The sequence below is a fragment of the Engystomops pustulosus genome, chromosome 7 (genome assembly GCF_040894005.1).
Source record: "Engystomops pustulosus chromosome 7, aEngPut4.maternal, whole genome shotgun sequence".
NCBI lineage: Eukaryota > Metazoa > Chordata > Amphibia > Anura > Leptodactylidae > Engystomops > Engystomops pustulosus.
The window spans coordinates 41,722,367-41,855,533 of record NC_092417.1 but is presented as its reverse complement, the minus strand read 5'-3'; the positions used below and the strand labels follow the sequence as shown (position 1 = coordinate 41,855,533).

Here is a 133,167-nt window from a genome sequence, read left to right as displayed (position 1 = left end):
ATGTGTCATCAGAAATTGACCTAATTAACAATTACCAGTATGTTGTGAAGTAGATTAACACCTTTCAGATCATGTTTCTTTCAAGGTCCAGTGTGATGACATCATTTAGAAAATCAACTTTGAAGTAAGATATAAATTGGTTGTATAAAGTCATGGAGGCGGAGAGCTCAGCATTTAAGTCAAGCTCTCCCCACCTCAGAATGAAGGAGATCTGGTTTATGATGTGTCTGGATGTAGGACCATCAATTACAGTGAAGAGGGCATTCTGAAGTGAGGAGAGCTTGACTTTAGTGTTAAACTCCGCTTGACTTTATACAACTAAATTGCATTTCACTTCAAAGTAGATTTTCTGGACAATGCTACTGCACGGGGTCATGAAATAAACATGATCTAGAAGCTGCTTGACAACATACTGGTAGTGGTTTATTAGGTCAATTTCTGCTGACAGGTTCCCTTTAACATGTGTAAAAACTGCTCTACTTTTACAAGTCACAGGCATGAAAAACACCTAAGGGTGATGCCACACATGGCGTTTTGAAATCGTTTTTGGTCCGTTTTTAAGCAGTCCGTTAAAAAACGCATCCGTTTTTGAAAAACGCATGTGTTTTTGTCCATTTTTAATTGCACCAATTTGGAAAACCTGTCAAAAACGGATGCGTCAAAAACGTTTTCAAAATGCCATGTGTGGCATCACCCTAAGTCAATGGAGATGCATCAAAACTCATTTCACTTTGAAACACATGCAGTGCGTTTTTCACTAATCAAGATCGACCACAGTGATTAACCTTTTTTCTTGTGCATTGCATTCGCATGAAAAACACAGTACCGTATTTTCCGGGCCATTAGGCGCACCGGAATATAAGGCGCATTAGTCTGATGTGCCTTATATATGGAATTTATCCATATATAAGGCGCATCGGACTATAAGGCGCAGGGTGGCCGGGGGCGTGGCGGAGTTCCGGGGGCGTGGCAGAGCGGAGACGGAGCGACCGGAGAGGTGAGCGGGGAAGGGGGTCCTTTCAGGGGAGAGGATGGCAGCGGACCATACTTACATGGGTCCCCGCTACCAGAGACAGCAGATCTCCTGCGGGAACTGCAGACCGACGCGGCAGAAGTTGTTCGTGCCGCGTGGTCTGCAGTTCCCGCTGGAGATCTGCTGTCTCCGGTAGCAGGGACCTATGTAAGTAGGGTCCGCTGCCCTGCGCCATACATAGGGCGCACCGGACTATAAGGCGCACTTTGGATTTCTAAGGAAATCCTAGGCTTTTATGTGCGCCTTATAGTCCGGAAAATACGGTAAATAAAAAGCGTGAAAAACTGAATCACTGAAAAAACACTGGCTGAAAACAACTGTGTTGGAAAATGTAAATGTAACTGTGCAATATAAGTGGGTCAATAAATAAATAGTTTGACTTTTGGCCATGTGACTGTACTCTAAGGTGACTTCTCTGGACCCAGTCTGCCAACAACAACCAAAAAAAATAAATACTCGGATATTCACCACAAATTTTGCAATGGTTTTGCAGAGGATTGCTTCTCTACTGTAGACATGTAGCAGACAATTGAAATGCTAAGCATATGAAATTTAACAGGTCATATGAAAATCCCTGTTGACAAATTTTAACCTATATACAGGTGGTCCCTGATGTAAGGACAGCGACTTACATACAACCCCTAGTTACAGAGGGACCCCTCTGCCCACTGTGATTTCTGGTGAAGCTCTCTGGATGCTTTACAATAGTCCCGGACTGCAATGATCAGCTGTAAGGTGTCTGTAATGAAGCTTTATTGATAATCCTGTGCATTTTCACAGTCCTGCTTTTACTCACACTAAGGTATGATCACACAAATCTCTAAGATTTCTAACTAACAAAGTCTGCTGCTTTGCATGGCCAAAACTGAGAAAAGATTACCTCTTAAATACAACTGATTTCAAAGTTACTGTACCCTACTGCAAATCCTGATCTTGTTCAGGGGACCTATGGGTAGAGAACAAGCAGGAATTACAGGGGCCCTGTGGTCCCCTGTTTGAAGCCTTTGTGTAATGGGTGTGTGATCTGAGAGCTGCAAATTAGAAAGCAGGCCCTACTCCTGCCTGTGTAGGATGGACCACGGGCAGTCGGCTTACACGCGGGATGTATGTATAAGCCCATAGAAAAGCATTTGGATAAGTTCTACATTTGTGCACAGAAAGACTTAGGGCTCACACATATTAGACGTCAGTTCCTTCACACTGTTGGGGGATGGGACTCCTTACCTCGTATTGATATATGATGCCAGGAGTCCCTGCATCCTCCACTAAACAGGAGCGCAGTCACTTTAAATTGCTGTATCCAGTAGTTAGAAACCAAATATTACTAACCACAAATCTACCAATAACCCCAAAACATTTAATCATTTCTACGTTTTATTGACAATTTGATAAATACCTAAAAGTTTCTCTAGTGGATTATTTTATTAGACAAAAAGGCAAAAAGTAATATTTCCAGAGCCTTTCGAAAATCGAGAAGCTTCTGCAGAGGAGATAATAACTGTAAATAAAGCAAAATGATGATTAGAGCCCATGGCATATGGCATTATGAAGACCTCTGGAAAATAATTGCTACTTCTGCTGTAAAGCATACAATAAGTAATGTTGCAGGAGAATAGATCACGTAGTGTACAAATTGTGGCTTTGAAGAAATGGACTGACTGTAATTTAGAGCAAAGCTGAAATCAATGTGCACATACAGTAGTTCAATAATGGCCTGTGACACAAATCCAGTCCTTACAGAAGATTTCCAGTCTGGTCTGGAATCTTGGCTTCCTACATAAATTTATATGCTTGAGGGTGCATTTACTTTTAGAGCTACTTATGTCAAGTTCCATGTTTGGACAACTAATTTTCAGGATATAAAGACTAAAGAATCAAATACCAAACCTGCTTTTTCCGCCACCCGTCCTCCGTACCCTTCTGGCGGTAAACCGAGAGGGCCAGTGGCTTTGCCGGTGGCCAGAGAGTAGATGATATCTCTTCGACCGTCAAGGGGGCTCTAAAAAATTCCTGTGGGTCTCTTCCGGCGTGATAAAGAAGTGAACATTATCACCATCTTGGACATGGAGTTGAGTTGGGAACAGCATGGAGTATTTCAGTCCAAGAGTCCCGAATTCTGCTACAGACATTCGAGAATTGGATCTGCTTGCGCTGTACTATGTCTGAATAATCCGGGAAGGATGATAGCCGAGGAGTTTGCATACTGCACCTTGCCATAATGGCGAGCCACTGCCAGGATACTGTCCCAATCTTTTTAGTTTAAGAGCTTCAAAATAAATGGCCTTGGAGACAAACCTGGGGGGAAACCGGGCTGGTAGAGATGCGATGCCATGCTCCACCGCAAAATCTTGCGAGAGGGATATCTGCGTAACAAGTCCTTGATAAGGTTCTCAGCAAAGGATTTTGCCCAAGCGCCCCCATCTTGAAAACAGATGGTCAATTTTTAAAAATAGGAATTCCCCGTAAGATAAAAAAAATGAAGGCATTAGGAGGGGTTGATGTTTTATTATGGGAACCCAGTGGAAAGTGGACATAATTTAAAGGAAATTTGCCATCAAAATTTGCCATCAAAATGCTGTAGCTTCACAGGCCATTACACTATGCAGCAAGGACATAACTAGAGGAGGCTAGGCCCCATAGCATAACATTTGCATGCACACATATGTTTATACAATCACATACATTTATACACTCATAAACACACATTTCTATACTAAAAGTTCTATGCTCATACATTTATACATGTTGTAGGGGTTCAGCTCACTGGTGAGAGCTAGATAGTTCACAGAGTCACCGAGACAGACATGTAGTCCAAACTGGTATGTCTTCCATTTTTTATTAGCAGATTAGTCACAGGCCCAATATATACAGGCGAAAGAAAAACAAAGTACAAGCAAAAGACCTGCCCGCCTGGGTGCTCGCTAATACAGTAGCTTACCCCCCCTAGCTACCACACAAAAACAAACACAGTGGCAGACTGGACCTTCAGGCTTTCTTCACTCAGCACATCCTCCCATGGTGCAGCTAGGGTTTATAAAGCCCCGGTCCATGTGTAGGCTAAGGAGCTGCACTAAGGCTGCCCTAGAACCTGGATTAATCATCAATGGCCAACCCTTACCATGTATAGGTGAAAAACCTAACTGGAACATACATGCCATTCATGACATTTCCACCCACTCCCGTACAATGTATGCACATACAGACAGGGCCGGCTACAGATTTAAGTAGGCCCCTGGGTGATACCCCAGGAGCCCACTATCCCCCCTCAGAAGCCACTTTGTACCCCTCCACCCCAATAGCCACACTGCTCCCTACCTCCTGGTGGCCACACCCTGCCCAGTAGCCTCATTGTCCTCACCCGCTCATAAGCCACACTGTCTCCCCCTCCCCCTTAAGCCACACTGTTCCCCCAGTAGCCACACTGTCCTCACCCCCCCATAAGCCACACTGTCTCGGCCATAGCCACACTTTCCCCAACCTCCCCAGTAGCCACACTATTCTCACTCACCTGGTAGTGTGCAAAGGGCGTCACATTCCTGAATTTGCACCCAAAAAATGAGTCCGAAAAATGGAAGCGGTAGAAAACTGTCAGATTCACAAGCGGCGCCACAATTTTGTGCCCAAAAAAGGAACAAGTCGAGAGTGTCAGGAAACACAATATTGTTGTGCCGACACTTTAATAAATACGGAGCAAGAGGCACAGAAAGGGGAGAAAAAATTCTGCCAGTTTTTCATTTGAAAGTTGATAATAAATAACCCACATTGGGGGGTACTCATAATATGCACCAACATATGATAACGCTGCAATAATCGCAAGTGCTAGCATTTACGATTATTTCAGGGCTGATAAATACCCCCCAATGAGGGGGAGTTATTACCTGTTTTGTAGGATAGGACTTTGGTATTTCTGACCAGCTGTCAGCTTCTACACTGTCATAGATTTTAGTGGCTCACTGTCACAGTTTATTTAGTGAAATGCAAAACGATAATAAATGAGGCGGATGGTCTGGATTGTTGGTGTTCACATCTGAATAGGGCTGGTTATCCATAATAAATTCCACTCAATGATCTGGCACAGTTTAATATAACTCTAGATCAAAGATAGTGAACCTTTTAGAGACCAAGTGCCCAAACTGCAACAAAAACCCACTTATTTATCGCAAATTGTCAACTTTTAAAGCAGTAACGTATTGCTCCCTGCTTTGTCACAGCTTTCACTAGTAAATTCTGATTATTGTTGTAGCTTAACTCCAGGGTACCTTGAACAAGTCCAGAGCACTAGCACCAATGATAATACTGACTATTATTTGTGTGGTATTGAGGGCTGATTATTGGATGGGTCATATTTTCTAGAGGAGGCAGATTTAGATGTGAGATGATTGCTATAACTAGTGATGTCCCACAGGGGGCAGTATTAGATGGGAATGGATCACTATTAGAAGTGATGTCCTATAGTGGGCAGTATTAGATGTGACATGATCGCTATAGCTTGTGATGTCCCACGGGGGGCAGTATTAGATGGGAATGGATCACTATTAGTAGGGATGTCCGATAGTGGGCAGTATTAGATGTGACATGATCACTATAGCTTGTGATGTCCCACGGGGGGCAGTATTAGATGGGAATGGATCACTATTAGTAGTGATGTCCAATAGGGGGCAGTATTAGATGTGACATGATCGCTATAGCTTGTGATGTCCCATGGGGGGCAGTATTAGATGGGAATGGATCACAATTAGTAGTGATGTCCGATAGTGGGCAGTATTAGATGTGAGATGATCGCTATAACTAGTGATGTCCCACAGGGGGCAGTATTAGATGGGAATGGATCACTATTAGTAGGGATGTCCTATAGTGGGCAGTATTAGATGTGACATGATCGCTATAGCTTGTGATGTCCCAGGGGGGCAGTATTAGATGGGAATGGATCACTATTAGTAGTGATGTCCAATAGGGGGCAGTATTAGATGTGACATGATCGCTATAGCTTGTGATGTCCCACGGGGGGCAGTATTAGATGGGAATGGATCACAATTAGTAGTGATGTCCGATAGGGGGCAGTATTAGATGTGACATGATCGCTATAGCTTGTGATGTCCCACAGTTTTAGATATGAGCTGATTGCTATAATAGTAATTATTAATTTATTTATATAGCGCACACAAATTACGCCGCTATTACCAGTGATGTCCCACAGGGGGCGGTATTAGATATGAGCTTATCGCTATTACTAATGATGTCCCACAGGGGGCAGTTTTAGATGTGAGCTGATTGCTATCACTAGTGATGTTGCATAAGGGTGTAACAGTAACAGCCCCACATCTATATAATTTTAATATATTACATGTCCAATTAGTAAATTAAGTTACTCACAAAAATAGATTTTAAAGTTTATTTTAAAAAAAGATCACATTCCTCTCATCTGAGTTCTATGTGAGGTCATGAAATGTTGCAATGTAAGCTCCTCCCCCAAATGATAAGATTATGCTTTTTGATTGGTTGTTTTAACTTTTAAATAAAGATTTGCATATCCTTGTGATGTCCTGGCATGTTGTGTTGCTAGCTCCTCCCCCCACCTCATAACATCAAGCTTTTTGATTGGCTGTTTACCGTTATAGAAGATCTGCGGCTTGTGATGTCATGGAATGTTCTGCTGGATTATGCCATCATGGGGGGTATATAAGGAACTGCGGAACTTTCACACCTCTGAGGGTTTTTTGTAGGAGTTAGAGGTAAGTCTGCTGTGTGTGTTGTGTCCCTTATTTTCTTATATTATGTCTTCTTCTCTTTATTAATGCCCATTTTTAAAACATTTCCTAATTTACAGTGCTGGTTGTGGAGATTTGTGTGCGATTTTGAGGTAAGTCCATCATTTTTGTTAATATATAATGTTTTCCTGCAGCCATCACCAGGGGGAGCTCATTGTATACAGATGCCTTTGTGTATAATAGTAGCTGTATAAATCCTTATAAAGTGAGAAACATCATTTTTGTTAAAGGGGTGTTCTCATTTCAGAAAATTAGTGTTATTGTTTGTATAATGAAAAGTTGCACAATTTTCAAATATACTTTCTGTATCAATTCCTCACAGTTTTCTAGATCTCTGCTTGCTGTACTGCTATAAAATATAGTCTGACTACTTATACACTTGTCAGTATCTCATACTGTATACACATGTGTTTCTCTCTGCACCACTACAGGGAACATTTACCCCCTGATTAGGTTTCTTATTTTGTCATTATTTTAAAGGGCACCTACCACCACAAATCTACCTATAAAGGTAGATTGGGTGGTAGGTGGATCAATGGGACGTGAGGATAGCCCTTTTAAGGGCTAATCCTCACGTCCCTGCACTTTTTTGATAACTTTTATTAGATATTTATTCAAATTTACTTATGCGGCTACTGGGGCGTGGCGTAGCCGCATATGAGATTACACGAGGCGGCTACTCCACGCCCCGGTAGCCACTTTACCCCTCCTACTCACCCATCTTCGGCGCGCAGCTCCGCGTAGCTGCGCGCCCTTGTCCGGCGATCCTGCCGTCTGCGCATGCGCAGAAGAGCAGGCCCGCGCCTGTTTCGGAGTAGTGACCGCGCAGGCGCGGGCCTGCTCTTCTGCGCATGCGCAGACGGCAGGATCGCCGGACGAGGGCACGCAGCTACGCGGAGCTGCGCGCCGAAGATGGGTGAGTAGGAGGGGTAAAGTGGCTACCGGGGCGTGCAGTAGCCGCCTCGTGTAATCTCATATGCGGCTACGCCACGCCCCAGTAGCCGCATAAGTAAATTTGAATAAATATCTAATAAAAGTTATCAAAAAAGTGCAGGGACGTGAGGATTAGCCCTTAAAAGGGCTATCCTCACGTCCCATTGATCCACCTATCACCCAATCTACCTTTATAGGTAGATTTGTGGTGGTAGGTTCCCTTTAATCAATGTATATAATAAAGCTCTGATATTGTTCAATACATTGGAAGTATTGTGTGCATTTGTCAGTATGGATTCTACGGGGGAGATTTATCATCAAGTTTCTGAGGTAAAACTGTTCTAGTTGCCCATGGAAACCAATCAGAGATCAGCTTCAGTTTAGCTTTATTATACACGGAAGAGATTGGGTATCAAATTTTGTGGAGCATTTTGGTATTTTATCCACTGAGAATTTGTACATTTTTTGAAAAACACATTAATTTAGCCAAAAAAAAAGTACTTTCAAAATTGCATAACATTTTGTTTTAACCCCTGTAAAACAATTAAAGGGTTAACAAACTTCATAAAAGTTGTTTTACGTACGTTGAGGGGTGTAATTTCTATAATGGGTAATTTATGGGGTTTTACTTTTATTTAGGTCTCTCAAAGTGACTTGAAACCTGAAAATGTGAAAAATCGCACCTAACGTTCAAAGCCCCATAACATCCTACAAAAATAAGACTATGCATAAAAAAAAACATGTCCACATAAATTAGACATTCGGTGAATGTTGGTTATTACGTTTTTTTGCTCGAAAGTTCGAAAATCGAGAATTTTTCCAAATTTTCACCAAATATCTGATTTTCTCATAAATAAATGTAAAACATAACACCAAAATTTTTCAACTAACCTGAAGTACAAAATGTCACGAGAAAACAATTTTAAAATCACTTGGATATGTTAAAGTGTTCCGAAGTTATAACCATTTATAGTGACAATGGGCAGATTTGAGAAAATGGGCCGTGTCAGGAAGGTGAAAAGTGGCTTCAGTGTTAAGGGGTTAAAGAGAAAATTTATAATCTACTTTCAGTTCATAAGTTTAGTTCTGGGTACAAGTTTATGACATGTCTGGTAAATTAGATTTCTCTCGCCTTGTCCACTGATGTCTAATATCTATCATGTCTTTATCTGTAGAGATCACAGTGTATGTCCTGGACAGTCACTGACCCATATTTATCAAAAATTAGTGCAGTTTTCCTGTAGAGGGTTCTTCATGAATCTGGCGCCCCCTGCACTGCTACATCACAATGCACTATTTTTTTTGGTGCACTTTGTTCATGCTGCAAAACTGCGGCACAGATACAATTGTGGCGCACGTCGGACAGAATTGTGGTGCACGGTCCGACTAAGTAGTAACACTGCCCTTTAGGTGCAGTTTTTCTGCTTTGACACAGAGCAGCCGCAACACAAAACTGGCGCAGACACTTTATAAATACATGTGCAAGCAGTTTGCATGTTCTTTGTACTGCAATCAGACAGAAAAGTGGCGCAAACACTTTAATAAATGTGCGCCAATGTCTTTTTACTTATAGGATGTATGGTGATATGGATATGAAGGAGATGGAGGTGGAAGTGTTTAAGATCGGAGAGGTGGAGAAGGTGGAGGAGAGGGTGAAGAGGAAGGTGAAGATTGCGTGGGAGGAGAATAACATCAAGGAAGAGAAGGTGGAGAAGATCAGTAATGAGGATGAGGTGGTGATGTAAGTATCAGTGCACATTTATACCACAAGTCAATAATTCCATAAATTTACTTAAATAAAACATTAAAAAATTGTCACTATAAATGATGGCATTTGCTGTGATGTTAATGGAACTTGTATGCCAATATAGATATGAGGGGAAGGGGCACTTACATACCAGATACTGAGTCCAAAACTTACTGGACCTAAGTCCAGGTCTTGGATTCTGTAGAGATCCTTAGTGGTTGCTGAAGATTGGGATCTTGATCAGGTATAGTACAGGGACTAGTGACAGGGGGATAATGATGTGCGGACAGGTATAATGGAATAGATATGGTTTAGGTATTGAAGAAGAAATTTTCCTTTGGGTTCCAGGCTAAGTTCTGGTTATAAATTGAGGACATGTTTGGTAAATAAGGTTTCTCTTCCTTTGATCTCAATCTGTAGAGATCCAACAATATGTCCTGAACCCTCAGAGGGGTATTTATAAATTTTGGCGCAGGGTGGCACTAGAACCGTGCTATATTTTTTCAGTGGGATGTAAGTATGTGGCGCAAGGGATTAATGAATTGAAGCACAGACTAAAAGGTTTAGAACTCCCTAGACCAGCCTTTAGCTGCTCTCTTTGCGCCATAAATTGCACCAAAAACGTGTCGGAAGAAAATAGAAGTGCCCAAAAGAACAAGCCGAGAGTGTTAGAAAACACCAATATTGTGGTGTTGACACTTCATAAATTGAGGTGCAAGGGGTGCAGAGAGGGGGGAAAAGAAAAAAAAACAGTTTTTCGTTTGAAAGGCCATAAAAAATGACCCCCTCTTATTACTTATAGGATGGGTAACAACAAGGAGGTGGATGAGATGGAGTCGGCAGTATTTAAGATCGGAGAGCTGGTGAAGGTGGAGGAGAGGATGAAGAGGAAGGTGAAGATAGCATGGGAGGAGAAGGTGGAGAAGATCAGGAATGAGGATGAGGTGGTGATGTAAGTATCAGTGCACATTTATACCACAAGTCAATGATTCCATAAATTTACCTAGGCAAATAAAACATTAAAAAATTGCACTTACATGCCAGATACTGAGGGGGGCTTTATTAACGCACTTGCACCTCAATTCTGGTGGTTTTGCGCCAAAAACACTGTCTAAAATGCCTTGCAGCACAGTTATCGAGGCTTTTAGACCGTTTTATGGCAGTTTTACGACTTGGCCTTCGGGAAAACAGGCGTGGCCATGGCTTGCAGGAAATCGTTTGTGCGCTCAAAATTCTGGCATACAGTTTAGACCAACTAAAAAGTAGGTCTAAAGTAGGAACCGACAATCTTATCATCATCACACAGTGTTAAATCTGGTAAAAGACTAGTGTTTTTTAGCTAGATACTGCCGGAACCTGAGACACATTGTTACATCCCCCCAACTGTGTCCAAAACTTACTGGACCTAAGTCCAGGTCTTGGATTCTGTAGAGATCCTAAGTGGTTGCTGAAGATTGGGATCTTGATGATCAGGTATAGTACAGGGACTAGTGACAGGGGGATAATGATATGGGGACAGGTATAATGGAATAGATAAGATCTAGGTATTGAAGAGGAAATTTTCCTTTGGTAAATTAGGTTTCTGTTCCTTTGATCTCAATCTGCAGAGATCCAACAGTATGTCCTGAACCCTCAGAGGGATATTTATTAATTTTGTCGCAGGGTGGTGCTAGCACCTTGCTATATTTTTCAGTGGGGTGTAAGTTTTTGGTGCATAATACATAATTAGACAAACATGTTATTAATCACAGGTACATCACTTTGGATTAGTGAGGACATCACATAGGAACATAAAAATTTGTGGAGCGGAAAATTAGGATACTGATGGATGGTGGTCTGTACAAAGCCACATTACACGTTGTTACACTTCAGAAATATCCATTAGTTGTATCAGTATCAGGTGCAAGGCTATAGTGCAGCTTAGTGCAATGAATTAAAAGTGCTTAGTGCATAACGTATAATAGCCACATACTTGATACATATACAATATTATTGGAATCGAAAAAGATAAAAATATATGTAGTGTTTAAAACCTACCCATGGTCACAGTGTACCTCCCGTCTGCCACGCTGGAATTCCCCGACGTGGACATCTCGTGATTAGATACAGAGTATGGCTATCAACTTTATTAAATTGTGGTGAATTACAAAGGCATGAGAGTTATTTGTATTGATGTCTACATAGTTGCGATATATATTATGTACAACAATTGTGCCCATATATACATTATTCAATAGTCAACACTTTCAGAAAACACTAATATTGTGGGGCCAACACTTCATAAATTCAGGCACAAGAGGCGCAGAGAGTGAAAAAAAAAGCACAAGCAAGATTTTAGTTTAAAAGGCTACAATAAATGACCCCCTCACTTATTACTTATAGGATGGGTAACAACAAGGAGGTGAATGAGATGGAGTCAGGACTAAGTAAGATCGGAGAGGTGGAGAAGGTGAAGGTTAAGAGCATGAAGAAGAAGAAGAAGAAGAAGAGGAGGGAGGTGAAGAAAGCAAGGGAGGAAGTTAACAACAAGGAAGAGAAGGTGGACGACAACATGAATGAAGAAGCGGATATTGAGATGACGTAAGTACATGAGTGCACATATATATATATATATATATATATATATATACAGGGTTTAACAAAAACCCAGGATGGCGTTTCTCAAAAATCTATCCAATGATACCAAACTCAACCCCCTACCCCCTCTCCCTGGGGTTGGGCAGGGCGGCTACTTAAAAATCTTAAATAATAAATCCCCAATTTTTGTATTGCAGATTTGGATTCCCCTAGAAAAATTACATTGATACAACCTTAGTCTTTTTCAATTTTGGTGACAAATGGCTCTGTAATCGGCAAATATTTAAAATGTGTGCAAAAAAATACACATCAGATCCAAAATCTTAAAATAAACATATGCAATATTTTTCTAAAAGCTATCCATTGCTACCAAATTCGAGCGCTTCGAGAATTCGAGATTTGAAAATCTTCAGAGGGGAAGAAGACTCACATTACAGCATCCCCCAAAGAGAACAGAAAACTACTATGCCCACATCATTATTCTATAGTTACGCTGAATGTACTTTTTACATAACAAATACAATTCCCCCCACCTGACCCCCGGGCTGTGGTGGCGGTGAGATAGAGGGTGATATTTAGTAGCATTGGATAGATTTTTAAGAAATATTGGTCACATTTGCATATTTCTCAAGATATCCTCATTTTAGAAAATTTCTTTACCCACTTTGATTTTCGGCGATTACAGTGCTGTCTGTCAATGAAAGTGACTTGAATCATAGATTGTTATAAGACATGTTTTCTGATTTCTTAACAAATTACCTAGAATAGGACAATAAAAAACTTTTTCATTATTTCAGTAAGAACAGTTGCTATGGGCAATCACCCCTTTTTTTACGTTCCGCTACTTTTGATCAATCTCCCGCATTGTGTAAAGCATTGACCAATGAGTAACATGTATCATATTATCTTCTGAACATTTACCCAAATCTTCATGATCTGCAGCTTCCATGTAATACATAAGACACCCATAGCGGAAATACCATAATATCACAGCTCACAGAGGACCAGTTGTCTGGTACATGCAATGTGATTGATTGTCTCTATAGGAATATATAGTGATGTCACCTTATAGTATATCTATGAATGACAATATTCTGATGTGTATATATCATATATTTCATCATATTCCCCAACAGTTGGTGGTGGCGCATATACGGATCAGACCCCGAAAAATGGTAATTATATGATACTACTATTCTGTATATGACCCAAATACTAGGGGTTAATTCTGTAGGTATTTTATAGATAACAATTATATAGGGAATAGCGGGGACATGAGGGGGACATATAGGGGACATGATAGCAACAATATGGGGAGGTGAGGTTATGAGGAGAACATGAAGTGGATGAGATTATGATAATGAGGTGTATATGGAAGCATGATAGGTACAGTACATGGGGGACATGAGGTGGATATGGAATAATAAGGGTTACATGGGGGTATAGCGGGTAAATGGTACATGAGGGATATATTGTAGATATTAGGGGTATATATATATATAGTGACAGGAGGGAATTATGGCAGACATACAGGGCGCACTGTGACATGAGGGGAATGTTGGGATCTTGTGAGATGAATGGGGGACATGAGGTGTATAAGAGAGATGAGGGGTATATTGGGTATATAAGAGGTATATGGGGAACACATGTTGCGAAGTTCCACTAACCAGCGCTGTGTTTTCTATTATAGGATGAGAATTTCAAAAGAAATGATGACTTTCATGCCAAATACCAGGTAACTATATAAAGTGGATAAGACTACATCGGGGGTCAGATATTTTATTTCACATAACCATCCCATGTTCCCCATCTTCCCCAATAGTGGTCAGTATAAAATACCACATTTTTAATAGAGATGTCATTTATGTTCTATGTCATATAGCAAGGAGGAGGAGGATGAGACAAAACATCAGGAACTAGAGGAGAAGGTGGTGGAGGAGAAGTGGGTGGAAGATAAGAAGGAGATCAAACTGGACCAGAAAGTGGTGGAGGAGGAAATAGAACAAGGAAGGTGAGTGCAGGGTCCAGGTATCATCAGCGACTATGAACTGACATTATGGATATTCACGGAGAAGTCGTCAGACTCCATTGATTGAACCTTATGTTTTCTATTATAGACCTTTAGGACACAAGGTGAAGGTGGCCTGGCCCAGCTTCGAGTCTCCCCAGTAAGTATAGAAAGTATATGGGGTTTCATTTACATTGCTGGAGGTCATACATTGATCCCTATGTTTTCTATAATAGACCATTGGCACAGAACCGGAACATATCCTGGACCAGTGTGCAGTCTTTCCAGTAAGTATATAAAAGTATATACAGGGCTTAGATTACATTACTTGTATCCATATATTCATCCCTATGTTTTCATTATAGTCCTACAGGACCAGAGGTGAAGGTGGCCTGGCCCAGCATGGAGTCTCTCCAGTAAGTACATAGATTATATAGGGCTTAATTTACATTGCTTGGGTCCATAGATTAATCCCTATGTTTTCTATTTTAGACCATTAGAACAGGAGATGCAAGTCGCCTGGACCAGTGTGGAGTCCTTCCAGTAAGTATATAGAATATATAGGAATTAATTTATAAAATTGTGTACCTGGAGTCCATACAATCCTTATATTTCTATTACAGGCCTGTAGAATCCCCCAGCATGGAGTCTCCCCAGTAAGTATATAGATTATATGGGAATGAATTTGTGAATTTACATTACTGGAGTCCGTACAATGATCCTTATGTTTCTATTACAGACCGGTAGAACCAGAGGTGGAAGTGATCTGCCCCAGCACGGAGTCTCCCCAGTAAGTATATAGATAATATAGGAGTGATGTTACATTGCTGTAGTCCATACATTGAACATAGATTTCTATGTTTCTATTATAGACCTGTAGAATCAGAGGTGGAAGTGGCCTCCCCCAGCATGGAGTCTCCACAGTAAGTATATAGATTATATAGGAGTCATGTTACATTGCTGTAGTCCATACATTGAAATTTCTTCAATATTCAGAACCTTATAGAGAGGATTTATCTGCTTATGTTTTTATTTATTAGGCCAAGACAAAAGTGGTGGAGATTAAAATGTTGGAGCAGTAAGAGGTGAGTTATAATTAATGTTGTGTCTATTGAAGAGGTCACTAGGGGGCACTCATTTGGGTGTATTCCACCCATATCATACAGTGTAGTATATGTATATGCAGAGAGCACCTTGGTCAGACTTCTGGCACTATCTGTGCCAAAAGAACCTTCTGACACATTTATGAAAAGTAAAAACCATTCCTCCCCTTCCAACTTGTCAGACAAAGGGGACTTGGTCTCTGCAAAAGGGGTATAAAATAGTCAGTGCACCAAAAATTAGGAGGGTGCGCCACATTTTAGACCCACAGTTTAGACCAACTAAAAGCAGGTCCAAAAGTAGAACCCAACATTCTTAGGTCTCATGCACACAAACAAGAGTTTGTACTCACCGCACCATAACTGGAAGCCATAGATGTCTAGAATCACAGTCTCCATTACAAATGTGTGCATGAGGTCTAAACTGTCTCACTACTAGACTAGTGTTCTCCACCTCTGCACTGTCTGAGCCTCCGAAACATTAATGAATCCCCCCATTGTGTTTAATGCAGTGTATGGGGAAGAGGGGAGAGGTGCATGTTCTGGGCTCCAGGTTCTCCCTATTTGTGCTCATGCAGTGACAATGTTACTTCTATCATTCTCCATCTTTCTTCAGCAGAAACATTATTAATTCTATTATTTTCTATATTTCAGCAGCAAAAGCAGCAGAGAAGGAAAAAAACCATCAGGGTAAAATCTTAGTTACTCCTACTCGATGAGACCAAGTATAGATGATGGTAGAGGGTCTCTACATTTTTTTACCATAATTTCTCTGGTCTTGTCTCCTGCAGGTTCCTCAGATTCCTCTGCTGTTGTGGCCCCAGGACTGTGGAGCAGTCGTACTAAAGGTAAGCAGGTCACCTCATCCACACCAAATCACACATTAAATGGCACTTTGGAATCTTAAATGTTTATAAAAATAATGAAAAAAATAGTTTCTTATTTCCACCCTTTCAACTCTTTCAAACAGCATAAATGTACTTGTCCAGCAACCCCGTCCTGGAGTTCCTGTTCCCAACCAAGGCCCCAACCACTGAGACCATGACTCCCTATGAAGCCACAAAATAGAATGAGCCACCGACGCCCTGCACCTGCAAGATTACATGGTGACCAGCGCCAATCTTCAATAATGACAGACCCAAAGCAGAAAAGACATGGAAATACTGGAGCCCTTGTTTAATCAGCTTTTGATTGCCTGGTCAGCTGAATCTAAAATCAACTTCCCGAAAAAAGCTTTTGACTGATCAAGCCATTGGAGAAGAAGAACTTTCCTTTTTTTGGCACCACATCAAGGGCAATATCCGCCCAGATCCAAATACTTATACTATATAAAATAAAGAATGAAATTAATAAAACAAATAGAAGTTGATTATTATTTACACCACATTTGGAGTTTTCCCCTGAGGTTGACATTTGCTGCACTATCATGGCTCCACCACAAGTTGCAAATGTATCACATCCAGGTCCCTACAAGACACCCCCTGTCTGACATACCTTTTCCCAACCACACAAGGGTTATTCTCATGAATAGTATTTATGACATAGCTAAAGGATAGGTCATGCATGCATGATAGTTTGGGTTCCCAACTCTGGGACCCGCACATATCCCAATCAGTCCCAACCTCCATTCAAGTCTATGAGCAAGTAGACATAAATAGGAGAGGCTGGGTCCCATATCAGACTTATTAAAAGGATCCCCCTTTCTCTAAAAAAAATATACTCACACACACATGCCTATACAATCACACACATTTATACACTCATAATTACACACAAATTAAATGCTTATATACACACTCATAACGTTCCACACTCATACACACACATGTATACATATATGACGGTGTGACACATTTATCATGCAGTGTCAATGAAGAACTTGGGCCACAATTCAAGAATCTGGCGCACCATGTACACTACACAGGCAAACTGCATATAGTACAGACTCCACTGTTTTTGATAAATGTGGGCCACTATGTACACACCCATACATTTATACACACATAAAATATATGCACACCATAGACTCACATACGTTATATACAAATCAAATATGCACACATACTGTATAGTATACAAGCAGTCCCCTACTTAAGAACACACGACTTACATACGACCCCTATTTACAAAGGGACCTCTTTATATTGGTAATTCACTGTACTTTAGCCTTAGTCTTTAATAAACAGCTATAACAGATATCACAGGTGTCTGCAGTTAAGGTTTATTGTTAATTCTGGTTAATTCTTATGACAACCCAACATTTTTAAAATCAAATTGCCACAGAGACAAATTTTTTTTTACTGGGGTTAATTAAGTATACAGTTCCGACGTAAATACAAATTCATCTTTAGAACAATTCTGCAGAACCTATCTTGTTCGTAACCAGGGAATGGCCTGTATAGACATTAGGAATACAGTATATACACATTATATATGCACCTACATACAGTATAAACACACCATATACACACAACAGCAGATACACACACATACATTTATATACTCATGTATATATTCACTGTGAGGCAGGTTTATGCCAGGGGGATGTCAGAGGTCAAGGATCTGACTTCATGCAGCCCATTAGCTGTTGATCACAAGGGAGAAGTAGATGGCAGGAAGTAGAGATGAGAGATTCTTATTGCTGTCCTTCTGCTGTGTCATCCCCTGAAACGTCTAATCTGCGCTGCCACCTCAGTGTACAGTGGAAGATGTGCACTGTTATATACATAGTATGCAGTGCAATGTGCAGAATAATATTTATATAATAGTGCACATACCATATTTTTCGGACTATAAGGTGCACAAAAAACCCTTTGATTTTCTCAGAAATCAAAGGTGCGCCTTATAGTCCAGTGCGCCTTATATATGAACCCTACTTACAGACAACAGCTGTCTTAAACTGTGCACAGGTCTGCCACCTGCTGGTCATTCATCCTTATAATCAGGTGCGCCTTATAATCCGCTGCGCCTTACATATGAACCTAGACGTTTTAGCAGCCATTTATTGATGGTGCGCCTTATACTCAGGTGCGCCTTATAGTCCGAAAAATACTGTACTCCATTCTCTAGTGTGTCAACTTAGGTGGCCGGACCTCATGGAACTCCAGGCCCCCTAGCATCTGCTATGGTTGCTAGTCATGGTGTTACACCTCTGCTGTGCAGGAGCACTTCTCCTCTCTCACTATGTGCTAAAATTCACAGTGAGATTACAACAGGCAGAGGGAGATGGAAATGCTTAGGGGAGCAGTGGGAGGGTGAAACGTGCTCCTGCACAGTGTAACAGCCTGTGAAGCTGCAGCATGGAGCGGCTCTGGTAACACCCCCCAGACCACTTCTGGATCATTACCATAAGGAAGGAGGCCATGTATAACAAATATAAGAAGATTACCACAGTCACGCTGCCTTGGTTTATCATGATGGTAGGTTTTAATTAAAGTGTACATGAGAAAGGCACTGTTATCCCACGTTACAACTATGGTAATAAAGTTATGATTATACTAGAATATTCTATCTGTATTATATGTAATAATCCTTTAATGCAAGAGTCCAGATAAGTGAATAATGTCTCTATGTAGATAAAATTTGCTCGGAGGCTTAGATGGTGCATTGTACTTTTGGTAATTGAAGCTTGTTGCTTAGTCATCTATGACATTTTGGCGCCGGTTTCATCTCCATCTTTCTTTTTTCATCTCTTTGTATTTCGGGGGGTAAATAGAAGATGTCATCCTCTCCCGCTAATAGAGCTGAGGTGGGGAGCAGGTGTCGCAGCTTCATAAATGACTCTGTTATTTGATGGCTTCGCAAAACCATCTGATTGCTTCATGTTAGATAAAACAGATTATAAATGAGAGCTCCAGGAATCCTTCTCCCCCAGGAACGCTTCTTCAAGTGCCTTAAGATATCACGTTTCTTTTATTTCTTGACTTGAAAAAACTCTTATGGTATCTGGCGGAGAGGCCTAATCACGAATCCATATGCTTGTCATGTCGGCCAATTTTGGAAGCTATGTGAAGTGTGCGGAAAACACATTAAAGTGGATGATATTCTATGTTCCTCCGCACAGTGCTTTCTATAGACTTGCTGTGTCCCCATTTTAACTCTTCCACCTACAAGCCAAGATGTGAGCAAGACTTGGAAATATTCGTTCTATATAGAGATATCCAGATCTTAAAACCCATCTGCTCGAGCCTGTGTCTTGGAGGAAATCCATAAGATGAGTTAAATGATGCATTAGAATTTGCTCACTTTATTTGTCATCATATGTTGTGGGAATACACAGTTCCATCTCGCATTGTTTTTTTCTATAAAAATATCTTTGGATACTTCTGGGACACATTTACAGCCAGTGATAATGACTCCTTTAGGGCCACATCAGCGACATATATTCCTCTAAGGGAAACATAGGGCTGTGTCAGTAGAATGAAAATATCAGCTATGAATTGACATTGGAAATGTAATGGTGTCTTGTTGATAATATGTTTTCATATTGGTAATTTTGGGGTTTTGTTTAGAAGACAAAAGAGTGCAATTTTAAAAGAAATTCACCATCATTATCCATCATGATGAACCAGGGACACTTACTCATAGATCCAGACAGCGTGACTGTGTTAATCTTCTTATATTTGTTGGGCAGCACGGTGGCTCAGTGGTCAGCACTATAGCCTTGCAGCACTTGGGTGCTGGATTCAAGTCCCATCAAGGTTTCCGGGTCCTTCGTATGTTCTCTTCGTGTTTGTGTGGGTGACCTCCGGGTCATCTGGTTTCCTACCACACTACAAAACATACTGGTAGGTTGATTAGATTGTGAGCCCCATTGGGTACAGGGAACGATCTGACAAGCTCTGTGGGATCTGTGAGCGCTATATAAAGAAAGGAATTATTATTATTCGTTATTCATGGCCTCCTTCCTTCTGAAAATCAACTTTTAGAATTGTGCTAATGGAGGATATTTATCATCAAGAGGTTCATAAAAATAAACACAGCCGACGACTTATCACATCTGAAAAGTTGCCGGCTGCAGCGAGTGCGCAGGCGCGGGGACAGTAGCGCTTTGCACCAGCCCACTCCCGCCTGGCCAAATTCCCCCTTCACGCCCCACTGGTGGGCTAAATAAGTACTAGCAATAACTTACCTGGCGCTGAGGCCCTGTTAAATATGCCCCAATGAGTCAGAAGTGCTATAGGTAGTGTAATCAGAGCCTTCCATGCTGTAGGTTCACAGGCTATTACACTGTGCACCTCTTACCTTCCCCCTGCTCCCTCTGCACTTCCCTCTCCTACCGCCTTTTGTGAGATTACAGCAGGCAGTGGGAGGAGGAAGTGCAGAGTGAGCAGGGGGAAGGTAAGAGGTGCACAGTGTAACAGCTTGTGAACCTACAGCATGAAGCTGCAGCCTTTTTCTGAACTTTGCATGCTCCCCTCTGCAAAAACAGCTCTTCTCTGTAGAGGCTCTGACTCTTACTCTCACTTCTCACACAGTCCTCCGTTGACTCTACTATCTGGAAGCCGTACACTGAGCCAGGAAAGAGGAGGGGTGAGTCAATTATTTTAAGTTTTTATTTTGCAAAAGTGGTAAAACACAAAACTAAACACATTAGACATCTCCAATCATACCAACCTATAAAATGAGGACACTTTATTCATGTCCAATGATGCTGGTCCTGAAATGAAGACAATACTAATTATTTTCCCACATTATTTGTGTGAAGAGAAGTTAAACAAAATTCACTCTCTGTATCACTTCCTTACTGTTTTCCAGATCTCTGCTTGCTGTTATTTTTTTATACAGAGCAGTGAAGGTATAATGGAAAATGGAACATCAAAAATATCCCTAATGGCTGAAATAAATGCAAATATGCTTTGCTTTTCCTATCATAAGTAGATGTAATCTAATTAGAGATGAGCGAGCACTAAAATGCTCGGGTACTCGTTATTCGAGACGAACTTTTCCCGATGCTCGAGTGCTCGTCTCGAATAACGAGCCCCATTGAAGTCAATGGGAGACTCGAGCATTTTTCAAGGGGACCAAGGCTCTGCACAGGGAAGCTTGGCCAAACACCTGGGAACCTCAGAAAAGGATGGAAACACCACGGAAATGGACAGGAAACAGCAGGGGCAGCATGCATGGATGCCTCTGAGGCTGCATAATCGCACCATTATGCCAAAATTATGGGCAACAGCATGGCCATGACAGAGTGACAGAATGAAGCTAGATAGCATCTAAAACATCCAATAATTGACCCTGACACTATAGGGGACGGCATGCAGAGGCAGCGGCAGCAGGCTAGAGAGTGTCATGGCGACATACCCTAAATGGACTCAGGCTTCAAACCAATGGGTGGCAGAGAGGAACCAAAGGAGGTGAGCAAGAAGCGCTCAAATAATATCGGTACATGATAAAAGTTTCCCAGTATATTTTGTGGATTACACAGCAGGGTGGTGACAAAGTTAACATGGAAGCCATGAAAACAACCCAAAATTCTGCCTGACACAGCTCGTTTGATAAGGGGACCATGTATGGAGGCAGTGAACTAGTAGTAGATTAAAGGTGCTGCAGTTAAAACTATGTTAGTTGGATCTTGGCATGGAGCTGGCGCTCCGCAGCCAGGCGAGCTTTCGCCAATCCAAGCCCCTGTCTCTAGGCTACTCCCCAAACAGCACTTCTAAGAACCTTTTGTATAAGATCAAGTGTAGTAGCGTTCTTATAAGTTTAGGATATGGCGGGTGAGGGGAATGTAAACAGATGCGCAAGAAGCGCTGAAATAATATCGGTAAAAGTTTGCCAGTATTTTTTGTGGATTACACAGCAGGGTGGCGACAAAGTTAACAAGTTTGTTGTGGAAGCCATGAAAACAACCCAAAATTCTGCCTGACACAGCTCGTTTGATAAGGGGACCATGTATGCTTACAGTTCATGCCAGTCGCTGCACTGGCTGCCAGTCTCCTTTCGAATACAGTTTAAAATAATAACCCTCATCCATAAAGCTCTGTATAATGCTGCACCCCCCTACCTCTCCTCTCTTATCTCAGTCTATCGCCCAACCCGTGCTCTTAGATCCGCCAGTGATCTTAGATTAGCCTCTACCCTAGTGCGGACCTCCCACTCGCGTCTCCAAGACTTCTCTAGAGCTGCACCAATTCTATGGAATGCTCTGCCCCGGACTATCAGACTAATACCTAACCTCCAAAGTTTCAAACGTGCTCTTAAAACCCATTTCTTTAGGCAAGCCTATAACACTCATTAACTGCATGAAGTTTTAACTCTTCTACTAACCCGTCCTGTGTCGTCCTCCCATCTGTTATCCAGCAACCAACAGGCACCAGACTTCTCTGCAGTCCCATTCACCCTGGACCTGGTATATAAGATGACGGCTGAGTGGTTCAAGCGACAGCAATTCCATTTATTATATTTTGTTCTATTCCCTAAGAAGAATGGCTTGACCATTAAATATTCTTTTACCTCGTGTTACCCCATCATCTTCATAAACCGTAAGCTCTGGCGAGCAGGGACCTCACTCCTGTTGTTCCATACAAATGTTGTGCTCTGTTACATTACATTTGTATTTGTTTCCTATGATTTGTAAAGCGCTACGGAATATGATGGCGCTATATAAATAAAGATTATTATTATTATTATGGAGGCAGTGAACTAGTAGTAGATTAAAGGTGCTGCAGTTAAAACTATGTTAGTTGGATCTTGGGATGGAGCTGGCGCTCCGCAGCCAGGCGAGCTTTCGCCAATCCAAGCCCCTGTCTCTAGGCTACTCCCCAAACAGCACTTCTAAGAACCTTTTGTATAAGATCAAGTGTAGTAGCGTTCTTATAAGTTTGGGATATGGCGGGTGAGGGGAATGTAAACAGATGCGCAAGAAGCGCTGAAATAATATCGGTAAATGATAAAAGTTTGCCAGTATATTTTGTGGATTACACAGCAGGGTGGCGACAAAGTTAACAAGTTTGATGTGGAATGCCCTGTAATAGCTCTTGGGCGGTGTGCCTTTTATCGCCTAGGCTCAGCAGTTTGAGCACCGCCTGCTGTCGCTTAGCGACGGCACTGCTGCGGTGCCTAGAGCTACCGACTGATGGCGCCATGGCCACGGATGGTAATTCGGAGGAGGAGGAGGTGGAGGAGGGGTGGGAGGAGGAGGAGGTATAGTAGGCCTTTGAGACCTGGACCGAGGTAGGCCCCGCAATCCTCGGCGTCGGCAGTATATGACCAGCCCCAGGGTCAGACTCGGTCCCAGCCTGCACCAAGTTAAGTGTAGTAGCGTTCTTATAAGTTTGGGATATGGCGGGTGAGGGGAATGTGAACAGATGCGCAAGAAGCGCTGAAATAATATCGGTTAATCATAAAAGTTTGCCAGTATATTTTGTGAATAACACAGCAGGGTGGCGACAAAGTTAACAAGTTTGATGTGGAAGCCATGAAAACAACCCAAAATTCTGCCTGACACAGCTCGTTTGATAAGGGGACCATGTATGGAGGCAGTGAACTAGTAGTAGATTAAAGGTGCTGCAGTTAAAACTATGTTAGTTGAATCTTGGCATGGAGCTGGCGCTCCGCTGCCAGGCGAGCTTTCGCCAATCCAAGCCCCTGTCTCTAGGCTACTCCCCAAACAGCACTTCTAAGAACCTTTTGTATAAGATCAAGTGTAGTAGCGTTCTTATAAGTTTGGGATATGGCGGGTGAGGGGAATGTAAACAGATGCGCAAGAAGCGCTGAAATAATATCGGTTAATCATAAAAGTTTGCCAGTATATTTTGTGGATAACACAGCAGGGTGGCGACAAAGTTAACAACTTTGATGTGGAATCCATGAAAACAACCCAAATTTCTGCCTGACACACCTCGTTTGATAAGGGGACGATGTATGGAGGCAGCTATATGGACGACTTTTGGAGGTAGCAATGGAGACAACGTGTGGAGGCTGCTATGGAGACAATTTAATTTGGATAGTGCCTGTATGTGGCAGTCCAAAAAAGTTTTCAAACCAGAGGAGCAGGTAGGTGGCCCTCCAGAAAAATGGAATAGATTGAGTGCCTGTATGTGGCAGTCCAAAAAAGTTTTCAAACCAGAGGAGCAGGTAGGTGGCCCTCCAGGAAAATGGAATAGATTGAGTGCCTGTATGTGGCAGTCCAAAAAAGTTTTCAAACCAGAGGAGCAGGTAGGTGGCCCTCCAGAAAAATGGAATAGATTGAGTGCCTGTATGTGGCAGTCCAAAAAAGTTTTCAAACCAGAGGAGCAGGTAGGTGGCCCTCCAGAAAAATGGAATAGATTGAGTGCCTGTATGTGGCAGTCCAAAAAAGTTTTCAAACCAGAGGAGCAGGTAGGTGGCCCTCCAGAAAAATGGAATAGATTGAGTGCCTGTATGTGGCAGTCCAAAAAAGTTTTCAAACCAGAGGAGCAGGTAGGTGGCCCTCCAGAAAAATTGAATAGATTGAGTGCCTGTATGTGGCACTCCCAAAAATTGTTTAAAACAGAGGACCGGGTAGGTGGCCCTCCAGAAAAATTAAATGCATAAAGTACTATAGCTAGAGCCAGTGGGCCCTGTCAAAAAATAGCCAGTTTCCTCTGCTTTAGTGTACAAAGAGGAGGAGAAGGAGGAAAATGAGGAGGAGGAGTGCATAAATTATTCAGGTTGAGCTTCCTTCACCTGGTGGAGATTGGAAATTATGAGAAATCCAGGCTTTATTCATCTTAATAAGCGTCAGCCTGTCAGCGCTGTCAGTCGACAGGCGTGTACGCTTATCGGTGATGATGCCACCAGCTGCACTGAAAACCCGCTTGGACAAGACGCTAGCGGCAGGGCAGGCAAGAACCTCCAAGGCGTACAGCGCCAGTTCGTGCCACATGTCCAGCTTTGAAACCCAGTAGTTGTAGGGAGCTGTGTGATCATTTAGGACGATGGTATGGTCAGCTACGTACTCCCTCACCATCTTTCTGTAAAGATCAGCCCTACTCTGCCGAGACTGGGGACAGGTGACAGTGTCTTGCTGGGGTGACATAAAGCTGGCAAAAGCCTTGTAAAGCGTACCCTTGCCAGTGCTGGACAAGCTGCCTGCTCGCCTACTCTCCCTCGCTACTTGTCCCGCAGAACTACGCACTCTGCCGCTAGCGCTGTCAGAAGGGAAATACTGTTTCAGCTTGTGCACCAGGGCCTGCTGGTATTCATGCATTCTCACACTCCTTTCCTCTCCAGGGATGAGAGTGGAAAGATTTTGCTTGTACCGTGGGTCCAGGAGAGTGAATACCCAGTAATCGGAGCTGGAATAAATTCTTTGAACGCGAGGGTCACGGGATAGGCAGCCAAGCATGAAATCTGCCATATGCGCCAGAGTCCCAACGCGCAAGAATTCACTCCCCTCACTGGCCTGACTGCCCATTTCCTCCTCCTCCAACTCCTCCAACTCCTCTTCTTCTGCCCATACATGCTGAACAGTGAAGGTCTGAGCAATGCTCCCCTCTTGTGTCTCGCCAACATTCTCCTCCTCTTCCTCCTCATCCTCCTCCACCTCCTCCGATATGCGCTGAGAAACAGACCTGAGGGTGCTTTGGCTATCAACAAGGGAATCTTCTTCCCCCGTCTCTTGTGACGAGCGCAAAGCTTCCGACTTCATGCTGATCAGAGAGTTTTTCAACAGGCCAAGCAGCGGGATGGTGAGGCTGATGATGGCGGCATCGCCACTGACCATCTGTGTTGACTCCTCAAAGTTACTCAGCACCTGACAGATATCAGACATCCACGTCCACTCCTCATTGTAGACTTGAGGAAGCTGACTGACCTGACTACCAGTTCTGGTGGAAGTTGACATCTGGCAGTCTACAATCGCTCTGCGCTGCTGGTAAACTCTGGATAACATGGTTAATGTTGAATTCCACCTCGTGGGCACGTCGCACAACAGTCGGTGAGCGGGCAGTTGGAGGCGGCGCTGCGCTGCCCTGAGAGTGGCAGCATCTGTGCTGGACTTCCTGAAATGCGCACAGATGCGGCGCACCTTCGTGAGCAAATCTGACAGATTGGGGTATGTCTTGAGGAAACGCTGAACTATCAGATTTAACACATGGGCCAGGCATGGCACATGTGTCAGTCTGCCGAGTTGCAGAGCCGCCACCAGGTTACGGCCGTTGTCACACACAACCATGCCTGGCTTCAGGTTCAGCGGTGCCAGCCACAGATCAGTCTGCGCCGTGATGCCCTGTAATAGTTCTTGGGCGGTGTGCCTTTTATCGCCTAGGCTCAGCAGTTTGAGCACCGCCTGCTGTCGCTTAGCGACGGCTCTGCTGCTGTGCCTAGAGCTAGCGACTGATGGCGCCATGCCCACGGATGGTAGTTCGGAGGAGGAGGTGGAGGAGGGGTGGGAGGAGGAGGAGGCATAGTAGGCCTTTGAGACCTGGACCGAGGTAGGCCCCGCAATCCTCGGCGTCGGCAGTATATGACCAGCCCCAGGGTCAGACTCGGTCCCAGCCTCCACCAAGTTAACCCAATGTGCCGTCAGCGATATATAGTGGCCCTGCCCGGCAGCACTCGTCCACGTGTCCGTGGTCAGGTGGACCTTGTCAGAAACGGCGTTGGTCAGGGCACGGATGATGTTGTCTGACACGTGCTGGTGCAGGGCTGGGACGGCACATCGGGAAAAGTAGTGGCGGCTGGGGACCGAATACCGAGGGGCGGCCGCCGCCATGAGGTTGCGAAAGGCCTCGGTCTCTACTAGCCTATAGGGCAGCATCTCCAGGCTAAGCAATCTGGAGATGTGGACATTAAGGGCTTGGGCATGCGGGTGGGTTGCACTATATTTTCTTTTCCGCTCCAGCGTCTGGGGTATGGAGAGCTGAACGCTGGTGGATGCTGTGGAGGATCGTGGAGGCGACGATGGGGTTTTTGTGCCAGGGTCCTGGGCAGGGGGCTGACTATCAGCTGACACAGGGGAAGGAGCAGTGGTGTGCACGGCCGGAGGTGAACGGGCTTGGTGCCACTGATTCGGGTGTTTAGCATTCATATGCCTGCGCATACTGGTGGTAGTTAAGCTAGTAGTGGTGGAACCCCTGCTGATCCTGGTTTGGCAAAGGTTGCACACCACAGTCCGTCGGTCATCCGGTGTTTCCTTAAAGAACCTCCAGACTTCTGAAAATCTAGCCCTCGCCGCGGGAGCCCTCACCACGGGAGCTTCACTACGTGACACATTTGGCGCTGATGCACCTGCTCTGGCCCTGCCTCTCCGTCTGGCCCCACCACTGCCTCTTCCAACCTGTTCTGCTATAGGACTCTCCTCCGTCTCAGAAGCACTGTGTTCACCCGGCCTCTCAACCCAGCTTGGGTCTGTCACCTCATCATCCTCCGATCCCTCAGTCTGCTCCCCCCTCGGACTTCCTGCCCTGACAACAACTTCACCACTGTCTGACAACCGTGTCTCCTCATCGTCCGACACCTCTTTACACACTTCTTCCACTACGTCAAGAAGGTCATCATCACCCACAGACTGCGACTGGTGGAAAACCTGGGCATCGGAAAATTGCTCAGCAGCAACCGGACAAGTGGTTTGTGACTGTGGGAAGGGTCCAGAAAACAGTTCCTCAGAGTATGGCGGTTCAAATGCCAAATTTTCCTGGGAGGGGGCAGACTGGGGGGGAGGAGGCTGAGGTGCAGGAGCTGGAGGAGTGCCGATTTCGGTGACATGGGTGGACTGCGTGGAAGACTGACTGGTGGACAAATTGCTCGAAGCATTGTCGGCAATCCACGACATCACCTGTTCGCACTGTTCTGTCCTCAACAGTGCTCTACCACGAGTCCCAGTAACTTCAGACATGATGAACCTAGGGAGTGTAGCTCTGCGGCGTTCCCCTGCTCCCTCATCAGCAGGTGGTGTCTCACCCCACCCAGGACCACGGCCTCTGACCCCTGCAGTAGATGGACGCCCACGTCCCCGCCCTCGTCCTCGTCCTCTACCCCTAGCCCTCGGGTTAAACATTTTGAAAATGAAAGTTATATAACTTTAATTTTTTTTTTTACTTTTTTTTGTGTTTTTTTGTGTTTTTTAGTTTTTTTTTGTGTTTTTTAGTTTTTAAAACCAAACAATGCTATCCTATTGCTATGGCTATTTTCTAGCCAAGTATGAAAGCACACTGATGAGATGACGCTGAGTTATGAAAAAATAAAAGGAAAATAAAAAGGAAATGGCAGACTGTGCCTAATTGAAATCCAACCCCTAATAAATTTTCCCACTTCGGTCTTTGCGATGGATATGTGCGTCACTAAGCGCTAAACACAGCGGTCGCAAGTCTCACTCCAAATTCCTCACAATTGGCTAGTATATGTACTGCAGCAAGGACAGCCACCAGCAGATCAACCAGAAATAAAATATATATAACGCTATTGTAGGCGTAAGTAAGCCGTTTGGATTCTCCTTTGGCTATTTTCTAGCCAAGTATGAAAGCACACTGATGAGATGACGCTGAGTTATGAAAAAATAAAAGGAAAATAAAAAGGAAATGGCAGACTGTGCCTAATTGAAATCCAACCCCTAATAAATTTTCCCACTTCGGTCTTTGCGATGGATATGTGCGTCACTAAGCGCTAAACACAGCGGTCGCAAGTCTCACTCCAAATTCCTCACAATTGGCTAGTATATGCACTGCAGCAAGGACAGCCACCAGCAGATCAACCAGAAATAAAATATATATAACGCTATTGTAGGCGTAAGTAAGCCGTTTGGATTCTCCTTTGGCTATTTTCTAGCCAAGTATGAAAGCACACTGATGAGATGACGCTGAGTTATGAAAAAATAAAAGGAAAATAAAAAGGAAATGGCAGACTGTGCCTAATTGAAATCCAACCCCTAATAAATTTTCCCACTTCGGTCTTTGCGATGGATATGTGCGTCACTAAACGCTAAACACAGCAGTCGCAAGTCTCACTCCAAATTCCTCACAATTGGCTAGTATATGCACTGCAGCAAGGACAGCCACCAGCAGATCAACCAGAAATAAAATATATATAACGCTATTGTAGGTGTAAGTAAGCCGTTTGGATTCTCCTTTGGCTATTTTCTAGCCAAGTATGAAAGCACACTGATGAGATGACGCTGAGTTATGAAAAAATAAAAGGAAAATAAAAAGGAAATGGCAGACTGTGCCTAATTGAAATCCAACCCCTAATACATTTTCCCACTTTGGTGTTTGAGGTGGATATGTGTGTCACTAAGAGCTAAACACAACTGTAGCAAGTCCCCCTGCAAATTCCTCACAATATGGTACTAGCTGCACTACTAGTGCCAGCAAGCCCAGCCACAAGCAAACAAAAACAAAAAAGTATAACGTTATTGTAGCCCTAAAAAGGGCTGTTGGGTTCTTGTAGAATCACTCCTGCCTAACAGTAATCTACTAGCACCCTAACGCTGTCCCTGACCAGCAGCAGCTCTCTCCCTAGCGGCATCCAGACACAGAATGATCCGAGCAGCGCGGGCAGCGGCTAGTCTATCCCAGGGTCACCTGATCTGGCCAGCCAACCACTGCTATCGACGTGTAAGGGTACCACGTCATGCTGGGTGGAGTGCAGAGTCTCCTGGCTTGTGATTGGCTCTGTTTCTGGCCGCCAAAAAGCAAAACGGCGGGAGCTGCCATTTTCTCGAGCAGGCGAAGTATTCGTCCAAGCAACGAGCAGTTTCGAGTACGCTAATGCTCGAACGAGCATCAAGCTCGGACGAGTATGTTCGCTCATCTCTAAATCTAATACATGGCAAGTATGATTACTGATTGTTGTCTTAGCCCTAGGCACGTAAGTTTCCCCCAACACAATGACATCCTGAGCACTGAATTAACCGCTTTTATAATAACTCATATCCCCAGACTCCCATCATACTGGTATAATTCTCAAATTCGTCTTTTAAATGGGTAACTAGTAGGAGACAGGCAGGCATCGGAGACGCTAGCAATATCTTACAAATTCTTACTTAGGATCTGTTTTGGGATTTGGTAGGTAAATTACCATTATCTATTTGTCTGCTCCGTGTCTCTATACTGTGTTCATTGTTATATATGAGTTTTATGCAGACTTTCTTTTGGGAAACGGTTTATTGAATTTTCTTGCTCGGATGTCGGGCGTATAATTGGATATATGCAAAGTTCTGAGATATTGAATAACTGGTATTGTGTTATGAAGCTGCAGTGAAAGGGTTAAAAGTAGAAATAAGGGGACCTGGTGGTTGAGTTCAGTACTCGGGTTTGGCCACCTGACCTCGATATATTGCTGGATTGGCGGTCAAACAGACATTATGGCAAATTGCAACTAGCCATGACTAGGTGTCCTCCTAACCCATCATAGACATGGCTAGTTGCTAGGGGTCTCAACTTGCTGCATCAGGTGTTCTGTCCTACAATGGGGAAAATTTACTAAGGGTCCGAATCAAGTTTTTCCGGTGGGTTTCCCGAATTTTTCCAATTTGTGCCGAATTGTCCCGGGATTTTGGCACACGCGATCGGATTGTGTGCCATGTGACAGGAATAGGGGGCTCTGCCGTCGGAAAAGCCCACAGATTCGGAAAAGCTGTGGAATTAAAAAAAAAAATTGTGTTGCAAAAAATGACACTCACATACACCGAGACATAGGAGGTGAACTCCGGTGAACTCCGGTGGACTTCAGCGCAGCAGCGACACCTAGTGGACATCGGCGCACGACCTTAGTGAATCCCGGCAGAACCCGAATCAGCGTCAGAGAACCCGCCGCTGGTTCGCGTCTGGACCGGGTAAGTAAATCTGCCCCATTATGTTTGGTCCCGCGGCCGAACCTGAATGATGAACCCGACCATTGGGTCTGCTCATCTCTTGTTAAAAGTTATAAAATGATAAAATTAAAGTTTCCTACCCTGATTGCATATAATATATATATATATATATATATATATATATATATATATATATATATATAGGCATACACTAGTAGGGCTTAGGATGTTAGTTACTGGCCAGCAGTTTTAAGGAACCAGTAGGATTTAGGTCCATAAACTGCTACCAACTGGTGATCCAGAATGGTGAAAGGATCTCAGTGATGTCCTATATTTTAGAAGATTCAGTATTATACAAAGAAAAAGAACTTTGAGTCACATGGGTGGAGAAGAATCATGTTAGTTGGCACCCTAGTATCCCAGAGGACTAGTGGATAGGGCCTAACTTGCTACGATGGGACAACCCCTTTAAAATCCATCTCAAAGGACATCTAGCATCACTGTCCAGTCCTCCTGTGCTGTTATCTCAGTTTATTATTTCTTTGAATGGGCGCACTTTGAAGAAAAAGACTTTTGTAAAATAATCAGCCTGGTGCGCTCCGGAGAGCATGGGATGTAATGTATTCATGCCACGGGCCCTGCGTGCATCCCCTACACAACATGCAGAACGACAATGACGTCACCGTCTCTCTAATGCAAGATGATAACATCACAAGCGCAGTCGCACTGCTACCCAGCCAGCTGCGCTAGTAATGTAACCATCTTGCATTCACGAGACTCGCAGAGAGTTGGCGACATCATGCTGTGTAGGTGGTGCCGGTGGCCCCATACAGGGCCGGGGGGTGTGAATAAATTACATCCTGGCGGAGCAGAGAGGCTGATTTAAATATTTTGCAGAAGTCTTTTTTCTTCAAAATGCGGCCATTCAAAGTAATAATAAACTAAGATAATAGCACATGGAAAGGTTGGCTCCAGGTTTCAGTAGGCCCCTGGGCGACAGAGCCTCTTTGCTGTGAACTCACGTGGCGACATTAAAAATTCAGAAACTAAAACAGACTCCTGTTCCCTAAAATATTCCCCACATGGTTATTTTATATAAACCCCCCTCACCCCCATGGATGCTCTTTTTTTACTAACCCATCCTGTGCACACACCTCATGACAGGTCCCTCTTATCTTATCTGTGAGATTGCCAGAGAAAGCCAAGTGTGCCAGTGCACCTGTATGACCTCTGCCCATTGAGACAAGGACAAGAGTCTCCATTATAATTAGTGTTTAGGTCACAAAGGAGGATCTTTTTCATACACAAGGGCACAAAATGAGGCATTGCTGCATATGGGGCACACGGAGTGGGATTTTTATTGTAAGGGGGTGCGAAAAAGGGCGTGTACATAATTACCATCTAGGACAATATTACAGTGTAGAGGAGTAGGTATTAAAGAGCTGAGTTGTGAATATAGCGGCTGTTCCAGAAAATAGAAACTCTGACCTCATTCCAGTGAATAGGGACAGAGCCATCATTCTCGAGCCAACACCATAGACAGGAGAGGGAGCCATCTGCTTCTTGCTTCCAATATGTGGTCTTAGTATTAAAAAAGGAGCCAGGTATCCAGACAACCCCTTTGTTGTATGTATTTGTGTGTATGTGTGTATATGTATGTATTTGTGTGTATATTTATGTGCTTAAAGGAAATCTTTTATGCATTATGAACCAAACATACCTTGAGACTGCTTTTATTACACTCATACTGGTTTTGTTGAAAAAAATAATTATAAAATTATGATAGAGAGGCTGTCACTCCTTTGACTACCCCGGCGGTCTCCTCACCCTAATTATGTACTACTCCAGCCTTGTCCCACCCAGCTTAAGCCGAAAAATACATCATCACTGTGTTGTCCCTGACAGGCAGTAGTAACCAATCGCTGCAGCATCCCCCAGCTGCTATGCATGAGTCATCCAGCACAGGTTGATTAGTCCTGTCTGGACAGTTCAGGAAGCTTCTTGTGTAATGTGTTTATGTAGGCACCCAGCTTTCCCAAGGTCCTGAATTTATAATAGTTTTTTTGAGCAAAACCACTTGGATCAGGGATTAAACAAGATATATTTCTGCATCAGTGTCACTACAGCATTCTCAATGTATAATTGGTTCACAATGCATAAAAACAAATGGTAGATTTCCTTTAGATTAAGTGTATATGTGCATTTGTGTGTATATGTATGCTTAATAATAATGTTTGTCAGGGGCGGACTGGCCATAAGACCCACCGGGAGAAATCCCGGTGGGACGATTGGTTTAGGGCCGGTCCGGGGCCGGTCTGGGACTGGTGGGGCCGGTGGAAAAATAAAAACAGATGAAACTCACCTCTCTGACGCTGCTCCCCTGCTTGATCCCATTCCGGCCGCGGTGTCAGCTCCGTAAGCGCCGCCGTCGCACAGACCATGACGTCGACAAGCAGCTGACGTCATGGTCTGTGAGACGCCGTCCCGTACGGAGCTGACACCGCGGCCGGACTGGGATCAAGCAGGGGAGCAGCGTCAGAGAGGTGAGTTTCATCTGTTTTTATTTTTATGTACTGGGGTGGGGGTGGCGCTGTATGCCAGGGGCAGGCTGTATACTGGGGCTGTCTGGGCTGTATATTGGGGCTGTCTGGGCTGTATACTGGGGCTGTCTGGGCTGTATACTGGGGCTGTCTGGGCTGTATACTGGGGCTGTCTGGGCTGTATACTTGGGCTATGGGCTGTATACTGGGGCTGTCTGGGCTGTATATTGGGGCTGTCTGGGCTGTATACTGGGGCTGTCTGGGCTGTAAACTGGGGCTGTCTGGGCTGTATACTGGGGCTGTCTGGGCTGTATACTTGGGCTATGGGCTGTATATTGGGGCTATGGGCTGTATACTGGGGCTGTCTGGGCTGTATACTGGGGCTGTCTGGGCTGTATACTGGGGCTATGGGCTGTATACTGGGGCTGTCTGGGCTGTATACCAGGGGCAGGCTGTATACTGGGGCTGTCTGGGCTGTATACTGGGGCTGTCTGGGCTGTATACTGGGGCTATGGGCTGTATACTGGGGCTGTCTGGGCTATATACCAGGGGCAGGCTGTATACTGGGGCTGTCTGGGCTGTATACTGGGGCTGTCTGGGCTGTATACTGGGGCTATCTGGGCTGTATACTGGGGCTATCTGGGCTGTATACTGGGGCTGTCTGGGCTGTATACTGGGGCTGCTTGGGCTGTAAACTGGGGCTATGGGCTGTCTGTCCGTATACTGGGGCTATGGGCCGTCTGGCCGTATACTGGGGCAGGGGCCGTCTGGCCGTATACTGGGGCAGGGGCCGTCTGGCCGTATACTGGGGCAGGGGCCATCTGGCCGTATACTGGGGCAGGGGCCTTCTGGCCGTATACTGGGGCAGGTGCCGTATACTGGGGCAGGGGCCGTCTGGCTGTATACTGGGGCAGGGACCGTATACTGGGGCAGGGGCAGTCTGGCCGTATACTGGGCAGACTGAATATATTAGGAGGACTGTCTGTATACTGGGGGGCAGTCTATATATATATATATATATATATATATATTACAGTGGGCTGGATGTATACTGGGGGGCTGGCTATATATATATTACAGTGGGCTGGATGTATACTGGGGGGGGGTAATGGCTACTTTTAATAGTAGCTATATTCTTGTACATAGGGGGCAGTATTGTAGTAGTTATATTCTTGTACATAAGGGGCAGTATTATAGTAGTTATATTCCTGTACATAGGAGACAGTATTATAGTAGTTATATTCTTGTACATAGGGGGCAGTATTATAGTAGTTATATTCTTGTACATAGGGGGGCAGTATTACAATATATTTTACTTAGGGGCAGTATTATAGTAGTTATATTCTTGTACATAGGGGGCAGTATTATAGTAGTTATATTCTTTTACATAGGGGGGCAGTATTACAATATATTTTACTGGGGTGGGGGTGGCGCTGTATGCCAGGGGCAGGCTGTATACTGGGGCTGTCTGGGCTGTATATTGGGGCTGTATACTGGGGCTGTCTGGGCTGTATACTGGGGCTGTCTGGGCTGTATATTGGGGCTATGGGCTGTATACTGGGGCTGTTTGGGCTGTATACTGGGGCGGTCTGGGCTGTATACTGGGGCTGTCTGGGCTGTATACTGGGGCTATGGGCTGTATACTGGGGCTGTCTGGGCTGTATACCAGGGGCAGGCTGTATACTGGGGCTGTCTGGGTTGTATACTGGGGCTGTCTGGGCTGTATACTGGGGCTATGGGCTGTATACTGGGGCTGTCTGGGCTATATACCAGGGGCAGGCTGTATACTGGGGCTGTCTGGGCTGTATACTGGGGCTGTCTGGGCTGTATACTGGGGCTATCTGGGCTGTATACTGGGGCTGTCTGGGCTGTATACTGGGGCTGCTTGGGCTGTATATTGGGGCTATGGGTCGTCTGGCCGTATACTGGGGCTATGGGCCGTCTGGCCGTATACTGGGGCAGGGGCCGTCTGGCCATATACCGGGGCAGGGGCCATCTGGCCGTATACTGGGGCAGGCGCCGTATACTGGGGCAGGGGACGTCTGGCTGTATACTGGGGCAGGGGCCGTATACTGGGGCAGGGGAAGTCTGGCCGTATACTGGGCAGACTGAATATATTAGGAGGACTGTCTGTATACTGGGGGCTGTCTATATATATATATATATTACAGTGGGCTGGATGTATACTGGGGGCCTGGCTATATATATATTACAGTGGGCTGGATGTATACTGGGGGGGGGGGGGTAATGGCTACTTTTAATAGTAGCTATATTCTTGTACATAGGGGGCAGTATTATAGTAGTTATATTCTTGTACATAGGGGGCAGTATTATAGTAGTTATATTCTTGTACATAGGGGGCAGTATTATAGTAGTTATATTCCTGTACATAGGGGGCAGTATTATAGTAGTTATATTCTTGTACATAAGGGGCAGTATTATAGTAGTTATATTCCTGTACATAGGGGGCAGTATTATAGTAATTATATTCTTGTACATAGGGGGCAGTATTGTAGTAGTTATATTCTTGTACATAAGGGGCAGTATTATAGTAGTTATATTCCTGTACATAGGGGGCAGTATTATAGTAGTTATATTCTTGTACATAGGGGGCAGTATTATAGTAGTTATATTCTTGTACATAGGGGGGCAGTATTACAATATATTTTACTTAGGGGCAGTATTATAGTAGTTATATTCTTGTACATATGGGGCAGTATTATAGTAGTTATATTCTTGTACATAGGGGGGCAGGATTACAATATATTTTACTTAGGGGCAGTAGTATTATAGTAGTTACATTCTTATTCATTGGAGAAGGTATTGTAATATGTTTTTAATGTACATATATGGCAGTATTAAGTTGTGTGCTCTTAAAAAGTGTTATTCCTTTACAAGGAGGCAGTATGAGTCTCTTTCTCTGCGGTGTACATGTGTATGTGTATGGAGTTTAGTAACGCCACCCACATCTCAAGACCACGCCTACTTGTTTTGACCCCGCCCACAGAACGGGGCCACTTTTAAAGTTTTTTCCAGGGCCACTTTAAATTCCCAGTCTGCCCCTGATGTTTGTGTATCTGTGTGTGTGAATGCATGTGTATATGTATGTGTGTAAATGTGTGTATGTACGTGTGTATATGTGTGTGTATATATGTGTGTAAATGTGTGTATGTACGTGTGTATATTTGTATGTTTGTAAATGTACGTGTATATGTATGTGTGTGTGTATATATATGTATGTGTGTGTCTGTGTATATATGAGTGTATGTGTGTATATATATATATGTATATGTTTATAAATGTATGTGTACATCAGGTGGACGGTAATTATTATCATTAGTTAAAAAAAAAATGATAAATGACTCCCAGGAAAGACAATCCCCTGCTGGCTTATGTACTCTGCTGAGATGTGATTCGCTTTCCATTTGGCATGGGAGAAAGGACTTTGTCTCATGATAAGAATGAGGAGAGAGATTACATTCCCATTTCCCTGCAAAAATGTCTGTCATATAAGCAAAAGATTGCAAAGCAGCCGTAATATAAAACCACAACCAGCTCAGCTTGATGTGAGGGTGAGAGAGGAGCTAACACATTCTGCCTTATGATTAAAGTGGAATATGCTTAAAATAGTCTTGGTCTCTAGCTGGATCTCTTAGATAGCTACACCTGTTCTCTCTATGGTGACATTGGCCTTGGCCTTCTGCTCTATGAGAAGATGTTGAGTGACACTTCTTACCAGGCGCACCGAGCGGAGTCCCTTGTGCTTGAGAGAGGAAAGCAAGGACAGATCACGAAATAAAATACAATGAAACAATATGAGACCTTGAAAAAAAACCAGCATCTCGACAATGATGAGCCACTGTTCGAAAACCTGGTGATTTCCCTGCAGTGAAGTCCATATAAGTGTTAGGGTTCAATCACACGTGTGCTGGAGAGGAGGAGGAGGTGACCCCTCCTCCCTCCATAGAGAATAGCGGCACACGGCCGCACACACGCCAAAAGATAGAGCATGCTCTATCTTTTTACGGTGTGTGGGCCGGATCGGTGCCACACATGTGTGGCACCGTATCTGCGCCTCGCCGCTATTGCCGTCTATGGGGACGTACATGCGGCCGCAAATTTGTCCCTGCAGACGGCCATGTGAATGTGCCCTTAAAGGGCACCTACTACCACGATTCTACCTATAAAGGTAGAACGGGTGGTAGGTGGTTAAACGGGACGTGAGGATAGCTCTTTTTGGGCTAATCCTCACGTCCCGGCTATCCTTTAGTAAACTTTAATGCAGGTATATGCACATTTTTTTAAGCGGCTACTGGGGCATGGAGTAGCCGGACATGAGGCTACTAGTCGCGGCTACTCCACGCCCCAGTAGCCTTGTTCCTCCGCCTACCATGTAATCTTCGGCGCGCAGCTCTTCGTAGCTGCGCGCCCTCGTCCGAATACCCTGCGTTCTGCACATGGGCCTACGCCTGCGCAGAACGCCGGGTGCTCGGACGAGGGCGCGCAGCTACGAGGAGCTGCGCGCCGAAGATTACTTGGTAGGCGGAGGAACGAGCCTACTGGGGCGTGGAGTAGCCGCGAGTAGTAGCCTCATGTCCGGCTACTCCACACCCCAGTAGCCGCTTAAAAAAATTTGCATATACTTGCATTAAAGTTTACTAAAGGATAGCCGGGACGTGAGGATTAGCCCAAATAGGGCTATCCTCACGTCCCATTCATCCACCTACCACCCGTTCTACCTTTATAGGTAGAATCGTGGTGGTAGGTTCCCTTTAAAGGTTAAGAGGAAAGACATACAGGTTTGGTGGCACAATGGCTCCATAGTTCCTGATAATGGGCAGCATCCATAAGCGTTCCTTTATGTCCAAGTACACTAAGGACTAATGAGCAGGGCAATGATTGGGGTTGGAAGTTCTTTGAAACAATAAAGAAAATCAAAATCCATCATGATAAACCAGGGACAATTACTCATATATCCAGGCACAGTGACTGTGGTAATATGCTTATATTTCTTATCCATGACCTCCTTCCTTCTAAAATCAACATTTAAAGTTATGCTAATGAGCCTGAAGGGTATTACCAGAGTCCGTCCATGCTGTAGATTCACAGCTGTAACAGTGTGCAAGGAGCACTTCACCCTCCCACTGGGTGCTGAAACCTGTGCTGCATGAAGATTACATAAGGCAGAGTGAGAGGGGAGTGCTGAGCAGGAGCAGAGGGGAGGGTGAGACAGTGTAACGGCCTGTGAATCTGCAGCATGGAAGGACTCTGGGAACCACCCCAGTCGCCCTTCTTGCTCATTAGAATAATTTTAAAAGTTGATTTTAAAAGGAGGAGGCCATGGATAACAAATATAAGAAGATGACCACAGTCACGTTACCTGGATCTATGAGAAATCGTCCCTGCTTTATCATGATCCACTGAAGCTGGATCAGCCCGAAATTTGACTTTACCCTTTTGAGTATCATTCCAAATCCATGGGATGTCCATTTATATTTTATTGATCATTTTTATGTTTTATTGTTCTCAATGCAATGAATAAAGAATAGCAGCGGGGAAATGTCATTCATTGAGATCTAGAATGTGGTATTTTAGTTTTCCCTTTAAGTTTTTTGAGCAATCTATATTTTGCACACCTTTACTGCATTTTACGTCTTTAGCATCAGTAGTGGATTATAATATAGGTGGTTTGAGCGGCAGCCCCGGTCCAAGGCTTTTAGGCGGCCCATGGCAACCCAAACCTGAGAAGGACTGAGAAGGACCCTCACCCATGAAATCCTCTTACATCTGTTCATGCTCTCAATACACATGTACACAACAGCAATTTCAGGACCTTTGAAGATCATCTAAGGTCCTGAAACCACATACTTATAGCAGGCAGAATGGATGAAGAAACTTGTTTCTAGTACCAGATGTAGGAAGTGAATTCCAGACTTGTAGGGACTATAATATTGACTCAGCCCATGGCCCATCACTGTCTTCATCGACCTATGTAGGACTTCTCCCGAGTTGCTCCAATTCTCTGGAATGCCCTCCCCTGGATTCTCAGACTAATAACCACCCCCTAAAGCTTCAAAGGTGCTCTTAAAACCCATCTCTTTAGGCAAGCCTATAACACTTGCATGAAACTGCATGAAATGTCACCTCTCCCTTTACTAATCCATCCTATGTCCTATCTCCCGTCTGTTATTCAGCAAACAGCAGATATATACCAAGGTCCAGGCTTCTCTGCAGTCACTTTCCCCTAGGACCCTGTAAATAAGATGGCGGCTGATGGCTGGTCCAAGCAGCAGAATTTTTATTTATTAAATTATTTATTAAATTATTTTATATTGTTCCCTTAGAAAGAATTGTACAACCTCTTGTGTCAACACCAGGGCTGATTCGAGGGTTTTTGCTGCCTGAAGTGAAAATTAAAATGCTGCCCCGCCCCAACACCAGACCTCCCCTGCTTCCAGGATATGTTCGGCCCCCTGAATTTCCACATATTTAAAAAGCATTTACAACCTGTTAAAAAAAAAAATTACTGACAACATTACTTAAAATTAGTAACTGGCCCTCTGTGACACAGCACGTGGTACCACTAGCCGGACAGTGACACAGACAATAGTGACATCCAGTACCTCACAGGTGACGATCTGCTCCATCAGGAAGACGACATCATTACATCTCCCACCCAGCCACCACATCTCTGCACTGCACCGATAATATACCACAGTCACTTACAGTATATATTCACCAAAATAACAGTGCTCCTAAATCATATAGGGGCAGATTTAGTTACCCGGTCCATTCGCGATCCAGCGGCATGTTCTCTGCGGAGGATTTGGGTCCGGCCGGGATTCACTAAGGCAGTCCCCCCGATGTCCACTGTGCTGAAGTTCGTCGGATTGCACTGAAGTTCACCGTACTCTGCTTGGTGCAGGTAAGCGCGTGTCAAGCGCCACTTTTTTTTTTAAATGCTGTGGTTTTTCCGAATTTGGTCGGGTTTTTTTACGGCCATGCCCCCGATTTCCGTTGCGTGCATGCCGGCGCCGATGGGCCACAATCCGATCGCGTGCGTCAAAATGCCGGGGCAGTTCAGGGAAAATCGGAAATATTCGGATAACCCGTCGGAAAAACGTGAATCGGGCCCTTAGTAAATGACCCCATACTGTACACCTCTCATGACACAACGAACCACTCAACCCCCCGCCACCACCACACACACAGAGTGGATATAAAATCCACAATGTGGCCCTTCTTCATTTGTTTAAAAAATTATAATAAAAGCTCATCTCCCCCAATTAAATTATAAACAGCTCCTATAGTTTAATTAAAATCTGACCCCTATATCTAGATTCTCCCATGTTTAACTATATACAGATTTACAGCCCCAAAATTTTATTCAAATCGTGCCCCCACTCACTTAAATTACATACAGTACCCCATATAAACCACCCTCCCTTTTAAATACAGCCCCCTCCTAAATTTATATAAGATACAGCCCCCTCCCATATAATGTTTCACCCACAAGTTATATTATATACAGCCCACCTTGATTATATAATATGTAGTTAAATTATGGTTAAAGGCCACCCCCAGGTTGCATAATGTCCAGCTCACCTCCCATATTATATAATATACAGCCCCTTATTTTAAAAAAAGCAGCTCCCGTATTCTTTAATAAACAACCCCCTTAAATAATATGTAGCCCCCTTATTATGATATACAGCCCCCCTTTTCTAATATATACAGTCCCCTTATATTATATACAGCCCCCCTTATGTTATATACAGTCCCACTATTCTATTTTATACAGCCCCTCTTTTCTTATACAGACCCCCGTTTTCTAATATATACGCCCCCCCCCCCCCCCGTTTTCTATTATATACAGCACCCCTTTTATAAAAATAATAAAGCAATCTGTGCCGGCGCCGCTCTGTTCATCATTTGCGTTTGTCTCTTAAAGAGACAGGCGCGATTGATTTTTCATGTGGACAATTCGGGCGGCAATCGCCACCCAAATCGCCCACATTATGCCCTCAAATTTTGCTGCCTCACTCAGGGCTCGGGCATCCGCCGCCTGAGGCGAGATTTTCATCTCGCCTCATGGCAGATGTGGCCTTGGTCAACACCCTCATCCTCATAGACTGTAAGCTCTTGTGTCACCCCCTCATCCTCATAGACTGTAAGCTCTTGTGTCACCCCCTCATCCTCACAGACTGTAAGCTCTTGTGTCACCCCCTCATCCTCATAGACTGTAAGCTCCAGTGTCACCCCCTCATCCTCTTAATCTGTAAGCTCTTGTGGGCAGGGCCCTCACTCCTATTGTTCCATATGACTGTTTGTACCCTGTAATGTAATATTATATTTGTATATGTCCCCTATGATTTGTAAATCATGGAATTTGATGGCGCTATATAAATAAAGATTATTATTATTATTATTATTATTATTATTATTATTATTATTATTATTATTATGTATAGAATATAGCACTAAGGGGCATATTTACTAATATAGGTGCAAACATTTGTCCTTTCCTGCCAGAATTTGGTGATTAATTTGACTAAAATATTGTCCGCCTAATGCCCCGAATTCTAATGCAACAATATAAGTAAATCCTCCCTTATACATCTAACAGTTGTCTCTGTATACACTTCTAATGGATTATCATTCCATTCCCACACATCTCATTTGGGAAATGTCACATCCTATTACTCTGCATCCCAATCTTCACATCCCGTGCTATCTACTTATTACAGTAGATGAAAACCCGTATGTAATTCCGCTGGATTATTCTCTGGCAGAGTAGCGGTTAATGCTACTCTCCCATCCCAGACGAGTACAAATCCTTCTCGCTGAGGGAATCTCATTAGGGAATTCCATGTGCTGGAAGTTAATAAAGAGGGAACTCTGTCCTGCTTCATGAATGGCTGGCATGCACTATTCATGGTTCCTCCTCCATCTCTGGAGGCCTGGGGATGCTGTATGATGTAACTTGCCTCCATGCAGCTTCCATTCACATCTATTAGGCAGGCGGCCAGGACTCCTCCTTCTATTTAGATGAAGTCATCCTGTCCCTATATTTTTTTTTTTATGGATACTATGCTGTCTGCACTATAGCAGGGTCACACTCCTTCTCCTGATGGGAAGCCGCATGGAGATCTCAGCACCTTCCCCCACCTGCTCCTTCCATCCTATGAGTTGCCTCTTTCCTTGATTATCCAGGAAGCAGCATCAGCACCACGGACTCTCCGATCTGTCAGTATTCCCACGAGCAGTGATAAACATTGGATACAAATCCCAGGGAAGCCTATCTGGTTTCATGCTATCCTTTGCCTTATGCAAGACACAATCTCCCTGCAATCTGTGCTCTGGTGGCAGCCAGACAGAAGAGATAAACAGCTCTGTATTTTCCACTACTGATGCTGAGTAGATTGGATAATGCGGGAAGGAGCAGCATGTTTTTCAGTGCTGAGCTAACCTTAAGCACCGTAAAGGTCATTGGCACACAGGAGCTAAATGCATTGCAGCAGATTTTATAGTATTCTCTTCTACTGAACTATGTCCCTTAGGGAGATGCTTTGCAGAACATAAAAACTTGGGGTTCAGTCTTGACTTGGCCGACGCGTCCAGTTACACCCAAGGGCTACAGCATGAGAACAAAACCTGAGATTTGCATAACTTTGATCAAAAAGAACCTCCAAGTGGTTTGTTTGGAGGACCTAGAATGAAAACGCTCCTTTGCCACTGTAACCCATTGCAGTATTAACCAGAAGGAATTTCCAATCCTGGGAAGAATCCATCCAGCTTCACAATGGCAAATGAACCGGTTATTCTAAATGTATATGATATGGTAAGTTGTGCATGAAAGGGTTAAATAGCCCACCTATCTATTTTGGGGGGAGATGTGAAATACTGCAGCTCTTTCTTGGAGAGCGACCCCATTGCTTGCCTGCTGTCTCCAGATTTACGGCTAGTCGGCAATTTATATGCTGGTCCTTTCATTTTAGTTATTTGTAGTTATTTTCCGGCTGATGGACAGGGTGAATTTTCTCTAGTTTGTAGAACATGGCGTGGCTTTCTACGGATGTTGTGTGCGTGAAATAAATTGTAATGATTGATTTGTGGTCTATAGAAGTAAGACACAATGGGTGGTAAGCATCAGTCATCCAGCTATCAATCTCCAGTACAATAGTCATGGCAGCGATTAACTTCATCCATCTGTACACAGGTGTACACGTATGTTAAATGTAATAATGGCTACCAAATATGACTGGTGGATGTAAAATAGATGCCAGGAAGGATTGCAACCTCCGGTGTGACCGGGGATGGCACCTGAGGGGTTAATAGTAAAGTTTTATGTGCAATAAATAGCTTTTTAGCAAACCTACGTCCCATATTGTATGTGTTGTTTGCACCTATGTTGCTATATGGATATATTGTGCAGCTGTACTATATACTATATACCTTTTAGAGCTTTTTTAGGCTTTATGAATGTGTTAAAGGAAGACAATGCTGTCATATTTGTGGGTGAAAATGAATGATTGGGAAATGCATTGCTGGTGCTGATGCCAAACACTATACAGATGGGTGTGTGATTGATACTGAGGCGTATGCCAAGTGTACATTAGGATCTGGTCATCAATTATGATCCAATTAAGCACTGAATACACCAGGGGCTCACCAGTAAGAAGCCCCGATCATGAGAATTGTCAGAATTTGTCTTCAGTGTCAGTACAGTGTCAGACTAAGGTTTTTTGGGCCAACCATATTGGACCTTTCCACCATTTAAATGCCTACTTTTGAAGTTGACCCGTCCCCTCTCCAGATAAACCTCTTTTAGTAGTTTATTGTATTTTCCAATATATCACAATTCAGGAACACTTTTTCTTATACCTCTATGATGTGTTATTTCTCTATTAGTCCTCCCACAAATCATCAGAAGATTGGCAACTGGGTGTAACCAGTTGGGAGTGTGTCTAAAATAACCATGTGGCAAGCAATTGGCTCAAAAATCAGCTTGCTGTACTCTTCAGGAGATTTGGGCAATGTCAGCCTGGCTGTATCTGCTGTATTTGCTATTAGGCACTTGAGGACTTGTGCCTGGGGCGTCATTTTACAGAGGGAGTGTCCTCAGGAGTAGGGGATGTCATAGTTTATAGGGATGGGGGGGGGCTGGTTATAATATATAGGAGTAAAAAAATGGGGGTTATAGTACATAGGAGTGGAGGAATAGGGTGGGTTATAGTACATAGTAGTGGAGGATTAGAGGGGGTTATAGTATATAGGGGTGGAGGAATAAGGAGGTTATAGTATATAGGAGTGGAGCATTAGAGGGGGTTATAGTATATAGCAGTGGTGGCGAACCTATGGCACGGGTGCCAGAGGTGGCACTCAGAGCCCTTTCTGTGGGCACTCAGGCCATTGTCCAAGGACACAGTTCACCAAACACTGAATCGTCCTGCAGTCCCAGGCAACTCAAGAGATGCTGCCCTCAGTCCGAAGCACTTCAGAAACTGTATTGGTTACTGTATATAGGACTGGAGGATTAGAGGGGGTTATAGTATATAGGAGTGGAGGATTAGAGGGGGTTATAGTATATAGGAGTGGAGGATTAGAGGGGGTTATAGTATATAGGACTGGAGGATTAGAGGGGGTTATAGTATATAGGAGTGGAACAATGGGTGTTATATGTATGAGTGAAGGAATGGGAGTTATAATATATAAGTAAAGGAGTAGGGATTAAAGTATATAGGAGTGGAGTAAATGAGGGATTATAGTATACAGGAGTGGAGTAATGGAGGGGTTATACTACATAAAAGTGGAGGAATGGCGATTATAGTATGTAGAAGTGGAGGATTGGGGGGTTATAGTACACAACAGTAGAGGAATGGGTATTATATTATATTAACGTGGAGGATTGGGGGTTATAGTATAAAGGAGTAGAGTATTAGGGTGTTTATAGTATATAGGAGAGGAGAAATGGGTGGGATATAGTATATAGGAGAGGAGGAATGGGTGGGATATAGTATATAAGAGAGGAGGAATGGAGGGGATATAGTATATAAGAGCGGAGCAATGGAGGGGATATAGTATATAAGAGAGGAGGAATGGAGGGGATATAGTATATAGGAGAGGAGGAATGGGTGGGATATAGTATATAAGAGAGGAGGAATGGAGGGGATATAGTATATAAGAGAGGAGGAATGGAGGGGATATAGTATATAAGAGCGGAGCAATGGAGGGGATATAGTATATAAGAGAGGAGGAATGGAGGGGATATAGTATATAAGAGAGGAGGAATGGAGGGGATATAGTATATAAGAGAGGAGGAATGGAGGGGATGTAGTATATAAGAGAGGAGGAATGGAGGGGATGTAGTATATAAGAGAGGAGGAATGGAGGGGATATAGTATATAAGAGAGGAGGAATGGAGGGGATATAGTATATAAGAGAGGAGGAATGGAGGGGATATAGTATATAAGAGAGGAGGAATGGAGGGGATATAGTATATAAGAGAGGAGGAATGGAGGGGATGTAGTATATAAGAGAGGAGGAATGGAGGGGATATAGTATATAAGAGAGGAGGAATGGAGGGGATATAGTATATAAGAGAGGAGGAATGGAGAGGATATAGTATATAAGAGAGGAGGAATGGAGGGGATACAGTATATAAGAGAGGAGGAATGGAGGGGACATAGTATATAAGAGAGGAGGAATGGAGGGGATACAGTATATAAGAGAGGAGGAATGGAGGGGATATAGTATATAGGAGAGGAGGAATGGGTGGGATATAGTATATAAGAGAGGAGGAATGGAGGGGATATAGTATATAAGAGAGGAGGAATGGAGGGGATATAGTATATAAGAGAGGAGGAATGGAGGGGATATAGTATATAAGAGAGGAGGAATGGAGGGGATATAGTATATAAGAGAGGAGGAATGGAGGGGACATAGTATATAAGAGAGGAGGAATGGAGGGGATATAGTATATAAGAGTGGAGCAATGGAGGGGATATAGTATATAAGAGAGGAGGAATGGAGGGGATATAGTATTTAAGAGTGGATGAATGGAGGGGACATAGTATATAAGAGAGGAGGAATGGAGGGGATATAGTATATAAGAGAGGAGGAATGGAGGAGATATAGTATATAAGAGAGGAGGAATGGAGGGGATATAGTATATAAGAGAGGAGGAATGGAGGGGATATAGTATATAAGAGAGGAGGAATGGAGGGGATATAGTATATAAGAGAGGAGGAATGGAGGGGATATATTATATAAGAGAGGAGGAATGGAGGGGATATAGTATATAAGAGAGGAGGAATGGAGGGGATATAGTATATAAAAGAGGAGGAATGGAGGGGATATAGTATATAAGAGAGGGGGAATGGAGGAGACATAGTATATAAGAGAGGAGGAACGGAGGGGATATAGTATATAAGAGTGGAGGAATGGAGGAGATATAGTATATAAGAGAGGAGGAATGGAGGGGATATAGTATATAAGAGAGGAGGAATGGAGGGGATATAGTATATAAGAGAGGAGGAATGGAGGGGATATAGTATATAAGAGAGGAGGAATGGAGGGGATATAGTATATAAGAGAGGAGGAATGGCGGGGATATAGTATATAAGAGAGGAGGAATGGAGGGGATATATTATATAAGAGAGGAGGAATGGAGGGGATATAGTATATAAGAGAGGAGGAATGGAGGGGATATAGTATATAAAAGAGGAGGAATGGAGGGGATATAGTATATAAGAGAGGGGGAATGGAGGAGACATAGTATATAAGAGAGGAGGAACGGAGGGGATATAGTATATAAGAGTGGAGGAATGGAGGAGATATAGTATATAAGAGAGGAGGAATGGAGGGGATATAGTATATAAGAGAGGAGGAATGGAGGGGATATAGTATATAACAGAGGAGGAATGGAGGGGATATAGTATATAAGAGAGGAGGAATGGAGGGGATATAGTATATAAGAGGGAGGAATGGAGGGGATATAGTATTTAAGAGTGGATGAATGGAGGGGATATAGTATATAAGAGAGGAGGAATGGAGGGGATATAGTATATAAGAGAGGAGGAATGGAGGGGATATAGTATATAAGAGAGGAGGAATGGAGGGGATATAGTATATAACAGAGGAGGAATGGAGGGGATATAGTATATAAGAGAGGAGGAATGGAGGGGATATAGTATATAAGAGAGGAGGAATGGAGGGGATACAGTATATAAAAGAGGAGGAATGGAGGGGATGTAGTATATAAGAGAGGAGGAATGGAGGGGATATAGTATATAAGAGAGGAGGAATGGAGGGGATATAGTATATAAGAGAGGAGGAATGGAGGGGATACAGTATATAAAAGAGGAGGAATGGAGGGGATGTAGTATATAAGAGAGGAGGAATGGAGGGGATATAGTATATAAGAGAGGAGGAATGGAGGGGATATAGTATTTAAGAGAGGAGGAATGGAGGGGATATAGTATATAACAGAGGAGGAATGGAGGGGATATAGTATATAAGAGAGGAGGAATGGAGGGGATATAGTATATAAGAGAGGAGGAATGGAGGGGATACAGTATATAAAAGAGGAGGAATGGAGGGGATGTAGTATATAAGAGAGGAGGAATGGAGGGGATATAGTATATAAGAGAGGAGCAATGGAGGGGATATAGTATATAAGAGAGGAGGAATGGAGGGGATACAGTATATAAAAGAGGATGAATGGAGGGGATATAGTATATAAGAGAGGAGGAATGGAGGGGATATAGTATATAAGAGAGGAGGAATGGAGGGGATATAGTATATAAGAGAGGAGGAATGGAGGGGATATAGTATATAAGAGCGGAGCAATGGTGGGGATATAGTATATAAGAGTGGAGGAATGGAGGGGATATAGTATATAAGAGAGGAGGAATGGAGGGGATATAGTATATAAGAGAGGAGGAATGGAGGGGATATAGTATATAAGAGCGGAGCAATGGAGAGGATATAGTATATAAGAGAGGAGGAATGGAGGGGATATAGTATATAAGAGTGGAGGAATGGGGGGGATATAGTATATAAGAGAGGAGGAATGGAGGGGATATAGTATATAAGAGAGGAGGAATGGAGGGGATATAGTATATAAGAGAGGAGGAATGGAGGGGATATAGTATATAAGAGAGGAGGAATGGAGGGGATATAGTATATAAGAGAGGAGGAATGGAGGGGATATAGTATATAAGAGAGGAGGAATGGAGGGGATATAGTATACAGGAGTGGAGGATTAGGGTGTTTATAGTATATAGCAGTGAAGGAATGGAGGGGTTATAGCATTTAGCAGTGGTGGTGAACTTATGGCAGGGGTGCCAGAGGTGGCACTCAGAACCCTCTCTGTGAGCACCCAAACCATGGACCCATGCAACTCTAGGTATGCTACTCTCAGCATTATTTTATAGTGACACATCATTGGCTTCTTATGACTACAGAAAGGGTGAGAAGGGCTGGATTATTTAGGAGGTCTCCCTGCGGGTTCCAGATAGGGGGACCCTGGAGCTACAATTTGGCCCCCTTCTTGCAACTGTATTGGCGTCCTTAGGAGACTGATAGGATTAATTGTTGTAGCAGAACAGTTACTGCAAAAACATATTGCTTTAATTGCTGTGTTGGCATTTGGTGATCAATAAGTGGATTTTGGTTGTAGATTTGGCACTCAGTCTCTAAAAGGTTTGGGATCAATGACATATAGGATTGGAGGAATGGAGGGGCCTTAGCCTTTGGAGTGGAGGAATTAGGAGATAATAGAAAATAGCATAGGAGGAAAGTTTTAAAAGCTATCCTGGCACCACAAAAAAATGTCAGCTTGCAAATACTTTGACACATTTTCTAACGTATGACTAAGCCAAAAAATAGGAGAAATCAAAATTAGACTAAACAGTCTTATACTACGTCGGAATTATAATACAGCATTATAGATCTGGCACAGTTTAAGATTTTCTTGTGTAACTTTAAGACACTTTTATAAAAATGGCCCATTGTATTCCAAAAGGCTTTAACATTCTCAGAATATATTAAGAAAAAACAGCTTAGGTTAGATTAGTTTTGATGGGACGTTGGTGCAGGGAGTGGTATGCATGCAGTAGAGACAGAAAACTTGTGGGTCTATCCTAAATATATATACACAAGGGAAGGTTGAACTATCTAGGTGCTGGATTGGTAGGTAATCTTTAAACAGTAGGGTTGGGACACAAGTTTTAGTTTGTTATCATGTCTCCAGCCTGAGGAAGTCCAATTTGGCAGAATTTAGATGTACTATATGTCAACCAAGGACTGATGTAGAGTTTCTCTCTATTTAAACTTTGTCCCATTCCCTTGATTTAAGTTGAGTTTCAGCTCACCACATAGCTTCTAGAAGACCAAGGCCAGTCCATTGGAAGGGTTAAGTGAGGAGAATGAATAGAAACAGGTGTTAAGTGTGGTGCTCAGTTCTCCTCGGGTGTGATGTGCTGTGGGAGGCTGCTTCATTGACAGCTTAGCAGTCTCTCTGAGCAGGGAATGTGTGGGCTGCAGTGTTGCACCAATCGGCTTCTGGGGTATATTCCTGCTTTGCTAATAAAAAGGTGCATGTTATGAATTTTCTTTCTGGCTCCTGTTGTATTTGTTATACTCTGCTATGTCTTGCTGACATATTGACCTTTTGCCTGAACCTTAACCATTCTTCTGTCTAACAATTTTGTACCTTGCCACCACCATCTTCGGTTGGACCTGTTTTGTCTGACCTTGCCTGTTCTATCTGTACTATGCACTTAACCAGTATAGAGACCACTGCCCAGTTGTCGTCTGTGATAAAAATAGAAGAGGCTGGCAAGTAGGCAGGTACAGAAGAAGGCCTGCAACTTAGCACAAGGCTGGCAAGTAGGCAGGGACAGAGGTTGACACTAGGTCAGTTGGGCCTGCCAACTTCAAACTAATTTAAATATTACATCATAATTTAAATCAGGAAAACATGTGATCTTAGTCTTTCATACTAAGAGCATCTAGAAAAGAGTAACATTGGGCCCCATCAGACATGCTTTAGGAGCCAAACAAATAGTCACACAGGAGATCACAAAGGTAGCATGAGTACAAAATTTAAAAACCTATCCATGAAACATTCCAGAATTCTGGAACACATCTATTCATACGCATTCGGCTGTGCGTGGGCCAGGTACTGTGGTTTATGAACTGTATGTAAGTGTGAGGAAGGGACAGAAGAGCCCTGGTCAGACAGGAGTCATCAGACCTTACAGAACTGGGTGCTAGTATACATTTCAGGGTTTTTTTTAGCTTTTTTTAATGCAATTTTGAAGCCAAAGCCCAATGTGGTTCATAGAGGGAGAACAGGAACAAAGGACTGGTGCTGCTTTTATTTATTATGTTGAATCCAATCTCTGAAACGTGAACCAGCAGCCTTATAAGTGCATTAAAATCTAGAACATAATTTCAGTCTCAGCACCGTGAACGCTCATTTCCTCACGTGGGAGCAGTTTCATGCATATTCATTCGTCCAGCTGCAATCCATTTGCATCACTTCATTCTGCCCAAATAGTTTCCTAGCCAAAAAAACATTGTGCATAATGCAAATATTGAAATGTTTCTAAGGATTTCTACACCTGGACGTCTATATAAAATCATGATCAAAATGAACAAAATGACCCTTAGAGACCCTCAGACGGTGTGAGAATTTTTGTGATGCACCTGTACCATATATATAGATGGACTTGCTATAATTTCAAGAAAACATGTAGAGGTGCACACCAACAATAAATACATGCCACACACTGCCGGGCCACACTGTGTTTGCGGGCTCTTATTTGATTTGTATGAAGCCATAATATGACAGTCATTGATGGACGAAAACAAGCTTTATTGGTAGCTAATTTTATATTTTTTCCTATCATGATCAATTTTTTGAAGTGCAGCAGGATTGCTGCCATATTTTTAAAGGGAACCTTTCACCATTAAATTAATTTCATCCCAATCTGCAGGTAGCATGTTATAGAACAGGAGGAGCTGAGCAGATTGTACAAAGTGTCCTATCCGCAGGGAGCATGCTATGGAGCAGGAGTTGCTTAGTAGATTGTACATAGGGGCAGATTTACTTACCTGGTCCGTTCGCGATCCAGCGGCGTGTTCTCTGCGGTGGATTCAGGTCCGGCCGGGATTCACTAAGGTAGTTCCTCCGCCGTCCACCAGGTGGCGTTGCTGCGCTGAAAAGCATCGTTCCGCACTGGAATTCACCGAGCCGGACCAAGTGAAGGTAAGTGCGTCCCAAGCGACACTTTGTTTTAAATGCGGCGGTTTTTCCGAATCCGTCGGGTTTTTCGTTCGGCCACGCCCCCCGATTTCCGTTGCGCGCATGCCAGCGCCGATGCGCCAAAATCCGATCGTGTCAATTCAGGGAAAGTCGGCGCAAATCTGAAATATTCGGGTAACACGTCGGGAAAACAGGAATCGGGCCCTTAGTAAATGACCCCCATAGTGTCTTATCTGCATGTAACATATTATACAGCAGGGGGCGCTAAGAAGATTGTACATTGTGTCCTGTCTGCAGGCAGCATGTTACAGAGCAGAAAGAACTGAGCAAATTGTACAAAGTGTTCAATCTGCAGGCAGCATATTATAGAGCAGGAGGAGCTGAGTAGATTGTACATAGTGTCCTATCTGCAGGCAGCATGTTATAAAGCAGGAGCAGCTAAGCAGATTGTACATAGTGTCCTATCTATAGGCAGCATGTTATTGGGCAGATTTACTTACAGGGTCACAGAGTTCACAGAGTGCATTGTCAGATTTGAATGCACCATGCGGCGATTTACTAAGATCGGACTGAGCCCGAATCAGTCGGATTGTCCGACGGCATGCCCCATAATTTGTATTGCATGGAGGCCAGCACAGTTGCGCCACAAAAAGGTTGCGTGCGCCACAATCCCAGCGCAGACACTTCTTAATAACTGTGCAAGCCATTTTTGCCCCGAGCCAAGCAGATATTATATAGTGTTGTATCTGCAGGGAGCATGTTATAGTGCAGGAGAAGCCGAACAAAATGTACATAGTGTTCCATCTTATGGCAGCATGTTATAGAGCAGGATTAACTGAACAGATTGTACATAGCGTTATACTTGTGCGCTGGCACAGCCGGATACATCAAGAGGCTTAGGCCATTTGATGGGTCTGGCACGTTATTGAGCAGTTTTTTATTTCTATGCCAGATTCTACCAGGTCCAGCGGGCAAGCTAGCGTGGGGTCTGGAATGCCCCGCACCGGCCCGCTCCCCCGGAGGCCATGTTCCCTTCACGCCCCTCCATGCCCCCTTGCCATGGAGGTGGTGGAAAGGGGAAAATAATCACAAGTGCTAGTGAGCTTGCCAGCTTTTGCAAATATTTCAGGGCTTCTACACCACTTTAGTGCCGTAGAAGCAGGGGTGTAACTTGAGGGGGTGCAGAGGTTGCGATCGCATCCGGGCCCAAGAGGTTTAGGGGGCCCTTATGGTGTCACTTTCCCATATGAGAAGACTATTACTATATACCATACATTATAGTTGGGGGCCTGGCACAGACTTTGCACTGGGGCCCATCAGCTTCTACTTACGCCACTGCATAGAAGTCCAGATAAATACCCCCCATTGACTTGACAAGAAGGTGGAGGTTCTCTACATCTATACATACATATACGGCTTTATTCATATATTACCTAACTACACACACAACACCCCAGCCGAAATGGGTTAAATTAGCTTCTGATGTTTGGCAGAGCTCTTATAGACACATATGTGCTAAAAACTGCTCTACACCTCGGCTTTACACCATCTCATACAGATTAATTTCAAGTATGATTTCTTTTTCTATTTTATGCTGACCCATATGTTTTTTATGCTAATAATAGCAGTTGAGTCATCTATATCACATTACAAGGTTAAAGAAGTTTAATTGGATTGTCCAAGTATTCAAAAACATCACACATTTTACCATGGGTAGAGCTCAAAGGGGGGGGGGGGTGTAAATAAGTTCAGTAAATAAGTGATATTGTTTGTGTTCTAGATCTCTGCTTGCTGTCAGTCTATAGGAAGCTTCATTGTCTATTTACTACAGATATAAATCTGACCCCAGTCATGTGATGTCACACAGGTGCATGGCTCGTTATATCACAGAGAGTAATTAGATCAGGAGCCGTGCACCTGTGTGACATCACATGACCGGGGGCAGATTTATATCCATATCAAATAGACAATGAAGCTTCCTATAGACTGACAGCAATCAGAAAGTAATTGTTGTATAAATGCCTATACAGACCCTTGGACCATTCACGAGATGATCACTATGATCGGTTGCAAGTCTTTCTCTGGGGTGTTACATTTTTACTCGTAAGTGTCATGTTTTAATATTGGCGTTTCTGTAATTTATCAGCTCTGCTCAGAAATCAGAAAAATAGAAGCACAAGATCGGACCCGATTGTATACACCCAGGCTCTGTACTGCTCGCTTTTCAGACTGAAATAGTTTTTGTTGCACCTCTAAGCGCCAAGCGAGATTCGAGAGGCGCCTGGAATACTCATAGCAGGGGGGCTACTCTGACGTCAGTAGCAGTTACATCAGTGCGAAGCCTCAGTCATATACAAACACACTGTAAAAATCAAGAAACAAAGGTAAATCTTCAACCATATAAGGTATTATTTCAGTCCTGACAATAGTTCTGTCCCTATGATCATTGTATTGTATGATAAACCTTCCAGAGGACAGGACTTGTCTGGTTTAGTCTGACCTTCCTCCAGGAACTGTGATCCTACAATACCCTGATAGTACTAAAACTTCACCAATGGACAAAGTCTGCCCAAAGTAAGGGCCCTTCCACTCGATGAGCAGAGCAATGAGGTATTCAAGGATTTATTGAAGGAGATGTACCAATATCCATTTTTAACCCCTATTAACAGGTTAGGGGATACCAATTTGATTGGTGGCACGAAAACTGTGTTCAGACAGCTTCCAGCCGATAGGAAACCTACCTCTTTGGTCCCTCCAGTTGGACGGCCACACTCACCTGTCCCAGCGCTGTATTAAGCATTGGGATACGGTGACTGGTGGGTGTGGTGGGAGACCCCCGCGGCCACATCACTGTTTTTAATATTGCTCGGACACAGCTTTTAAGCTTTAGTGCTTTAGTACAGACTACACACTTTATGTAACAGTTTCCCTGCTAGTTTCTACTACTTCTTACATTCTTCACACTCCTCCATGTGATGCCAGGCTAGTCACTATATAGATCCTGTATGTACAATATGTAGAGTTCAGTGAATTTACATGTAGGAATCTCATTACTGCTAAATTACTTAATGAGGGAACACAAGGCATCATGGGAACTGTGTGTAGCCTACATTTGACTCAGCTGTTGGAAAGAGTCTCAGCCCACTTTACTGTTTCTCAGGCCGATTTTTGACAAACATGAAAATGCCATAACTCTGAAAAGAAAGGGTGAGCAGCACAATATGGGCATCATTCTATTTGTTTTTAAGGGGGGATCATATATGACAATTTGGTAAAAATCTTAACATCTGAGTCCTAGGACAAACTGTTCCCCCAGGTTGTAAAATATCCTAGGCCAAGCTCTATCCCTCCAGGCCAGATTATATCTCTCTACTTAGGAATCCATGTATACTCTGGACCAGGCTATAGTATACCCCAGGGGATATCTGGACGATGCATGTTATAAGCAGGTATATATACTGTATAGTATGGCACCTATATTCAATATTACGGTACTCATTTATTGACTCATTCTTGGCTTTGGCGCCCAGTGGGTAGACTGCAGGCATTGCTCAGTGTGAGGGCTAAATAATGACGCTGTGTTTCATCAAGGGAGGGGTACAAAAAACTTAAGGCTTATACTAGGGTTGTCACCTTTCCATAGTAATCACTCTGGGTTTGATATCCGATGCATTGACTATGATGCTTTATGCCTTCCCAGTGCCGGACACAAAAGGTCTGCACGGAATATTATTCTTACCAGCAATATCCAGCTTCACAAAAATTGCACAAAAATGTCATCAGTTGTGTCTAGCTTAAGCATGAACTATGGGAACCCAATCTAACAACCTGTTTTTGAGTCTCATAATAGATGAAAATGGGAACTACTGCGGTTTTCTGGATTTTCCTTTAGGGCTTAAACCAGCTCCCCCGCTGTTCCTTCTCTGGGTACCTCACACATGCCTTCTTTTACTTCACATAATTCCTCTCCTACTATGTAATGAGAACTGCAATCTAATTCTCTGTGGGAATCACTGATACGAAGAATGCCGCATAAGCTGGTAAAAGGCACTAGGGTTTTGGTACATGCATTTAGGTTTTTTGTCCTCTGTGTCTTGCAACTTGCTGTTTATTGTATGTTAGCAGAAAGAGAATAGAAAAATGAAAAGTTGAAAATAATTGCCCCCAAACACTCCCTGCTGTGTACCATATTACTGTGAATTTATAGGAAACCTGTCACATGCAAAATGTACTGTAGTCTAATCTGCAAGAAACATGTTATAAAGCAGGAGGAGCTGAGCCAAATGTATGTGATAATTTTGTTCTTAAATTTAGTGCTTCAGTTCTTAAATGGGCAGACAACCAAACTGTCTCCATTCGTGTTACTTTTAGTGTCTGAGATCCTACATATAAATAAAATCAGAATCGTGTCAAGTTAAAAGCATATCCTAGACCAGTGGTGGCGAACCTATGGCACTGGTGCCAGAGGTGGCACTCAGAGCCCTCTCTGTGGGCACCCAGGACATCACCCCAGGATAAAGTTAACCAGAAGGACTCAAAGAATCTGCCTGCAGAATCTTCCTACAATGATAGATGAGTTTGCCCTCCTCCTTTCAACTGCGTTGGTGTCCTTGGGAGGCTGAAGGATTGAAAGTTGTCAATGAACAAGGAGAAATACATTACTTCTTAAATTGCTACACTGGCATTTTGCAATAAATAAGTGGCTTTTGGTTGAAGTTTGGGCTCAAAAAGGTTAGCCATCACTGTCCTAGACTTTCTTACCATATACAGTCCTACTATACAGTATGGGGCCTCAGTACCAAGGTCCCTCAAGTTACAATATTAATATGTTCTTGTAATTGGTTCTGAAGCTCCCAAAACAATCATTAAAGGAATTAAGCAGATAATAAGACTGATAAAGCAAATCCTTTCATATAATAGTCAGACGTCGCTGCTGGAAACTTCTTTGGACTTGTACATTCAGTTTGGTTTTAAGTTACAAGTTTTACCATTTGTGGTGTTATAATGGATCTATACCAGACCTATGGATCGCATTGTGTCTCCCTACACTAAACCTGATAGACTCTAAGGCTTTGCAATGAAAAAAAATGTGGAAAATAATAATCGTTCTTTAGGTGCATTATTGTAGTGGAAATAAATATGTCTCTCAGGATCCTTAGGGATCACCATGTATATGATTAAACTGGTTTTCCATTTTTTAGATATTGATGACCTATCCTTAGGTTGTAACCAAGTTAGGAATCATAGACACATTTGTTTTGTTTGGGTTGTGCTATTGTTTCCAAGGATGGCGAATGTCCCCATGAATTTTTATAGACTCATAAACACACGTGCTTTGTATGACTTACTGAGCCACAGATTTCAGAGCAGGTCATATTTGTGCCAGTGTCTGGTGCGCAGGCTGCAACCCATGAGTGGAAACACTTGCTAATAATACACAGTCATGTGCATGTAGCCTAAAGGAGAGCTCAGCTGGTACTGCAATCAGATGATCTTTGGGGTCCATAGTGATAGTGATTTTGTTAATTTATCCTTGAATACATTGGGAGACATTTACCAGGGCTTGTGTCACGGGTTCTCCTGCGACCCATGTCTTGCGTCGCAGGCGCACCGCCGTGCCTCCGTGTGGGGGTGCCTTGGCGCGGGGTCTGCAGGTAGACTTACCTTTCCTTGCTCCAGAAATGGCTTCGGCGGCTCGGCATGTGCGCGCCGTCTCTGTGAGATTTAAAGGGCCATTGCGCGACTAATTGGGTTGCCCACCCGCTGCCTTGCTATATAGCTCTGTCCCTTCCTTTGACCCCTGCTGGATCTTTGTGCCTTGATGCCTGAGAGAAAGCTTGTTTTGAGACTCGTGCGATTATCTGTTGACCCTTATCCTGTGCCGCCTGTCCTGACCTCCTACTTTGATCCTGCCTGCCGTTTTTGTAGCTCGCGTTGGCCACTACCGCGAGCATAGTTGCGCCTGTGGAGCGACCTGGTGGTATCCCCCCGCAGCAAGTCCAACATGCTTTGTGGTAGGCTTTGGTGAATACCAGGTGCCACTTAGACTCCTCACCCAAGTATCGGCTTACGTCATTGCTCGTGGTAGTTCACCACCACCGATCCTGACAGCTTGTACACTAAGTGGGCATAGAGCAGTATAAAGGGGGCATTATTAGGGGCAGAAAGGGTCACACAGGGCTTTCGCGTTGTGCCTGTGTACTACCTGTGGCCTGCTACCATTCAGGCCTGGACAGAGGGGTGGGGCTTAATTCATAAGAAAAATATCCCTATGTATGTTTTCTGGTTGGCAGAAGATGGGTATTAGTAATCATAGATTGATCCATGTAAAAGCCAATGCAAACCAATGCCAATTGACTACAATATGGATGACCAAGTGAGCTTTCCAACGTTGGACAATGTGTAGGGCCAAACAATGAAATGGACCAATAGGAAGCCTAGTTTAGATTTCACGATTGAGAAACAGCACTTGAAAAATTAGAATAGAAAATTTTTTGAGTAAAGTTTCCGATGAATCACTATTTGCCGTTGCTATTTTTGTCTATATGTTTTTTTACTTCATATCATATCTAGTGAATGTAAATGATGCCAGCGAGTCTAAGAATGAACACAGAGGGCACATTTTCTGCAGGGATATAAATAATTCCCCTGATTTGTGAGAAGCGGTTGCCAGGGGCTTTGCTTATTTTGCGTCATTAATTAAACAAAGTCTATTCTTAGACACCTGACATTATTTGTGTGACTGTAGAGTGTCCCACAGCCGGGCAGCTTGCAGCTTTTAATGAGAGGCGATGTATCTGGGCAACGGCGTATAACTGTAGTATAAAGACTCGACATCAAGAGGAACTGCTTTCTATAATAATCCAGTCCTAGGAGGCTGGCTCTGCTCAGGATCATTGCTAATTTTCTGTACCCTTGGAAGCACAGAGTCAATCCTTCATTTAGACTGTGTGGGTGGAAGCTCAATACAACAGTATATTCATTTATGTTGCCGATGATTACCATCTACAAGATTTTCATAATCTCAGCTCAAGGTAACCATGTCAAAGCAACCGAGTCCCAAAAAATTTCTGTTTAGTCAATAGACACCCACTAAGAACCTCCTCTCTATGTTACAGAGCAGCAACCATCATAAGAAGTGCCAAACACTCTAGTGGACCTGGATTGACTGAGTTCTAGGCGGAACACAACTATGGTTGGCCATTAAAAACTGGGCATGTGTTGGTCGGATTTCACGATTTGACCACAATGCAGAGGATGGGACTCCAAGCAACATAGTGATATATGATATAAGGAGTCCCTTCTCCCCTGCTGTTATGATTACAGCTGCTTTGTAGAGAAGTAGGGACTCCCTGTATCATATATTAGTATGTTGCATGGAATCTCATCCTCTGCACTGTACTTGGTCTGTGAAATCTGACCGTAGACCCTCCAGTCGTGTGCCCCAGCTGTTTAGACAAGTGGATTGGTACACACGTACCTTTGTTTTAAATTGCCTTTTTTGCGACTTTTTTCTGGCACATCTGCACATCCTGAGTAACCACAACAGGTAATTAGCATACAGATAAAATAGAAGCAACATAGGGATTTATGCCTCTATCAGAGACATAGCTGCACATGTATCTTTGTTTTAGCTTGGCTTTTTATTCTTTTTTTCCGAATATGTGTGGAACATGTGCACTTTTGCAACTTTTTTTTGCACCAAAGTACACATCATCCATCTGAAAAAATTGGGGTCAGTTTCTTAGGTAGTAAGATACCCAATTTGTTAGTTTGGCATCCATATTTAGACCTTTCAACTTCTCTGTCATTTGCTTTGGATCTACTGTATTGCAGGAAATATAAAAGTCGAAGAACATAATCCTTATTGATGTTCCGCTATGTTCCAGGTGCGAGTATGTTTTGTTCAGAAGGAACATTACTGCATCGTCACCGGCCATGTCTTCATCATCTGCGGGGTAAGGGAAATGAGTCGGATGTCATTTAAGCTTTTTGGGTTTTTGTAGAGCCGCATGCAGGCTGTTATCCAGGCTACTGGTACCCTCTCACTGCTTAGCCTCCCGTTGAATTTACTGTTACCTTTGTCTTTAAAGAGTGACAACTGATGCCACGTCCTATTAAAATAAACATGATCCTTGTGATGGGATTTCATACATCAACCAGAGCTTCTGCCAGCTGCCAGGTGACAATTCAGGGCACATAAATCAATAGAGATCCATGTAAACGGACATGCTGCATTTTGTGAATGTTCCCAAGAAAATAAACTTATTATTTATTGCCTTTTAGAGAAAATATGGATATGCAACAAATTGACACTGGGTTAATGTAGTCTGGTCCTTCAAGAGGATTTTCATTCTGCTGTGAAACTTCCCGAAATTGAAATTCAAGCCAGTTTCAGCTGACTAAGATTTGAGCTATGGACAGCAATAGTTTCCTGGTGCAAGTTGCAGTAAATTTGTTGGACCAAGCTGTCCTGCTCTGGTTCACCTTGTTCTCTGCCCTGCTATGCTCAGTTAGCGCATGTAATGGGCACAAATGCATCGGGGGATTGCAATTTCAATGTATGCGCCATATATTGTGACTTTTTAGTGCTTTACATGGCAAAAAACTGGTAGGCTCTCATAAAGTCACAACATTCCTAGACCCCATAACCCAGCCTCAATAGACTTGGAGTCCTTCAGCTTCCCAGACTTCAAGGTAGGGCGCCAAATGCATCTCTGGTTTACCTATTGGGAGGAGACTTTTTCAGAGCCTCCCTGTCTTTGCAGAAATTGTACCGTGACAAGGACAAAAAGCCGGGATATGCCAGAAAGGAGGTTGGTCACAGCTTCAACGACCACCAGTTCTCAGAACTTCTGTACCATGACACTCATCTGGATGTGAGCAGAATCAAATTTTTCATTAAATACCAAATTCAAATCCAAATCGATTTGTTCATCTCTAATAACCACGTATCATCCTCTTGTTTACCAGTCAGTGGCAATTATGACCTGACCATTACTCAGTGGGAGACTGAATTCGACTTCAGTCTGCAGAAACACATTCGGTACAAGGCGATTGTTATCTTCTTATTCAATATTGAGTATTCAAAGAAACTTGACAAAGAAATAAAAATAAGGAATATGTATAGCCAGGTTTTAAAATGGGAATGGGGTGGCATTGGAAGTGGCAGTATAGATTTTCTCTCCCTGTCAGGCTCCATATCCAATTTTTCATTGTGTGCCATCAGAGAATTGAACTTATTCTTCCTAATTGAATCTTGTATTTACTGATCTCTTATGCGCTGCTTTCAATGCATCATCAGGCGTCTGCATGCCGCGGTAAATAATAAGGGATCAAGCCCTGAATGAAGGTTCTTATCTGTACTGTGCGGCATGATCCGTATCCAGGGAATGAATCGAGATTCTTAGCTTGAAGCCTGCATTAATGTGAGATTGGATCATATCTCTACATCACAAATCCGACACCAGAGAAACATTTCATATGATGGGTGTTCTCACTGCCTGGAACTAGCGTCGGAGTAGAGGAATATGAAGGTGAATTTGAAAATACAGAAATGAGTTGTTTCAATTTGTCTGTAGTAGAAAATGCCAGAGCTGATTTGTTACTAAAGACTAGACTGGATTTACATGCTATGACTATGTTCACATGTACTGTAAAGGTTAGATATGCTAAGGTATAAACCATAAAGCCCTAATGAATACCATAACTCGGTCCCCTCTCTAACCACGTGCTATGATCATAGAGAAAATTGAGTTTATAGTATAGGACAACTTGATCATATCCTTATGGATCCTGTCTCCATTACTGCTGCCGCATCTGATAACAAGATGATAGAGGGAAAAAGCTAAGCCCTGGGATGTATGAGTCCTAGTTTTAAAGGATTTCTGACTGAAAAGCAGAGTAAATCCTGACAGGACTCCTAGGAGAGGTCCATATGCAGTAATTGACATCCTTCTGTGGAGATATACCGATACATGGAGAGCTGTCAATCACAGTGTGTAGGTGGGTAATCAGGAGTCTCACTGTCTTTCCTCGGAGGCCTGTCCTAATTTACTTTCTGCTCCAAACATATAAACCTACGTATCACACAGCTTAGCTTTTTTCCCTTGATATATAGGCTGTATAAAATAAAAAACATATATGGGCACTAACACCAGGAGTGTCCACATCAACACCACATTTGTTCAATATCAAATAAAATACATTTATTAAAAAATCTAATTAGTGAGTAGACACAAAATATACACATAAATGTTCATATGACGTGTTTTAGAAGAGGACCCTTCATCACAAAAGTCTATCCAGTATCTACCCGCAACGGATCATAGTCCCTATTTATACATATATTTATTGTCAACTCACTAAATTAAAATTAAAAAGCATTTTATTTGGAGTTGAACCAATGTGGTGTTGGTGTGGCTACTTCTTTTTATGGTGGTTGTGCCCTTATATGTTTTTATTTTCTACTTTTACTGGCCCCTTTATCGGGTTTCAGTTTCTTTGGAGCCTGGGAGCTGCAAGACACCCACCAGTCCATTGGAATTCTACATGTAGTCATCCTTTATTGGGTTCAAGGCATTGGGGCACATTTACTTACCCGTCTGGAGGAGTTCACCAAAAGTGCATTGTCCGACGATCCTGCACTCTGCCGCAATTCACTAGGATTGTGCGCCCGATATCCTGCATATGTCGCTTCCCTGATCCGGCCTGAAAGAGGTCACTGTCTTCTTCCTGGTGCATGTAAGTGCATTGTCTTGCGACACAATTTGAATGTTTAATCCCGCGCTCAGTCCGAATCAGTCGAATCGTCTGATGGCGTGACCCCGATTTATGTCGCATGAAAGCAGCGCCGCTGCGCCAAAATCTGATTGTGTGCGACACAATTCCCTGCTAAATACCTTTCACAGCCATGCAATCTCCAAAAATGTTGGAAAATCCGATGAAAGTGTGACCGCAGACCCTTAGTAAGTAAGCCCCAGGTATGTACCCCTGTATCAGGGTTTGGGGATTTCTATTATTTTCCTGACAATATCACCCAAGACACCATTAGCTGTTGTTGTATTTTTTTCATCTTATATATCGGATGTCAGATAGGTTAGTCTTAAAATTCTGTGGTCATTATGAGGTTCTTTTTCTAGTCCAATTTCTAGGCAATTTGGGTTTTTACCAGACAATGCTGGAACCAGTAAATAGTTTTTACACTCACTCATAACTAATCAAAAATGGTCACAAATTGGGTTTCTTATGTATTTTGGGAATGGAGGGACTCTAAAAATAAGAACCGATGTGAGAGCCAGAGCCACGTTTGTCAATTGGCACTTCCGATTATGGAGAGGCGTCCTCAGGAGCATAAATTCATTTCCCATTTATTTATTTTTATTGTATATTTGGCCATATTTCTCCACCAGGCTAAAGTATCAGAAAACTAAAGCACAGATGGCCCAAAATGGTTTTAAGGATTTGGGGCAGAGGGGTGTTATATTGTTTAGAGGGTCAGTAGTCTATAGAAGTGTGGACAGAGGGTAATGGTCTATTGGTAGGCACAGGGGTGTCATGTAGTATGTGGGTGGGATCATAGTGTAGAGGACTGGGAACACAAGTGATAATTACACAGAAGTTATAGTCAGGGGTCTTAGTTTTATACTTTATCCCCACTGACCAAATATCATAGCATATCAATAGCAAATCATGATCAGTGTTTAGTATAAACAGCCCTTATTGGAGGGGGTGTCCAGACTCGGTGCCTAGGGCAATGAGTAGCTATGGGGTGGAGGGGCAGACATAGCAGTCTTATCTGGATGAGTCAAAGAGCACCCAAAGTGCTCACATATGGATAAAGAAGTAATATAAATGGGTTATGCATAATGAAAAGTGTAGAATAAGGCACCAACAGTCCTTTCTATCCTATAGCCAATAGCTATTGTAATTTAGAATAACATAATTTCTGCAAGGTTGGGATAAACTCACAGACATTAAACCCAAAAAGAGAAATAAGTGATAAAGCAATCAATCACCAATAGATCAATACGGTAAGGAATGAAGCCTTGCACATGCACTGTCACATTATACCAGTGTATGACGGATGAGGATGCTATCATCATATCTGCCTGGTTACGTGCTGCAGTTATTGAAGTCGACAGCTCAAGATTCAATCTGGCAGAGAGAATATTAACATTGTGCAGAGGAGGATTCTTCATTATATTACATTCCCCCGTCTTGTCTCTGTTGTTCTCAATATAGAGCTGCTTGTGTTTTCCATTTAGTTAATTGCTTTGAATGACAATATCTATAACTGGTAGTCAAAGCCAATCGACACCAACGCTAAGTAAAAATATCTGATCTGAATTAATGATTATTTTGTGCATAAATTCTTGCGCATGAATATATTAAACTTTGTGATCCATTAGGAAAAAATGCATCATTTTTATATTCTAACAATGTGCTGTTTCCTTTCTGGAAGTTTGTGTAAAGATATTGAAACACCCCCCCCCCCCCCCCCCACACACACACAACTCATTAACCCCTTAATGACAAGGCCACTTATGGGACACATTTACTAAGGATTTCCCAAATATTTCTGATTTGCCCTGAATCGCACAGGGGCTTTCATGCGACACAAATCGGGGGCGTGGCCGTTGAACAATCCGACTGAATTTAACTTTCAAAATTGTGTTGCAAGACACGCACTTACATGCACCGGGAATAGGATGGTGAACTCCTGCGGACCTGAGCGGGGAAGCAACACATGCAGGAAATTGGATGCACTATCTTAGTGAATTGCAGCAGCTCCAAATCCTCGTATGACATTCCGGATGGCGGATGTGCGCCATTTTCTTGTGGGCATGGTTTTTACGGCTTTTCCCAGGAGTCTCCTTGTAAGATGAGCAAGATCTCCCAATAAGGTCTGCAACTCCTGGCTCATGTCTGGTTGTTCAGTAAAGCCTTAGTGGTATTCCCCAGCTTCAGCAATCATGCGCTGAACCTCAGGTGCTGATGCAGTAAAGCTGAGGTGCACTTACCCACTGAACAGATGCACCATGTGGCTCATTTACTTACCCATCCGACTGAGTTCACCGAAAGTCCACTGTCCAACGAGAATGTACTCTGTCACAATTCACTAAGATAGTGCACCCGATATCCTGCATGTGTCTCTTCCCCGCATAGGTCCGACAGAGTTCACCTTCTTCTTCGTGGTGCATGTAAGTGCATTGTCTTGCGACATAATTTGGAAGTTAAATCCCGTACTCTGTCCGAATCAGTCGGATCGCCCGATGGCACGTCTCCCCAATTTGTGTTGCATGGAAGCCAGCACCGCTGCGCTAATAAATGATTGCGTGCGACACAATCCCAGTGGAGACACCTGTTAAATATATGAGGGGGCAGTCTGAGGAGGCAGCGACTGAAGCATGAAGCCTGGCAGTCCCCACCGGCTTTGATTTGGACATTTCATTAATGAGGGGAGGCTGCTGCTGGATATTTTATTAGTGAGGGGAGACTGCTGGACAATTTACTAGTGTGGGGGAGCTTCTGCTAGGCATTTTATTAGTAAGGGGAAGCTGCTGAATATTTTACTAGTGTGGGGAAGTTGCTGCTAGACATTTTATTAGTGATTGGAGGCTGCTGGATATTTCATTGGTGAGAGGAAACTGCTGCTGTTCATTTTATTAGTGAGGGGAAGCTGCAATTCCCACCCATGGATTAAACTTGAGTCAAAACGTTTTCCTAGTTTTTTTGTGGTAAAATTCCCACCCTTGGCTTATACTCAAGTATGTACAGTATGTATATTCTTTTCCTCATAGAGAAAAGGCCAAGGACAACGGAACATTAGAGGTGTGTGTGGGGGCTATAGAAAAAGGGGTAATATATTATCTCCTTTTCTGTAGCTCCCTTCTTATCAAGACAGAGAACAGAAATGGAGGGGGCTATAGAAAAGTGGGCAGCTGCAGGAAAGGGGGCATTTTATATGGGGGGGGGTTGCTGGAAATTGCACGTTTTATGGGTTGAGGTTAGAGTTTTTTTCCAAGGGAATCCATGAGAAGGGAATCCAGTCCCTGGAAAAAAATGTTTGGGTGCAGCCGGCCCCCAGATACAAAAAGGTTGGGGACCACAAGATCCTGTTGTGTGCTGTTGCCGGTTCTGAAGGTGTCTTGGTCAGATTTATTGATTTGACCAGCACTAATGAAGAGCAGGGGTCTGTTCCTAGCAGTCAGCAGTCTAGGTCCTAGCAGTCAGACCTCCACTGATCAGACTGTAATTCTCTATTTACAGGATAGGGGAAAACAATAAAAGGTGGGACATTCCCCTTAACTAATTGTCACTCAGTAGAAACTATTGGAGGCTTTGTGGAGAGAGCTTCCCTTGAGGTGGTAACAGTGTAGTATAATTTTGTTAATATTTGGATGAAGTGGTATTCTGGTAACACCACGATAATTAATAGAAAGCGCACTGCGGTTATCACTGAAAAGTAGTTGTATTTCAACCCAAGGCCAGGTGTGACACTGATTCCACTGATTCCACTTACAAGTATTATCAGTGTTAGATGCCTGGGGCCCACCAGTGAAATTGCTACTATGTTTACTTCCAGTGGATGGAAATCTGTCCATGGTCATATGATGTCACACAGGTGCACAGCTCATTATATCACAGAGAGTAATCAGAGCTATGTGATATAACAAACCGTGCACCTGTGTGACATCACATGACTATGGCCAGATTTCTATCAAAACAACTTGGCCGATTAATTGTAAGGGAAAGGAATAGGGATAAGCCAAGTGCAATGAATGCAAACCGGGAAAACATAAAGGATAAGGTATTTGCAGATGTAATTTACTAAAATGAACTGCTTGTGGAAGTAAAGGGTAACTGCACTCCCCAGGCCTGGATGGGATAATAGTGCAGAGGGTCCCTTAAATAATGAGCTCTGTGAGCAACAAAGGGGTAAATCAGAACACAACACAAATGACACGACTCACTATCACACACTCTGCCGGTGAGGACACGCACTTTCTACCTGCACAGGATTAAACTCTTATGATGCAGCTATGCATATTACAGGCGATGGCGCGCTTTCTGTAATGTTGGTGCACTTATTGCTCTCTGTCCTCTTGGAAATTATTCTCTAGTAAACTCTTTACAACAATAAAGTCTACTCACAACTCTGAGTACCTGCACCCAGGCTTCTGCTTGTGGCTGCAGGGTTCAGACACCTGGATGGCAATGGGTTTGCAGACAGGAACCTCCTGTGTGGTGGATCTGGAGACCTCCTGGGGATCAGGCTGTGGAACATAGGTGAAGCTTGTCCCGCAGGTCCTCTGCTCTGGGGCTGAGCTGCTGGACTGTCTCTAGTCCTCTGCTGTGTCTCTGCTGCACATGAGGTCTCTCCATGTTGTCCATCTTCCTTCACCCACAATCTCTCTCTTAGACAATCAGTCCTCTCCTCTACAGCTCATCCTCTATGTGGCAGTGGCACAGAAAAGCAGGTGGTGTTGGGATATGTAGTCCAGTTTTCTCTAGGAGAATATGTGCTTGTAACTACTGGTCCACTAGCGCTCCCCCAGATGTAGCAGCGTTACACTGCTAGCTTTATCGGGAACCCTCCGATAATGCTAGCAGACACTGCCGCGCCATACCCTCAGAACGCCGGACCAAGCTCACAGAGGTCCAGTGTATTCATGAGGGGGGCGGTACAAGGAGCCGATGACTGCTGCATGAAGCCTTCAGTAAGCAGGATCTAGTTAGTTTATTTAGGGTGACAGGTCCTCTTTAACCCCCGATTCACATTAATGAGATTGTCCAATGCATAGGCTGTGCTCCCAGCAGGGGCTACATATATCCCCCATATTGGTCGCTATCCTCTCATTGTGGCTCCCTCATGCCCCTACTCATACTGTGGTCCCTAAGATGATTTCTTGTCCCTCTAATATTGTAGCCCGACTCTTAGCCCCCGTCACTTTTTATGACCCCTCTCTTCTTCACCATCACAATTGTAGGTCCCCTCCTAATATTGGGGCCCCTTAATTTCCCCCCTCACACTGTGGTGTCCTGCCATCTTCCTCCTCGGATAGTGGGCCCCCGCTCATTGTGGTCCCCTCTTCTCCCTCTCATTTTGTGAATACCTATCTCCCTACTTTAATTGTTGCTGTGTAATTAAAATAATAAATAGAAGATACTCACCTCTCCCCCCCTGCAGCAGTCCCCTCTTTTGCTTCTGCACTGTGATGCCGGCATGCTCAATGACATAATCACATTGCACCTGCTAGCTCTGCTGCATCCTGCAGCAGCAAAGGCATAGTCATGATTCTCTCCATCATTTATTCAACTCTATCTGCAAACCAGAAGCAGATGGGGTTGAAATCCCGGGTGGGGGTGGGTTAGGACTAGCACAATTTGAGGCAGAGTCAGCAGCTGTTGGGGTCCACCGATGGATTCACCAGTACCCCAGTTTGCCAGTCCAACCCTGGTCCCATCAATTAACTTGTTGTGACGAGAAAACCCCTTTATTAAGTCTACTGCACCAATGTGCTTTTATAGACAACCCCCTAACCCTAAGAACAAAAAAAAATAGTTTTCTTTTCTAGCTTATGAAATCCGAACATAATGTACTGCTCAATGCAGACCAGGAACATATTATTAAATCTTGTCCCTTGTTCCCCGCCTGTACCATTTCCAGAGTGGCTTCATGTTGTGTAAGTAGTGTGCATATGGAGACTGACGAGAGACCTAATAATGGATGTCGCTTAACAGGTACAAGTCGAAGATTAGAAAATACAATTAAGGCATCAACCCATAGAAAACCTACAGTGGAGGCAGTAAGGAAATCACAAAAGCTGTAAAGTCGCCTCAAACCCAATAATTACAAATCTCAAAACTGGTCTTTTATTATAGGAAGAGCCGAAATAAAAGCTCATATGGACTAACCATTAGGCATTGTTCCAGGCTAGCACCGCTAGGATCATTTCTTAAGAAAAGCTAAATTATGGATAAAATTGAATATGTAAGATAATAAAACTGTACTATATGCTGGCATATATTTACCGTGCATATATATTTTTTTATTTTTTACTTTTTTTCCACCAGTATGTGGATGAGCTAATTATTTGGTCTCTTAATAATCCCATTTCCCATTGCAAGTAGTAGACGTGACAGTGAACGCTTATGTCAGATTTACATGTTGATCTGTGTGTGAGCAGCCATAGTCGTACATAAGTGAATTACCATGGTGTGGATGATATATAATGAAGCCAGCCGACTGACAGGTCACATTTATCCCCTGGATTCTATGTAAACATTAGATTTACCCTGACAATGTGTGCAGAAGGGATTAACAAACAGGAATGGCCTATTCCTGAGTGGAATACAGATGAGCTGGGATACCTCGAGTGGACACATGTTTCCTGTCGCTATGTCAGATTTTGCATGTAGTTAGGGTGACACCACACGTGGCGATTTGAACCCGTTTTTGGTCCATTTTTAAGCAGTACGTTAAAAAACGCATGTGTTTTTGCACGGACTGCTTAAAAATGGACTAAAAACGGGTTCAAAACGCCATGTGTGCCATCACCCCAAGGAAAAGGAAAGAAACAAGATCTAACATAGATAAGCCACTACATTACTGACATTTTATATACAGACAGCCCCCGGGTTACATATAAGATAGAGTCCATAGGATTATGTTCTTAAGTTGAATTTGCATGTAAGTCGAAACTGTATTATTTATAATTGTAGATCCAGACAAATTTTTTTTCCCCAGTGACAATTGGAATTTCAACATTTTTTGCTGTAATTGGACCAAACATTATCAATAAAGCTTCATTACAGACACCTTTTATGAGTCTCAGGATTCTCCCCCAAATGGTAATGAAAAAAACATTACTAGGGTACTACTCTGAGTACTACTTGGTTGCTATGTTTATGATTAAAAAGCCACACCCACTTGTCATTAAAAATATCTAGAACACAATACATTACACAAAGATTAAAAGGGTCTCATTTACAGGTGATGACCACTTTTTAATCCGTAATTAGAAAATGGGCGGCATGAATAAGGATACAGAGTTTATCCGAAACGCGTAGGCATTCCAGGGACCCTTCCCGTTACCCATGCCAATCCGTTTTATCATGTTGTTTGTATATCTTCAATAAAAGTCTCTTCGATTTTACCTACCTGGATTGAAGTTTACTTTTGAGCCGGAGTTCCTCCTCCCTTTCCTTGATCCATTTGATGTAAGTGGGTGCTGTGTAATCCTGTGATGTAACTGTGGGGACAGTGAACATTTGCTGCCATGTTACCTAGCTGATCATAGCCAAAGCCAACAGTGGGTCCTATGATCATCATATTTTCAGAGAACTCTTCTGATTAAAGGTATTAAAGTGTTGTAAACAGTGGATTGCTCCATTTGTCACAGGAACACCTGAAGGACACATATCTGCCGGCAGCTAATACACATGGATTTCCAGCGACGTGGAAATTGCATGAAAATGTCTCTTGAAGACAAGTGTAAAGAAGAATCACAGCGCCCATTAGTCACAGGATGAAAGGAGCAAGGATTATGTATATTAATATAACACTGTTTACAGCAGATTTGCCTTCACTTAACTCTTCTTCTAAATGAGAAGGTATTGCTGTGCTGGTTTCCTATACGGCTTCCTATAGGATAATGGTTAGAATGGGCTGCAGTTTTGTCAATGTCAATATAACTAGTGAAGCATAGGATGATCTTATAGCAGATGGCACTGAGCAATGTGCCCCTGGATCAATGCCCCTGGGGACTTGTTCTCATCCTTTCACAATAACCAAAAGAAGCTTGAAAGATGCCTTAAAGGGAACCTGTCACGAGCGCCCCCCCTCCCCCCCAACCACCACCATCACAACCACACACAGTAGCTCACATTTATCTATAATGGTGCAAACTTCGTGCAGTTTCCCTTTGTAGTGTGCAAGGGGCACCAGATTCAGGAATTGTGGAACCCGTGAGTCATCTGGCGCCACCTGCATTGCTCTAGCAGAGTGCACCAACTTTTTTTTTTGGTGCACCTTTAAAGAGGACTTGTCACCTGTAAAAACAGCACCAGGAGCAGCTTAAAAAAGTAAGCAGCTCCTAGTGCTACAACAGACGCAGTAGTGTGACACTGCTAGCGTTATCAGAAACCTCCGATAACGCTAGCAGACACTGCTGCGATGTACAATAGGAACGCCGGACCACGCTCAAAGCGGTCCGGCGTATTCATGAGGGGGTGGCCCGAGGCACTGCCTCTTCCCCGGACCGCCCTGCTAACTCCATAGGCTGGTGGTGACTGCATGACCGGCATGACCGCCCCTAATCCTGCCCCCTCATGAATACACCGGACCGCTTTGAGAGCTGTCCAGCGTTTCTAGTGTACATCACGGCAGTGTCTGCTAGCGTTATCAAAGGTTTCTAAAGGGATATGAGGCACCATTCTACTACTTTTTTGATGCTCCCTGTTACTGAAGATCCTGCCTTGAAGGGGCAGGGGGCAGCTCCAGCATACAGTCAGGCTACCCCCGCTTCCTAACTAATGCTTACACTGCTAACCCGGCCCCCATCAGGAATGAGAGGCTTGAGACAAACGCTGGCTGTATTCAAAAATCAACTTTTATGGGCAGCATGGTGGCTCAGTGGTTGACACTACATCCTTGCAGCACTGGAGTCCTGGGTTCAAGTCCTATCCAGGTCAATATCTGCAAAGAGTTGTTCTCTCTGTATTGGCATGGGTTTCCTCCCACATGAGCCCCATTGGGGACAGGTCTGGCAAGCTCTGTACAGTGCTGTGGAATCTGTGTGTGCTATGTAAATAAAGGAATTATTACTTTTATCTATGTTAATGACCCTGAAGAGCTCCTGGGCTCCCCTTCACATTTGAACGCACCTTAAGCATCAGTGAGGGGGATAACCTAATGGTAAACTACAACTTCCCACCTTCATGGAACAGAGAAATCAATTAAGGTCTAATCCCATGGATAAAGGCATCAGTGGAACATGTATGAAGACATCTAACAGGTCCTGTGTGTGGTGTGTGGACGGGTTCCCTGGAGAAAGGTTCTCTTTAAAGTGGACAACCCTATAATGCAGTGATGGCGAACCTTTTAGCAGCCGAGTGCCCAAAAAGCAACCTAAAACCCCCCTTATTTATCTCGAGGTGCCAACCAAAAATTAAAGCAGTGACTTATTGCTCTTTGTTTTTCAACAACTTTCAATCATATTAGCCTCCTGAGGACAGCAACACAGTAGAAAAATGGAAAATTTGCATCATTTCAGCTGCTTGGCGCTTCAGGAAGATTCTTTGAGTCTTGACTGGTGTGCTGGGGCGATGGCCCGGGTGCCCACAGAAAGGGCTCTGAGTGCCGCCTCTGGCACCAGTGCCATACGTTCGCCACCACTGCTATAATGTCTCAAGTCAACGACAACAAGTACAAAGTTAATTAGGATGTTGCCATATTATACAATGAATATGTGTAATGTAGGTAAAACCCGAAAACTGTGTAATCAACCATTCCAAAATTACAGAATGAGACAAATGTAAAAATGAACAGCTTTTCTAGATTACCAAACATTTCCTGCTATGGCTATAAATGTCACAGTCTTTCCTGAGGAAATGTGCTTTCTGTCTAATTTCCTCCAAAATTAAGAAAAGATATGATTTGGGCAAAGTGCTATTAAGTACAGCCACAATCTAAAATCAACCGAGTGTCCTGTTATTAGGGGAGCCATATACCCTCTATTCACACTTTTTTTTGTTGCCATTATTGTTTTCTAAAAACAAAACAATTTGTGGGTCTGTTTGACCTTTTGTTCACTTTTTATTGCTATTTTTATGGGTTGCAAAACGAAAAACAGTGTTTCAGACATTTGGGCACTATTTTCCGCTATGGGGTTCACCGCCGGGAAAAGATCTGGACTTTTGGGATCTGGGGATACCTGCCATTTTTATAATTTTTATTGTTTATTTATTTTTATATGAGTTCTATGGAAAGAGAGGTGATTGAACTTTTAGGTTTTTTCATGTTTTACTATTTTTTAGACTCCTTAGGGTACTTTACTCCTTGGTTGTCTGACCATTCGCATCACATGGCAGTATATGGGGATTTGGACATGATGGGGCGCATTTACCGTATATACTCGAGTATAAGCCGACCCAAGTATAAGCCGAGGCCCCTAATTTGACCACAAAACCTGGTAAAACCTATATTATTTTTACTTGAGTATAAGCCGAGTTTGGGTTTTCAGCAAATTTTTTTGTGCTGAAAAACTAGGCTTATACTTGAGTATATATGGTACTTACCTGCTCCCTCAAAGTTCCCGAAAGTGCATTGTCATTGCCGCGATTCACTAAGATCGTGCACCCGATATTCTGCATGTGTCGCTTCCCGGCTCCGGTCCACGGGGTGTACCATCTTCTTCCTGGTACATGTAAGTGTATTGGCTGCGACACAATCTGAATGTTAAATCCCGCGCTCACACCGAATAAGTCAGATCGTCTGATGGCCCGCCCCCCAATTTCTGTTGCATGAAAGCCAGCGCCGCTGTGCCAAAATACGATTGCGTGCGACACAATCCCCTTCTAAATCTCTGTCCCAGCCGCGCAAATCCCGAAAACCATGAACAGTCCAACAGAAATGTGATACGCGACCCTTAGTAAATAAGCCCCGATGTGTTACATTGTGCCACCGGCACATTGCAACAGATCTCCTGACATGACAAATCTTTGTGTCTTACGAGGATCCGAGGCTATCATGGCAACAGATCATCACTCCCTAATGACATCACATGGAGCAACAATCACAGCCAAGATACATGTAAAAGGTTAACACCCACAAACGGTGCTAGCACCCAACACCCACCCTGCATGAGAGCGGCTCTGCCAGTGAGCTGTCTCCATACTCCCGTCTCGATGCTGCACCGCAATGGTACACGAACGGGTTAAACTGTTGCTGAATATTAAAATAGAAAAAACTAAGAAAAAAAATTCAATACATAATGCAGACTACAGACCAGACACAGTTTTCTAGTCTTGAATGTACATACTGAATAAATGAGATGTATCTAGGATATCACTCTTCACCATAACGCAGTAACAATAATCCTATCATTATTATACTCTGTTATTTCAGAAGGATTCTAATTAATTTTTTCCAACCCTAAAGAATCATATAAATCTTGGTAAATCCTTACAAAACCTCAAACCAATCTCACACTTCTGCTCCTATTACATTTGCTTTTCTTTTTCACTTTCCTACATCCGGCTTCCAATAATCCAATAATAGGATCTATGATCTCATATGCATTTGTTCTTTTTACTAGTTTTTTACACGCAACTTTTTTTTTGCAAAAAATGTGCCAATTCTTCTTCTGATTTTTTTTTCCATGTGCAGGTGTCCGTCTTTATTTTCCACTCATTACCCAAACCTTGCTCAGAAACATCATATAAGGAAAGTAGACCAATGCTGAACGGCATATTAAGTTTACTGTGCCCCTGAATTTGGTCCTTGTTTCCTTTTCACTCCCTCAACTCTTTCAAAATCTGTGCCGCCCCTTGTGCCACCCCTTGCCCCAATTTATATGTGCCAAGTGGGCGTTTACATTTAAATACAGACATACCCACAGAAGAATCAATAGGTTACCACCCCCTTGGTTAGTATGAGGTTATTGAGACAAAAACCTCAGGAGCCTTGCAGCTCCAATCAGTTCTACGAGAGTGGCTGAAGATTGCCACTCACAGCATTTGGCTGATCCCGTAGAAAGGAATGGGATGCTCATTCTCATGATCACTAGGGGTCCCAGCTGTTGAACCCTCAATGATTACGAAGTTATTCTTTGTCTTGTGGAAACCCCTTTAAATGTGTGACAGATCCTCTTTAACCCATGTCAATGAGCTTACACAATATACATGCCCACTGTTGTTAAAAAATGGAAACATATACTCAGTCCCTAGGTTCAGCCTTAGTCTTCTGCCAAGTGCAGAGTTTAATATTTGATAAAACAGAAACTTTATACAACCATATACAGGCCAAGTTTTCCAGGATGGGATAAGGATAACCACGCCTCTTTTAGCTACTTTGTAAAGCAGATCCCTTGACATCAAGCATGACCTATAAGAGGCCTTATGACATGATGTGAGATTAAAAACAAACCAGTATATCTATTCCAGAAGGAACAGACTCCCAGCTATAGACAGCACTGTTTCCAACTGATTGGGTTTCCTCAGTACAGCGTAGGGAACTAGTTTGGCTGGGTGACAGGCTTGTGACTAGGGTCGGTAAATAAGAGTTCTTTGGGAATGTCCTGCCAAAAAATCCGGGATGGCTGGGAGCTATGGCATGACTGGGGTATAGTCATATGAGCTAAGTCTCTAGAGTATAGTAACAGAACAAGTACAGGATTAGAGCCAATGGGGTCATTTACAAAGGGTCTGCAGACCTCACAAACGTTGGATATTCCGACGATTTCGGATTTGCAACGCATTTAAAAGGGTATTTAGTCGCACTCGACCGGCGCCAGCTTTCATGCGACACAAATCTGGGGGCGGGCCGTCGGATGACCCGATGGATACGGACAAACTGCGGGATTTTAACTTACAAAATTGTGTCGCAAGCCATGCACTTACATGCATCGGGAGGAAGATGATGAACTGAGCGGGGAAGCGACATATTCAGCAAGTCGGGCGCACGATGTAAGTGAATCTCCTCCGTACCGGGTATGTAAATGTGCCCCAATGTGTATTGGCAATATAGCAGTATAGGAATCATATGTAATATCTAAAGGAATATTGTTGTGTGTCAAAATCGGTAAAAAAAAACAATTAATCAAGATCAGACGTGCAACAGCCTTGAAACTAACAGGAGATTTTGGAAACAAAATCAAAGCTTTATAGCTTTGGCTTGGGGCAGAATCTTTAAGGACACAGGACTGGATGAGGTCTAGTACACTTACCCTCAGTGCCTTACCAAGCAATGCAGGAGATACAAGGACCATGGATATCCAGGACTGGTAATTTACCTTATAAGAGAAGCATTATCTCATAACTGTTCACTTCTGAGGATTACTGTACAACCCTGTATTGTAATTTTGTTACTGAAGAACACTTTATGGCAAGTGTATTACATCATCTTGCATGTTGTACTATAGCATTGCATTATTTATGTCCATTCCCTCTTTTCACTTATGAGAGGAATAATCTCCTGGTAAATATAAGGTCCTAAGTGTATTTTACAGGCAAGACATCACATGCTTCCCGTAATTTTATGTCTAGTGCACACAATATTCATCTGTTCTCGCTGGAATAAACAGCTGTCATAATGTGTTGTTACAACAAGAAGAACATAGAGGCTTAAAGTCACCTTGTAAGGAGCTGGGAGGTGGTATTTATATCTGAGACTTTTCTATAAATGCTGTGTGTGGATGAAATTTTATTATAACACTGTTCTCTGGCCTGGAAAAAAAGAATGGAACATGGAAAAATTTGTTACATGTCCAGAGCAAAAAATCCAATTGCAATTTTTTTATACCTATTAAATTGACTTGTCCTCTGCCCTGAATGGGGTGATGACTATTCACCCCCTCCCCTAACTCCAACTCTCTGAACCTCTGCAGATTATAGCACAGTTTGAAGTTTAACTCTAGCCCCCACCATACTGAAGCAATAAGTGCTGGTAGTTTTTGGTTTCCAAGCAAGATCTAATATAGTGGGCAACTGTTTATTTTATAAAATATTCATGCATATGGTTTTTAGCCTTGGCTTAAAACATAACTAAAGTTTAATTTAAAAAACAAATAAAACATGTGATAATAGTAAACTTATTATATAGTAAACTGTTATGTATATTATGTAAAGCAACTTCTTTTTGCCTTATTTCTGCTCTTTTGCCTCTAGTGAGCAGTGCATCTAAAAGACCTCTGGGGTCCATTCAATTCAGATGGATAAGGAGGCTAATAATGAACTAATTCCATACCAGGGACTATCTGTTAGAAAATATTCCATCAAAATCAAGGATGGATAAACCAGGAACACTTACTCATAGATCTTGACACTGTCACTGTGGTAATCTTCTTATATTTGTCATCCATGGTCTCCTTTCTTTCGAAAATCAACTTTTAATATTATACTTATGATTCTGAAGGGCTACCCCTGGCAAGACAGAGCCCCTCTGTGCTGTAGCTTTACAGGTTGTTACACTTTGCAGGAGCATTTCCCTCCTCCCACTGTGTGCTAAAAATTCCTCTGCTGCAGTGAGATGCAAAAAGGTCATTATCCAGGGATGGGGGAGGGAGGCATATAGCAGAGCTGATAGTGTACGTTGTGACTGAGATGAAGCAGAGCGGAGAATGTAATTGTGTATAATAGGCATCTCATGGAACTCATCATCTCTCATCTCTGGTCTGTCTCCATTCTTTTTCTATAAAAGCGAATGTTCAAAAGCTAAATGAAAATGTAGATAAACCCTATGCCCTGATAACCTAAGCACATTGTCAGCTCACAGCATCTCATAGCACAGAGGGATCATGAAGTGGTTGCTTAGAGAGTCCTCATCCACACTCTGGAATATTACAGTAACCCTGAGTGATAGGAACTAAAACAGCAATTAAACTGAGTATAATTGTAAAGTGAGGGGTTAAAAATGATCTTTATTGTGTAAACATCAATTAAAAAAATTTCTTTCATGGGCAAACCCCTTTAAACTGATGGAATATTGAGAATGAATATTGAATATTGATTTGGATGCTGTGGTTTCCTGGATGTCAAGGTAGTTATTTGTTATTTTATATTGCATATGACACAGAATTAAAAAGCAAGGACAATTGTCTTTGTTGGGATACATAGACAACCATTCTCAAATGGTTCTAGACAAAGGCAAAAATGTATTACAAAATTGAATGAGGGAGATTCATAATGCCTCTTCTTACAGTTTTGTTGCAGAGAAGACACATAAATCTCCCCCTCCCCATCTGTTTCCTGGCTTCTTCAACTCACATGCCACTTTGAGCGTGTTGGAGCGGGGAGTGGGATGGATTTGCTATAGTCTCTACCGGAAACCCGAACTATAGCAGATTGCCCCTGGCATTAGGTCTGAATGGGCAGAGTTTGTACCCGTATCTACTAGGAGGCTGGAGTCTCTTAGTTGATATGCGGTTTGGATCACTGGCATGGGAAATTTTAAGAGTGGCATCTAAAGCTCAAGTCTTAATGAATTCCCCCCCCCCAATGTGTCTCCCCAATTATCAACTGCTAAAAATATGTGTCGTCATAGTTCCTTATACATTTGTTATACACATGGTCAAGCATTGCTGTATAGTTTGGACCAAAACACTTTTTTAAATTATTTTGAGGACAATGCAGGACCAGGACTAGAGTTTTAGGAGCTCCCTAAAGTAAGTGTCAGAACTCGTAAATTGCTCTGAATTGGATCAGGTTTCAAGCTTCTGTGCTTGTAAACCACACCCAGAGCTGCCTGTGATTAATCTTTCCTTGGGAAAGCTGGGTGTGTGCTTGAGGTCATGTTGTCTGCAGATGTAAGTGATGGATGGCTGAACCAGTCAGTGCTGGATGCGGTTTCCATTACACCCCTTATATTCTGCCCAGTCCCTTCAGAGAGTGTTGGTTATTCAGTCTTTTCTCTGATCTAGTGCTCTTGCTATCTTGTTGTTCCTATTCTGTGTATTTGATCTCTGCTACTGTTACTGACTATTCTATTTCTGTATGATTCTGTACCTTTGCTGCCATCTTGGTTTTGACCCAGCTCACAGGAGGCATCTATTGGCCTGTGATGTAGTGTGCAATTCCATATTCTGGAATGTTCAGTTACATTATCACGGATCAAATGCTGGGTAGCAGCTGATATGACATATTAGTCTAGTGGGACATCATTCAAGACAGGAGGGGACACCCCAGTGTGACTCTTAACCCCGTGTCCAAAGATCTCTTTTCTGTTCAATGCTTAATCTCCCAAAATATAGGTCAGCATTGTGATCCTTTAACGGTAGAGAAAACTACCAGTACTATTTATAACCATTTACAAACGTACCATTTCTTTCACTTGAACACCTACAATAAAGGGACCCCGGGGCCTTCTAAAACCTAAGGACTGCACCAGTGCTAATGGAGGACGTTTCAACAACATAAATTTTATAGTAACAAACATTTCCATTCCATGTACCCACTTGCTCTTGGCGCTTCTCTACATGTCCTCTCATCCTGATTTTTAACCTAGTACATGTGTTATTAGCACATTTTCATTTGCATTAGCACTGTAGTCATTAAATGGCTTTATTTTGGAAGTACATGTCAAGGCTTGATTATTAGACGGCTGATTGGATAACGTTGATTAAAGCTCCTCAGATTTTTTTATTATTTAATTTTCAGATCAGTAATTAGTAGTAGTTCGTCAAAAAAGCAAATATGACACACTTTAGTCATCTCACTCTTCTACTTTTCAATAAAAAATCTTTTTATTGTAAAAAAAAAGGGAACGACTTCGTTGTATTTAGTACAAGGTACAAAACCTTGAACAAATTTGAATACATGAATAGTACAAATGTACTAATGGTAATAAAAAAGCTTAGGAAAATGGTGTATGCAGAGGCAAGAACAAAGAGTAAGAATGGAGAGAGAGAGAAAAAAAAAGAAGATGCTTTCCAAAATTGTGAAGCCATTCCATGAAAGAAAACCAACCACTTAAAATAACAAAAAAAAAGGCTACAAATACTCACCTCCGCTCCTCTTCTTCTTGATCCAGGGGCTGTCCTTCGCTCATCTTGACACGCCGGGATCACCTATAAAACAAACTTTTATTTAGCAGTACGGAGCATGGGGACAAGATGTACCTCTCTCGCGTGACGTCACCCCCCTTTCCCAGCATGGGATATCTTGTCCCCGAGCTCTGGCCTTCTAATTCTAAATTTCTTTTCTATGTGATTCTGGTGTGTCAAGTCTAGTGATGGACAGCGCCGGAATCAAGATGAAGAGGAGCGAAGGTGAGTATTTGTAGCTTTCCTTTAAAAATCAAGTGTAGTCACTGACTAGGGTGACTAATAGAGATGAGCGAGCACTAAAATGCTCGGGTACTCGTTATTCGAGACGAACTTTTCCCGATGCTCGAGTGCTCGTCTCGAATAACGAGCCCCATTGAAGTCAATGGGAGACTCGAGCATTTTTCAAGGGGACCAAGGCTCTGCACAGGGAAGCTTGGCCAAACACCTGGGAACCTCAGAAAAGGATGGAAACACCACGGAAATGGACAGGAAACAGCAGGGGCAGCATGCATGGATGCCTCTGAGGCTGCATAATCGCACCATTATGCCAAAATCATGGGCAACAGCATGGCCATGACAGAGTGACAGAATGAAGATAGATAGCATGTAAAACATCCAATAATTGACCCTGACACTATAGGGGACAGCATGCAGAGGCAGCGGCAGCAGCGGCAGGCTAGAGAGTGGCATGGCGACATACTCTAAATGGACTCAGGCTTCAAACCAATGGGTGGCAGAGAGGAACCAAAGGAGGTGAGCAAGAAGCGCTCAAATAATATCGGTACATGATAAAAGTTTGCCAGTATATTTTGTGGATTACACAGCAGGGTGGCGACAAAGTTAACATGGAAGCCATGAAAACAACCCAAAATTCTGCCTGACACAGCTCGTTTGATAAGGAGACCATGTATGGAGGCAGTGAACTAGTAGTAGATTAAAGGTGCTGCAGTTAAAAGTATGTTAGTTGGATCTTGGCATGGAGCTGGCGCTCCGCTGCCAGGCGAGCTTTCGCCAATCCAAGCCCCTGTCTCTAGGCTACTCCCCAAACAGCACTTCTAAGAACCTTTTGTATAAGATCAAGTGTAGTAGCGTTCTTATAAGTTTGGGATATGGCGGGTGAGGGGAATGTAAACAGATGCGCAAGAAGCGCATGATGCGCATGGAGCTGGCGCTCCGCTGCCAGGTGAGCTTTCGCCAATCCAAGCCCCTGTCTCTAGGCTACTCCCCAAACAGCACTTCTAAGAATCTTTTGTATAAGATCAAGTGTAGTAGCGTTCTTATAAGTTTAGGATATGGCGGGTGAGGGGAATGTAAACAGATGCGCAAGAAGCGCTGAAATAATATCGGTAAATGATAAAAGTTTGCAAGTATATTTTGTGGATTACACAGCAGGGTGGCGACAAAGTTAACAAGTTTGATGTGGAATGCCCTGTAATAGCTCTTGGGCGGTGTGCCTTTTATCGCCTAGGCTCAGCAGTTTGAGCACCGCCTGCTGTCGCTTAGCGACGGCACTGCTGCTGTGCCTAGAGCTACCGACTGATGGCGCCATGGCCACGGATGGTAATTCGGAGGAGGAGGAGGTGGAGGAGGGGTGGGAGGAGGAGGAGGTATACTAGACCTTTGAGACCTGGACCGAGGTAGGCCCCGCAATTCTCTGCGTCGGCAGTATATGACCAGCCCCAGGGTCAGACTCGGTCCCAGCCTGCACCAAGTTAAGTGTAGTAGCGTTCTTATAAGTTTGGGATATGGCGGGAGAGGGGAATGTAAACAGATGCGCAAGAAGCGCATGATGCGCATGGAGCTGGCGCTCTGCTGCCAGGCGAGCTTTCGCCAATCCAAGCCCCTGTCTCTAGGCTACTCCCCAAACAGCACTTCTAAGAACCTTTTGTATAAGATCAAGTGTAGTAGTGTTCTTATAAGTTTAGGATATGCCGGGTGAGGGGAATGTAAACAGATGCGCAAGAAGCGCTGATATAATATTGGTAAATGATAAAAGTTTGCCAGTATATTTTGTGGATAACACAGCAGGGTGGCGACAAAGTTAACAACTTTGATGTGGAATCCATGAAAACAACCCAAATTTCTGCCTGACACACCTCGTTTGATAAGGGGACGATGTATGGAGGCAGCTATATGGACGACTTTTGGAGGTAGCAATGGAGACAACGTGTGGAGGCTGCTATGGAGACAATTTAATTTGGATAGTGCCTGTATGTGGCAGTCCAAAAAAGTTTTCAAACCAGAGGAGCAGGTAGGTGGCCCTCCAGAAAAATTGAATAGATTGAGTGCCTGTATGTGGCACTCCCAAAAATTGTTTAAAACAGAGGACCGGGTAGGTGGCCCTCCAGAAAAATTGAATAGATTGAGTGCCTGTATGTGGCACTCCCAAAAATTGTTTAAAACAGAGGACCGGGTAGGTGGCCCTCCAGAAAAATTAAATGCATAAAGTACTATAGCTAGAGCCAGTGGGCCCTGTCAAAAAATAGCCAGTTTCCTCTGCTTTACTGTACAAAGAGGAGGAGAAGGAGGAAAATGAGGAGGAGGAGGAGTGGATAAATTATTCAGGTTGAGCTTCCTTCACCTGGTGGAGATTGGAAATTATGAGAAATCCAGGCTTTATTCATCTTAATAAGCGTCAGCCTGTCAGCGCTGTCAGTCGACAGGCGTGTACGCTTATCGGTGATGATGCCACCAGCTGCACTGAAAACCCGCTCGGACAACACGCTAGCGGCAGGGCAGGCAAGAACCTCCAAGGCGTACAGCGCCAGTTCGTGCCACATGTCCAGCTTTGAAACCCAGTAGTTGTAGGGAGCTGTGTGATCATTTAGGACGATGGTATGGTCAGCTACGTACTCCCTCACCATCTTTCTGTAAAGATCAGCCCTACTCTGCCGAGACTGGGGACAGGTGACAGTGTCTTGCTGGGGTGACATAAAGCTGGCAAAAGCCTTGTAAAGCGTACCCTTGCCAGTGCTGGACAAGCTGCCTGCTCGCCTACTCTCCCTCGCTACTTGTCCCGCAGAACTACGCACACTGCCGCTAGCGCTGTCAGAAGGGAAATACTGTTTCAGCTTGTGAACCAGGGCCTGCTGCTATTCATGCATTCTCACACTCCTTTCCTCTCCAGGGATGAGAGTGGAAAGATTTTGCTTGTACCGTGGGTCCAGGAGAGTGAACACCCAGTAATCGGTGCTGGAATAAATTCTTTGAACGCGAGGGTCACGGGATAGGCAGCCTAGCATGAAATCTGCCATATGCGCCAGAGTACCAACGCGTAAGAATTCACTCCCCTCACTGGCCTGACTGTCCATTTCCTCCTCCTCCAACTCCTCCAACTCCTCTTCTTCTGCCCATACACGCTGAACAGTGAAGGACTCAACAATGGTCCCCTCTTGTGTCTCGCCAACATTCTCCTCCTCCTCCTCCTCATCCTCCTCCACCTCCACCTCCTCCGATATGCGCTGAGAAACAGACCTAAGGGTGCTTTGGCTATCAACAAGGGAATCTTCTTCCCCCGTCTCTTGTGACGAGCGCAAAGCTTCCGACTTCATGCTGATCAGAGAGTTTTTCAACAGGCCAAGCAGCGGGATGGTGAGGCTGATGATGGCGGCATCGCCACTGACCATCTGTGTTGACTCCTCAAAGTTACTCAGCACCTGACAGATATCAGACATCCACGTCCACTCCTCATTGTAGACTTGAGGAAGCTGACTGACCTGACTACCAGTTCTGGTGGAAGTTGACATCTGGCAGTCTACAATCGCTCGGCGCTGCTGGTAAACTCTGGATAACATGGTCAGTGTTGAATTCCACCTCGTGGGCACGTCGCACAACAGTCGGTCAGCGGGCAGTTGGAGGCGGCGCTGCGCTGCCCTGAGAGTGGCAGCATCTGTGCTGGACTTCCTGAAATGCGCACAGATGCGGCGCACCTTCGTGAGCAAATCAGACAGATTGGGGTATGTCTTGAGGAAACGCTGAACTATCAGATTTAACACATGGGCCAGGCATGGCACATGTGTCAGTCTGCCGAGTTGCAGAGCCGCCACCAGGTTACGGCCGTTGTCACACACAACCATGCCTGGCTTCAGGTTCAGCGGTGCCAGCCACAGATCAGTCTGCGCCGTGATGCCCTGTAATAGCTCTTGGGCGGTGTGCCTTTTATCGCCTAGGCTCAGCAGTTTGAGCACTGCCTGCTGTCGCTTAGCGACGGCACTGCTGCTGTGCCTAGAGCTACCGACTGATGGCGCCATGCCCACGGATGGTAATTCGGAGGAGGAGGAGGTGGAGGAGGGGTGGGAGGAGGAGGAGGCATAGTAGGCCTGAAACACCTGGACCAAGGTAGGCCCCGCAATCCTCGGCGTCGGCAGTATATGACCAGCCGCAGGGTCAGACTCGGTCCCAGCCTCCACCAAGTTAACCCAATGTGCCGTCAGCGATATATAGTGGCCCTGCCCGGCAGCACTCGTCCACGTGTCCGTGGTCAGGTGGACCTTGTCAGAAACGGCGTTGGTCAGGGCACGGATGATGTTGTCTGACACGTGCTGGTGCAGGGCTGGGACGGCACATCGGGAAAAGTAGTGGCGGCTGGGGACCGAATACCGAGGGGCGGCCGCCGCCATGAGGTTGCGAAAGGCCTCGGTCTCTACTAGCCTATAGGGCAGCATCTCCAGGCTAAGCAATCTGGAGATGTGGACATTAAGGGCTTGGGCGTGCGGGTGGGTTGCACTATATTTACGTTTCCGCTCCAGCGTCTGGGGTATGGAGAGCTGAACGCTGGTGGATGCTGTGGAGGATCGTGGAGGCGACGATGGGGTTTTTGTGGCAGGGTCCTGGGCAGGGGGCTGACTATCAGCTGACACAGGGGAAGGAGCAGTGGTGTGCACGGCCGGAGGTGAACGGGCTTGTTGCCACTGAGTGGGGTGTTTAGCATTCATATGCCTGCGCATACTGGTGGTAGTTAAGCTAGTAGTGGTGGAACCCCTGCTGATCCTGGTTTGGCAAATGTTGCACACCACAGTCCGTCGGTCATCCGGTGTTTCCTTAAAGAACCTCCAGACTTCTGAAAATCTAGCCCTCGCCGCAGGAGCCCTCGCCACGGGAGCTTCACTAGTTGACACATTTGGCGCTGATGCACCAGCTCTGGCCCTGCCTCTCCGTCTGGCCCCGCCACTGCCTCTTCCAACCTGTTCTGGTCGAGGACTCTCCTCTGTCTCAGAAGCACTGTGTTCACCCGGCCTATCAACCCAGCTTGGGTCTGTCACCTCATCATCCTCCGATCCCTCAGTCTGCTCCCCCCTCGGACTTCCTGCCCTGACAACAACTTCCCCACTGTCTGACAACCGTGTCTCCTCATCGTCGGACACCTCTTTAGACACTTTTCCACTACGTCAAGAAGGTCATCATCACCCACAGACTGCGACTGGTGGAAAACCTGGGCATCGGAAAATTGCTCAGCAGCAACCGGACAAGTGGTTTGTGACTGTGGGAAGGGTCCAGAAAACAGTTCCTCAGAGTATGCCGGTTCAAATGCCAAATTTTCCTTGGAGGGGGCAGACTGGGGGGGAGGAGGCTGAGGTGCAGGAGCTGGAGGAGTGCCGATTTCGGTGACATGGGTGGACTGCGTGGAAGACTGACTGGTGGACAAATTGCTCGAAGCATTGTCGGCAAGCCACGACATCACCTGTTCGCACTGTTCTGGCCTCAACAGTGCTCTACCACGAGTCCCAGTAACTTCAGACATGAACCTAGGGAGTGTAGCTCTGCGGCGTTCCCCTGCTCCCTCATAAGCAGGTGGTGTCTCACCCCGCCCAGGACCACGGCCTCTGACCCCTGCAGTAGTTGGACGCCCACGTCCCCGCCCTCGTCCTCTACCCCTAGCCCTCGGGTTAAACATTTTTAAAATGAGAGTTATAACTTTAATTTTTTTTTAACTTTTTTTTGTGTTTTTTTGTTTTTTTTTTGTGTTTTTTAGTTTTTAAAACCAAACGATGCTATCCTATTGCTATGGCTATTTTCTAGCCAAGTATGAAAGCACACTACTATGCCAGATGAGATGACGCTGAGTTATTAAAAAAATAAACGTAAAATAAAAAAGGAAATAGCAGACTGTGCCTAATTGAAATCCAACCCCTAATAAATTTTCCCACTTCGGTCTTTGCAATGGATATGTGCGTCACTAAGCGCAAAACACAGCGGTCGCAAGTCTCACTACAAATTGCTCACAATTTGCTAGTAGATGCACTGCAGCAAGTACAGCCACCAGCAGATCAACCAGAAATCAAATATATATAACGCTACTGTAGGCGTAAGTAAGCCGTTTGGATTCTCCTATGGCTATTTTCTAGCCAAGTATGAAAGCACACTACTATGCCAGATGAGATGACGCTGAGTTATTAAACAAAATAAACGTAAAATAAAAAAGGAAATGGCAGACTGTGCCTAATTGAAATCCAACCCCTAATAAATTTTCCCACTTCGGTCTTTGCAATGGATATGTGCGTCACTAAGCGCAAAACACAGCGGTCGCAAGTCTCACTACAAATTGCTCACAATTTGCTAGTAGATGCACTGCAGCAAGTACAGCCACCAGCAGATCAACCAGAAATCAAATATATATAACGCTACTGTAGGCGTAAGTAAGCCGTTTGGATTCTCCTATGGCTATTTTCTAGCCAAGTATGAAAGCACACTACTATGCAAGATGAGATGACACTGAGTTATTAAAAAAATAAACGTAAAATAAAAAGTAAATGGCAGACTGTGCCTAATTGAAATCAAACCCCTAATAAATTTTCCCACTTTGGTGTTTGAGGTGGATATGTGTGTCACTAAGAGCTAAACACAACGGTAGCAAGTCCCCCTGCAAATTCCTCACAATATGGTACTAGCTGCAAATAAAAAAAAAAAAGTATAACGTTATTGTAGCCCTAAAAAGGGCTGTTGGGTTCTTGGAGAATCACTCCTGCCTAACAGTAAGCTAATAGAACACCCTAACGCTTTCCCTGACCAGCAGCAGCTCTCTCCCTAGTGGCATCCAGACACAGAATGAACCGAGCAGCGCGGGCAGCGGCTAGTCTATCCCAGGGTCACCTTATCTGGCCAGCCAACCACTGCTATCGACGTGTAAGGGTACCACGTCATGCTGGGTGGAGTGCAGAGTCTCCTGGCTTGTGATTGGCTCTGTTTCTGGCCGCCAAAAAGCAAAACGGCGGGAGCTGCCATTTTCTCGAGCGGGCGAAGTATTCGTCCGAGCAACGAGCAGTTTCGAGTACGCTAATGCTCGACCGAGCATCAAGCTCGGACGAGCATGTTCGCTCATCTCTAGTGACTAACACAGCCTGTTACATCACCTGGTGGTCATTGCCAACAACCAAGTTCCTCTGTCTCGTGGCCACTTGTAGCTGCTGCTTCTTTATGTAAAGGGTAGTGGGTCCATAGTCAAGCCCTGATGAAACCTAATGAAATAATCAATACCTGCTCAGCCAGCATTATCCAACTGTGGACTTGGAGACCAGAGATAAAAAATATTACGGTCTAAGCAAATACTGTATATACTCAAGTATAAGCCGACCTGAGTTTAAGCCGAGACACCTAATTTTACCACAGAAAACTGGGAAAACCTATTGACTCAAGTATAAGCCGAGGGTGTAGTATACAGCCAGCCAGCCCCACGTAGTATACAGCCTTCCCCACGTAGTATACAGCCTTCCCCACGTAGTATACAGCCGGCCCCACGTAGCAGACAGCCTGCCCCACGTAGCATACAGCCTGCCCCACGTAGCATACAGCCTGCCCCGTCGCGGCTCCCGGCGGCTTCTTCTCTCTTCTCTAGCCAGCAGAGTCACGTCCATGTGATCTGCTGGCCATCGCACACTATGATGTGGCGCTGTCGCCGCCGCTGATGAGAAGAGAGAAGAGGAGCCAGTGGGAGCCGCCGGGAGCCGCGATGGGGATCGGGAGCCGCAATGAACATCGGGGACACCGGAGAGTGAGTATTCAGCTTTTTTTTAAATTGACTCATGTATAAGCCGAGGTGAGGTTTTTCAGCACATTTTTTTGTGCTGACAAACTCGGCTTATACACGGTAGTTAAGAATCAAAGCTACGTTCACACTACTGTTCAACCCTTTGTCCCTTAACTCTGTTAAAAAAGGAAAGACTGGAGGTTTAAAGTATTAGTTTAAAAATTCCTTTGTCATCTGTTATAGTCAGTTAGGCAAGTACCGTATATACTCGAGTATAAGCCGACCCGAGTATAAGCCGAGACCCATAATTTTACCAACAAAAACTGGGAAAAACTACTGACTCGAGTATAAGCCGAGGGTGGTAAATGCATTGGTCAAGCCCCCCCCCAATAGTATACAGCCTGCCAGCCCCCAGTAGTATACAGCCTGCCAGCCCTCATGTAGTATTTAGCAGCCCCTAGTAGTATACAGCAAGCCCCTAGTAGTATACAGCAAGCCCCTAGTAGTATACAGCAGCCCCTAGTAGTATACAGCAGCCCCCTAGTAGTATACAGCAGCCCCCTAGTAGTATAGAGCAAGCCCCTAGTACTATACAGCAGCCCCTAGTAGTATACAGCAAGCCCCTAGTAGTATACAGCAAGCCCCTAGTAGTATACAGCAGCCCTAGTAGTATACAGCAGCCCCTAGTAGTATACAGCAGCCCCTAGTAGTATACAGCCTGCCCCCAGTAGTGTACAGCAGCCCCTAATAGTATACAGCAAGCCCCTAGTAGTATACAGCAGCCCCTTGTAGTATACAGCACACAGCATGCACGTGGCCATGTTTTCTTCTAGCATGCGCATACTATGACGCGGCCGCTGCTGACGTCATAGTATGCACGGCCGCGTCCATGCCGGAAGAAAGAAGAGAGAAGAGGAGCCGCGGAGAAGAAAGAAGACAGGACGCGCTGACATCGGTAAGCTGCGCCGACATCGGGGAGTCGCGCTGACGTCGGAGGGTGAGTATTTAAGTTTATTTTTTTTAACTGGGTAATTTTTTTTATAGACTCGTTTATAAGCCGAGGGGACGTTTTTCAGCACATTTTTTGTGCTGAAAAACTCGGCTTATACACGAGTATATACGGTAATTGTTATGCATCTGTTTTTTGGATGTAAAAAATAATGGTGCAAAAAAGCTTTCATAACAAATACCTGCCTAACTTATCATAAAAAACCTCCCTAACTAACTCAAAAGATGACATAAAATTTACATTGATGTCAATGGAACTTTTAATTGATATGTTAAACCTCCATTCTTTCCTTTTTTTAAAAGAGGTAAGGAACGGAGGTTTGATTGTGTCTTATGTGTATAAATGTATAAATGTAGTGTCCACAAAAAATTATGGCATTTTCCCAGATTCATCTCAACTCTGTAGTTGATTGCTATATGTTCCAACAACTATAATTTGGATATCATTCAATTTACAGATCAGTCCCATCCCGTCACTGACTTTCTGATGATTGAACTCAATTTCTGTCCCCAGCTTGTGTTACGACAGTTTTCATAATTATCATTCCTTCTCTGTTGAGCATTTGAAATCACCTTTGCCTGAAACATGAACTGAACTCTGCCAGCCCAGACCTCGGCTTACTCCTAGCCCTTCTTTGACTTTTCCCATGGTGCTTTATACTGGCTTCTTTAGACCCTATGGCCAGCTACACTAGGACTACTCATTGGGGCACATTTACTTACCCGGTCCTGTCACGGACCAGCGGCTTGTTCTCCGACGTGTATTCGGGTCTTCCGGCGATCCACTAAGGTTGTGCGCCCGATGTCCACCAGGTGTTGCTGCTGCGCCGAGGTCTGTCAGAGTTCACCATCCTATTCCTGGTGCGTGTAAAGTGACACATTTAAAAAAAAAAAAAACTGTGGTTTTTCAGAATCCATCGGGTTTTCCAACGGCCATGCCCTGTGATTTCCGTTGCATGCAACCCGGCGCCGATGCGCCAAAATCCAATCGCGTACGCCAAAAACCCAGGGCAATTCGGTGCAAACTGGTAATTTTCGGGAAACCCGACGAAAATGAGCGATTTGGGCCCTTAGTAAATGAGCCCCATTGTTGTCACAGAAAAGTCTAGATCCCTGCACAGCGGTTAAAAGTTAAAAAAGGCAAGATTAACAAAGTCGAAACAATTTAGAGATCAAAGTAGATCTACAACCATTGCTTTTTATATGCTCTCATAATCTTTAAAACATAACCTGTGAGCTCTTTATTGGTCATCGTATTGTTCATTTGGGTTATAAACTCTGAGTAGAGAATTCTTTTCCATACATATGCCATTGTTTGTTAGACTACTAGAAAGGGTCAGCTTGTCAAAAGTTTTAATGCCTTCAAAACTAAAGTCAAATGGTTCCCCAAGATGAAAATTGGTAATAGTTGATAACGGGTTGGCATCAGGTCTGGCACCAGCACCTGGGCAAGTCCCGGGCCCACATAAGGCTGTACATAAGAAATTCATAAAGGTGAGGGGCTGTATCTAATGAATACATAATGGGTGAGGGGGCTTTATACTGGAAAATATACTGGGTTGTATATTAAATAACCATCAGGGGGCTGTTTGGTATGATAAACTAAGGAATATTTTAGGAAACAGGAGACTGTTGTAGTTTCTGAATTTTTAATTCTGCCGTGTGAGTTCACTGCAAAGGGGTCCACTGAGACTGTTTCCCAGGGGCCTACTAATACCTGGAGCTGACCCTGGTAGACATGGTATTGCCTTCTTTCCAGTTTTTTCTGAGGGTCCCTTTAACAGATAGCTCAGGTATGAATCGAGTAAATGTCTATTACTACCTGATCTATCATCAGTCTATACTCATCTATCACTAATAGTGAAAATATATAGTTGGTTGAATTTTTTACTACTAATATATGGATGTGTGCTCGATCTTGGATATGACCTGGCACAGCGGCTACGCTTCAGATACCAGCAGTAAAATTAGAAAGTCACCCAGGCTAAAAGAAATATCATCGCACAGAGATAGATGATGGAAAGTCATTTAGTAATAGTGGAGAAATGCAAAGCAGGTGCTGTGAATGTGAGCATATCACTGGGCACCAGACCGTAAGGCCGGGCGTACCATAGTGATGTCTTATCTGGTCTTATTGTTCTACAAACAGTACTAGTTATGTTATGCTTATTATGCTTATGTATTATTTTACACTGCTTGTTACTTCATTCTATTACTGAGTAAATTATCAAATGGGATTTAGAACTCAGAGGATTCAGAGGAGAGATGATGGAATTTCAAGGGGTGTTCGGTAGCCATCCAATTGATGGAGATGGTGGGGCACATTTACTAACCTCCGTGCGCCAGTTTTCTACGAACATGACTTATTTGTGGCGCAGCTGCACTATTTTTCATGCAACACAAATTTCTGCACTGAAGGGGGAGTTCCGGTAAGACCATTTAACAATGCAAAGTCCGACAGAATTGTGTAGCACGACTCATGTTAAAGGTGCACCAAAAAAATTAATGCACTCTGTTGGGCAGTGCAAGGAGTGCCAGATTCATAAAAAATGTGCACCAGAAATCCTGAATCTGGCGTCCCCTGCACACTACAGATTCACTAAGGACAGTGCAGTAGAAGAGACTGCACTGTTCTTAGTAAATGTCCTGGTGTCTTTGTCTACTGCATGGTGGCCGTTCCTAGGTATTGCAGGATCAACTCTCAATAAAGTGCACGGGAGCCAAGCATGTTGTACCTACACAGTGGACAGAAACATCTACTCCTGCGTCCGTCCAATGTAGGGAATAGCCTGACAGGATAAGTGTGTGAGGGCTAGGGTGTCAGCTCCTAATTGATCAGATATTGATGACCTATCTCTAAGATAGGTAATAGACAGGGTTATTCCATTCACAACATCTTATCCCCTATCCACAGAATATGGACTTGGTGATCAGTAGGGTCCCAGCAGTGTAACCCCTGTGGATCACAAGAAAGGAGATTCCATGTCCTCCCCACCTTCTTGCACCGCTATGCGCATACGCAGACTTATATCTATGCAGACCGCCCGCACATAGCAGCGCCCTATCAAAGACCGGCACTAGTCTGCATAGATATGAGTCTATGCAGAGTGAAAGCACATAGTGTCACCTGAAGGAGGCGAGGACCCGGAATCAGGGAGGCAGTGCCAAGGGACAAGCAGGTAGACAGGGACATGTATGTCTTGTAGTATTTGTCAAGGCTATATGGATAAGGTCTATTTATTAATGAGATTTTGTAAGTCAGTGGGAGAAATTTATTAAAAGAAGCAGAATCTGCTACAGCATGCAACGTAATTTTTTACAGTCACAGTAGTAAATGTGGAGCACGGTACAACGCTGCATCCGAACGCCCCTTTAGGTGTAGAATTTTGTATTGTGGTGAGCACAGTGCAGCTGCAACACAAAACGGACACAAATACTTGGTAAATACACGTACAAAGAACGTGCAAACTTTTTGCACATGTATTTATAAAGTGTCTGCCCCAATATTGTCGCGGCTGCACTATGCCCGACGTGCCACAAAAATTCTGCACATTAAAGTGGCGTTCCTGTGGAGATTCGGACCGTGCACCAGATTTATTATAGCGACTACACAGAATTGTGTCGCACAGTCTATGTTAAAATTTCACCAAAAAAAAAAATTGGTGCACACCTCCCGAACAGTGTCGGGGGTGCCACATTCATGAAGACCGTGCGCCAATTTTGATTAATCTGGCGCCCTCTGCACACTCCACACACAAACTGCACATAGTACAAACTGCACTACTTTTGATAAATGTGGCCCATTGTATTGGATCTATGTATGGGTTAGGATAGTCCTTCTTTTGACTTCCATAGTAAAGCAAAAGCTATGGATATAACTTTAATGTAGAATATAAACAGAACACTGTCAATTTTGTAATCCTCCTGTAATTGATTTCTGTGTGAAAAATACCATGACGAACTGGAAGTGAAAATTACACAACTCCCTGGTAGTTGGCCTTTGTAAATTGCTTTTTTCCCTATTCCTGGATTATTCAGGAAGATGGTTCCCAGTGGAGAACACCTTAGTTCACTGTAATTTCATTAGTAGCTGAAAAGATTGTTAGGTGGATGATATTTAAAGAATAAGCAATTGTGCAGTATGTGGATAATAGAACATTTTACTCACATGGCCTTTTATGCACGTTAATCCATCCTGTCCATTTCATCTAATGAAATCCTTCAAAATATGGGTCATAACGTTTAGAAAAAAGCCTTCTTAAGGACAATCTAATAACAATATAAAATTATCTAAAGGTGCGGTACAGGGATGTTTCTAATGAACTTTTAATACCTTGGGCTGTGGCGAGGACAAGGGGACATCGTCTAGGCCTAGAGGAGAGGAGGTTCTACCATTGCCATAGACAGGGGGCATCCTCTACACCTAAAGCAGTGGAGGTTCATCCATCGCCATAGACAGGGGCATCCTCTACACCCAAAGGAGAGGCGATTTTACCAGCACCATAGACAGGGGGCATCCTCTACACCTAGAGGAGAGGCGGTTCTACCATCTCCATAGACAAGGGGCATCCACTACACCTAGAGGAGAGGAGGTTCATCCATCACCATAGATAGGGGCATCCTCTACACCTAGGGGAGAGATGGTTCTACCATTGCCATAGACAGGGGGCATCCTCTACACCTAGAGGAGAGGAGGTTCATCCATCGCCATAGACAGGAGCATCCTCTACACCCAAAGGAGAGGCGGTTCTACCATCACCATAGACAGGGGGCATCCTCTACACGTAGAGGAGAGGCGGTTCTACCATCTCCATAGACAGGGGGAATTCACTACACCTAGAGGAGAGGCAGTTCTACCATCTCCATAGACAGGGGGCTTCCACTACACCTAGAGGAGAGGTGGTTCTACCTTTACCATAGACATGGGCATCCTCTACACCTAAAGGAGAGGCGGTTCTACCATCACCATAGACAGGGGCATCCTCTACACCTAGAGGAGAGGAGGTTCATCCATCGCCATAGACAGAGGCATCCTCTACACCTAGGGGAGAGATGGTTCTACCATTGCCATAGACAGGGGTATTCTCTACGCCTAGAGGAGAGGCGGTTCTACCATCTCCATAGACAGGGGGCATCCACTACACCTAGAGGAAAGGCGGTTCTACCATCTCCATAGACAGGGGGCATCCACTTCACCTAGAGGAGAGGTGGTTCTACCATTACCATAGACATGGGCATCCTCTACACCTAAAGGAGAGGCGGTTCTACCATCACCATAGACAGGGGGCATCCTCTGCACCTAGAGGAGAGGCGGTTCTACCATCTCCATAGACAGGGGGCATCCACTACACATAGAGGAGAGGCGGTTCTACCATCTCCACAGACAGGGGGCATCCACTACACCTAGAGGAGAGGTGGTTCTACCATTACCATAGACATGGGCATCCTCTACACCTAAAGGAGAGGCGGTTCTACCATCACCATACACATGGGCATCCTCTACACCTAAAGGAGAGGCGGTTCTGCCATCACCATAGACAGGGACATCCTCTACACCTAGAGGAGAGGAGGTTCATCCTTCGCCATAGACAGGGGCATCCTCTACACCTAGAGGAGAGATGGTTCTACCATTGCCATAGACAGGGGACATCCTCTACACCTAGAGGAGAGGCGGTTCTACCATCTCCATAGACAGGGGGCATCCACTACACCTAGAGGAGAGGCAGTTCTACCATTACCATAGACAAGGGGCATCCACTACACCTAGAGGAGAGGAGGTTCATCCATCGCCATAGACAGGGGCATCCTCTACACCTAGGTGAGAGATGGTTCTACCATCACCATATACAATGGGCATCCTCTACACCTAGAGGAGAGGCGGTTCTACCATCACCATAGACAGGGGGCATCCTCTACACCTAGAGGAGAGGTGGTTCTACCATAATAATAGACAGGGGCATCCTCTACACCTAGAGGAGAGGTGGTTCCACCATCACCATAGACAGGGGATCCTCTACACCTAGAAGAGCGATGGTTCTACCATCACCATATACAGGGGGCATCCTCTACACCTAGAGGAGAGGTGGTTCCACCATCCCCATAGACAAGGGATCCTCTACATCTAGAGGAGAGATGGTTCTACCATCACCATAGACAGGGGGCATCCTCTACACCTAGAGGAGAGATGGATCTACCATTACCATATACAGGGGGCATCCTCTACATCTAGAGAAGAGGCGGTTCTACCATCACAATAAACAGGGGGCATCCTCTACACCTAGAGGGAAGGTGGTTCTACCATCGCCATAGACAAGGGACATCCTCTAGGCCTAGAGGAGAGGCGTTTCTACCATCACCATAGACAGGAGACATCCTTTATGCCCAGGTGCATAACTAGGAGAGGCTGGACCCCATAGCAGACTTCTGAATTGGGCCCCCCTTTCCCCTTTGCCAGGCAGTCTTCTTATCCCAGAGGGTGGAGGGCACACATCTGTCCCGGTAACTGCAGACCCCATGAGGGAGTAGATGGCAGGAATCTAGAGATGAGAGATTCCTAGTCCTGTCGTCGCCCTCCCCTGAAATTTCTTATCTGAGTTCCTGAGTCATTGGCGCACTGTAAAAGATTTCACTGTTATATAAATATTGTGATGTACAATGTGCAGCCTAATTTGTATATAATGGTGCACATTAACCATTCTTCAGTGTCTCAGGTCGGATGCCGGGGCCCCCTGATACTGTGGGCCCCATAGCAGCCGCTATGGCTGCTACCGCTGTAGTTACACCCCTGCTTACGCCTAGAGGAGAGGCGGATCTACCATCGCCATAGACATTCTACTGATACTATGATTATGGTGTAGCCAGATATATGTCCCCATTACATTTAAGTGAATGAGCCCTAAGCTGATGGAGTCTCATCACACAGCATCAGTCCTATCTAAGAGCAGGTCAAATACAATACTTCGTACTGCAGAGTGTAAGGGAGGCAAGGGAGGCATAAAACTGCATCTCTCATGAATACACTTCGGCACACAGCAGGCACATATGACAGATGCCATGGGTCGGGGTAATTTTATAACTGCAGTTTATTATTGTAGGGATGTACTTATTCTTCTGCACTCTTGGGGGGACATTAATCATAGTGGGGCAGATTTATCAAGCTGTCTAAAAGTCAGATTACCTAGCGTCGCTTTTGCACAATAAAGTAATAGCTTGTACAATGTCCGGACTACATTGTGTTTTAAGTGCAGAGACTAAAAGTTACAGATATGTAAAAAAAAAAACATTTCTTGCTCAAATGAGTCTTTTTTATTATAATGTATGAGAAATGGAGTCTGATAACATTTCAGATCTGCACATTAAGATTGACAATAATTTCACTCAAAAATATGATCCCATAGAAAATGATGAAGTCGTTACTTGAGAAATTTTTACATTTTAAAACTGCTCTGAAGTATTTTTTTTATGTTGCATAGAGTTAATTTTTCATTTGGGAAGCGAAGACCTTTGTTACCAGTAATGAAAAGGGAGGTTTTTATCGAGTGCACCTGCTCAGAGTAGGCGTATTTTTGCAACTTTTTTGGCGCAAAATAGTGATATATGCCGTACAAACATCTGCAGAACACCTTTTCACTATGTCAGTTAAGGGGCAGACACTCAAAACCACTAAGTGCCGGACTTTAGTTTACACCTAAAAAAGTTGCTAATTAGAGACAAATTTGATGACTGTGCCAAAAAATTGTGCAAAAAGACGGCAAAAACAGTTAAAAAAATTATGATAAATGTCCCCCATGGGCCTTAGAAAGGGCAGTAAGTAAATCCTTTGTAGAACTATGATTTTGGAGGGGCATACAGGGAAACGAAGGTTGATATGGAGGAAAAGTGTCTTCCGCGCAAGCTAAAAATGGACACAAATGACCTGGGGTGAGATGTATTGTACTGCTACAAAATTCTTGCTAACGTTCGAATGAACATTGGACAATGAACAGTTAGTCTTGTGCAATATTCCCAATTTACCACTTAATGAACAACATAATATTTCTATTTGCATGTATTTTAATAAGCAATATATGCTTTTATTATTTTAAGGGCTGTTATTGCGTGGACACATGGTTATCTCACAATGAGGCTAATTGAAAGACTTAATAGTCAGATCAATAAATGTGTTCTATTTCTATTGCAGTACTGGATTAATGAATACACCTCAACGCTGGGCATTGGAGTATTTCATTCAGGGATAGAAATCTATGGTAGAGGTAAGATGAAGATCGTATTATTAATTATTGCCCTTTTATTGTCATTTCTGTATATTTGTTCCTTCTCTTTTTACTTTTCACTTGAAGTATTAAAAAAATCAATGTTTCATTTCCTTCTCTGACAAGTCCCAATTTTGCCTCTGTACTGTACTAAGATACTCGTGCCTTTAACTCTTTCACTCCCTGACCGTTTTTTTCACTTTTTACATTTTTAAAACATTTTTTATACCCTTCAGCCCATCTCTGACGACCATAACCTTTTTATACTTTGTGTACAGAGGTAAGACTGACGACTGATGAGGTTTTTCTTTTGTTATAGCTGTCATTATGTGGGATAATAGTCTTTATATTTCAGTAGATTTTTGGATGCAGGGACACCTAACATGTTTATTTATTTCATTTTATGTGCACTCTACAGAAAGGTTGGTGATTCGAATTAAAATTAAAATTATTTTTGAAACTTTTTTTCTCAGGTCCCCTAAAAAAATGGGTTAGCAGCCAGCCCCAGTCGTACTTGTTAGAAGCAGATGCCTGCTGGATAATACAGCAGGCACCCACAGTGTATAAAGTGGGATCATCTCCCACTTATACACTAGTATATCATGCTGTCAGGAAGGGGCAAAATTAGGGTGGAATGAACATGTTGTTAAATGTAACCAGCCAAGTTTTCATTCCAGTAAATGTGATAAATCAAATACAGTTTCCTGCTACAATCACAGCAATTCGATTTCATCTGTGTACGCATACACTACAGCTAAGAAGTAAGTGGGAAAGTAGGTGTGCGAAGCCTGGAGAGGTGATGTAGACAGTTAGATATGGGACAAGCCCATTAATCCATTCCTAACTTCTTTCAACATGATATTGGCTAAGGAACAGAACCAACACTGGTTTTTAGTAGCTTGAAGAGTCTGTTATTAGATATAGCTTCAAACACACATTTTTAAAGGAAACCCTCCACCACGAATCTACCTATAAAGGTAGATCGGGTGGTAGGTAGATCTATAGGACGTGAGGATAGCCCTTTTAAGGGCTAATCCTCACGTCCCCGCACTTTTTTGATAACTTTTATTATCAGAATATGTACATTTTCTAAAGAGGCTACTGGGGCATGGAGTAGCTGGAGCTGAGCGCCCTCGTCCGACAAACCTGCTGTCTGCGCATGCGCAGAACATCAGGCCCGCGTCTGTGCAGCTCCGGCTTCGGAGCTGGATCAGGCTGCTTCACTATCACACCTTATATCACATGTTATACACACCTCACAGGTTGTCCCAGGGAGTTGACCTTTCATCAGCCTCTCCCTCTACTTTTCTTGCACACACCACCTCCTGGAGACCTGCCAGGCTGTAAACCCATCCTCTGGTCCCAATACCAAGCATTGTGACCACAGCATGACCAAGGCCGCACTAGCCAGCCACTCTGGTATTCTGGGTTCCTTGCTGTCTACAGCCACCGAAGAAAGGTTAGGCCCCCGTGGGGGATGTTGCAGATTGAAAAGTTGAATATTTTGCTATGGTAGGTGCTTCACTTGCCTTGTCAAGTCTCTCTTATAATAAGGCTGCCTTCTTAAGGAAATCTGCCTGAAAGTCACAGACACTATCCCCCATTGTTTCAGTTAAGGGCAGTAAATAGGGGCGTGTCTGTGACTTAGAGGAAATGTTCCACAATAAGTCAGTAGTTGTTTTAGGAGAGACCTAATGAGGCAAGAAAAGCATGACGACCCACCGTAACAATATAGCCCTTTTTATAGTCACCAGATTTGGCTATTATCAATGTCTGGGGATAAATGATAATGGTCACTCCTTCCTGCACTTAAGAACAAAATGTTACCGGAGGATGGATAATGTACGATAATATTGTCTTGTGTTTTGTAAATTCTTTGATTTTTGATTTAATAAACACAAGAGACAGAAATGAAAAGGGAATATGGGTCACATAAAGTCATGCAATGTACGGCAAAATTTGGTTAAACAGCAGTAAATGTGTCTTCATTAGAGATGAGCGAACATGCTCGTCCGAGCTTGATGCTCGGTCGAGCATTAGGGTACTCGAAACTGCTCGTTACTCGGACGAATACTTTGCCCGCTCGAGAAAATGGCAGCTCCCGCCGTTTTGCTTTTTGGCGGCCAGAAACAGAGCCAATCACAAGCCAGGAGACTCTGCACTCCACCCAGCATGACGTGGTACCCTTACACGTCGATAGCAGTGGTTGGCTGGCCAGATCAGGTGACCCTGGGATAGACTAGCCACTGGCCGCGCTGCTCGGATCATTCTGTCTCTGGATGCCGCTAGGGAGAGAGCTGCTGCTGGTCAGGGAAAGCGTTAGGGTGTTCTATTAGCTTACTGTTAGGCAGGAGTGATTCTCAAAGAACCCAACAGCCCTTCTTAGGGCTACAATAACGTTCTACTTTTTTTATTTTAATTTGCATCTTTTACCATTTTGTGAGGAATTAGCAGGGGGACTTGCTACCGTTGTGTTTAGCTCTTAGTGGCACACATATCCATAGCAAAGACCGAAGTGGGAAAATTCAGTAGGGGTTGGATTTCTATTAGGCAATAACTCAGTGTCATCTCATCTGGCATAGTAGTGTGCTTCCTTTGATACTTGGCTAGAAAATAGCCATAGGAGAATACAAACAGCTTCTTGAAGCCTACAGTAGCGTTCTATATATTTGATTTCTGGTTGATCTGCTGGTGGCTGTAGTTTCTGCAGTGCATGTACTTGCCAATTCTGAGCAATTTGTAGTGAGACTTGCGACCGCTGTGTTCTGCGCTTAGTGGCGCACATATCCATAGCAAAGGCCGAAGTGGCAAAATTCAGTAGGGGTTGGATTTCTATTAGGCAATAACTCAGTGTCATCTCATCTGGCATAGTAGTGTGCTTCCTTTGATACTTGGCTAGAAAATAGCCATAGGAGAATACAAACAGCTTCTTGAAGCCTACAGTAGCGTTCTATATATTTGATTTCTGGTTGATCTGCTGGTGGCTGTAGTTTCTGCAGTGCATGTACTTGCCAATTCTGAGCAATTTGTAGTGAGACTTGCGACCGCTGTGTTCTGCGCTTAGTGGCGCACATATCCATAGCAAAGGCCGAAGTGGCAAAATTCAGTAGGGGTTGGATTTCTATTAGGCAATAACTCAGTGTCATCTCATCTGGCATAGTAGTGTGCTTCCTTTGATACTTGGCTAGAAAATAGCCATAGGAGAATACAAACAGCTTCTTGAAGCCTACAGTAGCGTTCTATATATTTGATTTCTGGTTGATCTGCTGGTGGCTGTAGTTTCTGCAGTGCATGTACTTGCCAATTCTGAGCAATTTGTAGTGAGACTTGCGACCGCTGTGTTCTGCGCTTAGTGGCGCACATATCCATAGCAAAGGCCGAAGTGGCAAAATTCAGTAGGGGTTGGATTTCTATTAGGCACTAACTCAGTGTCATCTCATCTGGCATAGTAGTGTGCTTCCTTTGATACTTGGCTAGAAAATAGCCATAGCAATAGGATAGGATTGTTTGGTTTTAAAAACTCAAAAAAAAACAAAAAACACAAAAAAAAAAAAAAAAACACAAAAAAACACAAAAAAAAAACAAAAAGAAGTAAAAAAAAAAAAAAAGTTATAACTCTCATTTTAAAAATGTTTAACCCGAGGGCTAGGGGTAGAGGACGAGGGCGGGGACGTGGGCGTCCAACTACTGCAGGGGTCAGAGGCCGTGGTCCTGGGCGGGGTGAGACACCACCTGCTGATGAGGGAGCAGGGGAACGCCGCAGAGCTACACTCCCTAGGTTCATGTCTGAAGTTACTGGGACTCGTGGTAGAGCACTGTTGAGGCCAGAACAGTGCGAACAGGTGATGTCGTGGATTGCTGACAATGCTTCGAGCAATTTGTCCACCACCAGTCAGTCTTCCACGCAGTCCACCCATGTCACCGAAATCCCCACTCCTCCAGCTCCTGCACCTCAGCCTCCTCCCCCCCAGTCTGCCCCCTCCCAGGAAAATTTGCCATTTGAACCGGCATACTCTGAGGAACTGTTTTCTGGACCCTTCCCACAGTCACAAACCACTTGTCCGGTTGCTGCTGAGCAATTTTCCGATGCCCAGGTTTTCCACCAGTCACAGTCTGTGGGTGATGATGACCTTCTTGACGTAGTGGAAGTGTGTAAAGAGGTGTCCGACGATGAGGAGACACGGTTGTCAGACAGTGGGGAAGTTGTTGTCAGGGCAGGAAGTCCGAGGGGGGAGCAGACTGAGGGATCGGAGGATGATGAGGTGACAGACCCAAGCTGGGTTGAGAGGCCGGGTGAACACAGTGCTTCTGAGACGGAGGAGAGTCCTCGACCTGAACAGGTTGGAAGAGGCAGTGGTGGGGCCAGACGGAGAGGCAGGGCCAGAGCTGGTGCATCAGCGCCACTGTCAACTAGTGAAGCTCCCGTGGTGAGGGCTCTTGCGGCGAGGGCTAGATCTTCAGAAGTGTGGAGGTTCTTTAAGGAAACACCGGATGACCGACGGACTGTGGTGTGCAACATTTGCCAAACCAGGCTCAGCAGGGGTTCCACCACTACTAGCTTAACTACCACCAGTATGCGCAGGCATATGAATGCTAAGCACCCCACTCAGTGGCAACAAGCCTGTTCACCTCCGGCCGTGCACACCACTGCTCCTTCCCCTGTGTCAGCTGCTAGTCAGCCCCCTGCCCAGGACCCTGGCACAAAAACCCCATCGTCGCCTCCACGATCCTCCACAGCATCCACCAGCGTTCAGCTCTCCATACCCCAGACGCTGGAGCGGAAACGCAAATATAGTGCAACCCACCCGCACGCCCAAGCCCTTAATGTGCACATCTCCAGATTGCTTAGCCTGGAGATGCTGCCCTATAGGCTAGTAGAGACCGAGGCCTTTCGCAACCTCATGGCGGCGGCCGCCCCTCGGTATTCGGTCCCCAGCCGCCACTACTTTTCCCGATGTGCCGTCCCAGCCCTGCACCAGCACGTGTCAGACAACATCATCCGTGCCCTGACCAACGCCGTTTCTGACAAGGTCCACCTGACCACGGACACGTGGACGCGTGCTGCCGGGCAGGGCCACTATATATCGCTGACGGCACATTGGGTTAACTTGGTGGAGGCTGGGACCGAGTCTGACCCTGGGGCTGCTCATATACTGCCGACGCCGAGGATTGCGGGGCCTACCTCGGTCCAGGTGTTTCAGGCCTACTATGCCTCCTCCTCCTCCCACCCCTCCTCCACCTCCTCCTCCGAACTACCATCCGTGGGCACAGCGCCATCAGTCGGTAGCTCTAGGCACAGCAGCAGTGCCGTCGCTAAGCGACAGCAGGCGGTGCTCAAACTGCTGAGCCTAGGCGACAAAAGGCACACCGCCCAAGAGCTATTACAGGGCATCACGGCGCAGACTGATCTGTGGCTGGCACCGCTGAACCTCAAGCCGGGAATGGTTGTGTGTGACAACGGCCGTAACCTGGTGGCGGCTCTGCAACTCGGCAGACTGACACATGTGCCATGCCTGGCCCATGTGTTAAATCTGATAGTGCAGCGTTTCCTCAAGACATACCCCAATCTGTCTGATTTGCTCACGAAGGTGCGCCGCATCTGTGCGCATTTCAGGAAGTCCAGCCCAGATGCTGCCACTCTCAGGGCAGCGCAGCGCCGCCTCCAACTGCCCGCTCACCGACTGTTGTGCGACGTGCCCACGAGGTGGAATTCAACACTGACCATGTTATCCAGAGTTTACCAGCAGCGCAGAGCGATTGTAGACTGCCAGATGTCAACTTCCACCAGAACTGGTAGTCAGGTCAGTCAGCTTCCTCAAGTCTACAATGAGGAGTGGACGTGGATGTCTGATATCTGTCAGGTGCTGAGTAACTTTGAGGAGTCAACACAGATGGTCAGTGGCGATGCCGCCATCATCAGCCTCACCATCCCGCTGCTTGGCCTGTTGAAAAACTCTCTGGTCAGCATGAAGTCGGAAGCTTTGCGCTCGTCACAAGAGACGGGGGAAGAATATTCCCTTGTTGATAGCCAAAGCACCCTGAGGTCTGTTTCTCAGCGCATATCGGAGGAGGTGGAGGTGGAGGAGGATGAGGAGGAAGAGGAGGAGAATGTTGGCGAGACACAAGAGGGGACCATTGTTGAGTCCTTCACTGTTCAGCGTGTATGGGCAGAAGAAGAGGAGTTGGAGGAGTTGGAGGAGGAGGAAATGGACAGTCAGGCCAGTGAGGGGAGTGAATTCTTACGCGTTGGTACTCTGGCGCATATGGCAGATTTCATGCTAGGCTGCCTATCCCGTGACCCTCGCGTTCAAAGAATTTATTCCAGCACCGATTACTGGGTGTTCACTCTCCTGGACCCACGGTACAAGCAAAATCTTTCCACTCTCATCCCTGCAGAGGAAAGGAGTGTGAGAATGCATGAATACCAGCAGGCCCTGGTGCACAAGCTGAAACAGTATTTCCCTTCTGACAGCGCTAGCGGCAGAGTGCGTAGTTCTGCGGGACAAGTAGCGAGGGAGAGTAGGCGAGCAGGCAGCTTGTCCAGCACTGGCAAGGGTACGCTTTACAAGGCTTTTGCCAGCTTTATGTCACCCCAGCAAGACACTGTCACCTGTCCCCAGTCTCGGCAGAGTAGGGCTGATCTTTACAGAAAGATGGTGAGGGAGTACGTAGCTGACCATACCATCGTCCTAAATGATCACACAGCTCCCTACAACTACTGGGTTTCAAAGCTGGACATGTGGCACGAACTGGCGCTGTACGCCTTGGAGGTTCTTGCCTGCCCTGCCGCTAGCGTCTTGTCCGAGCGGGTTTTCAGTGCAGCTGGTGGCATCATCACCGATAAGCGTACACGCCTGTCGACTGACAGCGCTGACAGGCTGACGCTTATTAAAATGAATAAAGGCTGGATTTCTCAGAATTTCCAATCTCCACCAGGTGAAGGAAGCTCAACCTGAATAATTGATCCACTCCTCCTCCTCCTCCTCCTCATTTTCCTCCTTCTCCTCCTCTTTGTACAGTAAAGCAGAGGAAAATGGCTATTTTTTGACAGGGCCCACTGGCTCTTGCTATAGTACTTCATGCATTTAATTTTTCTGGAGGGCCACCTACCCGGTCCTCTGTTTGAAACAATTTTTGTGAGTGCCACATACAGGCACTCAATCTATTCCATTTTTCTGGAGGGCCACCTACCCGGTCCTCTGTTTTAAAAAATTTTTGGGACTGCCACATACAGGCAGTCAATCTATTCCATTTTACTGGAGGGCCACCTACCTGCTCCTCTGGTTTGAAACATTTTTGGGACTGCCACATACAGGCACTCAATCTATTCCATTTTACTGCAGGGCCACCTACCTGCTCCTCTGGTTTGAACAATTTTTGGGACTGCCACATACAGGCACTCAATCTATTCCATTTTACTGGAGGGCCACCTACCTGCTCCTCTGGTTTGAAACATTTTTGGGACTGCCACATACAGGCACTCAATCTATTCCATTTTACTGCAGGGCCACCTACCTGCTCCTCTGGTTTGAACAATTTTTGGGACTGCCACATACAGGCACTCAATCTATTCCATTTTACTGGAGGGCCACCTACCTGCTCCTCTGGTTTGAAGAATTTTTGGGACTGCCACATACAGGCACTCAATCTATTCCATTTTACTGCAGGGCCACCTACCTGCTCCTCTGGTTTGAACAATTTTTGGGACTGCCACATACAGGCACTCAATCTATTCCATTTTACTGCAGGGCCACCTACCTGCTCCTCTGGTTTGAACAATTTTTGGGACTGCCACATACAGGCACTCAATCTATTCCATTTTACTGGAGGGCCACCTACCTGCTCCTCTGGTTTGAAGAATTTTTGGGACTGCCACATACAGGCACTCAATCTATTCCATTTTACTGGAGGGCCACCTACCTGCTCCTCTGGTTTGAAACATTTTTGGGACTGCCACATACAGGCACTCAATCTATCCCATTTTACTGGAGGGCCACCTACCTGCTCCTCTGGTTTGAAAAATGTTTGGGACTGCCACATACAGGCACTATCCAAATTAAATTGTCTCCATAGCAGCCTCCACACGTTGTCTCCATTGCTACCTCCAAAAGTCGTCCATATAGCTGCCTCCATACATCGTCCCTTTATCAAACGAGGTGTGTCAGGCAGAAATTTGGGTTGTTTTCATGGATTCCACATCAAAGTTGTTAACTTTGTCGCCACCCTGCTGTGTTATCCACAAAATATACTGGCAAACTTTTACCATTTAGGGATATTATTTCAGCGCTTCTTGCGCATCTGTTTACATTCCCCTCACCCGGCATATCCTAAACTTATAAGAACGCTACTACACTTGATCTTATACAAAAGGTTCTTAGAAGTGCTGTTTGGGGAGTAGCCTAGAGACAGGGGCTTGGATTGGCGAAAGCTCGCCTGGCAGCGGAACGCCAGCTCCATGCGCATCATGCGCTTCTTGCGCATCTGTTTACATTCCCCTCACCCGCCATATCCCAAACTTATAAGAACGCTACTACACTTAACTTGGTGCAGGCTGGGACCGAGTCTGACCCTGGGGCTGGTCATATACTGCCGACGCAGAGAATTGCGGGGCCTACCTCGGTCCAGGTCTCAAAGGCCTACTATACCTCCTCCCACCCCTCCTCCACCTCCTCCTCCTCCGAATTACCATCCGTGGGCATGGCGCCATCAGTCGGTAGCTCTAGGCACAGCAGCAGTGCCGTCGCTAAGCGACAGCAGGCGGTGCTGAAACTGCTGAGCCTAGGCGATAAAAGGCACACCGCCCAAGAGCTATTACAGGGCATTCCACATCAAAGTTGTTAACTTTGTCGCCACCCTGCTGTGTAATCCACAAAATATACTTGCAAACTTTTACCATTTAGGGATATTATTTCAGCGCTTCTTGCGCATCTGTTTACATTCCCCTCACCCGCCATATCCTAAACTTATAAGAACGCTACTACACTTGATCTTATACAAAAGGTTCTTAGAAGTGCTGTTTGGGGAGTAGCCTATAGACAGGGGCTTGGATTGGCGAAAGCTCGCCTGGCAGCGGAGCGCTAGCTCCATGCCAAGATCCAACTAACATAGTTTTAACTGCAGCACCTTTAATCTACTACTAGTTCACTGCCTCCATACATGGTCCCCTTATCAAACGAGCTGTGTCAGGCAGAATTTTGGGTTGTTTTCATGGCTTCCATGTTAACTTTGTCGCCACCCTGCTGTGTAATCCACAAAATATACTGGCAAACTTTTATCATGTACCGATATTATTTGAGCGCTTCTTGCTCACCTCCTTTGGTTCCTCTCTGCCACCCATTGGTTTGAAGCCTGAGTCCATTTAGGGTATGTCGCCATGACACTCTCTAGCCTGCTGCCGCTGCCTCTGCATGCCGTCCCCTATAGTGTCAGGGTCAATTATTGGATGTTTTAGATGCTATCTAGCTTCATTCTGTCACTCTGTCATGGCCATGCTGTTGCCCATAATTTTGGCATAATGGTGCGATTAGGCAGCCTCAGAGGCATCCATGCATGCTGCCCCTGCTGTTTCCTGTCCATTTCCGTGGTGTTTCCATCCTTTTCTGAGGTTCCCAGGTGTTTGGCCAAGCTTCCCTGTGCAGAGCCTTGGTCCCCTTGAAAAATGCTCGAGTCTCCCATTGACTTCAATGGGGTTCGTTATTCGAGACGAGCACTCGAGCATCGGGAAAAGTTCGTCTCGAATAACGAGTACCCGAGCATTTTAGTGTTCGCTCATCTCTAGTCTTCATCTTATACATAATTCTATAAAAGTGAGAAATAAATGAATCTCAGAGCTACACGTTACCCAATGTCCCCTCCGCCTGCTGCCCAGCCGCCCCCGCGAATCTATATTCACCTTCTCTGCTGTTTTCCAAATGTCAAGTCAGTGACATTGTAAAATAATTACACCTCTCCCGAGTCATTTATTCAATGGTGCTGACATAAATTGTGCTTGTGTTCTCTGCCGTGCCCCTGAATTCAGGGCGATTTGTTTGTGTCCTTTTTATGGTACACGGGACTGGTAAAGGTCAGACAGGGTCCCCGACATGAATGTGACATGAAATCTGAACGATAACATTGAAGAAAAAGCTCCTGTTTATATTTTATGTGATCTTTTAATCAACACAAAAGCTTATTCCTTAAAGGGATCCACCCAAAGTCAACCATATACAGGCAGTCCCCGGGTTACGTACAGGATAGGTTCCATTGGTTTGTACTTAAATTGAATTTTTATGTAAGTCGAAACTGTATATTTTATAATTGAAGGTCCAGACAAAAAAATTTTTTTGCCCCAGTGACAATTGGAGTTTCCAAATTTTTTACTGTAATTGGACCAAGGATTATCAATTAAGCTTCATTACAGACACCTTACAGCTGATCATTGCAGTCTGGGACTAAAGAAAAGCATCCACAGAGCTTCACCAGAGATCACAGTGGGCAAAGGGGTCCGTCTTTAACTATGAGCCGTCTGTAAGTTGGGTGTCCTTAAGTAGGGGACCATCTGTATCGGTAATCAGCTTGTATCTCATGAAGTGGAAAGATTATATAGACCATAGCAGGTGGTCCAGGACCCTAAAGGCCCCATCCCCCCTTCTAGTTGCACTGCTTAAAGGCACATTCCCATCTTATTTCTTTATGACTTACTGAAGTGGTTAATATAAATTAATATTTGGATACAGTGCAATGGCATTCAGTAAACATTGTTGCATTGCCATAGTATGACAATCATCAATGGGATTACAACTCCAATAGTTTTTTTGACATTGGACCTGCATCTTTCAAGGATTCCCAATCGTTCTTGGTTTCAGTCTTTTACCTCGTGGTGAAGTCTCAGCAAATGGGGCTTATTGATTAAGGGTCCGCGGATCGCACTTTCGTCAGATTTTCCTACGTTTTTGGGATTTGCGCTGCTGTGACAGATATTTAACTGGGGATTGTGTCGCTCGCGATTGGATTGTGGCGCAGTTGCGCTGGCTTTCATGCAACAGAAATTGGGAGCGTGCCATTGGATGATCCAACAGATTCGGACTAAGCGCTGGATTTAACTTTCAAATTTTGTCGCAAGATCAAGCACTTACATGCACCGGGAAGAAGATGGTGAACTCCGGCGGACCTGATCAGGGAAGCAACACATGCAGGATATCGGGAGCACGATCTTAGTGAATCGCGGCACAGTGCATTCCGGTTGGACAATACACTTTCGGGGAACACGTCAGGACAGGTAAGTAAATGTGCCCCAATGTCTTCCAGACCTGACCTTGACTTCTTCTGTCACTTTGTTTCTCATATATCCGCTATTCATCGTACCTCTGGAATTACATCAACCTTACCTTTCAGTGATTTTTGTCAAAATGCAGGTGCCATTGCAGAGTACCGTGCCTCTATTATATTTAAAGGGAATTTACTAACCCTAGTAACAGTAGCAGCGTGTAAAGCATTTGGTTCAGCTTTTCATTGCCTTTTCAATTTCCAGTGATTCCTCTGATATTTCATAAAATTATTTATGGAAAACAAAGCAACTAAAACACTTTTTATCTTCAAAAATTGTACTTATTTAGTCAAATATGACTTTGATTTTGACTTATTTAGTCAGATTTGTTGACACTTTACTGACACAGAGATAATGGCTCTTTTAAATGTCCCCGGGTTATGTACAAGATAGGTTCTATATGTTTGTTCTTAAGTTGAATTTGTATGGAAGTCGGAACTTTATACTTTATAATGGTAACCACAGGAAAAAAATTTTTTTGTCTCTATGACAATTGGATTTTAAAAATGTTGGATTGTTATAAGAACCAGGATTAACAATAAAGCTTCATTACAGACACCTGTGATAACTGTTATAGCTGATTCTTGTAGCCTGGGACTAAAGTACAGTAAGCTACCAACATCCAGAGGTCCGTTTGTAACTAGGGGTCGTCTGTAAGTCAGGTGTTCTTAAGTAGGGGACCACCTGTATATAAATATTTGTAAAAATGGGAAGGGGGTGTTCATTTCATTTTTTTCTAACTTTTTTCACATTTTATTGTAAAACATATTTGATGTTGGGATTAGTGGATCTCATAGACCAGTGACGGCGAACCTTTTAGGGTCCGAGTGCCCAAACTGCAACCCAAAACCCCGCTTATTTATCGCGAGGTGCCTACCAAAAATTAAAGCAGTAACTTATTGTTCCCTGTTCAACAACTTCAAATCATATTGGCCTCCTGAGGACACCAACAGAGTAGAATGATGGGAAATTTGCATAATTTTAGCTTCTTTCCAGTGTCCCTCTGCACACAGAGAATTGTGGGGCCAGCTAAAGATCCTCCAAAGATAATTCTGCCCTGTCTACTCATTCTCCCTCTTCCTACACTTCTAAGTCGAGAAGCAAGTATCTTTTAAGTTGCTTGGAACTGCAGGAAGATTCTTTGAGTCCTGTCTGGTGTGATGGGGCGATGGTCCGAGTGCCCTGAAAAAGGGCTCTGAGTGTCGCCTCTGGCACCCGTGCCATAGGTTCGCCACCACTGTCATAGACCATAGACTACTACAGGCTAAGTAGATCTCACAGTATTATAATTAAGTTCAATAGTAAATTTACAATGGTTACCAAATGTTATTGCAACCAATTGGATCCCAGTATATTACTGCTAGAGGGAAAGGGGGAGGTTTGGTCATTGGCCGAGACATCATAGAGGTTATCTCCAATCACAGGCAGTGTAGGCAGCTCCCTGCTGTGTAAAGCACCAGACTCATGCCGGCTCTGTTTAAAGGGAACCTGGTAAAACCAAGTGACAATTTCCCCTTAGTGACTATACAATCATCATTTAGTCAGATTTGTTGACACTTTACTGACACAGAGATAATGGCTCTTTTAAATGTCCCCGGGTTATGTACAAGATAGGTTCTGTATGTTTGTTCTTAAGTTGAATTTGTATGGAAGTCGGAACTTTATACTTTATAATGGTAACCACAGGAAAAAAAATTTTTTGTCTCTATGACAATTGGATTTTAAAAATGTTGGATTGTTATAAGAACCAGGATTAACAATAAAGCTTCATTACAGACACCTGTGATAACTGTTATAGCTGATTCTTGTAGCCTGGGACTAAAGTACAGTAAGCTACCAACATCCAGAGGTCCGTTTGTAACTAGGGGTCGTCTGTAAGTCAGGTGTTCTTAAGTAGGGGACCACCTGTATATAAATATTTGTAAAAATGGGAAGGGGGTGTTCATTTCATTTTTTTCTAACTTTTTTCACATTTTATTGTAAAACATATTTGATGTTGGGATTAGTGGATCTCATAGACCAGTGACGGCGAACCTTTTAGGGTCCGAGTGCCCAAACTGCAACCCAAAACCCCGCTTATTTATCGCGAGGTGCCTACCAAAAATTAAAGCAGTAACTTATTGTTCCCTGTTCAACAACTTCAAATCATATTGGCCTCCTGAGGACACCAACAGAGTAGAATGATGGGAAATTTGCATAATTTTAGCTTCTTTCCAGTGTCCCTCTGCACACAGAGAATTGTGGGGCCAGCTAAAGATCCTCCAAAGATAATTCTGCCCTGTCTACTCATTCTCCCTCTTCCTACACTTCTAAGTCGAGAAGCAAGTATCTTTTAAGTTGCTTGGAACTGCAGGAAGATTCTTTGAGTCCTGTCTGGTGTGATGGGGCGATGGTCCGAGTGCCCTGAAAAAGGGCTCTGAGTGTCGCCTCTGGCACCCGTGCCATAGGTTCGCCACCACTGTCATAGACCATAGACTACTACAGGCTAAGTAGATCTCACAGTATTATAATTAAGTTCAATAGTAAATTTACAATGGTTACCAAATGTTATTGCAACCAATTGGATCCCAGTATATTACTGCTAGAGGGAAAGGGGGAGGTTTGGTCATTGGCCGAGACATCATAGAGGTTATCTCCAATCACAGGCAGTGTAGGCAGCTCCCTGCTGTGTAAAGCACCAGACTCATGCCGGCTCTGTTTAAAGGGAACCTGGTAAAACCAAGTGACAATTTCCCCTTAGTGACTATACAATCATCATGGCAAGGCCTGTAGGCACTCCAGGCTTGGGCACCCAGTAGCCCCTATAGTTGCCTCGTTGCATCTAATAAAGCAGCAGCAGAATCCTGTAAGAAAACTGCTCTTATTACCAATTCTTACTCAACTTCATTCGGTTTTCGAAGGAAATTTCATTAGCAGTTTGCTGTTATTGACAGTGCATATGTTTTACACAATGTATTTTCATCCAATTAAATGTTTCAGTTCCTTAGAGGGAATGTTCTGAATTTGGATCTGTTTTTGTATTCCATGTGTCATCTAAGTTTTGTCAAATTGACAAATCCATTTTTCACTTTTTTCAGCGCCTAACAACACATGCAAGAACAACTTACTGCCCCAATGCATCTGAGTGCAGTCCTTCTTTTTCACCCACCCATTTACTTCAATGGGCCAAGCATTGCAATAGAGTCAGACCCAACTAGTGTCTGTTGCAGGTTTCTCTGCACAGACAGAGGATACATGCAGAAAATCAAACATGGGAAACCCCCACTATTATTGTCCTTTCTGGGGTCTCCATTATTACTGCCTGCTCTGGGGTCTCCATTAGTATTGTTTTGATTTGGGCAACGTATTAATTGTCTGCTCTTTGGTGTGCAATACTATTATTGCCTGGTCTGACAGGAATCACCTTTTTTTACTCATCAGAAATATTTTCAAGTGCAACTGATCTTACGTCACCTGGGATCAAACACTTTTCTTGCTGTCTGAGTCTTGATTTGACAGTATTTGGACATGACACATTGGTAGTTTATGGTGCTACATTAATGTCCAAAGTTAAGAAAACATCCATGGGGAACCAGCATTAGGCTTAGGATAGATGGGATGGGTCCACTATTGTTTTCTGGAGATTAAGCAGTATGTTGTCCAGATTTCGCTGGCATGAAAATGTTACTGCTGCAAAGAGTGTAAGCTGCTGTGAAAACCCATAGCACAAGGCCAGTCATTCATGTGTAAAAACAGATGATTCCTGGTAAGTGAAAAATTTCATCTTTTATGCGTTTTTTTTGGTCCATTTTCCATCCTAGTGCTATCCGTTTTTTATATCCGCTATCCCAATTGTGTCAGAGTTTTACATCCGTAGCTCTGAACTACTTCTTCTTTTTTCAGCATCTCCTAGCAACAACATGCATGAAAAACTAACCACTCTAGGATGACATGCGAGTGCCGTTCTTTTTTTTTCTGAACCAATAACAGCTTGGATAACATGCCACGATATTCTGGAATAGGATTGAATCAACGGACCATGCAAAACATCAGATGTGTGCATAGCACGATAAACTACCAATGAGTCACAGTGATGTCTGAGTGCTCCTCGGTGTGGGCACGGACGGCCCTTAGGGTGAGGATACATGGGATGGGTGCACTGTCTATTTTCAGAAAGCAATGTCAAAATTCTGCTCCGGCATAAAAATGTTATAGCTGCAAAAGGTGGTAGTTGCATAGTACATGTGTACTCCCTAGATAAGATTTTTTTATCTTTAATATTCATCGATCAGCATTTTAATATAATGGGGCACATTTACTTACCTGTCCGGAGGAGTTCACGAAGTACGGAGTGTCCAACGATCATGCACTAAGATTGTGCGCCCGTTATCGTGAATGTGTCGCTTCCTCGCTCAGGTCCGCTGGAGTTCACCTTCTTCTTACTGGTGTATGTAAGTGCATTGTCTTGCGACACAATTTGAATCTTAAATCCTGCCCTCTGTCCAAATCAGTCAGATTTCTGTCGTATGAAAGCTGGCGCAGCTGCGGCACAATTCAATCGCGTGTGACACAATCCCAGTGCAGACACCTGTTAAATACCTGTCTTAGCTGTGCAAATCCCAAAAACCGTGAACAGTCCGACGAAAGTGCGATCCGTGAGCCTTAGTAAATAATGCCTATCCATAAATAGTGATTGGAACTGAGCGAAACTTTCCATTCATATTTGCTAATACTGGCGAGCAAGTTAATACTTATACTGAATATTACAAATACTGGGTGTTAGAATTCTGGAGATGGGATGATGATCCAGGAATTTATTAATATTTTTTTTTTTTGCATTCGCTGGATCAACATTATAAGATTATGGTTTAGACTTATTTTAACCGTATCTTCTTTTCTAACTATATCAACTATGGCCATAGGTATAACAAAATCAAATCCAGTCTGTATATGTTACTGTGATGTTCACATGTGGCAACGTTATGTTAAGAGGAAAAAAATCTATATATTAAAAAATAATTTAGCCGCAGTAAGCCTCGGCATCTCAAGCACAGTAGCTGTTGTTGGCAAAGGTTTACATATAAATCTTATTTATAAAGTCTATTCCAACAAAATGGCACTGTTATGACAGTATGGTTGGCTGTGAAATTGTTATTTTAGTAGGATCTGGCAGATTGGAGAGGTGATGCGCATTTGCTGTTATTATATTGTATATTATAGATTTGCTACAAACATACATTTATTTCTGGAGATGACTAATGCTCGGATGAATGTTATTATCGCTGCTATCATTTTGCTAAACTCTTAGTTTGTAACTAGATAAATATTTTCTCTGCAAGTGGAGGAAATCACTTGTGGAAACCTGAACCAATCGGAGGGGTATTTTGGCTTGGAGCCGATATCTTTAGAAAAGGTCATTTTTAGCTAAACCCTTGAAAAATCTTTGAGCAACGAAGGTGCTTTGAGCTGCAGTCATTTAAAAAACTATTCTGATCAATATGATTGGCTACATGATTGGGCACACCTTGTTAGGGGCACCTGGCCTTAATTTCAATATATATCAGTAACTACATCAGGCTTCTTCATATACTGTAGTGAGGAAGAATAACTACAGATGATAAACATCATAAAGAGCAAGGGCTACAAGGACAAAGGGGAGGGAAAAAGGGGGGGGGGTAAAGGAGATTCCCCTATTTCCCCAAGTTGGGGATTCACAATTTAGGGGTACAACAGTCGTTTGTCAGAAACAAGGACCCAAGCGGAACAGACCTCCAGGAAAAGGTCCATGGAGAGCAGCAGAGATATGCTCCATATGTCTCAAAGGAAAAAGGGCTACAAGCACAAAGGAGTGGGAAAAAGGGGAGGAGAAGCGGATTCCCATGGATCCCCAGGTTTGGGATTAAAAAAATAGGGGTACAACAGTAGTTTCTCTGCAACAAGGACCCAAGAGGACCATACCTCCAGGAAAGGGTCCATTTGGTTATGGAAAGAGTGAGAGGTACTCCACATCTCTCAAGTAATTAATGCAGGTGAGAAGCTGAAATATAGGCAGAACAGGCAGATAAGCATCTTAGAAGCAGAAAGTCAAGGAAAGAAGAGTTTTAATTAGTGTTTGCGTAGACCAACAAGAGGAGGGCCCTAAGAAATAAACCACAGGGTCAAGTGGGACCTGGACGTCTATCACTGTTTCGATAAAATGCTGCACTGTCTTCCAGTAAGGAAGAATATTAGAGCACTCCCAGAACAAGAAGTTTTAAGATATATTCACATGTAGTATTTAAAGTGCTGTTAAAAACCAAACCATCAAAAAAATGATGTGATTTTGCTGCAGTTTTCAATATGTTTTTTCAGGTGAAACATAATTTATGGGGTTATCTGGTTATTCCATATACAGAGGTGAAACCCCACAGATCAAGAGAATGGTGTCCATTTTACCCCAAATGAATTAAGTGGCACGTCGAGCGTCGGTGTGCCAGTCCATTCATTGGCGCACATTTATTAAAGTGTTTGCGCCAGTGTTTTGTCTGACTGCACTGAAAAGATCCTGCAAACTGTTTGCACATGTAAGTGTCTTGCAAGATTTTGCCCCACATTTATTACTGACGTAATAATTCTGCAGCATGAACAAAGTGCACCCAAAAAATGGTGCACACTTCGTGAGCAGTGCAGGGGGCACCAGATTAATGAAGACTAGCGTGCCCTAGTTTTGATGAATCTGGTGCCCCCTGCACACTCCAAAGGCAAACTGCACATAGTACAGACTGTGCTAGTTTTGATAAATGTGGGCCACTGCTTATGGTACTGAAGGAAGTAGTCTTGCTTGGCTAACTCTGTCGGTGCAATAGAAATGAATAGAGAAGCAGGAAGCATGTGTGAATAGGTTCTCTATTCATTTGGGGGTACAACTGACCCCATTTCTCAGTTTCCCCCATGCTTTCCATAGTTATCTATAAGTGATATCTTGTGACCAGAAAGCCCATTTAAGGTCAGTTTTATATGACTATTCTCAGTCCAAGTAACACAGTGTTGGCCCAAGCCCAAACATTCATTGCATCAAAGAGAGTTATGACAAAGTCAGCTTTGGAATGGCCGAGCACCACTGTATAGATCTAATAAAGCAGTAAATTTGGTTCCCACAACAGTGGTCAGTCTAAGAAATCCAGTCTAAGATGCAAACATCGGGGCACATTTACTTACCCGGTCCTGTCGCGATCCCCGATCCGGAATGTCTGACAAGGATGAAGTCCGGCGTGATTCACCAAGATTGTGCGCCCAATATCCTGCATGTGTCGCTTCCCCGCTGAGGTCCACTGGAGTTCACCTTCTTCTTCCCGGTGTATGTGAGTGCATGTCTTGCGACACAATTTGAATTTTAAATCCCGCGCTTAGTCCGAAACAGTTGGGTTGTCCGACGGCCATGCCCCCCGATTTGTGTCATACGAAAGTCGGGACGATTGCGCCAAAATCCGATCGCAAAAACCCCTGTTAAATGTGCCGCAAATAGTCGGGAAAACCGAGGGAAATGCAGTCCGGGGACCCTTAGTAAATCACAAATGTTGGGAGGTATGCTATAATATCAGCAAACAGGGCAAATATAAATTCCTAATGAATTATTTTGTGGTTTATACCAAACGTGAATGACTAAGCCTGAATCATTTTAATGGTGAAAACTGATGTCCTTGAAGAAAACATGTCTGGTTATTGGCAGAAACATGTATCTGTTGGCTGATATTACTGTAACTCTGCAATAGAACTGTTATGGGGACAACCCTGTATTCAGACTGAATAATTCAACTATGATGTGCGGCTTATGACTTTTGCAGTAAAGGACTGCAGAATTTTGCACCCGCCACAATCCCAGTGTAGGAATTATAATTCTTCAGCTTAAATCACAGTTTCTAGCATGTTCCATACGGCAAATACCAACAATAGATCCAGTTTCATCAGCATCCGGAGATTTGTAAATGGTTTATGATGTTGCAGAGGGGCACAACTGCCAGCTTCATTGTGTCACATCATTCTTTGATATTTTGCAGACTGTCATCGGAAATAGTAGAAAAAGCTTTGACTTTCTCGACAATCAGGAGCCAAGTCACACATTTTCCTTGAGAGTGCATCCTTGAAGACCACTTGTACAGCAGTTATCCAGCTGTGCTAATGTCAGACACCTCAATATCTAGCACTTCACAAGGCTCTTCACAGCTGAACTTGGTGCTATAAAGGAACCAAATTGGTCCTTTGGCTTCTAATGTCAGGTGGATGATAAATCAAAGTTGTGTCTTTTGGCACCCTTCTGAATACAGATTCTCAGGAACCGCATATTTACTATGTTTCTTCCTGTGTTAAGCAACTTTATTAATATTGATTTTAAGATTTTCAAGATGCGCCTAGCCTTCTTCTCGGCTCCCTTACTCATGCTGGACCTTGGCTCCTTTTAGTCACCTTTCAAGATGCTCTGCGCTTTTACCACTGCAAAACAGTTTATGGTCTTATCCATATATGTCACTCCATTCCCATTGTGCCATAATATTTATCAATACCAATTATTTGTTCTCTTTGTCAAGACTTCAACATGAGTGTAGTGTCCCAAAGTACACCGTTGGGCCCCTCCACATGAGTGAAACGGTTAATGTTCATTAATGTAAAGTTTTATACTGAATTTCACTGTTTATAATGTGATAACACTGTTCCTATGTCTTGATCCATGCATGCGCAAAACAAAGGCTGGCGGCTCCGAAGCCGGAGCTACTACGCATGTGCAGAACTCCGGCTTCGCGGATAAGTGTGCGCAGCTCCTTGTAGCTGCACATGGAAGATGACTGGGTAGGAGGATCAAAGAGGCTACTGGGGCCTGGAGTAGCCACGCCGTGTAGCCTCAGCTCCAGCTACTCCACATCCCAGTAGCCTCTTTAGAAAATTTGCATATTACCCTGATTAAAGATTAGCAAAGATAGAGGGGAATAAAGGATTATCCCTAAAAAGACTAACCTTCATAGGTAGATACGTAGTGGTAGGTTTCCTTTAAAGATACAGGACTGTATTTCAACAAGTGTAAATGTGCCTCCATTATATGGACATTTGTAGGCTTGAAGTAAACTGAGCCATGAGCTGGGCCTGTTGGATCCCTGCTTCTGCCTCTTGGTTCTTATTTTGACATCAAGGGCACCCTGATTCACCACCTATAAAACAGGAGATTATAAGCTGGGAGTTTGCCCCGGGGGTACACCAATCCACATCCCCTTCCAACACTACAACGAGCCACATCAGCCGGAGTACACAGATTGGTGGGATTAACCTGCTAGCCATTGTGACCCTACAGCTAGCAAGTCACCCTAAGATGCAGACCATTGACCGCCACTACGGTGCCCGCGTTATCACCTCAGCTGCCACCTCACATGAGAGGGGTTCCTGCATCCAGCCTGCTGTCGCCCACAGGCAAAACAGTGGTCCCGCTCCTTGCATGAGAAGATAATGTTCTTTCAACCTGAGTATAAGCTGAGGTAACTCATTTCACCAGAAAAAAACTGGGAAAATGTATTGACTCGAGTATAAGCCTAGGGTGGTAAAGGCATCAGCTTTTCTCTAATAACATTTTCAGTAGTCTCCCCTCATCAATAAAATGTCCACTAGTCTCCCCTCATGAATTAAATGTTCATTAGTCTCCCCTCATGAATGAAATGTCCAGTGGTCTCCCCTCATGAATGAAATATCCACTAGAGTACCGCCATTAATAAAGTGTCTAGCAGGCCCCTTATTAATAAAGTGTCCAGCAGAGTGCCGCCATTATTAACGTTTCCAGCAGAGCCCCCCATTAATAAAGTGTCCAGCAGAATGCCCCCTTAAAAAAATAAAGATAGTACTCACCCTGCAGCGCTGACTGCTGGTGTCCTCTTCTCTCCCCAGCATGTCCTCGGGTTCCCGGCCGTCAGCAGGCGGCGACACTGCCGTGTCATGGTTTGTGGACAGGAACCAAAGAGGTGCTGTATACTCGAGTATAAGCCTAGTGGGGTTTTTTCAGCACAAAAATTATGCTGAAAAACTTGGCTTATACTTCAGTTTATACGGTAATTGGAAAACTTTTACTTTACCTTTGCCCTACGGCATCTGGAAAAGGTTATCAGCTCTACACCTTCCTATCTACGTAGTGTTCCTACCTCCTTCTATATGATACAAACTGAACTTTAGAGAATAATCTTTTAAAACAAACCTTCATCTACTGTTTTACTATTTCATGACCACTTTGGGACTTGTATCTCTTTGATAATGCCGCTTGCTCCCGCTTCATGTCAATTGACAACTCTTTTTTGTACTCTACAGTACAGCTCCTCCTGCCCTATAACAGACTGCCTGCAGTTAGGATACTGTGTTTTTTGTGTCAATATACTGACATATTTATTCGTGTTTGGACAATTTGTGTGCCCTGTCTGACAAGGGGGTGTGGTTTAGCTGAAAAAGGATGTGACTGACTGTAAACTACACATGATTTAAGATGTGACACTGTGGGCTAAATAAAATGTTGGCATACTAATCCAACAACTATGTAAACTAAAGCTAGACAAGACAGTCTAAAGAAGGACTAGATTTATTACCTAGCATAAGCCATTGTAATAAAACTAAAACTGTAGTATGTTTATACTATCTAAATGTTAGATGGTATTAGAAAATCAGCTGTGTTTATTAAGATTGCCTATGTGATCTGGTTTTACAGACTGTTACACTGTCTCCCCCTGCCTTCTCAGCAATGAGAATACAGCCAAAGTGCTCACTGCAGAAGTGCTGAGGGAACAGTGAGGGTGAGACAGTGTAACTGTCAATGGCACGGGTGCCAGAGGTGACACTCAGAGACATTTCTATGGGCACCCAGGCCTTCACACCAACACAGTTTGCCAGATACAACTCAAGGCTTCCTCCTGCGGTCTAAGACAATCGAGGACGTGCCTTGCTCAGCGCTATTTTAAAGCGACATCCTTGGCTGCCAGGAATACAGGAGTAGTGAGATGGTGTGGATAGAGATGGATTGTCATTTGTCTCCTGCTCTGGGTCCCCTGATTCTTCCTCTTCTCCATCATCTTTCTGTTGTATTGGTGAACTCAGGGCACCAATACGATTAAAAACTGTGATGCAGCAGGGATTAATAAATTACTGCTCAAATTGTCATGTTGGCATTTTGCGACATACAAGTGGGTTTCGGTTGTAGTTTGGGCAATCTGTCTCCAAAAGGTTCGCCATCACTGGGCTAGTGTAACCCCTCAGGATCAGAAGCATAATATTAAAAGTTGGTTTAGAAGGAAGGAGGCCATGGATAACAAATATATGGGCACAGGCTGCTCGCGCCCGCCCCTCTCCACAGAAAATAGTAGCTGCACAGCCGTAGATACGGCCAAAGTTAGAGCAGGCTCTATGTTTTATGCGGCTACAGCTCAGAACACTGAGCGCTTGTTGTGCTCACTGTACCAAGCCCGTGTGCCATAGCCGTCGATGGGGAATGTATGTATGGCCGCAAACTTCTCGCCAGGGAGAGGGGGCAAGGGGGGGGGTTGTATAATAGGTTATACATGACTTTAAAATACGTAATTTTGCTGTGATATGCTGTATGTAACAAATATTGATTGTTCTTTGATTATAGAACTATGTTATTTCTTAGGGCTCATTCACACTGCCATTCATGGGGACGTACATGAGGCTGCAAATTTGCGGCCGCATAGATGGCATTGGCGGCCCAGTGGCGATACGGTGCCACACATGTGTGGCACCGATCCGCCCCGTACACCGCAAAAAGATAGAGCAAGCGAAAAAAAAAACTATTTTTGCGAGTGTGTGGCCGTGCGCTGCCGTTTTTTATGGAGAGAGGAGGGGTCACCTCCTCATCCATTCCAGCACACGGCGGTATGCCTGCATGGCGGGTATACCGCGTGTGTAAATGTACCTTTAAGTATGATGAGAGTAAATATTTTTTAATTTAAAAAAAAAAACATATCACAATATGGAATTTGTGTTCAGTCTTTATGACCAAAAGAGTTATAGCTACTATGGCATTATTAGCCTTGCTTTACACTATAACAGAGGAAAACTATTTGGCAGAGCACTAGTGAGTGTCTTCCTGTGATAAGAGAAGAGCATTCCCGTTGTCTATTCTAAGAACTTGTTATTATTGAAGCCTTTGGAAGGCACCAAACACCGAACCACAGTAACATACTCATGACATTTCATTGTGCTATATGCTAAACACCGTATTACATAACCAATGCACCTAGAGCACTTGTTATACTTGTTGTCCTTCAAAGAGGTTGCCATCAGTATAAGAGACCAGGGGCATTGACTTTCCCTCTGTGTATTTATGTGACATTTCTTAGTGTGGACTCTGTTCCTGGCTGTCTAGACTCGTCCACATTAGAGCTGCAAGTTTCGCCACTCTTTAAGTGGCTCTGCATTCTGCCGCCTGAGGCAAGATTTTCATCTCACCTCATGGCAGATGCAGCCCTGGGCACCACACCCAGTCCCTCTGTAGCTCTTCTCTGGTCCAGCAGTAGGTGCTGTGATTGAGAGAGCCCTGTCCCAGTCATCTGCAGCTGAGGCTTTCTCAGTACCTATGTGTAACTATATTCCACTCACATCTAGTACTTTGCTGGTTACATTTCTAGTTGGCTTTCATGAATGCTGTTGACTTGCTATACTTATGATATTTCTGATCTCAGCTTATTTGACTCTCCCCTATGACTTCCATTTTGTGCCGTTTTCGTTGTCTCGTTGTGACTCACTTTTGTGTTGCTTGTTTGTTTTGTGTACTCACTTTGGCAGAGAAGGGAATGTCTTCTAGTTGTCATGTATCATGGAGGATATGCAAAGTTAAGCAGGGAGGTGACAGTTGGGGCTCAGTTTAGGTCTCACTGCCCTTTCTGTCCTCCCTTCGTGTAGAGTCTGCTTTACAATTTTCAATACTATTAAAACATTAGATGCACATTTAGGTTCACATTTCATAATATTATAAGTAAGTACTCTATAATGTGAATCCTGAATACTTATATTACTAATACTTATATATTACATCACATAGGAAATATAAGATATGTATCTAGAAATGCTCCACCCCTTGGGAAAATGGTTCCTGAATGTATTTTCTTCAATTGACAAACGGCCGACAGGGCTAAGTTACAAGGGAAGCTCTAAATATGGAGAAAACTGCAGCAATCTCTGTACGTATTCACAGAAAACAACAGCATTCTCATTAACTGTTACAACAAAGGAATATTCAATTAAAATACATTTAAACTGTATCAGTGATCATGTTGTTTATTTAACCACTCGAAAACTACAGTAAGTCTGGTGTACTATTCAAACACATTACAGCAGTAACAGGAAATAATACTGGGTCTAGTACATTTACCTTCAAACAATATCCAGACTGTGTAAAGACTTCGGGACATTCATCAAGGAGCTATATCTATATGTTGACAAAGTTTATAAATGATTGCAGTAGAGAGGGTTCAACACCCCCTTAAGAGGCGGGGACTGGACGCAAGCGTTAAAGGAAACCAACCCCCTAAAAACGTTAAAAATCCCTAGAAATACTGACCTCTGTTTCTCTTCATCTTGATCCCGATGCTGTCCGTTGCCAGTCTTGACACGCCAGGATCACCTAGAAAAGAAAGTTATAATTAGCAGCACGGAGTGTGAGAACAAGATGTCTGGCACTCCAGGCTGCTAATTATGCACGTCCTTGCCAGCTCCCTCTCACATGGCATCACCTCCCTCTTCCAGAATGGGGTGTGTATAATAAGCAAAGAACAAAAGAGCTTATAAATGTAAAAAATATAATTCACTTTATTCAAAATAATACATACAGAGTATAAACACCACTTTCAAAAGGGATTCCTGAAAGTCAGAAATATGAGGGGAACAGGCGATGTCCCAGATGGATATGGGACAGACACAGAGAACCCTTGGCCCCCCTATCCTAATACTGCCTCACCAATAGTGCCAGAAGGAGGTATAAACAGAGAAATATTATGTCCAAGAGTAGGACTAATTTTGTGAGGCAGTGGACCTAAGTATTGCTGTGAAAGAATGGTCAACCGGAGGTACCATCCGGCGCTAATAATCCAAATCAACAGACAGGCCACACTTACCCAAGGGCATGGTGTGATTGGCAAGTGTGCTAGGGCTCTTTTGGTGTTTCATGTGTATAATAAGCAGCCCGGAGCGCTGGACATCTTGTCCCCACGCTCCATACTGCTAATTATAACTTAGTTTTCTAGGTGATCCTGGCGGGTCATGACTAGCAACAGACAGCTCTAGTATCAAGATGAAGAGGAGCGGGTATGAGTATTACTAGTTTTAAAATATTTTTAAAGTTAAAAATATTTTTTAGGTGGTTGGTTTCCTTACCTTGTAAACACTTTCCATGTGGCATCGACCGTAAAAGCGATCTGATGTACTTATATTATACTGTTCTCTGGGTTTCATGTTGCTTTCTATATGTCAGTCAAGGAATTAACTCTCAACGACTCCATGCTAATTTATTTACTTTGGAGGATAGGCATGTGTTGTGTAGTCATGTGATGGTGTGTTCTGTATGTAGCTAGGTTTTTAAATACCATCTCTTTATTCTTTTACTTATGCTAAGACTAAGGCCTGTACATAGTCCAAAGTGCATCAGAAATCATGTGTTTTTTTGTGACACCATAATGTTTAGTGTGGAAATAAACGTGCATATATGTCCAAGAGTATTAAAAAATATTACATTATAAATGGGCAGCCCAAGCAGGATCAAGCACTTACCTTTCACCAGCTTCCAACTCTGGAGACCCCTTTAAGAAACTTGTTACATTTCTGGAGATATAGTTTGTGTTTCCCCCTTGCTCCGTGAAATATACAAAAAAAATTGAATAATTGTGTGTTGCAGACAATTTTTGAGTTGCTTATTTGAATGAATTTAGACAATCACAATTACAAGGCAACCTCCATTTGCAATGAATGCCCTTAAAGTGGTTGTCTATAGAGAAAACCCCTTTAATTGGAAATGGGGTTGTCTATAGAGACAACCCCTTTAAGGAAAACACTGTAGCCGAAACCTCTTCCATTTCAGACCTGGTCTCAGGTTCAACCTGGCGAAGACTGTGCCCAGATTTACTAAGAGGCTGGATCATCTGAGTAGATATGGGTGTTGGACTTCCAGGGGGGGAAATTTTAAGAGTGGCATTTAAATTACCCCCATTATCTTTGGATTCACATAAATTCACATGAATCCTATATTTTGTCTGTGCTTTCTCATTACAGAGTTTGCCTATGGAGGACATCCCTACCCATTTAGTGGAATTTTTGAGATCACCCCTGGAAGTGCAGTGGAACTTGGAGAGACTTTCAAATTCAAGTAAGATTTTGTACATTCTATAAATATAGTGTTGGAGTCACAAGGATCTGTTGGCCCTTTAAGAGGTGGGGAAAAATCTTCAGAATCCTTATCTTGATGAGGTTAATTAATCGGTGGAATTATCACTGCAGTATAGATGGCAAGGAAATTCTAAATTCAAACAGTGAAGAAAACCGTTCACCACTTCCACCAAATATCTTTCCATCTCTTGAGGGCATTAATACACCTTAGGGTACCTGACAGCCAGTGTGTAGAGAGTAGAGAGTAGAAAGTCACAAGGGAACAGGACCTGCTCTGTAACTTGAGGTCCAGGCAGTCGACTCATACAAGGGGCCCTGGAATCCACATCTCTTTGTGTGGGCCCATATACATAGATAGAGATGGGTGCTAGCCGCTGAAACAAATTACCATCCAGGAGGAGGCACTGTGAGAAGTTTCATATTTACAGACTGTGTAAGTTAAAGGGAACCTGTCACCACATTTTCACAAATACAGCTAGGGACAACTTCCTAGGGACAAAATACAGCTAGGGACACCTTCTTTTAGCTTAAAATTGTTTCCCATACATACCTATAAATCAACTTTATTTTATATTCCCTGGCATCAGAGGGGCCTGCCCTGCTCAACTATCCTCCCATCTACACCATCCCATGTCCCATGCTTCCTTTCAGCATGTCATTTGACAAGGGTGTCATCATCACAGGTCCTTTAGCCTCCTAACATTAACAAACTGTACACCATGCACATATCTGATCACATGACAGTATGATGACATGATTACAGCATGCCTTTGTGGACTTCTTCTCTTCTCTACCGTCCATGGAATTGAATTTCTCACCATCCTCCACGGAGGCTTCTGTGATTTCATGTGATCAGATACTTATATGGGGTAGATTGTCCAAATGTATCAGGACCTTAGATGACATTACCCTAGTCATATGACATCAAGTGGCCAATAATTGAACAGAGCTCCAACTCATATCAGGTTAGTTGAATATAAGTTTACAAACTGATTTTTTAATATTGAAGAAAGGAACCATTTAAGGATAAGGGCAGTGCTTTTAATCATGGCTTTTAAGGAAGTATTTATTTTGGGAGGGTTAATTTGCATGACAGGTTCTCTTTAACCATGTCTAAGTATTAGACCAATTACTAAATCTTCCTTTCTATTAAAACATCTTGTAATAAACTAGTTATTTTAGCTTATTATAGTGTACTGGATACTTATATATTTTACTTGCAGGGAAGCTATTGCACTGGGCACAACAGATTTCACAGAAGAAGACATTGATAACATCATGGAGGAGCTCGGGAAGGAATACAAGGGCAACGCCTATCACCTAATGCACAAAAATTGTAATCACTTCTCCGGAGCGCTGGCTGAGGTTAGTAACTTGGTGACCTGCACCTGCCTGAGACTGCATCTGCATTTAGCTCTCATCCCTGCTCTTAAAGGAACCAAAATGACCCAAAATCAAGTAAGGGTCACAAACTCATAGATTGAGGCACCACGACTGTGGTAAACTTCTTATATTTTTTATCCAAATCTGAAACTTGAAGGGCTCTTGGGGCTGCTAAAGCATCTCTTCCCTCCTCCCACTGCCTAATGTAAGTTTCAGAACACAGTGAGGCAGTGTAACAGCCTGTGAAGCTATAACACAGAGGGTCTATGGTTACTGCTCCCCAGAGCCCTTTTGGGTCATTTGCATAATTTTATAAGCAAGGAGGCCATGGATAACAAATATAAGAAGATAACTACAGTCACTGTGCTTGGATCTATGAATAAGTGTTTATCATGATGGATTTTGATGGTAGATTTACTTTAACATGACAATAACTACTTCATCTCTCATTTTCAAAAGATCTGAAAAGATTGGGAGATTGCAGAGATTGAATTAATGCTGTTGTTGAAAAGCTGTGAGAAGAAGAAGTTAACAGAGCACTTGTGTTAAAATACTCAATTATTGCTGATATGAGATGAGGGGCATCCACCCTCTCATTTACTAAATCAGTTACCTCTTTACATGCTCAGAGGAAAATATATACCTAATATGTCAGTGGTTACCATTACAGCCTTGCAGAGCTGTTCAATCAAGGTCAACATCTGCAAAGAGTTTGTATGTTCTCTCCTTTTTTGTGTGGGTTTCCTCCAGTTCCTCCGTTTTCCTCCCACACTCCAAAACATACTGGTAGGTTGATTAGATTGTGAGCCCCATGGGGACTGATTTTGCAAGCTCTGTGCCAAATATCTGCAGAATCTGTGATCGGTATATAAAGGAATTCTTATTATAAATATGGCCATGTGTGCTACAAACAAGAATATGTGTAGGAAAATGTTTACAGGCAACATATGTAAATAAGTAGAACTCCTCATTTTAGTATGTTTTTACTGCCTGATGTCAGGTATTAAATAGAACCAGTTATTTCCTACATTTCATAGAAACCATAAAACTGTAAACACAAAGTTCATTTAACAAACATGAAAATTATCAGATTGAAGTAACGGGGAGCAAGACTAGGAGGGGCTTGGGGAGGGAAAGCAGAGGACATACTGGGGCGTGGAGTAGCCTTTGATAGCATATCCTGGAGAGGCTACTCCACACACCAGTAGCCCCTGAAGATAATTTGAAAACTTATAAAATAAACTTTAGACCTGGTTAGGAAATGTTTAAGGACTAGAGAATGATAGTTTTGTGCTGTAGATGGAAGGAGGAACCTACCATCAGATCTGCCTTCACCCCTACATGTAGGGTGCAGAAGTGCAGGGGTTGTATGAAGAGAGCTCATGGGCTGTGCCCTACTCATACAGAGGCGGGGTTTGCTGCATTTTGCAGCAAACACGCATCTCTAATACCCACAGTCGGTGCTAGCACCGATCGCACATTTCAACCCTGCCGATGCTGTCATTGGGGGGAGGAGATCGGTTGCTATGACAGCCTTGGGTCTTTGGTAGACCCGAGGCTGTCTGGTTTCTGCAGATTCTTTACAATGAGTGTGTGGCTCATTGTACTGAATACTGTGCAAAAATGCCATCCTGTATTGCAGTATATGGTAGGAACGATCAGACTACCTTGAGTTAATGTACCCTAAAGGGTCAAAGAAACAGTTAAAAAAAAGTTAAAAAAATGTTAGAAATTATAAAAACGGAGCTGATATAAAACGTAATAAACAGTAAAAAATCCTGAACACGATCACCAGGTATCGCTGCATCTCAAAATGCCCGATCTACCAAAATATAAAAACAGTTATTCCCAACCGGGAACCCCATAATGGAAAATAGCGCGCAAATGTACTTTTACACCATTTTACATAACATAAAAAATGTAATAAAAAGTGACCAAAATGTTTCACACTCCTCAAAATTGTAGAAAAATGACACCTCACACAGCTCCGTACACAATAGTATGAAAAAGTTATTCGCGTCAGAACATGGCGAAAAATTTTCTCTTTTTCGTACACATTTGTTTAATTTTTGAAAATGTATTTAAACGCAATGAAACCTATGGAAATTTGGTATCACCGTGATCGTACCGAACCAAAGAATAAAGCATAGGTGTTATTTGGAGCGCACGGTGAAAGTGGAATGGCATGGAATAATAAATAATGTCACTGAGAAGTAAAATTTGAGAAGCCAAATATAAGTACCCCTTAACTCCACCCTGAGGCTACCTACTTCTTGATGACTTCCCCCCACACATAGCCCACATTCCCCGAGCCTAACCCACTGCAACCATTTAAAGGGGAAGGGCACCATCTCAGCAGACATGACTGCTGCTACCCAAACCCTGCTGGCAGACATTAGCCCAACACGCTATACTAGGGGCTATCAAATAAACCTCATCAGCTATAACCCTGCATTGGACAGTGAGAATAAGTGAATAGACATTGGGTGTAGGACAGTGATGGCGAACCTTTTGGTGACAGAGTGCCCAAACAACCAATACCCATTTATATGTCGCAAAGTGCCAACATGACAATTTAAGTAGTAACTTATTGATCTCTGCTATATCACAGGTTTCAATCGTATTGGCGGCCTGAGTTCACCAATACAATAGTCAGCCAAGGATGTTGCTTTAAAATGGCACTGAGCATGGCATGTGGACTTGGACCACAGGAGGAAGCTTTGAGTCCTGTCTGGCAAACTGTTGGAGTGAAGGCCTGGGTGCCCACAGAAAGGGCTCAGAGTGCCACCACTGGTGTAGGATGATCTTACATAGGTTAAATACTGCATAAACTGCAATGTAAATCCTATGCTATCTGTAATTCTGTTATTCCAGATGCTGTGTGGAAAGGAAATCCCGCGTTGGGTTAACCGCCTGGCTTACTTCAGCTCGTGCATACCATTTCTCCAGAGTTGCCTACCTAAAGAATGGCTGACACCAGCAGCTCTACAGAGTCACATCACCCTGGGCCTCCAGCGAGAAGACCAAGGAGACACAACAGATGATGACTCTCCGACTACATCGAATGTGGCAGCCGGCACAACCACAACAACTGCCTCCGCGGGGGCTTCACGAACCTGTAGACACACTAGAGTATGAAGGACTCTGCTCTTCAGGACTTTCTCTTTTGATTTACAAGACAAGTCAAAAACATTCAATATCTGGTTATCTCAGATTTTTATTTGTGGATTTTTCCATGTTTTTTCCATGAGTCCTCTTTCCCACGCTGTGATTCTTTACATTTGGAAAGGATCATGATTATGCAAAAAGTCATAGTTTTCTTTAAAGATTAATTCCCAAGGAATTCACGTGTTTGTTGTAGATTCCAAGTGTTTTTTTTCCTTTCCTTCCTTGTTAAATGCACATAACATCCACATAGGATGAAGGGGACATATTTCGTGATTTCCCATTAAAAGGGGGGTACACATTTTGGACAATGATGTAATATCCAATTGATTTACTGTAACAATCCAAATACAGGGGTCCACAGATTTCACAATATTTTGACCATGATCAATGTAGACTTATTCCTCTAAAATTATGCTTTGTGACCTGCGCATAAATAGCTTGTTTTTAAAGGATTTCTAGAATTCACGCTATCTTTTTCAATGGCATTAAAGAAACTCTTATCACCAGAATCAAGGACTGTAAACCAAGCACACTTGCAGTGTTTTCTCCCTCTGGCAGGATCTGCTCTCCTTTTAGCTTTGTATGACCTTGTTTTTACAAAAAAAGGCTTTAAAAATTAAGCAAATTAGCAAGAGGGGCTTTGGGTTCCATAGCCCCTCAGGTTCATTTGCATAATAGAGATGATCACAGGAGGAAGTGTCTGCCGGTCAGCTCTCCCTTTTCCCTGCCTGGCTTTAGCTCGGTTGAAGGGTCTCTCCGTATTTTTCTTTGGGGAGATAGACCTGTCAATCAAACAAGCTGGGGAGGCAGAAGTTCTAAACAAGCCATCCACAGATGCTGCTCCTTCGCCACTTTCTTTTTAAAACGTGGAATGTTTTAGAATATTTCATTTCCCATTTTTGGAAGTGATTTTTTTACCACTAGAATGTTACATCACTTTCTGATAAGTTGTGGGGGAAGATCCAAGACCCCAACCAATATTCAGAATGCTGGGGCTATGGACTTTACTATCTACCGGATGTGCAGGGGACACAGGTCTATTCACTGTGTTACAGCTTCCTATATCCACTGTTGATGGATATGAGACATGACACATAAGAAAGTTCCTCTATTACGGGATAAAAGGCGGGCTGCTCAAACTAAATCTACACGCACCCGAAGGTGTGCAAAATGAGGCAGCATACTCGGCTTGGTTTGCAGACCAAAAACGATTCAGTCCTGGTGAAGATCGGTGGGGTGAGCGTTCCACAAAAACAGACAGGAAAAGGATCTGCTCTATTTTATGTGGTGTGGCCACGCGGCTCAGACGTGACCAGGTGTAATAGAAGTCAATGGCGGTCGTGATCTGGTCATAATTTGAGCATCTAGATCATGGCCACACTTATGTGCATGGGGGCTGATAGTAATAAATCTTTCATATGCGGGATGAAATACATGTATATTATATCAGATCCTACTCATCCCTCAGTATCGTTCCACATGGTCTACTCTTTGGTTAACGAGAACCTGCCAGCTAATCTGACGTCTTTTTATAGAACGTTCTTACATTTACCGGTAAGTACATTTTTCACGTAACTTTCATTGTGCTGACCCTCTGTTATTCCTAATGGAAGCATATGAATACAATATTGGATTGGCCCTCCAGAGAATCCTCCATTGGCCAGGGCTCTAACCCGATACTGGATCCCAGAGATACAGAAAATTACAACCTAATTCGAGGCATCTCCTAGGACAGTGGTGGTGAACCTATGGCACGGGTGCCGGAGGTGGCACTCAGAGCCCTTTCTGTGGGCACCCAGGCCTTCACCCCAACACAGAGTTTGACAGACAGGACTTAGGGCTTCCTCCTGTGGTACAATACAGCCCAGGACTTGCCATTTTAAAGTGACATCCTTGGCTGCCAGGGTTACAGCAGGAACAAAACAGTATGGATAGAGACAGATTATTGTTGGAGCTCCTGCTCTGGGAACCCTGGAGGGAAGCTAAAATCTAAATTTCTCTACCATATTTCTATTGTATTGGTGAACTCATGACGCTAATACGATTGAAAACTGTGATACAGCAGAGATGAATAAGTTACTGCTTAAATTGTCATGTTGGCACTTTGCAACATATAAATGGGTTTTGGTTGTACTTTGGGCACTCTATCTCCATAAGGCTGGCCATCATTGTCCTAGGAGATAATGAAGGGTGTACATCCAGGTGTGACCAAGGATCCCTGTATGAATATATTGCTAATTGGGTGCAACTATTCTCCATGTCCAAATATTGTCTCTTCATATAAAAGGAGAACTGTCACATTTAGTTTCTAGACATAGTAACATCACAAGACCTACCTTATGGAGAATGAAATACATATCCTTAGAGACAAAGTATTTAAATGGCCTATATTTATGATGAACAGAATGAAGAGAGTTACAACTATATCTCTACCAAAGGGCTTGAGATTTACTCCTGTAAGTCCCGCCTGTCAGAAACAATATATACGGTATACACTTTAAGATAACACAATTATCTTTTTCAAGACCATGAAAAAATGGAACCTACTCATTTCTATTAAATACAGATTCTTACTTGATAGACCACGGTTGATATACATTGCCTATGGGAAGAGCATTGTTTCTGTAAAGACACAGAGGAAAAGTTTTACATCTTACATGATTCTTATGCACTTAAAGGGAAAAAAAGCTTAATTTATTTCAGTTGGACTTTTTGCCTTTAATAAACTTATTTCTATACAACTGACAAAACTGTAACAATAAAAAGTTGAATGTGAAGAATGGAACAAAGTCTTTACCCTCCATTGTGTGCGGCTTATACTTTATACCTACTATGAATTCAGAAACCTGATACATAATGGAAATCTAAAGTAAAATGGCAGCCCTTGTAGTCATGGACAGAAAAGAGAATAAATAATCTACAGACAGAAAATAAAAACAGGATTATTAGAGAGTGTGACAGATACAGTTAGGGCCAGTGACACAATTTTCGCGAGTTGGGGTCTGCATGCCACCATATTGGATTTGAAATGAAACCTCTACAACAGAATTCAAGTGCAGATTGTAACGTTTAATTAGAAGGGTAGAACAAAAATATCTGATAGAAAATGTAGGAATTGTACACATTTCTTTACAAACACTCCACATTTTAGGAGCTCAAAAGTAATTGGACAAATAAACATAACCCAAACAAAATATTTTTATTTTCAATATTTTGTTGCGAATCCTTTGGAGGCAATCACTGCCTTAAAGAGAACCCGTCATGCAAAATAACCCCCCTAAACTAAATATATTTTCATAAACTGCCATTAGAGAGCATTGCCTCTATCCCTTCATTGTCCCTCTACATGCCTGTAAACCCAAGCAATGAGGTCCTAAAGCTGTATGCAAATGACTTGTGAAATGTCCAATGAAGCATTAGCATATTCAAGCTGTCCACTCTATTCATGAGTGGGAGGTACAGCCACTCCCCCAGTGCATGACTGACAGCCTGTATAATGGAGTGAGGCTGTATAATGATGTGCTTCCTGGTGCTGGTGGCCATGCCCCCTGCAGCCTGTGTGTGTGTATAGGAGAGATACAGCAGCTCCAGGCAGCCATGTTACAGCAGAACATGTCAGATTCATGTGTAGCTGATGTCTGTGTCTCTCACCTGTATATTAGGAGGATGCAGCATGTCAGCAATGCTTTACTATACATTACACACAGACATGAGCAGGGGGAGGAGAGGGGAGGGGGAACAGGGGTGACATCACTGCCTCTGACCATGTGACCAGCCTCATTTATATGATAAAAAATAGATGATTTTACAATGAATAATGTATGAAATAACTAGATAAAGGCTGGGATGCATCCTTGTGAGCTGCTCCAACAGGTAGAGGTGACAGGATTAGTGACACAGACCTGATGACAGGTGTCCTTTAAGTCTGGAACCCATGGACATCACCAAACCCTGGGTTTCCTCCTTCTTAATGCTTTGCCAGGCCTTTACAGCCACAGCCTTCAGGTCTTGCTTGTTTGTGGGTCTTTCCGTCTTAAGTCTGGATTTGAGCAAGTGAAATGCATGCTCAATTGGGTTAAGATCTGGTGATTGACTTGGCCATTGCAGAATGTTCCACTTTTTTGCACTCATGAACTCCTGGGTAGCTTTGGCTGTATGCTTGGGGTCATTGTCCATCTGTACTATGAAGCGCCGTCCGATCAACTTTGCAGCATTTGGCTGAATCTGGGCTTAAAGTATATCCCGGTACACTTCAGAATTCATCCGGCTACTCTTGTCTGCTGTTATGTCATCAACAAACACAAGTGACCCAGTGCCATTGAAAGCCATGCATGCCCATGCCATCACGTTGCCTCCACCATGTTTTACATGGATCATGTGCCGTTCCCTTTCTTCTCCAAACTTTTTTCTTCCCATCATTCTGGTACAGGTTGATCTTTGTCTCATCTGTCCATAGAATACTTTTCCAGAACTGAGCTGGCTTCTTGAGGTGTTTTTCGGCAAATTTAACTCTGGCCTGTCTATTTTTGGAGTTGATGAATGGTTTGCATCTAGATGTGAACCCTTTTTATTTACTTTCATGGAGTCTTCTCTTTACTGTTGACTTAGAGACAGATACACCTACTTCACTGAGAGTGTTCTGGACTTCAGTTGATGTTGTGAACGGGTTCCACTTCACCAAAGAAAGTATGCGGCGATCATCCACCACTGTTGTCATCCGTGGAAGCCCAGGCCTTTTTGAGTTCCCAAGCTCACCAGTCAATTCCTTTTTTCTCAGAATGTACCCGACTGTTGATTTTGCTACTCCAAGCATGTCTGCTATCTCTCTGATGGATTTTTTCTTTTTTTCAGCCTCAGGATGTTCTGCTTCACCTCAATTGAGAGTTCCTTTGACCGCATGTTGTCTGGTCACAGCAACAGCTTCCAAATGCAAAACCACACACCTGGAATCAACCCCATACCTTATAACTACTTCATTGATTACAGGTTAACGAGGGAGACACCTTCAGAGTTAATTGCAGCCCTTAGAGTCCATTTTCCAATTACTTTTGGTCCCTTGAAAAAGAGGAGGCTATGCATTACAGAGCTATGATTCCTAAACCCTTTCTCCGATTTGGACGTGGAAACTCTCATATTGCAGCTGGAAGTGTGCACTTTCAGCCCATATTATATATATAATTGTATTTCTGAATATGTTTTTGTAAACAGCTAAAATAACAAAACTTGTGTCACTGTCCAAATATTTCTGTATGTCTCG

At 43.7% G+C, this 133,167-nt stretch overlaps 2 protein-coding genes across 7 annotated transcripts; both read left to right on the top strand.

Moving 5' to 3' along the window:
* Positions 1–6,647: 6,647 nt before the first annotated feature.
* Positions 6,648–16,457, top strand: LOC140068755 (uncharacterized). Of its 6 annotated transcripts, XM_072114153.1 has the most exons (19): positions 6,648–6,765; positions 6,861–6,893; positions 9,308–9,475; positions 10,284–10,433; positions 11,864–12,061; positions 13,195–13,233; positions 13,749–13,793; positions 13,941–14,069; positions 14,176–14,226; positions 14,303–14,353; positions 14,432–14,482; positions 14,559–14,609; positions 14,690–14,722; positions 14,806–14,856; positions 14,939–14,989; positions 15,107–15,151; positions 15,821–15,856; positions 15,958–16,014; positions 16,137–16,457. In XM_072114153.1, the coding sequence occupies exons 3-18, from the start codon at positions 9,309–9,311 to the stop codon at positions 16,010–16,012; spliced, it is 1,203 nt and encodes a 400-aa protein (XP_071970254.1). In that variant the 5' UTR covers positions 6,648–6,765; positions 6,861–6,893; position 9,308; the 3' UTR covers positions 16,013–16,014; positions 16,137–16,457. The 6 variants fall into 6 exon arrangements, with proteins under 6 accessions (XP_071970254.1, XP_071970255.1, XP_071970253.1 ...); XM_072114154.1 differs by lacking the exon at positions 6,648–6,765 and having other exon boundaries at positions 6,797–6,893; positions 15,824–15,856; XM_072114152.1 differs by lacking the exon at positions 6,648–6,765 and having other exon boundaries at positions 6,797–6,893.
* A 25,965-nt stretch (positions 16,458–42,422) lies between these two features.
* LOC140069655 (deubiquitinase DESI2-like) lies at positions 42,423–132,754 on the top strand. The gene is made up of 5 exons (XM_072115589.1): positions 42,423–43,262; positions 96,613–96,685; positions 123,246–123,339; positions 124,583–124,724; positions 127,617–132,754. Exons 1-5 carry the CDS (start codon positions 43,224–43,226, stop codon positions 127,878–127,880), a joined length of 612 nt encoding a protein of 203 aa, XP_071971690.1. The 5' UTR covers positions 42,423–43,223; the 3' UTR covers positions 127,881–132,754.
* Positions 132,755–133,167: the final 413 nt, after the last annotated feature.

Excerpts from the sequence above, each read along its gene's own strand:
- LOC140069655 (XM_072115589.1), top strand. The coding sequence starts at position 43,224 with ATGGCAAATGAACCGGTTATTCTAAATGTATATGATATG. Across the intron at positions 43,263-96,612 it reads TTCTAAATGTATATGATATG|TACTGGATTAATGAATACAC; the intron begins GTAAGTTGTGCA and ends TTTCTATTGCAG. Across the intron at positions 123,340-124,582 it reads GGAGAGACTTTCAAATTCAA|GGAAGCTATTGCACTGGGCA; the intron begins GTAAGATTTTGT and ends TTTTACTTGCAG.
- LOC140068755 (XM_072114153.1), top strand. The coding sequence starts at position 9,309 with ATGTATGGTGATATGGATATGAAGGAGATGGAGGTGGAAGTGTTTAAG. Across the intron at positions 12,062-13,194 it reads GAAGCGGATATTGAGATGAC|TTGGTGGTGGCGCATATACG; the intron begins GTAAGTACATGA and ends ATTCCCCAACAG. Across the intron at positions 14,723-14,805 it reads CCCAGCATGGAGTCTCCCCA|ACCGGTAGAACCAGAGGTGG; the intron begins GTAAGTATATAG and ends TTTCTATTACAG.